This window comes from Coregonus clupeaformis, chromosome 14 (genome assembly GCF_020615455.1).
Source record: "Coregonus clupeaformis isolate EN_2021a chromosome 14, ASM2061545v1, whole genome shotgun sequence".
NCBI classification, from domain to species: Eukaryota; Metazoa; Chordata; class Actinopteri; order Salmoniformes; family Salmonidae; genus Coregonus; species Coregonus clupeaformis.
Genome location: NC_059205.1, coordinates 22,729,292 through 22,851,187, shown reverse-complemented (window position 1 = coordinate 22,851,187; position 121,896 = coordinate 22,729,292). Strand labels below are relative to the sequence as shown.

Sequence of the window (121,896 nt, the reverse complement as noted above, 5' to 3'; positions counted from 1 at the left end):
ATAAGTGTATTATTCTATTTACTTAGTTATGTCAACTGCAGTTATTAAATTCCCAGTTTCTCTCCTTTTGAGAGAGGGTGTCTGTACAAAAACAAAACAGGCTCTTTTAAGAGTCACCCATATTGTACAAATTTAGAACAATTAGACACCCTATAGCCCACACCTACACACTCGTGTATCAATCTGATTGATGGATTGTGTTGTGCAGTAAGCAGGCTCAGATGTATATCTGTTGCTCCTTCCACCTTCAAAGAATAGGCAAAAGGACCAACCATGGAGAATAGTAAGACACTTCATTATTTATATAACTATATTATATTGTTTGTCCTCGTGTCTGTGCATGTTTTTCAGCATAAAGTACTCTCCAGCCAGGTGAGGCCACACACACGGATTCCTGTTTAACACTGTCTCTTTAACTACCTTACTTTCTCAATAACAGTCTCTCTCCTTCACTTCATCCCTCTCCCCCCTTCTCCCTAAATCCTCTAGGTTATATCAGCTGTGTCGGTGAACCCCTCCCGCATCTGAACTGGCTGACAGATGGCAAAGCATGATCAGAGGTGAGAGGTCACTTGGTCGGGTCAACAGGAAGTATTATTAAAGAGATGCTTTACATTGAAATACAGAGAGATGTAGTAGTCCCAGAGTTAATAATCCAAAGGTCAGTTTTGTATTTCACCTCCTGATGATTAAGATGACTGACAGTGTTAGAATAAAAAAACACAAGGCTTAATCATGCTCTCTCTCTCTCTCTTTCGTCTGCAGGTTTGTTTGGATGTGAGAGAGGATGCCAACCTCCAGTCCCATCATCGCCCTCACCCGCTCTTAAGATAATCTTTGGGCCAACTGGGGGCCCAAGGCTGGTTAGGAGACATAGCTAGAGTCACTATTATGTAATTGTGATGAACTGAGAGAATATTACGTTTAGTAGCACTGTAATTCATTAATCATATGCTGTCTTTGTCACAGTCGTTGAGAGACGGGTCAGACCAAGGTGCAGTGTGGTATGCGAACATGTTTATTAACTGAATACACACTGACAAAACGTGACGTCGGAAGGCTATACACAAACAAGCCAAACTCACTGAAACACAAACAAGATCCCACAATCCAGGCAGGAAAACTGGCTGCCTAAGTATGATCCCCAATCAGAGACAACGAGCGACAGCTGCCTCTGATTGGGAATCACACCCGGCAAAACATAGAAATACAAATATAGAATGTCCACATAGAAATACACACATGATATTCACACCCTGACCAACTACCTCGAGAATAAGTCTCTCCAGGTCAGGGCGTGACAGTCTTCCATGCTCCTCTGTTCTTACCTCTTTCCCTTTCTGTCTTTTACACTCTTTCTCACACCTCTTTACCCACATTCTCTTTCATCCTGTTTTTATAATGGACACCAGATGTGCATTGAAGTACAGATTGAACTTGTAATTATAATATTACAATTACAATATTTATAATGCATGTATTTATAACACTTGGATAATGAACTTCTTTCAATAAAGCGTTTCACATTCTCTATTGGTTGAAATGAAGTCTCTAATTTGATGAAATACTAAACCTATCCTGTGTCCTCAGATCAATGCAGATGAAGGAAATTAGATATTGAGATGAACCGGTTTTAGAGTATTTACATGATGCATAGGAAGTGTAGTGTACTGTTTTTAAAATTATATTTGTGTATATATAAATTACAAATCAAGGCTTTAACTAGTTAAATCATGTTTCTAGTCTATTGCATAGTTACAATGTGTAACCATTGATTTCCCAGGACCAGGATTGGTAAACACTGTTGAAGTGTATAATTGTAATACATACAGTGAGGGGAAAAAGGTATTTGATCCCCTGCTGATTTTGTACGTTTGCCCACTGACAAAGACATTATCAGTCTATAATTTTAATGGTAGGTTTATTTGAACAATGAGAGACAGAATAACAACAACAAAATCCAGAAAAATGCATGTCAAAAATGTTATAAATTGATTTGCATTTTAATGAGGGAAATAAGTATTTGACCCCCTCTCAATCAGAAAGATTTCTGGCTCCCAGGTGTCTTTTATACAGGTAACGAGCTGAGATTAGGAGCACACTCTTAAAGGGAGAGCTCCTAATCTCAGTTTGTTACCTGTATAAAAAGACACCTGTCCACAGAAGCAATCAATCAATCAGATTCCAAACTCTCCACCATGACCAAGACCATCGAGCTCTCCAGGGATGTCAGGGACAAGATTGTAGACCTACACAAGGCTGGAATGGGCTACAAGACCATCGCCAAACAGCTTGGTGAGAAGGTTGGTGCGATTATTCGCAAATGGAAGAAACACAAAAGAACTGTCAATCTCCCTCGGCCTGGGGCTCCATGCAAGATCTCACCTCGTGGAGTTGCAATGATCATGAGAACGGTGAGGAATCAGCCCAGAACTACACGGGATGATATTGTCAATGATCTCAAAGCAGCTGGGACCATAGTCACCAAGAAAACAATTGGTAACACACTACGCCGTGAAGGACTGAAATCCTGCAGCGCCCGCAAGGTCCCCCTGCTCATGAAAGCACATATACAGGCCCGTCTGAAGTTTGCCAATGAACATCTGAATGATTCAGAGGAGAACTGGGTGAAAGTGTTGTGGTCAGATGAGACCAAAATGGAGCTCTTTGGCATCAACTCAACTCGCTGTGTTTGGAGGAGGAGGAATGCTGCCTATGACCCCAAGAACACCATCCCCACCGTCAAACATGGAGGTGGAAACATTATGCTTTGGGGGTGTTTTTCTGCTAAGGGGACAGGACAACTTCACTGCATCAAAGGGACGATGGACGCGCCATGTACCGTCAAATCTTGGGTGAGAACCTCCTTCCCTCAGCCAGGGCATTGAAAATGGGTCGTGGATGGGTATTCCAGCATTACAATCACCCAAAACACACGGCCAAGGCAACAAAGGAGTGGCTCAAGAAGAAGCACATGAAGGTCCTGGAGTGGCCTAGCCAGTCTCCAGACCTTAATCCCATAGAAAATCTGTGGACGGAGCTGAAGGTTCGAGTTGCCAAACGTCAGCCTCCAAACCTTAATGACTTGGAGAAGATCTGCAAAGAGGAGTGGGACAAAATCCCTCCTGAGATTCATGCAAACCTGGTGGCCAACTACAAGAAACGTCTGACCTCTGTGATTGCCAACAAGGGTTTTACCACCAAGTACTAAGTCATGTTTTGCAGAGGGGTCAAATACTTATTTCCCTAACATTTTTGACATGTGTTTTTCTGGATTTTGTTGTTATTCTGTCTCTCACTGTTCAAATAAACCTACCATTAAAATTATAGACTGATCATGTCTTTGTCAGTGGGCAAACGTACAAAATCAGCAGGGGATCAAATACTTTTTTCCCCTCACTGTACATGCAGATCCGTTCTACCTAATTTCTACCAGCATGTTAAATGTGCAACCAGAGGGGAAAAAACTCTAGACCACCTTTACTCCACACACAGAGACGCATACAAAGCTCTCCCTCGCCCTCCATTTGGCAAATCTGACCATAACTCTATCCTCCTGATTCCTGCTTATAAGCAAAAACTGAAGCAGGAAGCACCAGTGATTCGGCTAATAAAAAAGTGGTCAGATGACGCAGATGCTAAGCTACAGGACTGTTTTGCTAGCACAGACTGGAACATGTTCCGGGGATTCTTCAGACAGCATTGAGGAGTACACCACATCAGTCACTGGCTTCATCAATAAGTGCATCGATGATGTCGTCCCCCACAGTGACCGTACGTACATACCCCAACCAGAAGCCATGGATTACAGGAAACATCCGCACTGAGCTAAAGGGTAGAGCTGCCGCTTTCAAGGAACGGGACTCTAACCCGGACGCTTATAAGAAATCCCGCTATGACCTCCGACGAACCATCAAACAGGCAAAGAGTCAATACAGGTCTAAGATTGAATCATACTACACTGGCTCTGACGCTCGTCGGATGTGGCAGGGCTTGAAAACTATTACAGACTACAAAGGGAAGCACAGCCGCGAGCTGCCCAGTGACACAAGCCTACCAGACGAGCTAAACCACTTCCATGCTCGCTCGAGGCAAGCAACACTGAAGCATGCATGAGAGCACCAGCTGTTCCGGACGACTATGTGATCACGCTCTCCGTAGCCGATGTGAGTAAGACTTTTAAGCAGGTCAACATTCACAAGGCCGCAGGGCCAGACGGATTACCAGGACGTGTACTCCGAGCATGTGCTGACCAACTGGCAAGTGTCTTCACTGACATTTTCAACATGTCCCTGACTGAGTCTGTAATACCAACATGTTTCAAGCAGACCACCATAGTCCCCGTGCCCAAGAACTCTAAGATAACCTGCCTAAATGACTACCGACCCGTGGCACTGACGTCTGTAGCCATGAAGTGCTTTGAAAGACTGGTCATGGCTCACATCAACAGCATAATCCCAGAAACCCTAGACCCACTCCAATTTGCATACCGCCCCAACAGATCCACAGATGATGCAATCTCTATCGCACTCCACACTGCCCTTTCCCCACCTGGACAAGAGGAACACCTACGTGAGAATGCTATTCATTGACTACAGCTCAGCATTCAACACCATAGTGCCCTCAAAGCTCATCACTAAGCTAAGGATCCTGGGACTAAACACCTCCCTCTGCAACTGGATCCTGGACTTCCTGACGGGCCGCCCCCAGGTGGTAAGGGTAGGTAACAACACATCTGCCACACTGATCCTCAACACGGGGCCCCTCAGGGGTGCGTGCTCAGTCCCCTCCTGTACTCTCTGTTCACCCATGACTGCATGGCCAGGCACGACTCCAACACCATCATTAAGTTTGCCGACGACACAACAGTGGTAGGCCTGATCACCGACAACGATGAGACAGCCTATAGGGAGGAGGTCAGAGATCTGGCCGTGTGGTGCCAGGACAACAACCTCTCCCTCAACGTGACCAAGACAAAGGAGATGATTGTGGACTACAGGAAAAAAAAGAGGACTGAGCACGCCCCCCATTCTCATCGACGGGGCTGTAGTGGAACAGGTTGAGAGCTTCAAGTTCCTTGGTGTCCACATCACCAACGAACTATCATGGTCCAAACACACCAAGACAGTCGTGAAGAGGGCACGACAAAGCCTATTCCCCCTCAGGAGACTAAAAAGATTTGGCATGGGTCCTCAGATCCTCAAAAAATTCTACAGCTGCACCATCGAGAGCATCCTGACTGGTTGCATCACCGCCTGGTATGGCAACTACTTGGCCTCTGACCGCAAGGCACTACAGAGGGTAGTGCGTACGGCCCAGTACATCACAGGGGCAAAGCTCCCTGCCATCCAGGACCTCTATACCAGGCGGTGTCAGAGGAAGGCCCTCAAAATTGTCAAAGACTCCAGTCACCCTAGTCATAGACTGTTCTCTCTGCTACCGCACGGCAAGCGGTACCGGAGTGCCAAGTCTAGGTCCAAAAGACTTCTCAACAGCTTCTACCCCCAAGCCATAAGACTCCTGAACAGCTAATCATGGCTACCCGGACTATTTGCACTGCCCCCCACCCCAAACTTTTTACGCTGCTGCTACTCTGTTAAGTATTTATGCATAGTCACTTTAACTCTACCCACATGTACATATTACCTCAACTACCTCAACTAGCCGGTGCCCCCGCACATTGACTATGCAACGGTACCCCCCTGTATATATAGCCTCCCTACTGTCACTTTATTCTATTGTATATATAGCCTCCCTACTGTCACTTTATTTTTACTTCTGCTCTTTTTTTCTCAACACTTTTTTGTTGTTGTTTTATTCTTACTTTTTTGTTTAAAATAAATGCACTGTTGGTTAAGGGCTGTAAGTAAGCATTTCACTGTAATGTCTGCACCTGTTGTATTCGGCGCATGTGACCAATAAAATTTGATTTGATTTGATTTGACACAGCATCATTCAAAGACTGGAATTTGATACTGGTATTGGATAGGACTGAAAAAGAATCTCACTGACATTCATACCTGAAGTGCACCTTTATTTGCCAAGGTAGAGTATATGATCAGTGAATATATTAAATGTACAGGCTACAATGTGGGGATCTCATGCATGGTAATAACTACATGTATATATGACTTGCATCATTGGCACAAAGTTCTATTATATTCTACTCAATCCATAGGCTTCATTAATGTCATTCAGACTGTTTTGAAGTTGATACAACTGGCTACGATAGCTGAAAACTTTTTAATTGCCTCCTACGCCACATTCGCGCCGCCCAACGTTCCCCTGCCCTCTGCTTGAAAATTAATGGGAACGAGGCACCGCGTGCTAGTGTACACGGGGCATGATGGGGAGAGCCCACGGTGTATCAGCACATAGGTTTTTATTGATTGCTACACTAAGGGATGGTACATTTCATGCTAAAATTATGCTTTCATTTGTAGCTCACTATTACATTTACGTCATTTAGCAGGCGCTCTTATCCAGAGCGATTTACAGGAGCAATTAGGGTTAAGTGCCTTGCTCAAGGGCACATCGACAGATTTTTCACCTAGTCGGCTCGGGGATTAGAACCAGCGACCTTTCGGTTACTGGCACGACGCTCTTAACCACTAAGCTACCTGCCGCCCCATATCAGTTTATAAATTAGAACGTTAGCAAGCTAAATGTCCCTTACCTTGAGCTACTAGCTTGTGGGGGAACTTAGCCCTAGTGGGGCATTTAAGCCCTGACAGGCAGCCCTGTCTCACAGGCTGTGTGCCACCCCCAAGACCACAGATAATTGCATGCGAGCAACAACGCAGCTACCTTCGCTAGTCTTGTGAGCGAGCTAGTTAGCTAGGTTGTCTTATTAGCTAGCTAGATTGTTATCTACCCCCAAGACCACGGCCAATCGCATGCAAGGAACAACGCAGCTAACTTGGCTAGTCTTGTGAGCTAGCTAGTTAGCTAGGTAGTTTTTAGCTAGCTAAAAAGCTAGCTTGTTATCTATTCTGGTTGTTAGCTTGCATAACTGATGTGTATAATTATAAGGGAGCCTTCATGTTTTGTGGATAATATTTATCCACAGTGGGTGAGCTCCGTTCCTGACAGGCCGATCAGATGAAATTTCAGCCTCAGCTTTACCTATTAAACAACCTACAAGGCATCATCCGGACATCAGCCTCTGAGTCTGCTATTGAATCTGATTAGCCTGCCAGGAATAGAGCTCACCCCCTGGATCAGATCAGTATCTGCCTATAAAGCAAGTTGACAGCTAATCTGCCTGCAAGGAGCTTTACCTATGAAACAGCCTGCAAGGCAGAATCCTGATTTATTAGCCTCTGAGGCTGCTATTGAATCTGATCAAGCTCTGAGGCTGAAATTGAATCTGATCAGCCTGTCAGGAATGGAGATCGCCCACGCTGTATATTTAAATATTATCCATAAAACATGAAGTGTCCCTTTAGAATTATATACATATCAGTTATGTATCATGTTAGCATGAAATGTACTATCCCTTAGTGTAGCAATCACTAAAACGTATGTGCGGATCCACCGTGGGCTCTGCCGCCTCAACCAAACTGTCAATTTATCATCAATACGTCCAGTCCATTTTATTTTGTGATCTCGACAAAACAACTTTGTTATGATGAGATAAATAAGTTGTGATCTCGACATAACGAGGGAATCGTTTTTGTATTCATATTCATATTCCGTAGATAATGGATAGGCTATCATAGAGTTACCTTTGGTCCCTGCACATCAAATCCTCCCCAGGCTACTGGGCTTTGCTGGCAGGGACTCGTGGAGGGATTAATACATTGATAATGAATGAGGAATCATCTAACTAAATATGATTGTGAGAAAATCACAGAAATGCATTATGTTTGTTTTTTATTGGTACAGTTCTTTGTTTGTGTTGATTGCCTTGAACAATTAAAAAACGCCTTTCGAATTCAAAAAGCTATTTTGGCCTGAACTGGTCGCTGTACCATAAAAATAATCGCTGTGCATGCTGGGCACTGCGTGAGTGTATTTTTTGGGGGAAAGAATGTTGCTCGCAAAGATGGTAGCTAGCATTTTCCATTAATATAAGTTTGTATTGCATGTTTATTGTACAAAATTACTATTATGTGACCTCTACTATTGTTCAGTTTCGATGGCACTAGGCAGCTATTTAATAACTAAGTTGCGTTATCCTTCGTGGTAGCAACTGTGTCATCTAGCTAACGTTAGCCAACTAGCTTCCCGACCGCAGAAATAAATACTTTAAATTAATGTTTTTATACTAACGATAGCTAAACCTGCCATTACTGGGGGTAATTTCGCAAGGTAGTATTATGTATGAACCATGAACTTTGCTCGTACAAGACATATGCTCAACTGATTTCGACGTTAACAGACTGCAAAGAGACTAGCTAACATTAGCTAGTATCCGCTAGCTAGCTAACAGTGACTGGTTTCCAAGCACTCAAGTCCATCTTGAATAAGCACAAAGCTACAACAGAGACAATGGATGAGAGCCCAGAAGCTGCTGTGGACAACGATGACCTTGTTATTATTGTGGAAAATGAGGCAGAGAGCTTGCCAGCTGAAGAGGAGAGGGCGAAACAGCTAGGAGGTAGCCTCGGTCTCATGGACACTTGCCCTGTCTGCAAGTTGAATTTCCACAACAGAGAGCCGAAACTTCTGCCATGCCTCCACTCTTTCTGCAAGAAGTGTCTTCCACCCCCTTCAAGGAACTTAGTCAACACTGAACAACGGCGCGACCCGCAACTTCAAGCGGACAACTCGAAACCACGTGAGATCCGTCAGTTTGTTTATTATCGGAAAGTTGATAACTGTACTGTAGTCAGACTACTAGTCACTGAAGTGCAGTAGTCTGTAACATGGATTTACTGGATTTTCAAAATCGTCTGTCAGATTGATTGTAATATTAGAAGATGCCTTACTCATTTCTGTGCGTGTTATTCCCCTGGTTCCAGTCAATGTGATCCGCTGCCCAGTTTGTCGACAAGAGTGCTGGGAGGTGGAGGTGCTGGATAACTTCTTTGTGAAGGACTCTGTGGAGGTTCCCAGCAGCACAGTGGAGAAGACCAGTCAGGTGCGTTAATATTGGTTACCAGGAAATTGTTGCAAATCTATTGAAAATTAAATACATAACTATCTAATTTACATAAGTAGTCACACCCCTGAGTCCACACTCCAATACTTTGTAGAAACAGCGAATACAGCTGTGAGTCTTTCTGGGTAAGCCTTTAAGAGTTTTCCACACCTGGATTGTGCAACATTTGCCCATTTATCTTGTTCAAAATGCTTCAAGCTCTGTCAAATTGGTTGTTGATCATTGCTAGACAACCATTTTACAGATCTTGCCAAAGATTTTCAAGCAGATTTAAGTCAAAACTTGAACTCGGCACTCAAGAACATTCACTGTCTTATTGGTAAGAAACTCCAGTGTAGATTTGGCCTTGTGTTTTAGGTTATTGTCCTGCTGAAATGTGAATTCATCTCCCAGGGTCTGGTGGAAAGCAGACTGAACCAGGTTTTCCTCTAGGATTTTGCCTGTGCTTAGCTCCATTCTGTTTATTTTTTATCCTGAAAAACTTCCCAGTCCTTAATGATTACAAGCATACCCATAACATGGTAAAGCCACCGCTATGTTTGAAAATATGGAGAGTGGTACTCAGTAATGTGTTGTATTGGATTTGCCCCAAACATAACACTTTGTATTCAGGACATAATGTTAATTGCTTTGCCCCATTTCTTGCAGTATAGCTTTAGTGCCTTGTTGCAAACAGGATGCATGTTTTGGAATATTTTTGTTCGGTAAGGCTTCCTTTTCACTATGTCAATTAGGTTAGTATTGTGGAGTAATTACAAAAAAAAATGTTTCACCATTATTTAACCAGGTAAGCCAGTTGAGAACAAGTTCTCATTTACAACTGCGACATGGCCAAGATAAAGCAAAGCAGTGCGATAAAAAACAACAGAGTTACAATTGGGGTTAACAAAACATAAAGTCAAAAATACAACAGAAAATATATATACAGTGTGTGCAAATGTAGCAAGTTATGGAGGTAAGGCAATAAATAGGCCATAGTGCAAAATAATTACAATTTAGTATTAACACTGGAATGATAGATGTGCAAGAGAAGATGTGCAAATAGAGATACTGGGGTGCAAATGAGCAAAATAAATAACAATATGGGGATGAGGTAGTTGGGTGGGCTAATTTCAGATGGGCTGTGTACAGGTGCAGTGATCTGTAAGGTGCTCTGACAACTGATGCTTAAAGTTAGTGAGGGAGATAAGTGTCTCCAGCTTCAGAGATTTTTGCAGTTCGTTCCAGTCTTTGGCAGCAGAGAACTGGAAGGAATGGCGGCCAAGGGAGGTGTTGGCTTTGGGGATGACCAGTGAGATATACCTGCTGGAGCGCAGACTACGGGTGGGTGTTGCTATGGTGACCAATGAGCTAAGATAAAGCAGGGATTTACCTAGCAGTGATTTATAGATGACCTGGAGCCAGTGTGTTGCTCCATCCTCAGTTTTCTCCTATCACAGCCATTAAACTCTGTAACTGCTTTAAAGTCATCATTGGCCTCATGGTGAAATCCCTGAGTGGTTTCCTTCCTCTCCGGCGACTGAGTTAGAAAGATGCCTGTATCTTTGATGTGACGGGGTGTATTGATAGACGATCCAAAGTGTAAATTATAATTTGGTTTAATCTGTGTTTGAAATTCACTTCTCAACTGAGGGACCTTACAGATAATTGTACAGTGAGGGAAAAAAGTATTTGATCCCCTGCTGATTTTGTACGTTTGCCCACTGACAAAGACATGATCAGCCTAATTTTAATGGTAGGTTTATTTGAACAGTGAGAGACAGAATAACAACAACAAAATCCAGAAAAACGCATGTCAAAAATGTTATAAATTGATTTGCATTTTAATTAGGGAAATAAGTATTTGACCCCTCTGCAAAACATGACTTGGTGGCAAAACCCTTGTTGGCAATCAGAGGTCAGACGTTTCTTGTAGTTGGCCACCAGGTTTGCACACATCTCTGGAGGGATTTTGTTCCGCTCCTCTTTGCAGATCTTCTCCAAGTCATTAAGGTTTGGAGGCTGACGTTTGGCAACTCGAACCTTCAGCTCCGTCCACATATTTTCTATGGGATTAAGGTCTGGAGACTGGCTAGACCACTCCAGGACCTTAATGTGCTTCTTCTTGAGCCACTCCTTTGTTGCCTTGGCCATGTGTTTTGGGTCATTGTCATGCTGGAATACCCATCCACGACCCATTTTCAATGCCCTGGCTGAGGGAAGGAGGTTCTCACCCAAGATTTGACGGTACATGGCCCCGTCCATCGTCCCTTTGATGCGGTGAAGTTGTCCTGTCCCCTTAGCAGAAAAACACCCCCAAAGCATAATGTTTCCACCTCCATGTTTGACGGTGGGGATGGTGTTCTTGGGGTCATAGGCAGCATTCCTCCTCCAAACATGGCGAGTTGAGTTGATGCCAAAGAGCTCGATTTTGGTCTCATCTGACCACAACACTTTCACCCAGTTCTCCTCTGAATCATTCAGATGTTCATTGGCAAACTTCAGACGGCCCTGTATATGTGCTTTCTTGAGCAGGGGGACCTTGCGGGCGCTGCAGGATTTCAGTCCTTCACGGCGTAGTGTGTTACCAATTGCTTTCTTGGTGACTATGGTCCCAGCTGCTTTGAGATCATTGAGAAGATCCTCCCGTGTAGTTCTGGGCTGATTCCTCACCGTTCTCATGATCATTGCAACTCCACGAGGTGAGATCTTGCATGGAGTCCCAGGCCGAGGGAGATTGACAGTTCTTTTGTGTTTCTTCCATTTGCGAATAATCGCACCAACTGTTGTCATCTTCTCACCAAGCTGCTTGGCGATGGTCTTGTAGCCCATTCCAGCCTTGTGTAGGTCTACAATCTTGTCCCTGACATCCTTGGAGAGCTCTTTGGTCTTGGCCATGGTGGAGAGTTTGGAATCTGATTGATTGCTTCTGTGGACATGTGTCTTTTTATACAGGTAACAAGATGAGATTAGGAACACTCCCTTTAAGAGTGTGCTCCTAATCTCAGCTCGTTACCTGTATAAAAGACACCTGGGAGCCAGAAATCTTTCTGATTGAGAGGGGGTCAAATACATTATGGGGTATTGTGTGTAAGCCAGTGACAACAAATCTCTATTTAATCAATTTTATATTCAGGCAACAAAATGTATATCATGTGTCACCACTGAAGCGTTGCCTTACAAAATCTGTATGACTAAAATCATGGATTCAAGCAAAGGCAAGTTCTTGCTCATATGTTCTCCCTTCCCTATTTCCAGGTTTGTATGAGTTGTGATGACAACACAGAGGCCACAGGATTCTGTGTGGAGTGTGTGGAGTTCCTGTGTGTGACGTGTATTGAGGCCCACCAGAGGGTCAAGTTCACCAGGGATCATACCATACGGCAGAAGGAGGAGATGTCCCCAGGTAGCCTACTCAATGAAAATATGTGGCTTACTGAATTGTATACTGTAAGAACATAGAATTTCCAGGGCCAAGGAAGGTGGTAGGTAGGCACTTTAAAACAAAATCTATTAAACCAAATCACAAATATGTAGATAGGTGATTTATTTTCTTATAGGCTAAACTCTTGTCTTATTCCAGAGGCTGTGGGTGCGTCCACACAGAAGCCAGTGTTCTGTGACATCCACAAGCAGGAGCCCCTGAAGCTGTTCTGTGAGACCTGCGACCGTCTCACCTGCAGGGACTGTCAGCTGCTCAAGCACAAAGACCACAAGTATTACCACATTTATTTATTCACCCTTTATGTTTCCAGGTTAGTGTCAGAGAATCTCTTTTGTCGTGCTTAGCTACCTTAAAGGGATACTTTGGGATTTTTTACAATGAGGCCCCTTATCTACTTCCCCAGAGCCGGATGAACTAGTGGATACCATTTTTATGCTTCTGTGTCCAGTATGAAGGAAGTTAGTTAGTTTCGCGAGCCAATGCTAACTAGTGTTAGCGCAATGACTGGAAGTCTATGGGAATCTGCTAGCATGCTGTATCTGCTAGCACTCACTGTAAGTCGTCTGGATAAGAGCATCTGCTAAATGACTTAAATGCAACAAGAGACCTACCTATCAGAGGCCTGGGTTGAAACCTTAAGTAGTCAATATTATGTTCAAACTGGTTCTATATTTTGAAGTATAGTTTTTGTACCTGTGCTTCATGTGTTGGTATTAATCATCTGTGTAAAGGGGATTTTCAGGTGAACAAAAAGGAGAGCAGTTGTCTATAATATCAATAAAAAAATCTATTTGGTTTATTACAAGAATTCAGGGAGAACACCTTCAGTTCAGGGAGAACACCTTCAGGGAGAACACCTCTAATTATATATTAATCACACAGCCCTGAAGGTTATGTAAACACAGCCAAGAGGCTTGTAGGAAGTCACATCAGCTGCTACAGAATCTGTGTCACAGATACAGTACATTATCAATGTTCCCTAGGCTCACTCTGGTGTCAAACTTTAACCATAACATTCAACACTAGCAGACACTTGATACTGGCAGTTAAACAGGTCAAAGGTCGGAACATCAAAACGTATACTTAACAAAAAAACGCAACATGTAAAGTGTTGGTCCCATGTTTCATGAGCTGAAATAAAATATCCCATACAATTTCCATGTGCACAAAAAGCTTATTTCTCTCAAGTGCACACATTTGTTTTCATCCCTGTTAGTGAGCATTTCTCCTTTGCCAAGATAATCCATCCACCTGACAGGTGTGGCATATCAAGAAGCTGATTAAAAAGCATGCTCATTACACAGGTGCACCTTGTGCTGGGGACAATAAAATGGCACTCTAAAATGTGCAGTTTTGTCACACAACACAATGCCACAGATGTCTCAAGTTTTGAGGGAGTGTGCAATTGGCATGCTGACTGCAGGAATGTACCAGAGCTGTTGCCAGAGAATTGAATGTTCATTTCTCTACCATAAGCCGCCTCCAATGTCGTTTTAGAGAATTTGGCAGTGTGTCAAACCGGCCTCACAAACGCAGACCACGTGTAACCACGCCAGTCCAGGACCTCCACATCCGGCTTCTTCACCTGAAACGGAGGACTATTTCTGTCTGTAATAAAGCCCTTTTGTGGGGGAAAACTCATTCTGATTGGCTGGTCCTGGCTCCCAAGTGGGTGGACCTATGCCCTCCCAGGCCCACCCATGGCTGCGCCCCCTGCCCAGTCATGTGAAATCCATAGATTAGGGCCTAATTTATTTATTTTAATTGACTGATTTCCTTATATGTGCCGTAACTCAGTAAACTTGTTACAACAGATAATTATAGACTAACAGGCGCAAAACAACTTAATTAAATATGGTACTTAAACATAGATGGTTAGCTCCTGTTTCCCTTCCCCATGGGAACACATGTCTGCATCTTCCAGCACATAAAGTCATGTTTTTACATATCAATCCATATCACCAGTAAATCAAATACAGGAAAAGAATTACTCAAATAATTTCCCATTACACTCTGCATATCTTGTCTCTCCAGTTACCAGTTCCTTGAAGACGCCTACAGAAACCACAGGCAACACCTGGAAAACATGACACATCAGCTACAGGAGAAGAGGAAGGCCATAGAAGAAGTGTCCAATTGCATCAACAATGGGTAACTTATTATATATACTAAAAATGCAAAAACTAAACTCAAGTCATGTTATGTACATTGACAAGTTCAATAGCATGAATGACTACAGGCAAACTCATAATTTCCTGCTTTTCTACTTCTACTGTCTTTATTCTTTCAGACTCCAGCAAGTTGATGAAAACCGCAAGTCTGTCACCAATGAGATAAAGAAGTCAATTTGCAACTTGATCATGGAGATCAACAGAAAGGGAAAAATCTTGGTCAATCAACTTGAGGTATGCTTGTTAAACAGGACATGAGCAATCATGTCTTTCTACCACATAATGAAATAATGTACACTTCTGCTAACATGGCTCTAATTACACTATATGTGAGCATATTGTTAAGTAGCTTTGTGCTAATCATGGTGGTTGTGTCAGACACTGACGAAGGACCATGAGGTCGGACTGAAGAAACAACAAGAAGATGTCAGCCACCTGACCAGACATCTAGATCACGTCATCAACTTCACCAAGTGGGCCACAGCCAGTCACAGTGGCACGGCTCTCCTATACTGCAAGAGACTGGTAGGAACCGTGACTTTCACTGGGGAGATGGATTTATTTTGGCCTACTTTTATACCCATGAGGGAAAATGTTGATCTAAATTGTTCAGACAGCTTTGTGTAGAAATACACATTGAAACCTGAATTTGTGATGTTCAGAAGCATTAGGCTACATCCATTTGAGTGATTCAGAAACATTTTCTTTCAGATTCTTTGCCAAATCCATTACCTAATGAGAGCCAACTGTAACGCATCCATCGTCCCTCAGAGCTCAGTCCGCTTCCAGTGTCGCTCCGGTTTCTGGGCCTCAAATGTCGATCTTGGTACGAACGCTAAAACTTCAGTTCTGACGGATACTGTAGGCGTAATCCAAAATCATCCCCATGATGTTAAATGCAGACATTGTTGAACTAATGTTTGTTAATGTTTCTGTGTATTTCCTAAGGGTCTTTGGCTGTAGAGAGAATCCCTGGCCGTCAGCCCAGTTCTATGCAGCAGGGCTTCCCTCCTGGCCACCCCAGCCAGCCTGGCCCCGGCCCCAGAGGAGAGGGCCCTCCCGGGGCCTTCCCTCCAGGCTCCTCCGCCCACCAGCGTGGGAGCACCCTGGCCCAGCTCCAGCTGCAGGTAGAGAAGCTTGCCCAGCACCCCAACAGGGCTGGACAGCCCCCTCCCAACCATTGGTCCTGGTACCAGCAGGGTCTGAAGCTCCCAGGGCCAGGGGGCCCCCCTCCACAGAGGCCCCACCAGGGCGGTTCTCCGTCACAGGGTCCCCCCAACATGGTCCAGATCCAGCAGCCGGGCCGGAGTTACGGACCCCCTGGGCCCCAAACCCATTCCAACCCCAGAAGCCCCACCTCTATGCTGCAAAACGCAGGCTTCCCTCCTCAGGTATGTGTGATTCTTTAAATTTTTTTATAATAATCCTAATCCCTTTTTGAAGTTGTAGATTTGCTCTTTGCTGTTATCAGACAGTGTACAATAATAGATTGAGCCACTGAGAACATGCTATTTCAGTTGGGATAAAATGGAGACAAGCTGATACAAATGCACCAATTCTGAGTCATATGTTCACTGAGTTGTGTTATTGTGTCTGTAGTAAATCATTTCTAGATTTTTTTGGTCATAATTATCCTACAAATTGCAAGACTTTTGTGCCATATCTAATTCTAGTCTCTGAGGGATCTCATCCACAACTCCAGCTTCCCTCCCAAACCAATGGATGTGCTACAGGGTACCTCCCGCTACTCTCATGCACCTCCTCCCAACACAGGACCCATCAGCACTCAAGCCTCTATACACCAGGTACTGAAAAAACTGAAGCTGAACCTCATTATTGAATGTATTTACATGTGTTTTTCTCTATGATTTGTATATTTACCACACACACAAACAAACAAACAAACAAGAGAAATAGAGGAACTATTTGGTTGTTGTTCTCAGCGTAACATGATGGATGCCGCACAACTGAGGAGGAGTGACCCCAGTGGATCTTCATCATCATTATCCATGCCCAACCCCAGAGCTAGTTATGCTCCGAGCCTAGCCACTGCCTTCCCAGACAGACATGGTGGGCATCTCACCCTCTCACACTCCCCTCATTTATTACATGCAAAACAAACGTGAAATATAATTAAATGAGCTATTCAATGCCCAATCATAAATTCATCTCAATAAAACCCCTTTCTCTTTCTCTCCTCAGCACAAGGAAGACAGAATTCCCCCATGTCCAAATCTTCCTCCTCTGAAGCCAACATAGGGTAGGTGAACCTCACTCCCACACCACAGGGTGCTGTCCTCTTTACACCCCACACCAAGGTCACAGTATGTACTGTGTGGTTGATGTGTTCCTGGTTGTAATATATGTACCATGTTGTGTTCCTGGTTGTAATATCTGTACCGTGAGGTTGATCTGTTCCTGGTTGTAATATCTATGGTTCTGTACCGTGTGGTTGACTTGTTCCTTGTTGTAATATCTGTGTTGAAGGTCTGCTTCCTGGAAGCGCACAGAGCCTCATGCGGCGGCCCCCCCCTCCTCAGCTAAGCGGAGGAGAAGGTCGTCCCCCGGACCAATCATCGTCATCAAGGACGAACCAGAGGACGACGACGAAGTCAGCTTTGTAAGTATGACTGTATGTGCACTCTGTGTGTGTGTGTCTATCTCTGTGTGCCTTTTGAAAGAGATATATTCTATACAATCATATATGAAAGATGATATCAGGTTCAGATGATAGAATCTCCCTAGTCTCGCTTCCATCCTCCAGGTGCAGTCTAGTGTTGGAGCCTCAGCCAGCCTGCCAGACAGCAGTACAGGCATCCAGCCCAAGCCCCAGTCCCAGCCCCAGCAGCAGTCTCTCCCAGCACCCATGGTGGACCCCCAGCCAGAGCCCCAGCCTGACCCCCAGCCAGAGCCCCAGCCTGACCCCCAGCCAGAGCCCCAGCCTGACCCCCAGCCTGACCCCCAGCCTGAGCCCCAGCCAGAGACCCAGGTAGAGCTAGAGGCAGACCCCCAACCAGAGCCAGAAAAGGCCCCAGGTGTCCCTGAAGACGACCCCAATGAAGACTGGTGTGCTGTGTGTCAGAACGGGGGAGAACTGCTTTGCTGTGACAAATGTCCGAAAGTCTTCCATCTGAACTGTCATATACCTACACTTAGAGAGTCTCCCAGGTAATTAACACCTACTTTTAAATGTCTATGCACCACTCACAGCTGCACCGTCCTGCCTGCTCTGCCTGTTAAATGTAATACATCTGTCTCTGAAGGGCGATAGTTTGCAGTACCTTGTAATATAAAATGGGGGAATTATTTACCCCCAAAGTATGACGAGAGACTGCAATATTGTCAATTCACTAACCCCCCTGTGTGTCTGTTTCCAGTGGTGAGTGGTTCTGTTCGTTCTGTCGTGACCTGACCAGTCCTGAGATGGCGTATAACCCAGATAGCCAGAGAGAATCACCAGCCATGAAGGAAGAGCCAGGATCAGAGGGATTCCCTTCAGTTGATAAAAGGAAATGTGAGAGACTGTTGCTCTGTATCTACTGCAACGAGTTCAGTACAGATTTCCAGGAGCCTGCCTCACCGTCGGTAAGACTGCAACTACCAACTGCCCCATAGAACGTTTTTGCTCTATGGTTTTAATTCAATCAATACGATACGACTTTGTCTATCGAGTCAGAAAATTGTCATAACTCCCAATCCCCAGACACCACACCATTCATTTTGGTTAATTTATCACAGTTAACTAATGATGATTCCCCCATCTGATATGTCCAGTCAATCCCAGAGTATAAGGAGCTGATTGAGACTCCAATGGACCTGTCCATAGTGAAGAGCAGACTGGAGTCTAAGGAGAGCCCACGTTACTGCAGTGCTGAGGAGTTTGTCAAGGATGTCAGGCTCATATTCAGGAACTGTGCAAAGTATTACCAGGTACGGCAACACGACATGACACACAATATGACACATTTGGGTTGGATTATGGTGCTTGCTTACAACACTAGGATTCGTATATTCTTTTATTTTTTGTATTGGACCACAAAACTGAATATGCCCCGGTTTCCCAGACCCAGGTTAAGCCTATTTAGAATGGACTAAAAGTATGCTCAATATCCAGTAGAAGGCTTAATTTGGGTCTGGGAAACCAGCCCTAAATGTGTTACCAAAATTGAGACAAAGACACCTATTTCTGTTTGTTTTAATTAGAGATATACATAGCATGCAGTAATGTGCTTGTTTTCCTGTTTTATTCCCTATGACAGTGCTTTCACTTCTGCTTTGCTTGCTCTTTGAGCTCGGGTAACTGTAAAGCACTTTGTGATAACTACTGATGTAAAACGGGCTTTATAAAATACATTTGTTTGATTGACAGGCAGACACTGAGGTGGGAGGTGCAGGACTGAGCCTGGAGGAGTACTTTGAGGAGCAGCTGAAGCTCCTCTACCAAGACAGGAACTTCCCTGGGGGCAGAGAGGAGGGCATGATACCCCCTGTGGAGGACGAGATGGAAGAAGGAATGGAAGACGAAGGGATGGCTCCTAACGAAGGGGATATGCCCCCTGTCGAGGACGACCTAACACCTGTTGAAGAAGGGATGCCTTCTATGGAGAAAGAAGGGACGGAAGAGGGGATGGAGGAAGAAGGGATACCTCCTTTAGAAGAGAGCATGGAAGAGGAAGGGGAAGAGACTTCTCCAATGAAAGGAGAGACACCACCTTGTGATGCTACTGGACCAGTAGATCCATCAACAAGGGGTGCGTCATCACCCAACCCTCCCAGCGAGGAGGCTCCCCAACGCCCCTCAGATACCCCAGACAACCCTCCCTGCGAGGAGGCCCCCCAACCCCCCTCAGATACCCCAGACAACCCTGCTGACTCCCACGACACCAGCCCTGCTGACTCCCAGGACACCAGCCCTGCTGCAGGCTTAGCCACAGAAAATGAGGGGACGACTGAAGAAGTGAGAGACAAAGCAGAAGAGGAGTGATTCTTGTTCTACCTCTGTAAATTGGACGGACAATAAAGCTTTTTGAATTATCTATAGGATCTGTTGTCTGAAAATACAGGGAGACCTCTTTGCTGCATCATACTTTTTGATATGATTTGCAATAATAAATAAATAAAAAAGAGAAACCCAGGATGTATAACAGGGTACAGAGATGGACAATGAATGCACAAATGTTGTTTGTCTTGTTACAAAGCAATGTAGTTACATGTATGAACTAATAATGCACAGACTGTTCTGTCTGCTGAGATTGAGAAGTTACAATCATGCTGTAACTGATGAGCTTTCTACAATAACAATCATAACACACAAATAATGTCCATTATTGATAAGTTGTCTGCAGTTTTCCATATTGGCTTTTATAAAGATGATTGCCATATAATGTATATTTATAATAATGTAAGTGATAATATTATTTATCCAACTCTAAAGAAAAATAACTTCAAAGAAAGAACTCCATGAAAACCATAGCCCTACATCATGTCTTAAAACTCAAAGTTTTTGATTAAGGTCAATCATTTTTAACAGACATTTTTATGTATAGTTGTGTGTTTTAATTTAGATAAATTATAGGCTACTCTTGTATAGAACATTGTAAAGGAGGTATTCTGAAAGGTAGACTCAGCGATATGACATAGATGAAGAAAGTAAACAGCATAGTGGGTGAAGTTCAACGACAACTAAGAGCGTGAGGGTCAACTTCTCCGCTATTTTGGTGCCCTGGCTACCGTGAAGCGAACTGTGCACATGAGCAGATACTGTGAGAGCGAAGTCTTGCATCCGCTCATCTCAATATCTGCTATGCTGCTTGTGGCAACGTCATTTCGCTGAGTACCTTTAAGACTGTGTTCACTAGATTACAGGGATGCAAAATGTAAATATTTTTCTCAGACAATGAAAGTGCAGTGTTCTGGAATGATGCTGCTTGCTTTTTGGCATGTAAGGAGAACCAAACTGTTGCCCTCACTTTTCCTTGTTGCATGTTTTCTTGTTGCCAGGCTACCCAGACTGGGTCTGGGCAAACGCCACGCCCACGGACGTTAGTTTTTTCTCCACTATCAGTCTGGATCTGAGTACCTCCCCAACCCTTCACCCAATGCGAACACATTCGGGGCCGTCTGATTGGTCCAGAAAGCGATGGGTTGGGCCAGAGCCAGAACACACGTGGGTAACGCGTCCAGTTAGAAAATGTGTAATTGACTTTGATACTCTGATTGTGATCCAATCGATGATGACTTTGTTTTGTACAACGCCCCTCATCACCAACACAAGACTTCAATAGATGCTTTAAAGAGGTCACTGGAAAGCAGACTGTGGGGGATAGAAAAATGATGCCAGATTGGCACACATTCAACAAATCTGATCTAGCAAAGTGGATATTCGTCAAATCCGTCGTGATTGATGTATTGTAACAGGCCCGCTGGTTACTAAAGTCTGATTTTGATATATTTGGCTGTTTTCTCTGCATAACATTTAGAAGTATTTCCTTTTCAGGTTTAGAAGAAGTGACTGCTAAATGCTAACGCCTGTTGGTATAAACTGGTAGCGTACAATAAAACTTCAATTAAACGCTGAGTCTCAAATAGCCGCCTTTCCCTTTGAATAGCCGGGCAATGGCACACATTTCAGAAAATAAACGCCCCTTTCAAATAAATGCAGGGTCTAAATGAATTGTTTGAGGTTACCATGAATTGTTTACGGGGTTTAATGTTTGATTTGTTAAATTAAATAATTCAGTAATTACTCATGATGGCAATCATCCGTTTTTATTGCCAGTAACAAACTGCTCGTCATTTGCTGCTAACAGCTGAGATCTGCTAGCTAACTGGCAAGCACAAAAACAGTCAACAACTTCGGGAGTACAGACCTGCAGAAATCGGCCGATCGCTTTGTAGTGGAGAAAGTAAGAACTGACGAAAATGCACAGTCAAAGGAGAACAATGATTCTGTCAATGAAAGGTTTTATTTATTTTTTAGAGGCATAGTAAGACAAAGGTGACACAATGTGTAAATGATAACACAGTGTAGGAAATTAAGAAATTGATTAAAATGCTGGAAGTGAATGCTGGAATTAAACAATTAAATATGCAAATGAGCAAAAGCTGTGTACATTAAGGAAATAGATGCCTGGCTCACATAGGTGCCTGTTGTGTTCAGTGATTTAAGCAAATAAACACTGGGCTATTAATTGTGGAAGCTAGCAAAGAGAAATAAGTGGTGTTAGTCAAAGTCGTTTTTAACTGTAATGCAGTTGATTGAACATGAACATGTATTGGGGTTGACATCCATACAAGCCTTATACTCAGATTTATACCTCAACATAGTGTGAAATACACATATAAACAATAGCCTAAATGTGGACTAATTTTGCTGGGGGGTACTGAGGAGATTCGGGCACTTTCCCCCATGTGTTTCCGTGGCATTTCCATTGTTTTAATCGAGTTCCATTGATCTCTTTACCACATCTATGATGGCAGCCTCAGACTAAAGTATGTAGCAAACGAGAGAGCAGCTGAAAGAATTTAGTGTGAGTCGTCAGGCTAGTTTTTTTGTTTAACCTCCTTGAAAAGTGTCTCTAGAGTAGAGATCGGGACCATTCAGCTCCTATCAAGTCACTGGTGTAAGGAGGCCAGGCTTCTTGTTTAAACAAGAGCATCATGCAACCTTGTGTACTCCAATATCTCTTATCAGTAAAGGGGTAGCACCAGAGTGTGAATTACGGGGGGCCCAGGGAGGTCTCAGACCCCCTGAGACATGAGTCCCCCTAAATGCAACAAAGTCAAACTTTGAGAGGTCTCTAAATAATGCTAATTTAAACATTCTCCTATTTGTTTAAAATGCTATTTGTACTTCTACGGTGGTATATATATATAAAAACGTTTATTCCAAATTAAACGAATACCCCCACCTCTGTGTCATGTTTTTTTTATTTTTTATCCTATGTGGCTGCACTTTTCAAGCTAGGACAGTCCCATATCACAACCCCTTTTCAGGTGACCTAACTTTTCTTTCTACAAAAAAAGGTCATTTTGTCAGCAAAACACATAAATTAATTCAGGCTACAATAGTGTAGGCCCAATTACAATCATTGAATGTCATTACACTTTTTGGTGTTTTGTAACAAGATGTCTCTTTCCATTCATCAAATGGCACAAGTGCACAGTGCACTGTTTGGATGCTGGAATTCTTTTGGAGAGGATGAACATGCTCAGGTAGCCTACGTTTTAAAGTGATTTGTTTGGCAATAAGATGAAAACCGTTTAATGACATGTCTTTAGCCTGCTATAGTAATATATACTATAGTAATATATTTGGAACATAAAAAATGTCATGCACATAAATAGAGACCCACGAATATCACGGCATAGGTAGCACCAATACATGCTGAATATGTAGTAAGAAAATGTAATCAAACTCTTGAGTACATTATTTCAGTTGATATCGGTGTACTGATTACCCCTAGCACAAACAGAAAAGCAAGCAATGTTGATCAATGTAAGAAAGCCTATTATATCTCTATAGCCACTCTTTTTATATCATAGATAATGTGGAATGCGTCAAATTACGCACAGTGGGTCCGGCTATCAAAATGCATTTTAATTTTAGTTTTTGAAGATCCCACATAGCTCAATGGACACCACATCGGCTATTAAACCAACAGTGAGATAGATGGCGCCCTACACTCCCCCATACCCCAAAGCGAGAATATTCGCGCCGTCTTGCTACACAACTGCAATAATACATGAGATTCTCAGCAACTGTCTGACCTCCCTATCGCCGACTCACTCTCTCCTTTTGTCCCGTTCATGACGGGAGCGCTCAGCGGTCCAGAATAGAGAACGGTTTTCAAAGACTCAAGCAATCTTAAATATATTTTCAACAAGACGTTTTAATCAGAAAATATCTTACAAGTGCAATGGGACCGTGGATATTACTATTTTTCTTTTCATATGGAGTTTTACATGGGCAAGGTAAGAGTTAAAACTGGTGAGATTGCCTGGAGTGGACTACCACTATTAACAGTGTTACTAATATTGTAATAATTGTACAATATAATTAATTAAATTAATGTTGGAATAAAATATAGGCCTGTTGTATTTTACTAAGGATTGTTCAATCAGAAATATGAATATGAAATACATTCTTTGAATCAAACATGCCAAAAAAAGTTTCTACATTACACCTTTTGAATTATGAAATGGGCCTAGATTATATATGTAGACAAGTATGTTCAGGAATGCCTTGTATATAGCCTACATCTGCTGACTAGGCTTAGCCAAATAATTAATTGCTGTTTGGTTACCTCCCCTCTCACTCTTTTGTCAAAACCTTTCCCACCATGTTCTCACCCCACATAAACTTGGCCAGAGCACCCAGAGTACAGTTCGCCCATGTTGAAGGACTGCTGTCAGGATGGGAGGGGCAGAGCTCTGGTTGAACAAGACTGTACAGTCCTCCCTCTAATCGCAGCCTCTCACATCTGCAGGTAGGTAACAGTAACACCTGGTTTTCAGGAGGACAGTATGTACAGTGGGGAAAAAAAGTATTTAGTCAGCCACCAATTGTGCAAGTTCTCCCACTTAAAAAGATGAGAGAGGCCTGTAATTTTCATCATAGGTACACTTCAACTATGACAGACAAATTGAGAATGTTTTTCTCCAGAAAATCACATTGTAGGATTTTTTATGAATTTATTTGCAAATTATGGTGGAAAATAAGAATTTGGTCACCTACAAACAAGCAAGATTTCTGGCTCTCACAGACCTGTAACTTATTCTTTAAGAGGCTCCTCTGTCCTCCACTCGTTACCTGTATTAATGGCACCTGTTTGAACTTGTTATCAGTATAAAAGACACCTGTCCACAACCTCAAACAGTCACACTCCAAACTCCACTATGGCCAAGACCAAAGAGCTGTCAAAGGACACCAGAAACAAAATTGTAGACCTGCACCAGGCTGGGAAGACTGAATCTGCAATAGGTAAGCAGCTTGGTTTGAAGAAATCAACTGTGGGAGCAATTATTTGTCACGCCCTGGCTCCGGGGACTCTAGTATGTTGAGCCAGGGTGTGAGTTTTCATTTGTTTATGTTCTAGTTGTTGTATATCTATGTTGGCCAGGGTGGCTCCCAATCAGAGACGGCTGTAGCTCGTTGTCTCTGATTGGGAGTCATACTTAGGTAGCCATTAGGCATTCATTATTTGTGGTTTCTTGTTCCGTGTTGGTTTGTTTATGTAACCAGGGACGTCATATTTCGTTTTGTTGTTTTGATCGTGTGATCATTCTAATAAATAAAATGTTCGCATTCAACGCTGCGCCTTGGTCCTCCTCTATGAATGACGATGTTGACAGAAGAAACCACCAAGATGTGACCAAGCAGCGTGTCCAGGAGCCATCGCCAGGGAGATCCCTAACAGATCTCCTTCGCCTCCTCGACTGGGTCAAGCCGAGTGAGGAAGAGAAGGGCTTGACATTGTGGCAGAAGGGCGAAAGGCTGGCGAGGGACATGGAGACCTGGTCCACGGGTAGGGGAGACGCCCAGAAATTTTTTAGGGGGGGGCTAACGCCGTGGACGACGGGCCAGCAGAAGACCGCGGCAGAGCGGCCCAGCGGATTGGCAGAGGAGGCCGCCAGGTTACGGGGGCCACTGGTCGAAGAGGGGGTGGAAGATGTAGAGGCACGGCGAGAGGTACTGGCGTGTGTTGCCAGTCCGGTCCGGCCTGTTCCTGATCCCCACGTAGGGCCAGTGGTGTGTGTTCCCAGTACGGTCCGGCCTGTTCCTGCCACTCGCACCAAGTCTACGGTGCGCATCGCCAGCTCGGCCCGGCCCATTCCTGCTCCCCGCACCAAGTCAGTGGTGCGTTTCGTCAGCCCGGCACGGCCCGTTCCTGCTCCCCGCACCAAGTCAGTGATGCGCTTCGTCAGCCCGGTCCGGCCCTCTCCTGCTCCCCGCACCAAGTCAGTGGTGCGCGTCGCCAGCCCAGTCCGGCCCATTCCTGCTCCCCGCACCAAGTCAGTGGTGCATTTCGTCAGCCCTGTCCGGCCCGTTCTTGCTCCCCGCACCAAGTCAGTGGTGCGCTTCGTCAGCCCGGTCCGGCCCGCTCCTGCTCCCCGCACCAAGTCAGTGGTGCGCGTCGCCAGCCCAGTCCGGCCCATTCCTGCTCCCCGCACCAAGTCAGTGTTGCATTTCGTCAGCCCTGTCCGGCCCGTTCTTGCTCCCCGCACCAAGTCAGTGGTGCGCTTCGTCAGCCCGGTCCGGCCCGCTCCTGCTCCCCGCACCAAGTCAGTGGTGCGCGTCGCCAGCCCAGTCCGGCCCATTCCTGCTCCCCGCACCAAGTCAGTGGTGCGTTTCGTCAGCCCTGTCCGGCCCGTTCCTGCTCCCCGCACCAAGTCAGTGGTGCGCGTCGTCAGCCCGGCTCGGCCCGCTCCTGCTCCCCACACCAAGCCAGTGGTGTGCGTCGTCAGTCTGGCACGGCCCGTGCCTGTTCCACCGGTGGCGGGTCCGGCACCGGTCAGGTGCTGCGTCACGCCGGAGCTAGAGCAATCCGCTCCACCAGTGTTCAGTTCAGCTCTGGTCAGCAGGGCCAGACCGGACCAGGGGTACTTTGGGGGGTTAGAGAAGGAGTGGGGGTCATGTCCGGAGCCGGATCCGCCGCCGAGGCGGAGTGCCCACCCGGTCCCTCCCCTGTTGTATTTGGTTGGCGCGGTCGGAGTCCGCGCCTTTAGGGGGGGGGTACTGTCACACCCTGGCTCCGGGGACTCTAGTATGTTGAGCCAGGGTGTGAGTTTTCATTTGTTTATGTTCTAGTTGTTGTATATCTATGTTGGCCAGCGTGGCTCCCAATCAGAGACGGCTGTAGCTCGTTGTCTCTGATTGGGAGTCATACTTAGGTAGCCGTTAGGCATTCATTATTTGTGGTTTCTTGTTCCGTGTTGGTTTGTTTATGTAACCAGGGACGTCACGTTTCGTTTTGTTGTTTTGATCGTGTGATCATTCTAATAAATAAAATGTTCGCATTCAACGCTGCGCCTTGGTCCTCCTCTATGAATGACGATCGTGACATTATTAGGAAATGGAAGACATACAAGACCACTGATAATCTCCCTCGATCTGGGGCTCCACGCAAGATCTCACCCCGTGGGGTCAAAATGATCACAAGAACGGTGAGCAAAAATCCCAGAACCACACGGGGGGACCTAGTGAATGACCTGCAGAGAGCTGGGACCAAAGTAACAAAACCTACCATCAGTAACACACTACGCCGCCAGGGACTCAAATCCTGCAGTGCCAGACGTGTCCCCCTGCTTAAGCCAGCACATGTCCAGGCCCGTCTGAAGTTTGCTAGAGTGCATTTGAATGATCCAGAAGAGGATTGGGAGAATGTCATATGGTCAGATGAAACCAAAATATAACTTTTTGGTAAAAACTCAACTCGTCGTGTTTGGAGGACAAAGAATGCTGAGTTGCATCCAAAGAACACCATACCTACTGTGAAGCATGGGGGTGGTTATCGTGCTTTGGGGCTGTTTTTCTGCAAAGGGACCAGGACGACTGATACGTGTAAAGGAAAGAATGAATGGGGCCATGTATCGTGAGATTTTGAGTGAAAACCTCCTTCCATCAGCAAGGGCATTGAAGATGAAACGTGGCTGGGTCTTTCAGCATGACAATGATCCCAAACACACCGTCCGGGCAACGAAGGAGTGGCTTCGTAAGAAGCATTTCAAGGTCCTGGAGTGGCCTAGCCAGTCTCCAGATCTCAACCCCATAGAAAATCTTTGGAGGGAGTTGAAAGTCTGTGTTGCCCAGCGACAGCCCCAAAACATCACTGCTCTAGAGGAGATCTGCATGGAGAAATGGGCCAAAATACCAGCAACAGTGTGTGAAAACCTTGTGAAGACTTACAGAAAACGTTTGACCTGTGTCATTGCCAACAAAGGGTATATAACAAAGTATTGAGAAACTTTTGTTATTGACCAAATACTTATTTTCCACCATAATTTGCAAATAAATTCATAAAAAATCCTACAATGTGATTTTCTGGATTTTTTTCTTCTCATTTTGTCTGTCATAGTTGACGTTTACCTATGATGAAAATTACAGGCCTCTCTCATCTTTTTAAGTGGGAGAACTTGCACAATTGGTGGCTGACTAAATACTTTTTTTCCCCACTGTATGTGTCTGTAACCTGTGTGACCCAGTTCACAAGAGGCCCCTGTTGGTAGGGAAATACATGAAGAAATCCAGGACAGTCCAGGAATGGTTAGATAATTAGATGTTATTGTGCTTGTGCTGTTGACTATCATTGTGGTATGTAGCCTAGTGCCAAGAAAAGAAAAATAATACTTTATCGAGCATTGTTACTGCATTCATAATGGGAGGCACAGGGGCGTAGTGGTATGCCTGTTGAGAGATGATGGTGTCATTAAAACAGGAAAGTCCTTAGTGGGGTTGAAGCCCCAACTCAACCTCAACCACTCCCCCTGCCAACCCCCATCACTCTTCCTCTATCACCTCCCACCACCACCCATTCCCCCTACAACCCCCCACAACCCTCAACCCCGTTGGGCACATATTGCCACATAGGCCCCATGTACAGGAGCTAAGTGCCCTCGGGCTGAAGGGTGCCTGTAAAAAGCTCTGTGGTTGGAGGTGAAAATTGCAGTAGGGAAGACACCTGGAGCACACATGGGATGGCATTTTTCTGACTGAAGAAAGCATCCTTTCCTCTCCTCACACCATCTGAATTGTTCTGCTCTTCACTTCTCTGTGGTCTAACAGGATAGCTCAGGAGCAGTGTTGTTCGGCTGTAGTAGGGGACACATTGTGTACCAGCGGCATCAACCTGGCCAAAGAACAGGGGGCCTGTGTGGTGCCTATTACCCATGGGGACCCCTGTGAAACAAAGACTACCAAGGTGTGTGACTGTGTATTGGAACTCTCTCTTAATCACCTTCCTCCTCGTTTACTTACTGTAGCTCCTCTCCAACATCTACCAATACAGCTTTTTCCTCCATCCTCACTCACTTGTCTCTGACTCTACCCTCTCTTAAGGAGCGACTGAACGCACCAATTGATCATGTTTTTCTGTTGCTCATTAAGAAAAATGTGATTTCAATCTTGGGGGTGTGATTCGATGTGGCAGCTACTGATGTTTGTCCTCATGAAACACCATAGGAACAAAGCCAGTGTCAAAGCCAGTGTCTGACATAGAATGAATCTATGTCATTTTGGCCACTGGCCTGGTGCGAAGAGCAGGAACGGGCCGGGCCGGACTGGCGACGCGCACCACTGGCTTGGTGCGGGGAGCAGGAACGGGCCGTACCGGACTGGCGACGCGCACCACTGGCTTGGTGCGAGGAGCAGGAACGGGCCGGGCCAGACTGGCGACGTGCACCACTGGCTTGGTGCGAGGAGCAGGAACAGGCCGGGCCGGACTGGGAACACGCACCAATGGCTTGGTGCGAGGAGCAGGATCAGGCCGGGCCGGACTGGGAACACGCACCAATGGCTTGGTGCGAGGAGCAGGAACGGGCCGGGCCGGACTGGGAACACGCATCAATGGCTTGGTGCGAGGAGCAGGAACGGGCCGGGCCGGACTGGTGACACGCACCACTGTCTTGGTGCGAGGAGCAGGAACAGGCCGGGCCGGACTGGCGACGCGCATCACTGGCTTGGTGCGAGGAGCAGGAACAGGCCGGGCCTGGGCCGGACTGGCGACGCACACCACAGGCTTGGTGCAAGGGGCAGGAACAGGCCTGGCCGGACTGGCGACGCGCACCACAGGCTTGGTGCGAGGAGCACGAACGGGCCGGGCCGGGCCGGACTGGAGACACGCACCACAGGTCTGGTGCGAGGAGCAGGAACAGGCCGGGCCGGACTGGCGACGCGCACCACTGGCTTGGTGCTAGGAGCAGGGACAGGCCGGGCCGGGCCGGACTGGCGACGCGCACCACAGGCTTGGTGCAAGGGGCAGGAACAGGCCGGGCCGGACTGGCGACGCGCACCACATGCTTGGTGCGAGGAGCAAGAACGGGCCGGGCCGGACTGGAGACACGCACCACAGGTCTGGTGCGAGGAGCAGGAACGGGCCGGGCCGGGAACACGCACCACTGGCTTGGTGCGAGGAGCAGGACTGGGTACCTTTATTAACCCCCGCTCCTTATGCTGTCTAACCAGCTCCTCTCGCCCGTGCCTCTACTTCCTCCTTCTCCCTACGTGCCTCCTGCAGTACCTCCTCCTGAATGGCTCTCTTCCGCTCTATACTATCTAACAGCCCCCGTAATATGGTGGCCTCCTCTCTTACCCGGCACTCCTCCTCCCGTGAGGACTCCTCCGGAAGCCCCCACGAGTTAGGGAACAGAAACTTGTCGTCGTCGTCGTCCTCCAACTCCTCAGTATAATACTGTTCCCACTCCTCTTCCCATGGTCGTAGGGACTCAATCTGGAAACCAACCAGGTGCAGTGGTCGGGGCTCTTCTCTCTCGCTCCCCGACCACCCCTTTAGCCCCCCCAAAATGTTTTATTGGGGCTGCTTCTCGGGCTTCCTCCTCGGCCGGCTTCCGTGTTGCCGTTGCTCCTCTCCTGCCTGGGCTTCCTTCGTCGCCCAGGGTCCTTCTCCTGCAAATATCTCCTCCCATGACCAAATCTTCCCCACATGTGTCCAGGGTGTACGGTCCTCCTGGGCACAATGCTTGGTCCGTGTTTGGTGGGATCTTCTGTCACGTTCGTTCAAGGATGGGTCAGACCAAGGCGCAGCGTGATATGCGTACATGTTTATTTAACTTATAAACATTTACATTTACATTTATATTTACATTACACGACAAAACAACAAACGAAACAAAACGCAAAGTCCAAAGGTTGAACAAACAACAAACCTTACACGGAACAAGATCCCACCACTAAACAGTGCCAATCGGCTGCCTAAGTATGATCCCCAATCAGAGACAACGAGCGACAGCTGCCTCTGATTGGGAACCACACCGGCCAACATAGATCTATACATACTAGATACCCCACATAGAATATACACAACAAAGAATATACACACCCTGACTCAACATATACGAGTCCCCTGAGTCAGGGCGTGACAGGCATTGTCGAAATCCAACCCCAACCCTTAAGTAAGTCCTGACAATCTCTTGTACTCAAATCTCACAAAACGCAGTTTTGGAAGATACTGACTTTATGTCCAAAATTAACCTACTTGCACTTTTGAGTCAATTTTGGCACTGGAATAAATGTTTCTGACTGATATCGATGTCATGTGCCGTTTTCACTGTTTCATCTCCCCCTCTCAGATGTGTTGTGACTGCTGTCTGCTGGACCTGATGTCTGCTAGCAGTGGTAATGGCTGTGAGCTGGCCCTAGACCTGGGAAAGCAGTGTCAGGAGACAGCCCAGGCCTGCTGTAGTTGGGTACGACCAGAGCACAACAAGCCTGCTGCTGGGGCTCAAGGTAACCTAGTGCTACAGCAGTGCTTACCAAATGGTGCTCCAGAACCCCATGTGGCACAGTCCTAAATGGTAGGCCAGAATGACCCATGTGGCTGTGTCCAAATGGTGTCCCAGACAAAAAAACAGTTTGTGAACCATTAGTCTGACAGACTGTTACCTGCCAGCGCAAACAATATGTGGTTCTGTGTCCGAGATTAGGGAAGCACTGACCCGGACATTGTAGAGTAAACCAAGTCAATCAATCAACCAAGCAAAGCTCCCATATAAGGTTATTGTTGATTGATAAGATTGAAATAGAGTAACACGTAACAGAGTTTTGTGACGAAGGGATCGCCTCCCAGTAAACCCCTTGTGAAGTTCAATGAGAGAAGATCGGTAATAGAGGCGGCATTTGTTGGATTGAACGTCCCACGGGAAATCGAGTTGTGTACGTTGTTCGCATGAGGTTTCTTGATTGGTGAAGCGTGTAGAGTTGATTCATAGTTCGGGGAATGGGAAATGGCGGCGAGTAGTGCGGACGAAATGGAGGAAATGGAGAAAACGTTGGTGAAGCAACAGCTGTGCTGGAATGCGAACAATATGGGTGTCAGTTCTGATGGTATGGAGCGGGAGGATGAGGGTCAAGGACCAGAATGGTCGGTAGTGGAAAGTCATAGGAAGAAGAGAGATCATGATACAGAAAGCAGTGGAGCGTCTAGTAAAGAAAGCATAAAGAGGGCCAAGGTAGGAAGCAAGATTAATGTGTTGGAGTGGAAAGTGGTGATAGTGTTTGATGAGACACCAGGGCCTCAATTATACCCTATCCGACTAACTAATGCCGTAGAGAAAGAGGTAGGTGAAGTGAAATTAGCTCGGTTCATTGGAAATGGTAGATTGTTAATATTGTGCGGTAGCCAGGCTCAGCAAGAGAAGATTTTGAAAATGGAAAAGCTTAATGGGAAGAAGATTAAAAGCCATGTCCCTGGTGCGTATGCTAGATTGAAGGGAGTCATCACTGGGGTCCTAATATCTATATCAACAGATGATATTAAAGAAAATGTGAAGGGAGGCAGAGTGATTGAGGCCAAAAGGGAAAGAGGGTCAAAGAAGTGAAAGCTTATCAGTGATGCTGAGGTTTGAGAAAGTCTTGCTGGGAAAACTACAGGTAGGATTCCTTAGTTTCAATGTTTGAGAATTTGTCCCATATGCACTGCAGTGTTTTAAATGCCAAAGAATGGGACATGTAGCTGCTCAGTGTAAAGGAAATAAAAGATGTGCCAAGTGTGGAGGGCCACATGATTACAGTGAATGTGGAAGCAATGTGAAGGTTAAGTACTGTAATTGCGGGGAAGAACACAGTGCAGCATTTAGTGGATGTCAGGTTCAGAGAGAGGCTAGAGAGGCTCAGAGATATAGGATCAGTCATGATGTATCGTATGCAGAGGCCGTAAAACAGATTGGTAGAACTACAGTAAGTGGACCTACTTAAGTGGACCTAATGTCGGGGCTGGTGCTTCTGATGGTCCTGGCATGGTTTCGAGGCCTGTTCAGAAATCTTGTGCTCATGAATGTGCGGTGTCAAAGGACACTTTGATAATGTATAAAGTTGACTTCATAGCTTTTATTGGTAAGGTTATCAATACGACTTGGGTTGTGGAAAGCAGAAATGCCAGATGATGACATAACAACTGAACTAACATGTACGTGTGTGTGTGTGTGGTTGTGTGAGTGTTTAGTAGGATCCACCAAGTGTTCACATCTGTGTGTGGGCAAAGGCACATGCGCTTGCTTCGATGGCTACAAACTCAAACCAGACCAACACAACTGTGAGGGTGAGTATGTAGACCTATGCAAAAAAGGTACATCCCTAAACATATAGAACAGGTGACTCATCATAGGCTAGAATACACTCAAGCAATCAGACATGCACATTAGTGGTTTGTTCACCCACACCCGCCCGCAATTGCTAATAACCCTTCCTCAACTGCCCGACTGAATGTGATAAAGTGAAAATCTGAGGCCTGGGGTGAAATATTTTTTTTGTTAACTGATTTAGATATTTTTATGCGTACAATTTCCAATATTTTGGTAGGCTATTTGTTAGTCAACTTGTCTATAATTAGATACATGCAGCTTCTCTTCTGCCATTATATGTTGCCCTAGAAGACTATATAAACCGTTGCTCACCAGAATAATGTCATAAATCGATAGAATGAACGCTTCAATGTAATTGACACTGGTAAAGTTTCTCTGTCATCTCGGTTTCTTTCGTGGAGCAAAGACATTTAGGGACCGGGGAGAAAATGCAATAACAAAAAATGTCTGTAAAACATTTCCAGAAATCAGTTTGACCGGTTGTAAGGAAATAGAAAGCTGTGAAAACTACTAAACATGTTTCTGATAAGATTTCAGTTCGGCTTAGATGTATATTTTATGTGGTTGAAATACTATCAGCTTTTATGATGCTGATAAAGATAGCACTTCTACAGAAGGTATCTAACTGCACATTCACATTCTCTCAAGATGCTGAAATAAATCAATCATATTTCTCCACTCAAAAGTTTGCCTACATTTGGTGTACACTATATATACAAAAGTATGTGGACACCCCTTCAAATTAGTGGATTTGTCTATTTCAGCCACACCCGTTGCTGACAGGTGTATAAAATTGAGCACACAGCCATGCAATTTCCATAGACAAACATTGACAGTAGAATGGCCTTACTGAAGAGCTCAGCGACTTTTAACGTGGCACCGTCATAGGATGCCACCTTTCCAACAAGTCAGTTTGAGCTGCCCCGGTCAAATGTAAGTGCTGTTATTGTGAAGTGGAAATGTCTAAGAGCAACAGCGGCTCAGCCGCAAAGTGGTAGGCCACACAAGCTCACAGAACGGGACCGCCGAGTGCTCAAGCGCATAGCGTGTAAAAATCATCTGTCCTCGGTTGCAACACTCACTACCGAGTTCCAAACTGCCACTGGAAGAAACGTCAGCACAAGAACTGTTAGTCGGGAGCTTCATGAAATGAATTTCCATGGCCGAGCAGCCGCACACAAGCCTAAAATCACCATGCGCAATGCCAAGCGTTAGGCTGGAGTGGTGTAAAGATCGCCGCCATTGGACTCTGGAGCAGTGGAAACACGTTCTCTGGAGTGATGAATCATGCTTCTCCATCTGGCAGTCCAATGGACGAATCTGGGTTTGGCGGATGACAGGAGAATGCTACCTGCCCCAATGCATAGTGCCAACTGTAAAGTTTGGTGGAGTAGGAATAATGGTCTGGCGCTGTTTTTCATGGTTCGGCCTAGGTCCCTTAGTTCCAGTGAAGGGAAGTCTTAACGCTACAGCATACAATGACATTCTAGCCGAATCTGTGCTTCCAACTTTGTGGCAACATGGGGAAGGCCTTTTCCTGTTTCAGCATGACAATGCCCCCGTGCACAAAGCGAGGTCCATACAGAAATGGTTTGTCGAGATCGGTGTGGAAGAACTTGACTGGCCTGCATAGAGCCCTGACTTCAACCCCATCGAACACCTTTGGGATGAATTGGAAGGCCAACTGCGAGCCAGGCCTAATCGCTGAATGGAAGCAAGTCCCCGCAGCAATGTTCCAACATCTAGTGGAAAGCTTTACCAGAAGAGTGGAGGCTGTTAAAGCAGCAAAGGGGTGACCAACTCCATATTACTGCCCATGATTTTGGAATGAGATGTTCGACAAGCAGGTGTCCACATACTTTTGGTCATGTAGTGTATACTTTTTCTGCAACAAATGCTTAATTCTGCAGGAGATAATATTAAGGCTATGTGAGAGGTTATAGACCTACAGTCAGTTTCCAGATTTCAGTTTCCATTTAACACCACAGGCGTATTTGAAGTCCCCGTCTTGTGACTGTGGAATTTGTATAGCGCCTCACAATCATCACATAACATAGGCACTGCTATCATCCTCTTTTACCACTTCCACCAAATCTTTCCAAAACATTACTTTTCTGGCCCTCCCTTCTCTATATTTTCAACTCTTCATTTCGCAGCTTTTCTCTTAATGAATTAAACTCAGAAGTTGTCCTTTTGGCCTCTGTGGATTGACATTAACATTTTCTGCATGTTCCCAAAAGTATTTGAATATTGGCGTGTAGGCTATTTAGCGAGCGTACAGTTATAGGCCCTAAATATTAGGCTTACGCAGTAATGCCAGATTGCCTAAAATAATGAAAGAAAAACCTCAATGTAGCCTATAGATATAAATTACACAAGAATTATACATTTATGGATTTTTTAAGGGATTGCTTTCTCTTTATTCAACCCGCCCGCCACCCACCCACATGCCCTTCATCCACACAATATTTCATGACCCTAAACCCACCCGCCCCGCAGATATAACCACGGGGACTGTTGACAACCCACACATCACTAATGTACCAGGACAACATGATATAATAGGAAAACGTCATCCTGTCACGTTTTTGCAAAATGTTATGCCTCAACCAATTGATACTTATGCCAATAAATCGCAGTCAATGGGAAAAGATGAGTGTCAACCAATTGACACTTATGTTAATACATTGCATTCAATGTAAATGATGAGTGTCACAAGGTTGATGCTTATGTCAGTACATTACAGTCAATGGGAAAAGATAGGTGTCAACCAATTGAAGCCTATGTCAATACATTGCATTCAATGGCAAAATATGAGTGTCAAAGGGTTTATGCTAATGTCAATGCATGGCTGTCAAAACACCGCAGTCAGTGGGGAAAAGATGAATGTCAACCGATTGAAGCTTATGCCAATATATTCCAGTCAATGGAAAATATGAAAAGATGAGACTCACAGACAGACAGACATCTCTCCCTCCCTCCTCTCTCCTTCTCTTTGCCCCCCTCTGTCTCTGTCTCTTTCTCTCAACCTCATCTTTATCCCCCCTTCTCTTCTCTCTCCCTCTCCCCTCTCTTCTATTTCTCTCTCTCTCCCCCTCCCTCCTTCACCCTCTCCCTCTCTCTCTCCCACGTCTGCCTGTCTATTGACTCTCCCTCCCTCCCTCCCTCCCTCCCTCCCTCCCTCCCTCCCTCCCTCCCTCCCTCCCTCCCTCCCTCCCTCCCTCCCTCCCTCCCTCCCTCCCTCCCTCCCTCCCTCCCTCCCTCCCTCCCTCCTTCACCTTCTCCCTTTCTCCCTTTCTCTCTCCCCCTTCCTCACTCTCCCCCTTCTCTCTCTCCCTCTTCTCTCACTCCCTCCTCCCGGACAGGGAGGCAGAAAGACAGACAGGCAGACAGACGCAGGCAGGCAGGCAGGCAGGCAGGCAAACAGACAGGTAGGTAGACAGACAAGACACACAGACAGAAACACAGGCAGACAGACAAACACAGACAGGCAGACAGACAGACCGGCAGACAGACATGCAGACTCTCTCTCCCCTCCCTCCTCTCTCTCCCCCCTCCCTCTTTCACCCACTCCCTTTCTCTCCCCCTCCCTCACTCTCCCCCTTCTCTCGCCCTCATTCTTTCTCTCCCTCCCCTCTTCTCATCTCTCTCTCCCTCTCCCTCCTCTCTCTCCCATCTCCACAGACAGGATATTGACTCAGAAATATGTGTCAAGGACATTGACGCACAAGTCAATACATTGCATTCAAGGCAAATAAATTTGTGATACAGCTGCAGTGGGTAAATTGGTGAAAAACTCAGACAGGCAAACAGACATGCAGACAGACAGACCGGCAGACAGACAGGCAGATGCAGACAGACAGACACAGGTAGGCAGAAAGACACACAGACACACAGACAGACAGGCAAAAAGACAGACACATAAAGTCAACCTAAAAAAATTGGACCAATATCCTCTTCAGAATTCATTCTAACAAGGCTCTTAGTTTCTAGAACTGCAAGATTATTGTGTCCAATGGAGGTCAAAAAATGCTTTGGGTCGATTGACTTCAAATTTCATATGTCGGGTCATGATGGTCCCCGGTCACAAATCTGTAAAATTTGGAAAGATTCAAACTTTTTAACCTTTAGAAACCACCCCTATGACTCCCAATTAAGTCACTTCCTGTAATCGCAGGAAGCTGTACTTCAATGTACTGCCTCTTGGGGACACTCTTTAACAATGCCCAAGTCTTTACGTAAACAATTGACCGTTCTACAGAGGATGGAAGACAGTGTTTTTGTGTAACTGCACGGAAAGAATGAAGCACCATGTTGAGGATTAATTAAGCCATTTCCTGTTGCCAGAGTAAGCTGAACCTCAACACAGGGGCATCCCTGTAAGGTCACACTAACTGTAAGTCGCTCTGGATAACAGCGTCTGCTAAATGACTAAAATGTAAAATGTAAAATGTCACGACTAGTGTGTCATGGTTATGTGAGGGCTGTAGGTAATGCTTTTCTATTGAAGAAATGCCTTGTTCACAGTGGGACCAACTTTTCACAGTGAAGAGTTAATTTCACATGGTGAGATGTAGGCTTGTGTTCATCGGAAGTGTCTGTTGAGCAATCCCATACCTGTATTTTGTTTATAGCCTCAACTGTTCTGCAGATGTCACTCAAAAGCACAGTAACTTTATGTCATGCTTCAAATTAGGCAATGTTTAGTTTAGTTTATTAGGATCCCCATTAGCTACTGCACATGCAGCAGCTACTCTTCCTGGGGTCCACATGAAATGTAAAAATACATGAGAACACACAGAACAGGTATAGACAAGGACATTACATAAATAAAATAACATAAACATGTAATAATTAAATAAGAGTTATACACTGAGTATACAAAACGTTAAGAACACCTGCTTTTTCCATGACATAGATTGACCAGGTGAATCCAGGTGAAAGCTACGATCCCTTATTGATGTAATTTGTTAAATCCACTTCAATAGTGTAGATGAAGGGGAGGAGACAGGTTAAAGAAGGAAGACTTGAGACAATTGAGACATGGATTTTGTATGTGTGCCATTCAGAGGGTGAATGGGCAAGACAAAAGATTTAAGTGCCTTTGAACAGGGTATAGTAGTACGTGTCAGGCGCAATGGTTTATGTCAAGAACTGCAGCGCTGCTGGGTTTTTCACGCTCAACAGTTTCCCGTGTGTATCAAGAATCAAGAAAACCACCCAAAGGACATCCAGCCATCTTGACACAACTGTGGGAAGCATTGGAGTCAACATGGGCCAGCATCCCTGTGGAACACTTTCGACACTTTGAAAAGTCCATGTCCCGACGAATTGAGGCTGTTCTGAGGGCAAAGGGTGGGGGGTGAAACTCAATATTAGGAAGGTGTTCCTAATGTTTGGTATACATTATATTGGAAAGACACCAAGAGACAAAAAATACTATCTACACACTATTCATATATACATATTCATATTCTTACTGTATATACAGTTGAATTAGATCTTTAGAAGGAGGAGAGGCGCTGTGATACAATATTTTTTTAAAATCTGTTTTTTAAAGCTAAACTTGCGTTTTGCCTGAGTAACCTCTGGTGACAGAGCATTCCACGATGACATGGCTCTATACATAACTGAGCGAAGCATTAAATCTGTTTTTGGTTTGGGTACAGTGAAGAAGCCCATAGTGGCATGTCTGGTGGGGTGTGCACAGTGCATTCAGAAAGTATTCAGACCCCTTAACCTTTTCCACATTTTGTTACGTTACAGCCGTATTCTAAAATTGTTTTTTCCCTCATAAATCTACACACAATACCCCATAATGACAAGGCAAAAACAGGTTTTTAGAAATGTTAGCAAATAATTAAAATAAAATCACATTTACATAAGTATTCAAACCATTTACTCAGTACTTTGTTGAGGAGCCTTTGGCAGCGATTACAGCCTTGAGTCTTCTTGGGTATGATGCTACAAGCTTGGCACACCTGTATTTGGGGAGTTTCTCTCATTCTTCTCTGCAGATCCTCTCAAACTCTGTCAGTTTGGATGGGTAGCGTCGCTGCACAGCTATTTTCAGGTCTCTCCAGAGATGTTAGATCGGGTTGAAGTCCGGGCTCTGGCTGGGCCACTCAAGGACATTCAGAGACTTGTCCCGAAGCCACTCATGGATTGTCTTGGCTGTGTACTTAGGGTTGCTGTCCTGTTGGAAGGTGAACCTTCGCCCCAGTCTGAGGTCCTGAGCACTCTGGAGCAGGTTTTCATCAAGGATCTCTCTGTACTTTGCTCCATTCATCTTTCCCTCGATCCTGACTAGTCTCCCAGTCCCTGCCGCTGAAAAACATCCCCATAGCATGATGCTGCCACCACCATGCTTCACCATAGGGATGGTGCCAGGTTTCCTCCAGACCTGACGCTTGGTATTCAGACCAAAGAGTTCAATCTTAGTAACATCAGACCAGAGAATTTTGTTTCTTGGCAAACTCCAAGCGGGATGTCGTGCCTTTTACTGAGGAGTGGATTCAGTCTGGCCACTCTACCATATAGGCCTGATTTGGTGGAGTGCTGCAGAGATGGTTGTCCTTCTGGAAGGTTCTCCCATCTCCATAGAGGAACTCTGGAGCTCTGTCCGAGTGACCATCGGGTTCTTAGTCACCTCCCTGACCAAGGCCCTTCTCCCCGATTGCTCAGTTTGGCCGGGCGGCCAGCTCTAGGAAGTGTCTTGGTGGTTCCAAACGTCTTCCATTTAAGAGTGATGGAGGCCACTGTGTTCTTGGGGACATTCAATACTGCAGAAATGTTTTGGTACCCATCCCCAGATCTGTGCCTCGACACAATCCTGTTTCAGAGCTCTACGGACAATTCCTTGACCTCATGGCTTGGTTTTTGCTCTGACATGCACTGTCAACTGTGGGATATTATATAGACAGGTGTGTGCCTTTCCAAATCATGTCCAATCAATTGAATTTACCACAGGTGGACTCCAATAAGCGTCAATAGATTGGTACTTATATTTTCCCATTGACTGTGATGTATTGACGTAAGCGTCAACCTTGTGACACTCATCTTTTACCATTGAATGCAATGTATTGACATAAGCATCAATTGGTTGACGTTTCTCTTTTCATCTTTTCTCATTCACTGGAATATATTGACATAAGCTTCAACCCTGTGACACTCATCTTTTCCCATTGATAATGGGCTGACTAGGAAGAGTAACTACTCTTACTCTCCCCAGACATTAATGAGTGTTTGAAAGACACTCACAACTGTGTCACCGGGCAGAGTTGCATCAACACAGAAGGCTCTTTTCATTGTCAGCGTGACACCAACTGTGGTAAAGGTTATGAACTCACTGACACCAACACCTGCCAAGGTGAGTGTTTTGCACTGCCTGGGATGTATGGATGATGGCCTCTCACTCATCAGTCAATGGTGCATCCCTCTCACTATTTATCTTTACCCATCAATCACCCTGTTAAGTTTGGCTGTCTTCAAGATAATTCATGCTCTGTCCTCTTTCTCCACCAGATATTGATGAGTGTGCATTTGGATCCCACAACTGTGGCCTGGACTTTGCGTGTAGGAATACGGCAGGGTCGTTCCGCTGTCACCCACGGGAGCAGTGTGGAGATGGATATATCCAGGACGCAGTGGGAAGCTGTATCGGTGAGACACTTCCACTACCAATACAATCACACACAATGTATGAGAGTGGGTGACTGAATCAGCATGAGAGTGTATTGTTATCTACCCCACTACTGATAATCACACACCATTGATACATATGTGTCTCTCTCCTGTCTGCCAGATATCAATGAGTGTGTGACCCAGTCCAGCCCGTGCCAGCCAGGTCAGACCTGTATTAACACAGTGGGCTCGTACACCTGTAGAAGATACTCTGTCAACTGTGGACGAGGATATCACCTCAGTGAGGATGGTAGTCACTGTGTGGGTAAGGTCCATTGTTTATTAATGTATTATTGGGAAAATGGCTGGGTATTACACATTGGTGGTGGATTGGGTGAGATCCCTCATACAATGTCAAGCTTTTTGAAATCCAATGACAGTTGCTATATACTGTAACTGCAAACCATGTTATTGTATAAATGTTTTTAGTCTCGCATGTTTATCAAATTAATCTTCTTGTTTACTCTCTCAACAGTCAATGTAGCTCAGTTGGTAGAGCATGGCGTTTGCAACGCCAGGGTTGTGGGTTCAATTCCCACGGGGGGCCAGTATGAAAAAATATAAATAAATAATGTATGCACTCACTAACTGTAAGTCGCTCTGGATAAGAGCGACTGCTAAATTACAAAAATGTAAAATGTTAACTCTCTTGCCCTCTAGATGTGGATGAGTGTCTGGTAGAAGGGGCATGTCAGGGCCATGGTTGTGTCAACCTGCTGGGTTCCTTCCTCTGCGAGTGCAGACCAGGCTTAATCTTCAACAGCATCATCAGACTCTGCGAAGGTACATCCCTCCCCTCTGAAGCAACACTGAAGGGGTCTCAAAATATGTGTCAAATAAGACTAAAACTGTCATCCCTCCTCTCTGAATCAGTTGTTTCTTGCAGGCAGATTCAGTATTGTGAACTCAACTGAAGCCTCTTTTCACACATCTGTTTTGTTATTATGTGTTAGACATTAACGAGTGCAGGCAGTACTCAGGACGCCTCTGTGCCCACAAGTGTGAGAACACCCCGGGGTCCTATAAGTGTTCCTGTACCACAGGCTTCAAACTGGCCAGCGACGGCAGGAACTGTGAAGGTAAGAAGCTATGACTCCACCAAAGAAGTTCATTCTCTCTGAATCCATCTTTCAGTCTGCTTGGGGGTGCTCGGGTCAAAGGAATTGAAGTACTGTATGTGTGCTACTCCAACGCTGCGGTGTATTATTAGTGCTGGGAGAGAAAAGCTGGAGTATTTTTCACTTTTGTTCTATTCAGCCCTTTTCAGGAATTATAGCAATTCACACTGATACAAATGATGTTTTATAAAGTGTCAAACTCAGTTGACCTGTGACCTTTGACCTGTTCTAGATGTGAATGAGTGTGAGATGAACCCCTGCAGTCAGGAGTGTGGTAATGTTTATGGCTCCTACCAGTGCTACTGTCGCCGTGGCTACCAGCTCAGTGACATCGATGGGATCACTTGTGAAGGTAGGTCAATTAATGTGAAGGTAGGAGCAAATATTGGCAGTATTGGAAGAATTTACTAAGATACCAGTCTATAGGATGTAAGTATTTAAAGTAACTGGATTTTTAGGACAGCATGCTTTTAGGACAGCAAGCCTGATATTAGGCTGAGATGGAGGGAATGTCATACCTTCCAACCTGCATTCAGTTGCCTTCATATTCGAGGCAGCCACACTTTTTCAGTTGTTTGGGTACAATCTCCTCTCTCTCTCTCATCATTATCAGATACTGATGAGTGTGCCCTGCCAACTGGGGGTCACGTGTGTTCCTACCACTGTTCCAACACCCCAGGAAGCTTCCGCTGTACCTGCCCTCCCATGGGCTACACCCTCGCCCCGAACGGACGCACCTGCCAAGGTCAGGGAAAACATTTCACCATCCCTCCATTCCTCCTCTCCTCCATACCTCCCTTGTCCCTCATTCTCCCTCACTCTTAGAAAAAAGGGTTATTCGGCTGTCTCCATAGGAGAACCCTTTTTGGTTCCATGTAGAACAATCTGTGGAAAGGGTTCTAACTGGAACCAAAAAGGGTTATTCTAAGGGTTGTCCTATGGAGACAGACAAATCATGCTTTTAGGTTGTAGATAAACACACTCTTAGAAAACAATGTGCTGTCTAAACATTATTGTTTAGATAAACACATCGGAAATAATGCATTTTGTGTTTTTGTGAGTGTGTCCATTATGTGCAAGTATGTGCAAATGTGTTTAGATGTCATTTAATACAGATGCGTTTAGATGTGCATGACCGTGTATGTGCAATATTGTATGTGAAACACACTGATAACATTTTTCGTTCTCTCTCTGTTCAGATATTAATGAGTGTGTGGCCGGATCCCACAGCTGCGCTGTGACAGAGAGCTGCTTCAACGTACAGGGAGGGTTCAGATGTCTGTCCTTCGAGTGTCCACCCAACTTCCGCCGGGCAGCAGAGGGGTGAGAACTGGAACTGAACTGAGAACAGTGTTTACTTTCCTTTACTGTCTGGCCTGCTGTGTCTGTGTGAAATTAGTACATTTAGTTTTATACGCTCGTTCTCTGATCAGTTATCATTGCTCTTTTATAACTCATCTATTTTCTTAAGAGGTGGCTGGCACCTGTTGAGATACTGTATGGTGGCAATCTTTGGTGACAATTTTGTCTGACCAGAATTGTCACTTTGCACTTTGTGACAGTCACACAACTCATCTTTTTAATGTAATCATTTCTGACACTCTTTGCCCCTTGTGCCTCGTACCCCTCCCGATTTCCCCTTCTCCTTCCAGCCGTTGCGAACGCGTAGCCTGCGAGTACATACGGGACCCCTTGTGTTTATCCCTTCCCTTAAGAATCTCTTTCTACAACATCACTTTCCCCACCAACATCTCTGTGCCGGCCAGTGTCTTCCGCATGGGGCCCTCCAACTCAGTCCCAGGGGACGACATCCAGCTAGACATCATCGCCGGAGACCAAGGCAGCTTCTTCAGTGCCCAGAGACTGGCCCACAGCGGAGTGATCTCACTGCAAAGTATCGTGACGGAACCCCGGGACTTCTTGCTCACAGTGGAGATGAGGCTCATACGTTACGGGACTGTTCATCTTGATATGGCTAAGATTGCAGTGTTTATCACCCACAAGCAGCCCATCCCACCAAGACTACCATTCTAAAGACCATTCTCTAACCCTGCTGTCATAAAATGGCTGATCTCATATTTGACCATCATGATGAAGAATCATCTTATCTATTTAGTAGCATGCCTCAACCTTCTGTGTTCTGGGGAAGTTACATGGTGATATTCAAGTGTTGTGGCAATGGGTGTTGTGATGTGTAATGTTCACTAGGTGGGGATCATAGGCAATATAAGAATCTAATCTATTCAATCTACCTCATGATTTGCATGGCAGCTTTGCTTTGGATTTTGAGCTTTTGTTGATTTTTATTGTTAGTTTTTTTTGCAATTAAAAGGAATTTGTTACACAGTGATTTCTTTCCCTTTCTAATTTCCCTTCTACCCCCTAACCAGATACTAATACAATATTTATTGCTCTCACTAACAATGGCTGCTGCAGCAGCAATATCCATTCATACTATTCTATCCTGTCCTGTGACGATTATTAATGACGGTTGGTGAATTCATATTTCCTGATGCCCTACCTACCTCTGCCAAACTGCCTTAACAGAGGATCAAGGATGTCCCTCTTTAGTGGAGCAATGAAAAATAAAGCATGCCACTTATTTATGGGTACTTGGTCCCTGGCCAGTGGCGGGAGCTCAATTAGTGGTCTCCTAGCTATACAGCCGAGAAGATGGATGATACTCTTAGTGTTAGTGTTGGGTGGTTATCAATGAGTACTGCTGGTAAATGTACGAAAACACAAGGAGCTGTGATCGACTTGAGCCAGACAACTTTTACTTTCCAGTGATCAGGTTTTCTTTTATAGTTTAGTCTGGATTGTGGGCTACTACTCCCCTTGGATTGGCATCCGTTGAATACAGATGCTGTTTTGAAATGTATGGATGGATATATCCTATTGACAGTCTATGGAATATTTGAGAAATGTGGGATTCCCATTCCGGTCTCTGTTGCTTTTGATGTATTAACTACCAGCTTTGGCTCACTTCTGTTCTGTCTCATTATCTTCCCAACCAGTCACCTTAGTTGACATTTTGTGTCTGAATTGCTGTGGCGGGGCTATAGTTACTGCAGTTACCCTCTGTGGCAATGCCCTCGCATCAGAAACCACACAATCATTTTGTGGCTTTGGCCCACAGACCTGAAGGCAAACTTGGACCCACCTGCAAGCACTGCTAGAGCCTAATTACAAGCCCCCTTCCCCTTTGGAAGCTTGAGTTCCATGTAGAGGCTTCTTTTTTCACCTCAGGAGACCCTCGATGGGTCCAATGACTTGTTTGGCCTCTCTTCTTAAGCATTGATTCATTAATAAACCATAAAAAATATCTATGGATCTATTCAGGCGTTGCCAGAGTTTTGTGTGAAATGCTCTGGATTGTAGAAGTGCTTATCCATTCATCACAATTGAATTGCTGCATTGAATGAGGGAGCATTTTTATTTTTCTGTAAGTGTTGTTGGCATTTCAACATAGATTTGTATTGTTACTGTATTTCAGTTTACATACAGTGGGGGAAAAAAGTATTTAGTCAGCCACCAATTGTGCAAGTTCTCCCACTTAAAAAGATGAGAGAGGCCTGTAATTTTCATCATAGGTACACGTCAACTATGACAGAGAAAATGAGAATTTTCTTTCCAGAAAATCACATTGTAGGATTTTTAATGAATTTATTTGCAAATTATGGTGGAAAATAAGTATTTGGTCAACAACAAAAGTTTCTCAATACTTTGTTATATACCCTTTGTTGGCAATGACACAGGTCAAACGTTTTCTGTAAGTCTTCACAAGGTTTTCACACACTGTTGCTGGTATTTTGGCCCATTCCTCCATGCAGATCTCCTCTAGAGCAGTGATGTTTTGGGGCAACACAGACTTTCAACTCCCTCCAAAGATTTTCTATGGGGTTGAGATCTGGAGACTGGCTAGGCCACTCCAGGACCTTGAAATGCTTCTTACGAAGCCACTCCTTCGTTGCCCGGGCGGTGTGTTTGGGATCATTGTCATGCTGAAAGACCCAGCCACGTTTCATCTTCAATGCCCTTGCTGATGGAAGGAGGTTTTCACTCAAAATCTCACGATACATGGCCCCATTCATTCTTTCCTTTACACGGATCAGTCGTCCTGGTCCCTTTGCAGAAAAACAGCCCCAAAGCATGATGTTTCCACCCCCATGCTTCACAGTAGGTATGGTGTTCTTTGGATGCAACTCAGCATTCTTTGTCCTCCAAACACGACGAGTTGAGTTTTTACCAAAAAGTTATATTTTGGTTTCATCTGACCATATGACATTCTCCCAATCCTCTTCTGGATCATCCAAATGCACTCTAGCAAACTTCAGACGGGCCTGGACATGTACTGGCTTAAGCAGGGGGACACGTCTTGCACTGCAGGATTTGAGTCCCTGGCGGCATAGTGTGTTACTGATGGTAGGCTTTGTTACTTTGGTCCCAGCTCTCTGCAGGTCATTCACTAGGTCCCCCCGTGTGGTTCTGGGATTTTTGCTCACCGTTCTTGTGATCATTTTGACCCCACGGGGTGAGATCTTGCGTGGAGCCCCAGATCGAGGGAGATTATCAGTGGTCTTGTATGTCTTCCATTTCCTAATAATTGCTCCCACAGTTGATTTCTTCAAACCAAGCTGCTTACCTATTGCAGATTCAGTCTTCTCAGCCTGGTGCAGGTCTACAATTTTGTTTCTGGTGTCCTTTGACAGCTCTTTGGTCTTGGCCATAGTGGAGTTTGGAGTGTGACTGTTTGAGGTTGTGGACAGGTGTCTTTTATACTGATAACAAGTTCAAACAGGTGCCATTAATACAGGTAATGAGTGGAGGACAGAGGAGCCTCTTAAAGAAGAAGTTACAGGTCTGTGAGAGCCAGAAATCTTGCTTGTTTGTAGGTGACCAAATACTTATTTTCCACCATAATTTGCAAATAAATTCATTAGAAATCCTACAATGTGGGGCGGAGCTAGCATGTTGGAGTGAACGGCTGTGTGTGAGAGGCTCCCGCAACTTTTTAGCGAAATAATCTAACCTAACTTACTTTATTGCACTTGTTACAACAAACTTTTCTTTCTAATACAATATTGTAACTTTCTATGTGAAAATGCTATGTGAAAATGCCTAGTAATAAGCGACCAAAGGACAATAAATCCACATCAGAGGCCTACTCCCCACCAAACAACGAGACAAACATGGCGGAAGGCACAGGTAACAACGTGACACTTACAGAACTTACCCGGGCTTTGGGAGAACTACGTGTTGCTATAGCGGAGGATCTTAAGGCTACTATTGCTGAACTGGACACTAAAATCGAGAGCACCATTCGAACGGTCGCTTCGCAGGGCCAGAGTATTGTGGACCTTGAGAAAGCTTCTGAATTCAACGCTGGTAGGATCGACGAGTTAGAGAAGCTATGCACGTCATTGCAGGATAATGTGCAGAGGCTTTCTGTGAAAGTGGTCGACCTGGAGGGCAGATCCAGGCGTCATAACCTTCGCGTTGTGGGTCTGGCAGAAGGGGTGGAGGCGGGCTCTCGCCCCACCGACTTCTTCGCCAAGCTACTGAAGGATGTAATGGGACCGGATGTTTTGGTGTCGGATCCCCTACTGGACCGTGCACATCGCGCCCTTGTCCCAGTGCCTGGACCGGGCCAGCGTCCTCGCCCAGTAATCATCTGTTGTCACAGTTTCAAGACCAAGGATCTTATCCTGCGCGAGGCTCAAATGAGGAGCAACCTGTTACATAAAGGGCACCCCTTTCGTATCTATGAGGACTATGCGCCCGATGTGGCAAAGCACCGCGCTGGCTACAGAGATGTCATGACCAAACTCTACAAACTCCATCTTCGCCCAGCCTTGCTCTTCCCTGCAAGACTAAGAATTACCCCGCCTTCCGGGGAGAAGATTTGGCTCTCCTCGGTTTTGGACGCAGAGAAGTTTATCCGGGAATATACACCAATCCCCCGTACAGGTTAGAGTGCCTTGTCATTGTGTGTTAAGGTCTGCTCATGGACTCGAATCCATACCATACCATAACGGGTGAAACCGTGTTAAACGGTCTCAGCAAGGGCTACCGAACATGTAATACGATGAGCTGACCAATGGAGGGCGGTCAGAGCTCTCACTTAACGTTAATTTCACTTTCATTCCGACTGGGTTTCGAGCGATGCCTGTTTGGGAGGCCTTCCAGGTCGGATCATTGACACTTTCGGATGGATATACTTATATTCCCCCATTTTTGTTTTGTTTCGTTATTTATTTTTCAATTCTTACATTATTCCTGTGCGTACATATAATAATAATTATTTGTACTTTATTATTATTTTCTCTTAGCATTTTAGTATTATGTATGTGTATATTTTAAATTAGTATAGATTATTTTTCTGGGGTATGCATGTTTGTGTATGTAGATGTGTGTGTATGGATGTATGTGTGTATGCGTGTGTATGTATCTGTATATACACTGCTCAAAAAAATAAAGGGAACACTTAAACAACACAATGTAACTCCAAGTCAATCACACTTCTGTGAAATCAAACTGTCCACTTAGGAAGCAACACTGATTGACAATACATTTCACATGCTGTTGTGCAAATGGAATAGACAACAGGTGGAAATTATAGGCAATTAGCAAGACACCCCTAATAAAGGACTGGTTTTGCAGTTGGTGACCACAGACCACTTCTCAGTTCCTATGCTTCCTGGCTAATGTTTTGGTCACTTTTGAATGCTGGCGGTGCTTTCACTCTAGTGGTAGCATGAGATGGAGTCTACAACACACACAAGTGGCTCAGGTAGTGCAGCTCATCCAGGATAGCACATCAATGCAAGCTGTGGCAAGAAGGTTTGCTGTGTCTGTCAGCATAGTGTCCAGAGCATGGAGGCGCTACCAGGAGACAGGCCAATACATCAGGAGACGTGGAGGAGGCCGTAGGAGGGCAACAACCCAGCAGCAGGACTGCTACCTCCGCCTTTGTGCAAGGAGGAGCAGGAGGAGCACTGCCAGAGCCCTGCAAAATGACCACCAGCAGGCCACAAATGCGCATGTGTCTGCTCAAACGGTCAGAAACAGACTCCATGAGGGTGGTATGAGGGCCCGACTTCCACAGGTGGGCGTTGTGCTTACAGCCCAACACCGTGCAGGACGTTTGGCATTCGCCAGAGAACACCAAGATTGGCAAATTTGCCACTGGCACCCTGTGCTCTTCACAGATGAAAGCAGGTTCACACTGAGCACGTGACAGACGTGACAGAGTCTGGAGACGCCGTGGAGAACGTTCTGCTGCCTGCAACATCCTCCAGCATGACCGGTTTGGCGGTGGGTCAGTCATGGTGTGGGGTGGCATTTCTTTGGGGGGCCGCTCAGCCCTCCATGTGCTCGCCAGAGGTAGCCTGACTGCCATTAGGTACCGAGATGAGATCCTCAGACCCATATGCTGGTGCGGTTTGCCCTGGGTTCCTCCTAATGCAAGACAATGCTAGACCTCATGTGGCTGGAGTGTGTCAGCAGTTCCTGCAAGAGGAAGGCATTGATGCTATGGACTGGCCTGCCCGTTCCCCAGACCTGAATCCAATTGAGCACATCTGGGACATCATGTCTCGCTCCATCCACCAACGCCACGTTGCACCACAGACTGTCCAGGAGTTGGCGGATGCTTTAGTCCAGGTCTGGGAGGAGACCATCCGCCACCTCATCAGGAGCATGCCCAGGCGTTGTAGGGAGGTCAAAAAGGCACGTGGAGGCCACACACACTACTGAGCCTCATTTTGACTTGTTTTAAGGACCTTACATCAAAGTTGGATCAGCCTATAGTGTGGTTTTCCACTTTAATTTTGAGGGTGACTCCAAATCCAGACCTCCATGGGTTGATAAATTTGATTTCCATTGATAATTTTTGTGTGATTTTGTTGTCAGCACATTCAACTATGTAAAGAAAAAAGTATTTAATAAGATTATTTCATTCATTCAGATCTAGGATGTGTTATTTTAGTGTTCCCTTAATTTTTTTGAGCAGTGTATTTAAGAATATTTATTTTATATGTATATATTTTTTGGGGGGGGTTTGTGTGTGTGTGTATGTATTTGTGTGTGTATACGTGTGTATATGTGTGTGTGTGTTTGTGTGCGTATATATATACGTATGTGTGTGTGTATGTATGTATGTAGGTATGCACATGTGTGTGTGTGTGTGTGTGTGTGTGGATGTGTATATGTGTATGTGTGCACATATGTATATATAAATCACAATTTTTTAAAATTATTTGAAAATAATGTATTATTATTATTATTTAAAAAAAAAAATTAAACATTTTTTTATTTACTTTGTTATTTTTTTGATTGGGGGGTACGTTCAATTGATCAAAATCCTTGTTCCCTTCTCCTAACCCACAATATGTAACTGTACTGCTGTCTATGTCGGTTACTGATGGTTTATGTTTAGACCGGTATTGCTTAGCAATAGAATCTTGTGATGATACATCTTGCTTATCTCAGGGATTGACCCAAGATGAACCTTAAGTGCGCAATATGTTTAAGTTGCAACTTATTCTGTTTAGGTTTAATAGATGCTAATTGAACACTTTAAGTGCGGGAGCCTCCTCAGTTCATATGTTAGTAGAAGATCTAGGATAGTGAGAGGTGAGCGTATAGTTGGGATTTTATTTTTGTTTTACCTCTTGTTCGAGGTCGCGCCGTGCTTTTTTGGCATCGGCCAGACAATGTGTTTGTTATTTTTATTTTCATATTTTTTTCTGTCCTATGTGTGTATGCCTGTTAAATGTGGGTTGATGGGGGGGGGGGGGGGAAAGGTTGGGGAAAGTAGGGGAACAGGGTGTGTCACGGTTTCGGCCGAGGCTGCTCCTCCTCCTTGTTCGGGCAGGTTTCGGCGGTCGTCGTCCCCGGAGTACTAGCTGCCACCGATCTATGTTTCATGTTTGTTTGGTTTTGTCTTGATGTTGTACACCTGTGTCTAGTTTGTCCTCATTAGTGTCCTATTTAGTTCTCGTTGTGTGTGTATGGTGTTGTGTGTGATTGCTCCTCTGTTTGGTGTTCTGAGCTACGTATCTTCCCTCCGTTGTTTGGAGAGGTTTTCGCACATGTTAGTGCGCCTTTTGTTTGACGCCTGTGTGCGCCTTTATTTCGCCTCCGGGCTTATTGTTCTCGTGTACTACGTGAATAACTCACTAAAGTCTTTTGGACTTAGCTTCTGCGTCCTGCGCTTGATTCCTGCACCACACCCACCTTCAGCACCCCTGACAGGGTGGAGAGTAAAGGTGCTTGCGGGGGGGGAGGGGTGGGTTGGATACTGCTCGGGTGTAGGTGCTACATATGCTGATCGTGATGGTTTGGTGCGCTTTCTTACCTTTTTAGTGAGTTACATGTTATGCAGGCCACCATAGGAACTACAAATGAGAGGAGGGCGGGACTTACATTCACTTCCTGGAATGTCAAGGGTTTAAACGAACCAATTAAGAGAGGCAGGGTCCTAGCCCACTTGAAAGCACTTTCGTCTGATATTATATTTTTGCAAGAAACCCATCTGAAAAACAAATCTCATAACAGACTTAAATGTAAGTGGGTGGGGCAAGTGTATCACTCTAACTTCTCTGCCAAAACGAGAGGCACAGCGATTCTGGTATGGAAAGGAATTCCCTTTCTACATAAAACCACTATTGTGGATAAAGAGGGTCGTTATGTGATCATAATAGGAGAGATCCATTCTACTTCTGTAACTCTACTAAATATCTATGGGCCAAACATTGATAACCCCTCTTTTTTCAAAAGAGTCCTTGTCCTGATTCCAGATATCTCCCATACTAATCTGGTCATTGGAGGGGACCTTAACTGTGTACTAGACCAATATTTGGATAGATCCTCTACCCGGTGAACCCCTACCTCCTATTCAAGCGAATTCTTGAATACCTACATAAAAAATTCTAACTTATTTGATATATGGAGGATCTCTAATCCTACGGGTAGGGAATACTCCTTTTACTCTCATGTTCACAATGTATATACTCGAATTGACTACTTTTTGGTTGATGCTAAACTACTCCCTTATACCTGTAATGTGAGATATCATGATATTATAATCTCTGACCACAGTCCACTCACCTTCTCCCTGAGATTGGGTGACATCGTACCAAACGAGAGGGTCTGGAGGTTGAATCCTCAGCTCCTCACAGAACCAACATTCTGTGAACATCTTAAAGACCAAATTACATTTTTCTTTGATACCAACGACAACACAGAGACTTCTCCAGCATTATTGTGGGAAACGCTGAAGGCTTATTTGAGAGGCTGTATCATCTCCTTTCAGACTGCCAGGAGTAGGCAAAACAGAAAAAAATTGGTAGAACTGGAGGGACAAATTCACTTACTGGATAGGGAGAATACTAGACATCCATCTATGGAGAAACATAAAACAATTATGTCTTTAAAATTTAAATACAATCAGATCCTCTCGGCTAAAATTGCTAAATCTTTTCTCTATGCCAAGCAAAAATATTTTGAGTTTGGTAACAAACCACACAAATTACTCGCCAGACAACTTCGAAAAAACGTGAGTGACCGGATGATTCACAAAGTAAATCTGCATCTGGGGAATTACTCTCCCCCCCTAAAGACATCAATGACAGATTCTGTCAGTTTTATGAGACTCTATATACATCTAAAGCGGATCCTAACCCCTTAATTATGCAAAACTTTTTGGAGGACTGTAATCTTCCTGCCCTGAACCAGGAAGACTCTAACTTCCTGAATAAGGAAATATCTCTTGAAGAAATTAGAGAAACAATTAAATCTCTAAAGAGTGGCAAGACCCCGGGCCCAGATGGATACCCTGGTGAATTCTATAAAACATTCAGCAACATGCTCTCTCCCTACCTGCACAAAATGTTGGTTCGGGCCAATGAGGATGGAGCTCTCCCATCTACTTTGGATGAGGCGTTTATTACAGTTATACATAAGAAGGGTAAAGATCCGGAAGAGGTAGGGTCATACAGACCAATATCCCTCCTTAATACAGACCAAAAGATTTTAGCAAAAACTCTGGCTAACAGGCTTAGCACTTTAATTGGCAAATTGGTCAATTCGGACCAGACCGGCTTTATCCCTAATAGAAACTCATTCTTCAATCTCAGGCGCCTCTTCAACATTATGTATTCTCAGAGGTTACCTAACGTGGACCTTGCCGTTATATCTCTTGACGCCGAAAAGGCCTTTGACCAAGTTGAGTGGCCCTATCTATTCAAGGTCCTACAGAAATTTAATATTGGAGATGGGTTCATAAATTGGATCCAGCTTTTATATAGGAACCCCTGTGCGAGAATACTCACTAACCAATCAATGTCGCCCCGATTTAACCTTCACAGAGGGACAAGGCAGGGTTGTGCGCTGTCGCCTATGCTCTTCGCCCTAATTATTGAACCTCTCGCTCAAGCGATCAGATCTCATTCAGCAATACACGGCTATAATACTAAAGATACTCTAAATAAGATTTCCCTATACGCAGATGATATTCTCCTTTATGTAACAGAACCCCAAGCTAGTATTCCAGCTATTCTTGAGGTGATTAATTTGTTTGGTACCTTCTCGGGATACAGAATAAATTGGAACAAGAGTGAATTAATGCCCATACGGTTGCAAAACACCTCCTGGCTAGAACATCTTCCAGTTAAGTTATCTTCAGAAAAATTTATCTACCTTGGAATTGTAGTTACCAAACAATACTCCTTACTATTTAAAGAGAACTTCTCTGATACAAAATCTCAAGGCAAACATACCATTTTGGAGAACTCTCCCAATTTCTTTGCTCGGAAGAATTAATGCCATTAAAATGGTCTTCCTCCCACAACTGCTCTACCTATACCAGAACAACCAGTATTCATACCTAAATCCTTTCATAAACAACTGGACTCTATTATCAATCCTTTCATCTGGGATTATAAAACACACAGGATAGTTAAAAAACACCTATGTAAATCCAAGATGGAAAGAGGATTGTCTCTCCCAAATTTTATATTTTACTATTGGGCCGCTAACCTCCGCGCTGTTACATTTTTGCTGGATGACGCACCCCCGCCATCCAGCTGGCTTAGCATGGAGCGGGAGGAGTGTCACCCCTTCTCTATTGGTGCCGTGATTTTGTCACCTGTCAATCTGGAGATGTCACTTTACCATAACAATCCTATTATACATAGCACAGTCCGAATCTGGAAGCAAATTAAAGTCCACTTTGAGCTTAGACCAATATCATTCATGCTCCCTGTTGCCAGGAATCCCTTCTTTGCCCCCTCTAACCTTGATAACACCTTTGAGTGATGGGGAGAGTTGGGGATAAGTACCATAGGGGATTTATATATAGGAGGGACCTTTGCTTCCTTTGAAGCGCTGAGGGAAACTTATAACCTTCCCAGAAGTAACTTTTTCAGATACCTACAAATTAGAGACTATGTTAGAAAACACCTCCCAACATTTGAGAATGCTAAACCTTCCATGTTCGACGGATGCATAAAAATATGCCCCACCTCAGACAAACTGATATCTCGTCTATATGACGCTTTTCAATCTGTTAGCGCACCCTCTACAGATGCCATTAAGGCAAAATGGGAGGAAGAACTAGGGACTGATATTTCGGTGGCAGACTGGGAGGTCAGCTTGGAGTATATCCACACCTGCTCCATTAACTCCAGACATCATCTCATACAATTTAAGGTATTACACAGATTACACTATTCCAAAACTAAACTGCATAGGATATTTACTGATACATCCCCTATGTGTGATAAATGTCAGGCTGAGCAGGGTACACTACTCCACTGCTTTGCCCTATGCTCTAGTCTGTATGGTTATTGGTGTGGAATTTTTGGGGTCCTCTCTGAAGTTCTGGAGACTTCAATAGACCCAGACCCGCTTCTGATAATCCTGGGAGTCTCCGATTCCCTAAACGGATTAACCAACTCCCAAAAACAACTCATCTCTTACAGTCTCATTTCGGCAAAAAAATTAATCTTGTTATTTTGGAAAAGGAGGGAAGCGCCCTCTACCAAATTATGGCTCAGCGAATTGGCAAAAACTGTACACTTAGAAAGAATTAGATATATTCTGAACAATAAATTATCAACATTTGATCAAATCTGGCAGCCTTTCCTCTCTTACCTGGACCAGTCGGTGCTGTGAATTTGTACTTTTTAACGCACTCTCAATTGTCACATTGTAATCTACCTTTGGGCAGCGTGTGCTGGGTGGAATAGGGTGGAATAAGGGGGGGGGGGGGGATAAAGGGGGGGTATAAGTGGGGGGGTTACATCTACCCTTTTTCTTTCTACCTGTCCCTGTTCTGTATGTCGTGTTTTGTAATATTTGTTTTGTGTCTAGAACTCTGGGTCTTGTTGTTCATGTCTGTTCTCTTATGTTTAGATGAGAACTGTACACATGTCTTTCATACCTATACACCATTCTTGTGTGTGTTCAATAAAAAATATTTGAACAGAAATCCTACAATGTGATTTTCTGGATTTTTTCTCTCTCAATCTGTCTGTCATAGTTGACGTGTACCTATGATGAAAATTACAGGCCTCTCTCATCTTTTTAAGTGGGAGAACTTACACAATTGGTGGCTGACTAAATACTTTTTTCCCCCACTGTAATGTAATTGTGCACTTGAACATGTCTCTCTCTCTCTCTCTCTCTCTCTCTCTCTCTCTCTCTCTCTCTCTCTCTCTCTCTCTCTCTCTCTCTCTCTCTCTCTCTCAATTCAATTCAATTCAATTTCAATTTAAGGGCTTTATTGGCATGGGAAACGTGTGTTAACATTGCCAAAGCAAGTGAAGTAGATAGTAAACAAAAGTGAAATTAACAATAAATATTAACAGTAAACATTACACTCAGAAGTTTCAAAAGAATAAAGACATTTCAAATGTCATATTATGTATATATACAGTGTTGTAACAATGTGCAAATAGTTAAAGTACAAATGGGAAAATAAATAAACATAAATATGGGTTGTATTTACAATGGTGTTTGTTCTTCACTGGTTGCCCTTTTCTTGTGGCAACAGGTCACAAATCTTGCAGCTGTGATGGCACACTGTGGTTTTTCACCCAGTAGATAAGGGAGTTTATCAAAATTGGGTTTGTTTTCGAATTCTTTGTGGATCGCTGTAATCTGAGGGAAATATGTGTCTCTAATATGGTCATACATTTGGCAGGAGGTTAGGAAGTGCAGCTCAGTTTCCACCTCATTTTGTGGGCAGTGTGCACATAGCCTGTCTTCTCTTGAGAGCCAGGTCTGCCTACGGCGGCCTTTCTCAATAGCAAGGCTATGCTCACTGAGTCTGTACATAGTCAAAGCTTTCCTTAAGTTTGGGTCAGTCACAGTGGTCAGGTATTCTGCCACTGTGTACTCTCTGTTTAGGGCCAAATAGCATTCTAGTTTGCTCTGTTTATTTGTTTGTTCTTTCCAATGTGTCAAGTAATTCTCTTTTTGTTTTCTCATGATTTGGTTGGGTCTAATTGTGTTGTTGTTGTTGTTGTTGTTGTTGTTGTTGTTGTTGTTGTCCTGGGGCTGTGTGGGGTCTGTTTGCATTTGTGAACAGAGCCCCAGGACAAGCTTACTAAGGGGACTCTTCTCCAAGTTCATCTCTCTGTAGGTGATGGCTTTGTTATGGAAGGTTTGGGAATCGCTTCCTTTTAAGTGGTTATAGAATTGAACGGCTCTTTTCTGGATTTTGATAATTAGCGGGTATTGGCCTAATTCTGCTCTGCATGCATTATTTGGTGTTTTACGTTGTACACGGAGGATGTTTTTGCAGAATTCTGCATGCAGAGTCTCAATTTGGTGTTTGTCCCATTTTGTGAATTCTTGGTTGGTGAGCGGACCCCAGACCTCAGAACCATAAAGGGCAATGGGTTCTATAACTGATTCAAGTATTTTAAGCCAGATCCTAATTGGTATGTCAAATTTTATGTTCCTTTTGATGGCATAGAAGGCCCTTCTTGCCTTGTCTCTCAGATCGTTCACAGCTTTGTGGAAGTTACCTGTGGCGCTGATGTTTAGGCCGAGGTATGTATAGTTTTTTATGTGCTCTAGGGCAACGGTGTCTAGATGGAATTTGTATTTGTGGTCCTGGCAACTGGACCTTTTTTGGATTTTTGTCTTACTGAGATTTACTGTCAGGGCCCAGGTCTGACAGAATCTGTGCAGAAGATCTAGGTGCTGCTGTAGGCCCTCCTTGGTTGGTGACAGAAGCACCAGATCATCAGCAAACAGAAGACATTTGACTTCAGATTCTAGTAGGGTGAGGCCGGGTGCTGCAGACTGTTCTAGTGCCCTCGCCAATTCGTTGATATATATGTTGAAGAGGGTGGGGCTTAAACTGCATCCCTGTCTCACCCCACGGCCCTGTGGAAAGAAATGTGTGTGTTTATTGCCAATTTTATCCGCACACTTGTTGCTTGTGTACATGGATTTTATAATGTCGTATGTTTTTCCCCCAACCCCACTTTCCATCAATTTGTATAGCAGACCCTCATGCCAAATTGAGTCAAAAGCTTTTTTGAAATCAACAAAGCATGAGAAGACTTTGCCTTTGTTTTGGTTTGTTTGTTTGTCAATTAGGGTGTGCAGGGTGAATACGTGGTCTGTCGTACGGTAATTTGGTAAAAAGCCAATTTGACATTTGCTCAGTACATTGTTTTCACTGAGGAAATGAACTAGTCTGCTGTTAATGATAATGCAGAGGATTTTCCCAAGGTTGCTGTTGACGCATATCCCACGGTAGTTATTGGGGTCAAATTTGTCTCCACTTTTGTGGATTGGGGTGATCAGTCCTTGGTTCCAGATATTGGGGAAGATGCCAGAGCTAAGGATGATGTTAAAGAGTTTAAGTATAGCTAATTGAAATTTGTGGTCTGTATATTTTATCATTTCATTGAGGATACCATCAACACCACAGGACTTTTTGGGTTGGAGGGTTTGTATTTTGTCCTGTAGTTCATTCAATGTAATTGGAGAATCCAGTGGGTTCTGGTAGTCACACTTGTTGCTTGTGTACATGGATTTTATAATGTCGTATGTTTTTCCCCCAACCCCACTTTCCATCAATTTGTATAGCAGACCCTCATGCCAAATTGAGTCAAAAGCTTTTTTGAAATCAACAAAGCATGAGAAGACTTTGCCTTTGTTTTGGTTTGTTTGTTTGTCAATTAGGGTGTGCAGGGTGAATACGTGGTCTGTCGTACGGTAATTTGGTAAAAAGCCAATTTGACATTTGCTCAGTACATTGTTTTCACTGAGGAAATGAACTAGTCTGCTGTTAATGATAATGCAGAGGATTTTCCCAAGGTTGCTGTTGACGCATATCCCACGGTAGTTATTGGGGTCAAATTTGTCTCCACTTTTGTGGATTGGGGTGATCAGTCCTTGGTTCCAGATATTGGGGAAGATGCCAGAGCTAAGGATGATGTTAAAGAGTTTAAGTATAGCTAATTGAAATTTGTGGTCTGTATATTTTATCATTTCATTGACAGGACTTTTTGGGTTGGAGGGTTTGTATTTTGTCCTGTAGTTCATTCAATGTAATTGGAGAATCCAGTGGGTTCTGGTAGTCTTTAATAGTTGATTCTAAGATTTGCATTTGATCATGTATATTTTTTTGCTGTTTGTTCTCTGTTATAGGGCCAAAAAGGTTGGAGAAGTGGTTTACCCATACATCTCCGTTTTGGATAGATAGCTCTTCGTGTTGTTGTTTGTTTAGTGTTTTCCAATTTTCCCAGAAGTGGTTAGAGTCTATGGATTCTTCAATTACATTGAGCTGATTTCTGACATGCTGTTCCTTCTTTTTCCGTAGTGTATTTCTGTATTGTTTTAGTGATTCACCATAGTGAAGGCGTAGGCTCAGGTTTTCTGGGTCTCTATGTTTTTGGTTGGATAGGTTTCTCAATTTCTTTCTTAGGTTTTTGCATTCTTCATCAAACCATTTATCACTGTTATTACTTTTCTTTGGTTTTCTATTAGAGATTTTTTGATTTGATAGGGAAGCTGAGAGGTCAAATATACTGTTTAGGTTTTCTACTGCCAAGTTTACACCTTCACTACTACAGTGGAACGTTTTGTCCAGGAAGTTGTCTAGAATGGATTGAATTGGTTGTTTCCTAATTGTTTTTTGGTAGGTTTCAACACTACTTTCCTTCCATCTATAGCATTTCTTAATATTATTCAGTTCCTTTGGCTTTGATGCCTCATGATTGAGTATTGCTCTGTTCAAGTAGACTGTGATTTTGCTGTGGTCTGATAGGGGTGTTAGTGGGCTGACTGTGAACGCTCTGAGAGACTCTGGGTTGAGGTCAGTGATAAAGTAGTCTACAGTACTACTGCCAAGAGATGAGCTATAGGTGTACCTACCATAGGAGTCCCCTCGAAGCCTACCATTGACTATGTACATACCCAGTGTGCGACAGAGCTGCAGGAGTCGTGACCCGTTTTTGTTGGTTATGTTGTCGTAGTTGTGCCTAGGGGGGCATATGGGGGAGGGAATGCTGTCACCTCCAGGTAGGTGTTTGTCCCCCTGTGTGCTGAGGGTGTCAGGTTCTTGTCCAGTTCTGGCATTTAGGTCGCCACAGACTAGTACATGTCCCTGGGTCTGGAAATGATTGATTTCCCCTCCAGGATGGAGAAACTGTCTTCATTAAAGTATGGGGATTCTAGTGGGGGGATATAGGTAGCACACAGGAGGACATTTTTCTCAGTTGAGATAATTTCCTTTTGAATTTCTAACCAAATGTAAAATGTTCCTGTTTTGATTAATTTAATAGAGTGAGTTAGGTCTGCTCTATACCAAATTAGCATACCCCTGAGTCCCTTCCCTGTTTCACACCTGGTAGTTTGGTGGATGGGACTACCAGCTCTCTGTAACCTAGAGGGCAACCAGTGGGTCCGTCTCCTCTATACCATGTTTCTTGTAGGATGACAATGTCTGTATTTCCGATTTCTTTGGTGAAGTCCAGATTCCTGCTCTTTAGGCCAAAGGCAGATGACCTCAGGCCTTGGATATTCCAGGATGAAATAGTGAAGGCTTTGTGTTCCATAAAGTGTCTAATGTTGTTGGTTGTGTGGTTTGGCCTCAGGCCAGTAATTGTGAACAGAGCCTGCTGAGCATCTGGTACATGCCATTGGCTTGGGCCAGTGTAAGAGTGGGTGTTGGGCCTGTTTGCCTGCTCACGGCCTGGGCATATGTGTGACTTTCATGTTGAGGCCCTCTTTGTGGGAGTGGGGGGCTTGGCGTGGGTAGGAGGGGCATAGGTCTGATCTGAGGGAGCCTAAATGGGGTGTGGGCATGGTTGACTTGGGGGGGAGTTAATTGGTGGGGGGTGGGGGGTGTAGATGTGGTTGATGGTGCTGTGGTCTGGATGTAGGTCCTCTCTGCGGGGTCCTCTATGTGTAGGTCCTGGGGGGGTCCCGCAGGTCTGGGAGAGTGTCTCGCTGGTCTGGGCGGGGTGTCTGTTGATCTGTTGCTCCTGTGTGAGGTGTTGGGTCTGCGGTTGAGGGCGATATCCTTTAGGGTCCGGGCGAAGGTGGGCACTGCTGCCTTGTATAGGTGGACCTGGTCATAAAGGCTGTTCACGTCCAGGGTGGAGTGGTGGGCCAGGAAGACATTTGGTTTTGATGCACAGTCACGGGAAATACTTGCATTTACCCGCTGTATGGTAGCAGGGTGGAAGTCTTTTCGTGGTAACAGGGTTGAGATAACCACTTGTGCGTTGGGGAAAGTAGAAGAAGCTTTTTCTATCACTCCCTTGAGTGATGTGGCCACCCTTTCCTGCTGTGTTCTCAGGTCGTTTGTGCCTGTGTGTATTATTATGTGGCTGGGTGATCCTAGTCGGTCCTCAGACAGAAGGTCTAGGGCGCGCTGGGTGTTTGGACACCAGAGTTTAGACACTGTGTGTTTTGGAAAAAGTTTATTTTCTTGTATGTATTTCCCGTTTGAGTCCATAAGGAGTACAATCTGTGGCTTGTGTATGTCCTCAGTGGGTGTGGGGGGTCGTCATGAGGGCTATCAGGGTGTCTGACTGGGGGTTGCTCAGAGGGGTTGGGGTCCCCAGGGCTTGGGGTTCTTCATTTGTTTGTCTGGGTGTGATGTCGAGGCTATGGTCAGGGTCTAGGGTGTACTGTTCTGCTGCGGTGTCGAGACTTTGGCCAGGATCTGAGGTGGGCTGTTCTCTAATGGGTTGTTCAATGTCACCCGTCATCGTTCTCACCTTCTCCTCCAGCACTCTGATCCTCTCCACTAGTGCTCTGTTCTTCTCCTGCTCCTGCTCTTTCTCGCTCTCTCTCTCTCTCTCTCTCAATTCAAATGGCTTTAGTGACATGGGAAACATGTTTACATTGCCAAAGCAAATGGAATAGGCAATAAACAAAAGGGAAATAAACAAGGGAAACAGTAAACATTACACTCACAAAAGTTTTAAAAGAATATAGACATTTCAAACGTTATATTATTGGCTATGTACAGTACAGTGTTGTAACAATGTGCAAGTAGTTGAAGTATAAAAGGGAAAATAAACAGATAAATATAGGTTGTATTTACAATGTTTGTGCTCCACAGGTTGCCCTTTTCTCATGGCAATGGGCCACAAATCTTGCTGCTGTGACTGCACACTGTAGTATTTTGCCTAACAGATATGGGAGTTTATCAATGTTTGATTTGTTTTCAAATTCTTTGTGGGAAATACAGTATGTGTCTCTATTGTGGTCATACATTTGGCAGGAGGTTAAGAAGTGTAGCTCAGTTTCCACCTCATTTTGTGGGCAGTGGGCACATAGCCTGCCATCTCTCGAGAGCCAGGTCTGCCTATGGCGGCCTCTCTCAATAGCAAGGCTATGCTCACTGAGTCTGTACATAGTCAAGGATTTTCTTAATTTAGGGTCAGTCACAGTGGTCAAGTATTCTGCTACTGTGTATGAGAGTTTAGGGCCAGATAGCATTCCAATTTGCTCTGTTTTTTGGTTGATTCTTTCCAGTGTGTCAAATAGTTATCTTTTTGCTTTCTCATAATTTAGTTGGGTCTAAATGGGTTTCTGTCTTGGGGGTCTGTGGGGTCTGTTTGTGTTTGTGAACAGAGCCCCAGAACCAGCTGGCTGAGGGGACTCTTCTCTAGGTTAATCTCTCTGTAGGTGAGGGCTTTGTGGTGTAATGTGTGAGCATCGCTTCCTTTTAGGTGGTTGTAGAATTGAACAGCTCTTTTCTGGATTTTGATAACTAGCGGGTATAGTCCTAATTCTGCTCTGCATGCATTGTTTGGGGTTTTGCGTTGTACACTAAGTATATTTTTGCAGAATTCTGCATGCAGAGTCTCAATTGGGTGTTTGTCCCATTTTGTTAATTCTTGGTTGGTGAGTGGACTGCAGACCTCACAACCAAAGAGGGCAATGGGTTCGATAACTGAAGTATTTTTAGCCAGATCCTAATTGGGATGTTGAGTTTTATGTTCCTTTTGATGGCATAGAAGGCCCTTCTTGCCTTGTCTCTTAGATCATTCACAGCCTTGTGGAAGTTACCTGTGGTGTTGATGTTTAGGCCGAGGTAGGTGTAATTCTTTGTGTACTCTAGGGCAACAGTGTCTAGATAGAATTTGTATTTGTTGTCTTGGCTACTGGACCTTTTTTGGAACACCATTATTTTTGTCTTACTTTGATTCACTGTCAGGGCCCAAGTCTGACAGAATCTGCACAGATCTAGGTGCTGCTGTAGGCCCTCCTTGGTTGGGGACAGAAGCACCAGATCATCTGCAAACAGTAGACATTTGATTTCTGAGTCCAGTAGGGTGAGGCCGGGTGCTGCAGACTGTTCTAGTGCCCTCGCCAATTCATTGATATATATGTTGAAGAGGGTGGGGCTCAAGCTGCATCCCTGTCTCACCCAATTGCCCTGAGGAAAGAAATATGTGTGTTTATTGCCAATTTTAACTGCACACTTGTAGTTTGTGTACATTGATTTTATAATGTCATATGCTTTCCCCCCAACACCGCTTTTCCATCAATTTGTATAGCAACCCTCATGCCAAATTGAGTCAAAAGCTTTTTTTAAATCAACAAAGCATGAGAAGACTTTGCTTCTGTTTTGTTTTGTTTGTTTGTCAATAAGGGTGTGCAGGGTGTATACATGGTGTGTTGTACGATATTTTGGTAAGAAGCCAATTTGACATTTGTTCAGGACATTGTTTTCACTGAGGAAATGTTGGAGTCTGTTGTTGATGATAATGCAGAGGATTTTTCCGAGTTTGCTGCCGACGCATATCCCACTGTAATTATTGGGGTAAATTTGTCTCCACTTTTGTGGATTGGGGTGATCAGGCCTTGGTTCCAAATATTAAGGAAGATGCCAGAGCTGAGGATAATGTTGAAGTTTAAGAATAGCCCATTTGAATTTGTGGTCTGTATATTTTATCATTTTGTTTAGTATATCATCAACACCTCAGGCCTTTTTGGGTTAGAGGGTTTGTATTTTGTCCTGTAGCTCATCCAATTTAATTGGAGAATCCAGTTGGTTCTGGTAGTCTTTAATAGCTGATTCTAAGTTTTGTAAATTATCATGTATATGTTTTTGCTCTTGGTTCTTTGTTATATCAAAAGAAATCAGCCAAGACTTCAGGAAAAAAATTGTAGATCTCCACAAGTCTGGTTCATCCTTGGGAGCAATTTCCAAATGCCTGAAGGTACCTAGTTCATCTGTACAAACAATAGTACGCAAGTATAAACACCATGGGACCACGCAGCCGTCATACCGCTCAGGAAGGAAACGCGTTCTGTCTCCTAGAGATTAACGTACTTTGGTGCAAAAAGTGCAAATCAATCCCAGAACAACATCAAAGGACCTTGTGAAGATGCTGGAGGAAACAGGTACAAAAGTATCTATATCCACAGTAAAACGAGTCCTATATTGACAAAACCTGAAAGGCCACTCAGCAAGGAAGAAGCCACTGCTCCAAAACCGCCATAAAAAAGCCAGACTACGGTTTGCAACTGCACATGGGGACAAAGATCTTACTTTTTGGAGAAATGTCCTCTGGTCTGATGAAACAAAAATAGAACTGTTTGGCCATAATGACCATCGTTATGTTTGGAGGAAAAAGGGGGCTGCTTGCAAGCCGAAGAACACCATCCCACCCGTGAAGCACGGGGGTGGCAGCATCATGCTATGGGGGTGCTTTGCTGCAGGAGGGACTGGTGCACTTCACAAAATAGATGGCATCATGAGGAAGGAAAATTATGTGGATATATTAAAGCAACATCTCAAGACATCAGTCAGGAAGTTAAAGCTTGGTCGCAAATGTGTCTTCCAAATGGACAATGACCCCAACCATGCTTCCAAAGTTGTGGCAAAATGGCTTAAGGACAACAAAGTTAAGGTATTGGAGTGGCCATCACAAAGCCCTGACCTCAATCCTATAGAAAATGTGTGGGCAGAACTGAAAAAGCGTGTGCGAGCAAGGAGGCCTACAAACCTGACTCAGTTACACCAGCTCTGTCAGGAGGAATGGGCCAAAATTCACCCAACTTATTGAGGGAAGCTTGTGGAAGGCTACCCGAAATGTTTGACCCAAGTTAAACAATTTAAAGGCAATGCTATCAAGTACTAATTGAGTGTATGTAAATTACTGACCCACTGGGAATGTGATGAAAGAAAAAAAGCTGAAATAACTGACCTAAGACAGTGAATTTTTACTAGTTTAAATGTATTTGGCTAAGGTGAATGTAAACTTCCGACTTCAACTGTATATGGGGCAGCAGCCTCTAAGGTGCAGGGTTGAGTAACCAAGTAGTAGCCGGCTAGTGATGGCTATTTAACAGTCTGATGGCCTTGAGATAGAAGCTGTTTTTCAGTCTCTCGGTCCCTGCTTTGAAGCACCTGTACTGACCTTGCCTTCTGGATGGTAGCGGGTTGAACAGGCCGTGGCTCAGGTGGTTGATGTCCTTGATGATCTTTTTGGCCTTCCTGTGACATCGGGTGCTGTAGGTGTCCTGGAGGGCAGGCAGTGTGCCCCCGGTGATACGTTTGTCAGACCGCACCACCCGCTGGAGAGCCCTGCGGTTGAGGAGGCGGCTAGGGATGCCGTCTGGGCCGGCAGCCTTGCGAGGGTTAACATGCTTAAATGTCTTACTCACGTCGGCCATGGAGAACAAGAGCCCACAGTCCTTGGGAGTGGGCCGCATTGGTGGCACTGTGTTATTCTCAAAGCGGGGAAGAAGGTGTTCAGCTTGTCCGGGAGCAAGACGTCAGGGTCCGCGACATGGCTGGTTTTCCCTTTGTTATCCGTGATTGTCTGTAGACACGTACATCTTGTGTATGAGCCGTTGAATTGCGACTCCACTTTGTGCCTGTACTGACGTTTTGCCTGTTTGATTGCCTTACGGAGGGGATAACTACACTGTTTGTATTCGACCATATTCCCAGTCACCTTGCCGTGGTTAAATGCGATGGTTTGCACTTTCAGTTTTGCGCGAATGCTGCCATCTATCCACGGTTTCTGGTTTGGGCAGGTTTTAATAGTCACATTAGGAACAACATCCACTATACACTTCCTGATGAACTCAGTCACCGTGTCCGTGTATACGTCAATGTTATTCTCAGAGGCTACCCCCAATCTTGAAGCTTGGATTCCGATTGGTCAGACCAAAGGAACCAATTCGGGAAAGTCATATTCCTGGTCGTAATGCTGGTGAGTTACCGCTGCTCTGATATCCAAAAGTTATTTCCGGCTGTATGTAATAACACAAACGTTCTGGGCTAATAATGTAAGAAATAACACACAAAAAAACAAAATACTGCAAAGTTGCTTAGGAGCTAGAAGCAGAGCTGCCATGTCTGTCGGTGCCATCTTTCGTGGTAGCAGGGTGGAGATAACCACTTGTGTGTTGGAGAAAGTAGAATAAGCTTTTTCAATCACTCCCTTGAGTGCTGTGGCCACCCTTTCCTGCTGTGCTCTCAGGTGGTTTGTGCCTGTTCGTATTATTATGTGGCTGGGTGACCCTAGTTGGTCCTCAGACAGAAGGGCGTGCTGGGTGTTTGGACACCAGAATTTAGACACTGTGTGTTAGGGAAATGTTTTATTATCTTGTATACATATCCCGTTTCAGTATGTAAGGAGTACAATCTGTGGCTTGTGTGTCCTCAGTGAGTGTGGGGGGGGTTGTCAGGAGGGCTATCCGGGGGGCTGACAGGGGGGAGTGCTAGGATGGGGTGGGGTCCTCTGGGCTTGGGGTTCTTCATTTATCTGTCCTGCATGGTCAGGGTCTGGGGTGGACTGTTCTGCTGTGGTGTCGAGACTTTGGTCAGGATCTGAGGTGGGCTGTTCTAGTGGCTTCTCTGTGGGGGTGGCCAGCTCACAACTCATCATTCTCACCTTCTCATTCAGCACTCTCACCTCCTCCTCTAGTGCTCTCATCTTCTCCTTCCTCTGGGACTTCTTCTTCTGCTCCTGCTCTTTCTCCTGTTGAAGTTGTCTCACCACAGTCCAGAATGCAGACATGTCTCTCTCTCCCCTTCCAGCTCTCCGGGTCTGGTTGAGGGGGTGTTGTTGTGCTGGACTGTTGTCTGGGTCTGTGCTGACTGGTTGTGTGTTCACCTGCTGTTCCAGCTCCACCTGCCTTACCTCCAGCTGAGTGAATTTATCCTTAATTTCAGTGAGGGAGTAGTGCTCTGTGCTGGGGGGGTTGACTTTCCGCTTGGGGTTACTCGCCTGTGGGGTTGTTTAAGGAAGAGGTCTGGTCTGACTCGCTTGTTGTGTGGGAGTCTTCATCAGGAAAGAGCTGTGGAAATCCAGCTGAAACTTTTTGGGGTTGCCCTGTACCAATACTGTTCCAGAATTGTACATGTTGACATTGGCTGACTCAGAGTCCTCGTTGTCTAGTATCCTGAGTTTCCACCCATTGCTAACACCCCCCCTCTTGACAGAGGGGTAGAGTGTTAATATAGCACTCCCGCCATGCCAGGGGATGGTCTGTGTGGAAGATTTAATTGCTTACGTTCCCATTTTTGTAGCAGTCAGCAAAAAGTGTCTATAGATTGTCCATGAGGAGCTTATTTTTGTACTCTTTCCATGCCTTCTCATTTTTTACATCCAAGTAGTACTGTATTGTGATGACCTCGGCACAGGGGGAAGCCATGGAGCAGGAGGCCTCAAAGGCCTCTGCATTTGGGTGGGGGAGGCTGTGTAACTCTCCTGCCATTGTTGGGCTCAAGTGCTTTGACACCTCTCACTTCACACCTCAGTGCTAATTGAAGTTGCAGCCGGATCTGTTCTGTCCTAGAAAGTTTGTTAGCTTTAACTTAGCATTCAGTCCTTATAAATTAAAATAGATTATTGTAATGTATTTTCTTTTTGGCTTTTAAAAGTAGCTTCAGACTAAACATTACTCACTCAGTTCCAGGTTGGATGGTATTTTCAGGTCTCTGTTGTGCTTCTTTTGCTGGTCGTTGGTTTGTCAAAGCATTTGCTGTATAGTCCTTGGGAATAATAATCTTTGGTAGTAGGAATCCTTCCAGGTAATTTTGTCCAAAATTATGTTTAGGTTTGCAGTGTAGATTTGGAGTGAAAGTTATGTTGTGGAGGGTAATATCCTGTAAATGTCCTTGTGAAGAAAATCCAAGTTTATCCAACTCTAAATCTATATTTTTGAAAAAACATGCAGAAAAATTCAGGAGCTCATGATCTCTCTCTCAATTCAATTTTCAATTTAAGGGCTTTATTGGCATGGGAAACGTGTGTTAACATTGCCAAAGCAAGTGAAGTAGATAGTAAACAAAAGTGAAATAAACAATAAATATTAACAGTAAACATTACACTCAGAAGTTTCAAAAGAATAAAGACATTTCAAATGTCATATTATGTATATATACAGTGTTGTAACAATGTGCAAATAGTTAAAGTACAAATGGGAAAATAAATAAACATAAATATGGGTTGTATTTACAATGGTGTTTGTTCTTCACTGGTTGCCCTTTTCTTGTGGCAACAGGTCACAAATCTTGCAGCTGTGATGGCACACTGTGGTTTTTCACCCAGTAGATAAGGGAGTTTATCAAAATTGGGTTTGTTTTCGAATTCTTTGTGGATCGCTGTAATCTGAGGGAAATATGTGTCTCTAATATGGTCATACATTTGGCAGGAGGTTAGGAAGTGCAGCTCAGTTTCCACCTCATTTTGTGGGCAGTGTGCACATAGCCTGTCTTCTCTTGAGAGCCAGGTCTGCCTACGGCGGCCTTTCTCAATAGCAAGGCTATGCTCACTGAGTCTGTACATAGTCAAAGCTTTCCTTAAGTTTGGGTCAGTCACAGTGGTCAAGTATTCTGCCACTGTGTACTCTCTGTTTAGGGCCAAATAGCATTCTAGTTTGCTCTGTTTTTTTGTTTGTTCTTTCCAATGTGTCAAGTAATTCTCTTTTTGTTTTCTCATGATTTGGTTGGGTCTAGTTGTGTTGTTGTTGTCTCTCTCTCTCTCTCTCTCTCTCTCTCTCTCTCTCTCTCTCTCTCTCTCTCTCTCTCTCTCTCTCTCTCTCTCTCTCTCTCTCTCTCTCTCTCTCTCTCTCTCTCTCTCACTCACTCACTCACTCACTCACTCACTCACTCACTCACTCACTCCATCTTTTCCCCCCTCTGTCAGGCCTAGGTAAGATAGCTCAGTAAACGTGCGCTGCGTCAAGTCCTGTCAGCCCAATGACAACGGATATGTTCTGAACCCTGCCCACTCCATCTCTCACACAGTCATCTCCCTGCCCACCTTCAGAGAGTTCACTGGCCCAGAAGGTAAGGGAAAAGAGGGATGCAAGATGGCAAGGTCCAACAACTCAGTAGAGGCTTACCTGGTTAAATAAAGGTGAAAGAAAAAAGAAAGAAAGAAAAAGAAAAAATATATTTTGGATGATTTCTTGATTTCCTTTATATGCCAATCATGTAATGAGAAGCAATTTGATTAATCATATCAGAAGTCTGGTTTCCCAGCTAGCACATTTGGTTCCTTGGAAGTTGTGGGAACGTGCGTTTTTGGTTTCCCATTTGTTCTGGGAATGAAGCCATATGTTTCCTGAGCGGTAAAACAGAAAGTATTTTAAACGTTCTGAGAACGGAAGTAAACATTTGCCTGTTCTGGGAATGTTTATTTTTAGGTTGCAGGGAGGTTCCTTTAATGTTTTCCTGGGAGGGTTTATTAACAGTCTGAATATTTTAATTGTAGGTTATTTTGAGGTTTTTAAATAACTTCCTTAAAACTTTTACTGAATGTTTCAATAATACTTTTAATAACACTGCTAGATTATTTTGGAAAAACATTTTTGAACTCCAAGCACAGATATGACACATGGAAATGTATTTCCTTAGGCATTAATCATGCAAACACATTTCTTTTTTTATTGTGACACAGCATCAGTGAGATTCAAACCTATAATATTATGTTCTCTATCCATGGAATTAGTCCACTGCGACACCAGGATGGAGCTAGCATGCCATGTTCTTTTACGCATAAAAGGTTTTCATTTGAGTCTATTCAAACAGACCCCATTTCAAAGGAAACAAGCACTAATTAACATCAGGTGTGGAAAACGATATGCATATGTTTTTTAATGACATTCTTAGAACATTCTCTGAATGTTACTAAAGTTTCTTGTGGTTTTTATTGAACGTTTTCTTAAAGTTATCAGAACAATTTGAGAACATGAATTTAAATAGAACCATGAGGAAAGCTGTAGGAAACGTTACGCTGAAGTACTGAAATTCCCACAGAAGAATGTTGTTTCTTAACATTCTTTGAACAATTTGAGAACATTACTTTAAATAGAACCATGAGGAAAGCTGTAGAAACTTTACGCTGAAGTACTGAAATTCCCACAGAAGAACGTTGTTTCTTAACATTCTCTGAACTATTTGTCCAATGTCAAACCAGTTGGAGAACTTTCCTAGAACATTACCAAAATTGAAATGAAATGTATACATGTTTTCACTTTTAGGAAAATGTCTGTTAAAGTAATGAAATACCAAGAAAATAGTGTTTTATTGTCAAGTTCTTTAAACGCCCACACCAGTAGAAATGTACTTATTCGAGCTGAAAGACGATGGTCAGACCTTACCCATGATGTTACACCATGATGTAAGTCAATAAAACATTGTTTTAGTCAAGGTATGATATATTTTGGCTCGAAGTGCCAAATCCAAATGCATGATTTCAGATGTTTTTGTCAGTCTTAAGCCGAAATCACACGGAGAGACGGCTTCAAAATTTGTTCGCGAGAGTAGAGAGTGTCAATTCACATACACTGCGTAGCGTATGCCAACTTAATTGTCATGAGAATCCATAATATAATAATATAATAATAATAATATTTTGTGTACTCAGTGTATGTCCTACGGGAGCCACCGTACCTGCCTGTGCTAAACAGTTGTTATTTTAGCTCAGGAATGTGAGGAGAGTTGTAGGTAGTACACCTGAGCAGTTTATAAGGAATGTATCTTGTCTCATTCGTCTACATAATAGTATTCTCTCTTGAAATCGGAGTCCCTCGAGTTTCCCAGCCTTAGCCTGTCTAGACTATATCCTATGAACTAAATCAACACAGGTAGGCTGCAATTGTTTTCAAATATGCAGCCTATTTTACTGATAAACCTTAGCTTACAGCCCAATACATTTTAAACTACGTCTTTAGCCTACTTAGCAAAGGGAAGATCATAACAATTTATCAACTTATTTTACCAGCATTACTCCGCGTAGACGCGAGAACAATAGACTTGCTTTCTATGACACCATAAGCCCAAATCAAACAAAACACACTTTTTAACACGGGTGAACGAGCGTGTACACGCTGGAATTAGAATGCATGGTAGTGAATGAGAGAAAACAGAGTTGCCGCAAGTGTCAACGGCGTCAAATTAGAAAGAAAGTCTATTTTTTTTGTGGCTACCAGAAGCAATGTTGGTCAAATGAGCAGATAAATTGCCAGAAAATAGATACATAGTTTGTACATTGTTACGTCTGGAATTGTGACATGTATAGTTAAAAAGTGTCTATTTAGTGTTGATAATAAAAATACTGCCAGTGCCAATAATACATATTTGAAAACAATAACGTTATGCCTACCTGTGTTAATTTCGATCAAAAGCATATTCATGAGTTGCACCTCCGTCACATCGTTGCCATTGTTATCAACGTTCTACAGATGCCGCAGCCATATTGATGCTCAAAAGTAGAACGGGGGCTAATGACTGTTTCGTCTAAATTACATTATAGGGGCTTGGGAATACGACATCATTGCTAAAATCTTTGCATATTTAGTTGTAAACAACTTTGCCATCATGTTGTCAAATTTACTTTAGACAGATGGAAAGGTTGTCATTAGCTAGCAAAGTTCGTCAGAAATAGCTAGCAATGCTAACGTTAGCTAACATTAGCTAGCTAAACTCTGGAGGTCTCCCCTTAATCTTAGCTAGCTAGCTAACATACTACAACTAAAGTCAATCTGGCGACATCAGAATTATGACAAAATGTTTGCCTACTGATTATATGCCTTCTTTAGAAATGTTATTGTGTTTTAAACCAGAGTAATGCACTTTAGACCAAATCTTAATCAGCGCACAATGAGGATGCATTGAGTAGACTGCTCAGTTAGGCATCAGTCCTAAAATGAACGTTCAAAACAATATTGTAACGCAACGTGCAATCCATGAATAGCCTATGCAGAGTTCAAGAGAATACTGTTATGTAGAAAGAATGAGACTAGCTAAATTCTTTATAAACTGCTCGGGTGTATTAGCTACAACTGTCCTCACGTTCGTGAGCTAACATAACAACTGTTTAGAGCAGGCAGGTACGGTGACTCCCGTAGGATATATAATGTGAGTCAAAAGGAACACACGATAATTCACAACGGCTACATAGCGAACATAACAAATGTGACTGACCGGCTCAAATCGGTTTTATGTAGCAACATTTGAAATTGTGTTTTTTACATTGGATAAAAGTAGAGACTCAGAGCTACAAAAAGGTATATCATACACTACAGTTGAGGAACAATGGGAAAGTAATTTTGCTTTGAAAGTTGATAAACTTGTAAACTCACTTTTGAGAAAATGGCCTTTGAATCTTTTGGTACTACTACTGGAGAGCCCTTCTTTGTCAACACCCTTTCAGCATCGTTCACACCCTCTTAAGCTTTAGACCCACCAATCTCTTTAAGGGTTTGATATTACATGTTACATAGGATTTTGAGGATGAGGACATTCCATTTATTTATGTCACTGGTGGGTGCCATAAAGGCTGCGTGCCAGGAAGTCTAGGGGGCCCACTGGTGTTAATTTTAGAATGAGTACGTGATGGAATGTCCTGACTGGGGTGCAAGAAGATACTATCGTAGTTGGGAGTGACACCCAATAATGGTTGGCAACTGTTGGATAGAATTAGCTTGCAAAGCAGTATATAAACTGAGAGATGTTCTATGTCTATCATTCAAATAGCAAGAAGCAACTCATGTGCAGCTTGTTATGTTGAATTCGGTACCGTATTATTAAATACATTGTATCAACTCTCCATCTAAGTGTTCGAGTATATTCTTGCATCCTGAATTCCTTGATACCAGAGAAACTCATAATATCAGGGTTGATCCGAGCGTTCTGTACTGACAACAGAAGTCAAGCACCCAAGCTAACAGGCTTGCTACTTCCAGACACAGAACAGCTCAGTGAACATTACTCGCCCTAGCAGAGCTGATTAGGCTGTTAAGTTATCCAGAGCATTGGTGACTGCAACTGTGCTGTCAGATTGTTCGTTCGTAAATTCAAAACGTGTGGCTCTCGGAGCATTCAGAGCGCACACCGGATGCTCTGGCCGTTGAGTAGGGTTGATCCGAAAGTTCTGACCTTACAACGGCAGTCAAGCACCCAAGCTAACTGGCTAACATTGGCTAGCTTGCTAGCTACTTCTTGACACATACAGTGGGGAAAAAAGTATTTAGTCAGCCACCAATTGTGCAAGTTCTCCCACTTAAAAAGATGAGAGAGGCCTGTAAATTTCATCATAGGTACACGTCAACTATGACAGAGAAAATGAGAAAAAAAATTCTCCAGAAAATCACATTGTAGGATTTTTTATGAATTTATTTGCAAATTATGGTGGAAAATATGTATTTGGTCACCTACAAACAAGCAAGATTTATGGCTCTCACAGACCTGTAACTTCTTCTTTAAGAGGCTCCTCTGTCCTCCACTCGTTACCTGTTTTAATGGCACCTGTTTGAACTTGTTATCAGTATAAAAGACACCTGTCCACAACCTCAAACAGTCACACTCCAAACTCCACTATGGCCAAGACCAAAGAGCTGTCAAAGGACACCAGAAACAAAATTGTAGACCTGCACCAGGCTGGGAAGACTGAATCTGCAATAGGTAAGCAGCTTGGTTTGAAGAAATCAACTGTGGGAGCAATTATTAGGAAATGGAAGACTTACAAGACCACTGATAATCTCCCTCGATCTGGGGCTTCACGCAAGATCCCACCCCGTGGGGTCAAAATGATCACAGGAACGGTGAGCAAAAATCCCAGAACCACACGGGGGGACCTAGTGAATGACCTGCAGAGAGCTGGGACCAAAGTAACAAAGCCTACCATCAGTAACACACTACGCCGCCAGGGACTCAAATCCTGCAGTGCAAGACGTGTCCCCCTGCTTAAGCCAGTACATGTCCAGGCCCGTCTGAATATAATATAATATAATATGCCATTTAGCAGACGCTTTTATCCAAAGCGACTTACAGTCATGCGTGCATACATTTTTGTGTATGGGTGGTCCCGGGGATCGAACCCACTACCTTGGCGTTACAAGCGCCGTGCTCTACCAGCTGAGCTACAGAGGACCACGTTTGCTAGAGTGCATTTGGATGATCCAGAAGAGGATTGGGAGAATGTCATATGGTCAGATGAAACCAAAATAGAACTTTTGGTAAAAACTCAACTCGTCGTGTTTGGAGGACAAAGAATGCTGAGTTGCATCCAAAGAACACCATACCTACTGTGAAGCATGGGGGTGGAAACATCATGCTTTGGGGCTGTTTTTCTGCAAAGGGACCAGGACGACTAATCCGTGTAAAGGAAATAATGAATGGGGCCATGTATCGTGAGATTTTGAGTAAAAACCTCCTTCCATCAGCAAGGGCATTGAAGATGAAACGTGGCTGGGTCTTTCAGCATGACAATGATCCCAAACACACCGCCGGGCAACGAAGGAGTGGCTTCGTAAGAAGCATTTCAAGGTCCTGGAGTGGCCTAGCCAGTCTCCAGATCTCAACCCCATAGAAAATCTTTGGAGGGAGTTGAAAGTCTGTGTTGCCCAGCGACAGCCCCAAAACATCACTGCTCTAGAGGAGATCTGCATGGAGGAATGGGCCAAAATACCAGGAACAGTGTGTGAAAACCTTGTGAAGACTTACAGAAAACGTTTGACCTGTGTCATTGCCAACAAAGGGTATATAACAAAGTATTGAGAAACTTTTGTTATTGACCAAATACTTATTTTCCACCATAATTTGCAAATAAATTCATACAAAATCCTACAATGTGATTTTCTGGATTTTTTTTCTCATTTTGTCTGTCATAGTTGACGTGTACCTATGATGAAAACTACAGGCCTCTCTCATCTTTTTAAGTGGGAGAACTTGCACAATTGGTGGCTGACTAAATACTTATTTTCCCCACTGTAATGAGAGAACACCCCACTCTGACCATTTTACTCGCCCTAGCAGAGCTGGTTAGGCTGTTTTCATGTTATCCAGAGCATTGGTGACTAACTGTGCTTCTGGCAACAATTTAATTATGCTTTCTTGCCAACGTTTACTGACACCGGCCATATTCAACAGGTGTTGAGCGTTCGTAAATTCATCAGTTATTCTGAGCTCTGGCACACTCAGATGAGAGTACTCTGAAATCGGAGTAGACTGAATTTACAAACGCACCCGAAATGGTTACTTGCATAGCAGAGTCTTTTGTTAAGACATGTAGCTAACTAGCTAGGTAAGCGATGAACCATAATCACAACTCATGACGTTACTACCCTGCATGAATCTGTAGGTAGCTATCCAACCAGGTTCAATGTTAGCTAGCTAACATTAGGCTATAGCTAGCCAAGCAAATGGCTCTTTCTGTCAAAATTAGAAATGTGTAATATCTGAAAATGTAGCTAGCTAGACTATCTTACCCGTATACATCATTCATAGATGGACGCGTCTCCTGTCGGATGCCATGGTTGCCCTTAGTTTGAAGATGTAATCCGGAGACCGGTGTTTTCTCCATCTCCTTAGCTATCATACTCAAATTCCACTGATTTCAAAAGTCGATCCAAAAGTCGATCCTCCAGAAAGTGGAGAGCAACACTTATGCAGTTTTAATACACAATATATATATATTTTTAAAGCCGCGTTAGACAGGATTACCTTGACATACTGACCAGCTCAAATAGACAGAAGCGTGCTATATGGCAGACCAATCCAAATTCATCTTTCAGCATGTCCAGCCCACTCATTATCTCAGCCAATTATGGCTAGCGGGAAGGTTGCTGTCTTTTTCTTTGGCTAAACCAACTAGGCTCGTAATTTAACAATTGTATTCGTATTTACAGATGGCATACAAGTTTGTTATTAAGGCACATGAAAGTTCACATTAGTTTGAGAAGGCATTTCTGCCATTTGATAAAAAAAACACTTACATTCAAACGGCTCTCCTGTGAAGTAGTGACCCGCAACATACACCTAGTTTCCTGAAACGGGTCACATATTAATTTAAACAAGCCTCCCCAAATTCCTCTGGAATTCAGATAGGCTACTACTTCATTTTGTGTCCCTCCTGGTTGCATCAGAAGCCAGAGAGAAGGTTGGGTTTTGGATTGTAAGGGATAATACAAGAAGACAAAGCCAGATACAGTGAGGGAAAAAAGTATTTCATCTCCTGCTGATTTTGTACGTTTGCCCACTGACAAAGAAATGATCAGTCTATAATTTTAATGGTAGGTTTATTTGAACAGTGAGAGAAAGAATAACAACAAAAAAATCCAGAAAAATGCATGTCAAAAATGTTATTAATTGATTTGCATTTTAATGAGGGAAATAAGTATTTGACCCCTCTGCAAAACATGACTTAGTACTTGGTGGCAAAACCCTTGTTGGCAATCACAGAGGTCAGACGTTTTTTGTAGTTGGCCACCAGGTTTGCACACATCTCAGGAGGGATTTTGTCCCACTCCTCTTTGCAGATCTTCTCCAAGTCATTAAGGTTTCGAGGCTGACGTTTGGCAACTCGAACCTTCAGCTCCCTCCACAGATTTTCTATGGGATTAAGGTCTGAAGACTGGCTAGGCCACTCCAGGACCTTAATGTGCTTCTTCTTGAGCCACTCCTTTGTTGCCTTGGCCGTGTGTTTTGGGTCGTTGTCATGCTGGAATACCCATCCACGATCCATTTTCAATGCCCTGGCTGAGGGAAGGAGGTTCTCACCCAAGATTTGACGGTACATGGCCCCGTCCATCGTCCCTTTGATGCAGTGAAGTTGTCCTGTCCCCTTAGCAGAAAAAACACCCCAAAGCATAATGTTTCCCACCTCCATGTTTGACGGTGGGGATGGTGTTCTTGGGGTCATAGCGCATTCCTCCTCCTCCAAACACGGCGAGTTGAGTTGATGCCAAAGAGCTCCATTTTGGTCTTATCTGACAACAACACTTTCACCCAGTTCTCCTCTGAATCATTCAGATGTTCATTGGCAAACTTCAGACGGGCATGTATATGTGCTTTCTTGAGCAAGGGGACCTTGCGGGCGCTGCAGGATTTCAGTTTCACGGCGTAGTGTGTTACTTGTCCCTGACATCCTTGGAGAGCTCTTTGGTCTTTGCCATGGTGGAGAGTGTGGAATCTGATTGATTGATTGCTTCTGTGGACAGGTGTCTTTTATACAGATAACAAGCTGAGATTAGGAGCACTCCCTTTAAGAGTGTGCTCCTAATCTCAGCTCGTTACCTGTATAAAAGACACCTGGGAGCCAGAAATCTTTCTGATTGAGAGGGGGTCAAATACGCGGACGTCATCTCTCACAGGAATATTGTTGTCGTCCACATCTTCATCTCAGAGTTTTGGTTTTGAGAAACAAACGGTAAATGATTAATACACATGTGCCACTCTGATACAATGTTGACCTGTGGAATTGTACAATGTTATAACTATGACTTCTATAGATTTATGTGTAAATACCAGAATGTGAGAAATTCATTTTGAACACCATAATGATAAAAAAAAATGAAGGTATGAATATTGTTGTTGATGTATGGTTTACCTAATTTGATCAGTACCATCTTACTGTTAAATAGAAACTGTATTTACTGTTAATGTTTGGTTTTTCATAATTGGGTTATAACATATTGCTATATATTTATTGTCTCTTTGTACTTTGACATCATATTATATTATCATATTATTGTCTGTGGGTGAATTGGCCAGAAACTATAAGCCAGCTACATACATTAGCCAACACTATCCATTACAGAGGTTTTCAAACTGACCAACTCAGCGAGAAGGTTGGATGTCCTCTTTTCACTGGTGCTAGAAACCTACACTTTCAATCTTTCTGCTTCTTAAAACACCAGTGAATATCATCCTATAGGGTTTGGTTACAGTTAGAACACTATCTATTAGCTGCTCAGGACTTGGTCTAAGGAAGTTTAGTCTTATACAGTGTCCATCCCATAATTAACTTTCCCTCCATTCAACTGCCTTTTGCCAGTGCTTTTCTACCCCAGGCCAGAGTCAACACAGAATGACCACGGACTGGAAATCAACAGACCCAAAATACTCTGCCACACTCATGAAAATTCAAAGGACATGGTTTCTCTTTGTTGTTGTAGCTCTAGCACTTGTCCCACAACTTGTCTAGGGAATAAAGATAAATTGATCCCCTAGTACTACTAGCCCTTTGAAAGTATCAGCGTTTGATGTGGATGGGTGGCAGATGTCTGAGAGAAGTGGGATCAGACTTCTTATAATGTCAGGCAAATTTATGGAGTTACCTCCCAGATAGCACATTTGGTTACTTGGAAGTTGTGGGAACGTATGTTTTTTGTTTCACATTGGTTGTGGAAACGAAGCCGTAACGTTTTACTCTGGTTCCCTGAAAGTTTTCTTGGGAGGTTTTATTAATGCTCTGAGAATGGAAAGTATAGGTAAGATTATCTATTATATTGACAAGATAGTCGAGTGACCGCTCAAATAGTGGAAAGATGTAAAGCAGGCAGGAGAAGGTGAGATCAGGTGGGACAATTCTAGCCAATGAGAGGGAAAATACGCCTGTGAGCAGTAGGCACAACTCCGATATAAAGTAGTTTTTTTCAATGTTGCCGAAACGCTTTCATCACTAGTTACCACAGCCACAAAGTACAGAATTAGCTTTGATTTAAGGTTAGGGTTAGGCATAAGTTAGGCATACGTTTAGCAGTGTGGTTAGGGTTAAGGTTAGGTTTAAAATCAGATTTTAAGAAGAACATTTTCAGAAATAGCCAGGGTTTAGCCATAATTCTGACTTTGTGGCTTTGGTAACTAGTGATTTACACTGAGTGGACAAAACATTAGGAAAACCTTCCTAATATTGAGTTGCACCCCCGTTTGCCCTCAGAACAGCCTCAAATAATTGGGAATCTACAAGGTGTCTAAAGTTTTCCACAGGGATGCTGGCCCATGTTGACTCCAATGCTTCCCACGGTGGTGTCAAGTTGACTGGATGTCTTTTAGGTGGTGGACCATTCTTGATACACACTGGAAACTGTTGAGTGTGAAAAACCCAGCAGCATTGCAGTTCCTTACACAAACCGGTGCACCTGGCACCTATTACCATACCCCGTTCAAAGGCACTTAAACCTTATGTCTTGCACATTCACCCTCTGAATGGCATACATACACAATCCATGTCTCAATTGTCTCAAGGCTTAAAAATCCTTCTTTAACCTGTCTCCTCCCCTTCATCTACACTGATTGAAGTGGATTTAACAGATGACATCAATAAGGTATCATAGCTTTCACCTGGATTGACCTTGTCAGTCTATGTCATGGAAAGAGCAGGTGTTCCTAATGTTTTGTACACTCAGTGTATTTTGGTGCATTCATAACAACCTAACCTAACGTAGCAGGCGTAAAAAGACGCCTGAGCGGAGTCCCAACATTAGTTTTTCAGGGGAAACAGAAGTTAGGTTGAAAATACTGTATACTTGAAAACCGGAAACATCCGCTTTCTGCCGACCCAGCGGACAGTGGGAACAACCTAACCATTACGAAGCGTTTCTTCAATCAAATATGCCTCACATAGCAAATTAGCAATTAAATTTTTTGTTGTACATATTCGACACTCTTTTATTGACCTCCATACGAAAGTTCCTCACTTCGTGGACAGATTTTGAGCGGAGTAAACCCTCTCGCTTTGCCTCAACATTTAATTAGGACGTTTGTTTTGGGAAAGCCTTTAGAAATGTTGATTTAGACAGCGCATGATGACTGAATTGCACATTGCAAAGACTCAACCAAGACTTCGGACCAAACTTTTGTAATACTTGGTTTGCATATCCATTGTTGCCTTAGTTAGCATTTACTGGTAGATATCATCAGTTGAAATATTTTTCCTACCTACCCTACTGGCTACTGATGTTGTTCTTCTGTGAGCTGCTCCATTTGACAACAAGTTGAGAGCTGCGCACTCTTGCCGCCTGATTCCTCTGAAACTACCCACTGGGCACAGATGTCAATTCAACGTCTCTCCCACGTTAGTTCAACGTAATTTAATTGAAATTACATGAAAACAAGGTTGATTCAACCAGCGTGTGCCCAGTGGGTAGGCTATTTTGTGCCTAATTTCTCTGTTGTATTACATAATTCATACGGCGTATACCTCCGCTATTGAGCTCAGGTGCATTCAAGTTTCTTTGATCATCCTTGATGTCACTACAACTTCATTGGAGTCCACCTGTGGCCAATTCAATTGTTTGGACATGATTTAGAAAGAAACACACCTGTCTATATAAGGTCCCACAGTTGACAGTGCATGTCAGAGCAGAAACTATACCAGGAGGTCCAAGGAACTGTCCGTAGATCTCCGAGATAGAATTGTGATGAGGCATACAGTACCAGTCAAAAGTTTGGATACACCTACTCATTCAAGGGTTTTTCTTGAGTTTTTCTTTATTTTCTACTTTGTAGAATAATAGTGAAGACATCAAAACTATGAAATAACACATAAGGAATCATGTAGTAACCAAAAAATGTGTTAAACAAATCAAAATATATGTAATATTTTAGATTCTTCAAAGTAGCCACCATGTGCCTTGACGACAGCTTTGCACACTCTTCGCATTCTCTCAACCAGCTTCATGAGGAATGCTTTTCAAATAGTCTTGAAGGAGTTCCCACATATGCTGAGCACTTGTTGGCTGCTTTTCCTTCACTCTGCGGTCCAACTCATCCCAAACCATCTCAATTGGGTTGAGGTTGGGTGATTGGGGAGGCCAGGTCATCTGATGCACTACTCCATCACTCTCCTTGGTCAAATAGCCCTTACACAGCCTGGAGGTGTGTTTTGGGTCATTGTCCTGTTGAAAAACAAATGATAGTCCCACTAAGCGCAAACCAGATGGGATGGTGTATCGCTGCAGAATGCTGTGGTAGCCATGCTGGTTAAGTGTGCCTTGAATTCTAAATAAATCACAGACAGTGTCACAAGCAAAGCACCATCACACCTCCTCCTTCATGCTTCACGTGGGAACCATACATGCAGAGATCATCCGTTCACCTACTCTGCATCTCACAAAGACACGGCGGTTGGAACCAAAAATCTCAAATTTGGACTCATCAGACCAAAGGACAGATTTCCACCGAACTAATGTCCATTGCTCGTGTTTCTTGTCCCAAGCAAGTCTCTTCTTATTATTGGTGTCCTTTAGTAGTGGTTTCTTTGCAGCAATTTGACAATGAAGGCCTGCTTCACGCAATCTCCTCTGAACAGTTGATGTTGAGATGTGTCTGTTACTTGGACTCTGTGAAGCATTTATTTGGGCTGCAATCTGAGGTGCAGTTAACTCTAATGAACTTATCCTCTGCAGCAGAGGTAACTCTGGGTCTTCCATTCCTGTGGCGGTCCTCATGAGAGCCAGTTTCATCATAGCGCTTGATGGTTTTTGTGACTGCACTTGAAGAAACTTCTTGAAAGTTCTTGAAATGTTTCGTATTGACTGACCTTCATGTCTTAAAGAAATGATGGACTGTCGTTACTCTTTGCTTATTTGAGCTGTTCTTGCCATAATATGGACTTTGTCTTTTACCAAATAGGGCTATCTTCTGTATACCACCCCTACCTTGTCACAACACAATTGATTGGCTCAAATGCATTAAGAAGGAAAGAAATTCCACAAATGAACTTTTAACAAGGTACACCTGTTAATTGAAATGCATTCCAGGTGACTACCTCATGAAGCTGGTTGAGAGAATGCCAAGAGTGTGCAAAGCTGTCATCAAGGCACATGGTGGCTACTTTAAAGGATATCAAATATAAAATATGCTGTGATTTGTTTAACACTTTTTTTGGTTACTACATGATTCCATATGTGTTATTTCATAGTTTTGATGTCTTCACTAATATTGTACAATGTACAAAATAGTAAAAATAAAAAACCCAGGAATGAGTAGGTGTCCAAACTTTTAACTGGTACTGTATATCAGGGGAAGGGTATAAAACAATTTCTAGAGTGTTGAAATTTCCAAAGGCACAGTGGTCTCCTTCACTGGGAAATTGAAAAAATATGAAAATACCCAGACTCTGCCTAGAGCTGGCTGTCAAACCAAACTGAGCAACCGGGCAAGGAGGACCTTGGTCAGGGAGGTGACCAAGAACCCAATGACCACTCTGACAGAACTACAGAGTTCCTTGGCTGAGATGGGCAAACCTGCCAGAAGGACAACTACAGCACTTCACAAGGTCTCTACAGCATTTCACCAAACTTGGCTTTATGGGAGAGTGGCCAGACGGAAGCCACTCTTGAGAAAAAGGCACATGACAGTGCACCTGGAGTTTGCAAAAATGCACGTGAAAGACTCTGAGATCATAAGGCAAAAGATGATGTGGTTTGATGAGACAAAAATTGAGCTCTTTGGCCTGAATGCAATGTGCTGTCGGGAGAAACCAGGCACAGCTCATCATCCGTCTATGACCATCCCTACCATGAAGCATGGTTATGGCAGCTTCATGCTATGGGGATACTTTTCAGCGGCAGGGACTGGGAGACTGGTAATAGAGGGAACAATGAATGGAGCCAACTACAGGCAAATTCTTAATGAGAACCTGCTTCAGATTGCAAACGACCTTAGACTGAGGTGAAGATTTACATTCCAACAGGACAATGACCCTAAGCACACAGCCAAAGCAATGCTGGAATGGCTTCAGAACAAGAATGTGAAAGTCCTTGATTGGCCCAGCCAAAGCCCAGACTTGAATCCCATTGAAAACCTGTGGAAAGACTTGAAGATTACTATTCACTGCCGCTCCCCATCTAACTTAACCGAGATTGAGAAAATCTGCAAGGAAGAATTGGAGAAAATCCACTTATCTAGATGTGCAAAGCTGATACAGACATACCCAAGATGACTCAAAGCTGTAATCGCCGCCAAAGGTGCATCTACAACGTCTTGACTCAAGGGTGTGAATACGTATGTAAATTAGATATTTCTGTATTTCATTTTCAATACATTTGCAAACATTTCTAAAAACATGTTTTAACTTTGTCATTATGGGTTGTTGGATTCTAGCTTGAAAAACTGGCTATACTAGAAGTTAATGATTACATGTATAAGGAATGTATATGGTGGGGTCAATGGAGGTTGGATAAGAAGTATGGGTCTGGAAAGTTACTGAGGGAAAAGTCAATCACTTGGTTGCAGTCTCTGATAAGGTTGGATAGCTGTGGATTAGTGATGAATGTGGGCCGAGGTCAGGTCAGGTCAGATGAAGTGAGCAGGAACAGTTTTATTATGAAAGCCCAGCCGCAGTGGCCGTGAGGCCTTAGAGTATGTGTGTGTGTATATGGATAAATTGTCATGCTTGTGTACTAGTACGGTAGGTTGTAGAGGAGAAGTCTATGGAGAAGGACCAAAAGGAGGGAATGTGGATGGTGATAGAAGGTTGCCTATAAATTCTGGAGGAGAGCCACATTCATGGTTAGAAAAGCAAGAAGATATGCGAATGTTGTTTGAACATGATTTGTGTGTATTAGCAGTAGCAATAAAGAGAGAGGTTGGTTTATGCCCTATTGAGGCGGGGAACCGTGACAGATTATGTGGAAATAGGAAGACAACTGTGAATAATTTTGGTAATATGTGTTGTCATCAACAGTGATATTTGAAGCGTGACAATGGTATAAGACATTAGGTCTCCCATATTCTCCAGTAGTAAATTGGCGGACACTTCAGTATTGGTTCTAATACAAGGTATTGGATGAAGTGACCAGTTAATAGGCACAAATACCATAACTACTCTCCGGGGGAAGTGGATGTCACTACCTTGGAAAATAGTTAATAGAGGGCGTGTATTAGAGCCGTGAGTGAGGAAATCTAAACATTCTGCACACCGTCGAGAGAGGCGCAGAAATAACCACCACTGAAATGGCATCCGTGGTTTCTGACACTCCCGTAAAAGGGTGAATAGAAGAGGTAAACTATAGCAAAGCCATAGAGGCGCTAAAAGAAGTGCAAGAGCATTCTACCAATTTGGCTCGGATATGAAAAAAAATCCAATCATCGATAGAATTGGGCAGCATTTCCCTGCTGACGGAAAATTCCAATCAAAATATGAACTCATAGATGCTGTTGTGGTCTGGCACCATAACATCAATGAGAAATCGCAAGCTCAATATACAAGCGTTTTGATGTCGGCGTTTTAACAACAGAAGAGTAGAACCGATAAAGCTCAAATTAAAGATATGCAGGGTCATGTTGTCCAGACGACTGACAAGTATGAGATAACTAATAACATTTTTGAAATAGCAGAAGGGCGGGCTCATGAATTAGATGAAAGGAACCAGGACCTCGCGAGGGCTCTGAAAAATAATCGAACTAAAGTTCAACAATTTACGGCTACCCTCCAGCAGCATCAGAACACCTGTGGGGGGGTATATGCTCTCGCCACTTCCCCACCGTTCGCCCCGGGATATCAAGTATCCCAGGCTAAACAGGTAATGTCTCTGCTATATCCCTCTCTTATAGAGGAAAAAGAGCATTACGGGTTGAGAGAGGCAGAAGTGGGACGTTTCACCAATCCAGACATAGTAGTCCCGGACTGGATCATAGATCCCAGAAACTACAGAGGTGTGCCTGGTTCATACTCATTTTTTATTTATTTATTTATTTCACCTTTATTTAACCGGGTAAGCCAGTTGAGAACAAGCTCTCATTTACTACACAGAGTTACTTATGGAATAAAGTACAGTCAATAACACAATAGAAAACCTATATACTCCCGAGCTCTGTCGCAGCCGGCCGCTACCGGGAGACCCATGGGCGGCGCACAATTGGTCCAAGGTAGGGGAGGGTTTGGCTGGCAGGGATGTGGGTTCGTTTCCCACGGGGGGGCAGTATGAAAAATAAAAATAAATAAAAAAACATGTATGCATTCACTAACTGTAAGTCGCTCTGGATAAGAGCGTCTGCTAAATGACTAAAATGTAAATGTTAAATATACAGTGTGTGCAAATGTAGTAAGTTATGCAGGTAAGGCAATAAATAGGCCATAGTTCAAAATAATTACAATTTAGTGTTAACACTGGAGTGATAGATGTGCAAATAGAGATACTAGGGTGCAAATGAGCAAAATAAATAACAATGTAGATAACAATATGGGGATGAGGTAGTTGGGTGGGCTAATTACAGATGGGCTGTGTACAGGTGCAGTGATCGGTAAGCTGCTCTGACAACTGATGCTTAAAGTTAGAGAGGGCGATAAGTGTCTCCAGCTTCAGAGATTTTTGCAGTTTGTTCCAGTCATTTGCAGCAGAGAACTGGAAGGAATGGCGGCCAAAGGAGGTGTTGGCTTTGGGGATGACCAGTGAGATATACCTGCTGGAACGCATACTACGGGTAGGTGTTGCTATGGTGACCAATGATCTAAGATAAGGCGACTAATATGTAGTGAGGGCCAGCCAACGAGAGCATACAGGTCACAATGGTGGGTAGTATATGGGACTTTGGTGACAAAACGGATGGCACTGTGATAGACTACATCCAATTTGCTGAGTAGAGTGTTGGAAGCTATTTTGTAAACTACATCGCCGAAGTCAAGGATCGGTAAGATAGTCAGTTTTACGAGGGCATGTTTAGCAGCATGAGTGAAGGAGGCTTTGTTGCGAAATAGGAAGCCGATTCTAGATTTAACTTTGGATTGAAGATGCTTAATGTGAGTCTGGAAGGAGAGTTTACGGTCTAACCAGACATCTAGGTATTTGTAGATGTCCACATATTCTAAGTAAGACCCGCCGAGAGTAGTGATTCTAGTCGGGCGGTCGGGTGCAAGCAGCGTTCGATTGAAGAGCATGCATTTAGTTTTACTAGCGTTTAAGAGCAGTTGGAGGCAACGGAAGGCGTGTTGTATGGCATTGAAGCTCGTTTGGAGGTTTGTTAACACAGTGTCCAATGAAGGGCCAGATGTATACAAAATGGTGTCGTCTGCGTAGATGTGGATCTGAGAGTCACCAGCAGCAAGAGCGACATCATTGATATACACAGAGAACAGTCGGCCTGAGAATTGAACCCTGTGGCACCCCCATAGAGACTGCCAGAGGTCCAGACAACAGGCCCTCCGATTTGACACATTGAACTCTATCTGAGAAGTAGTTGGTGAACCAGGCGAGGCAGTTATTTGAGAAACCAAGGCTATTTAGTCTGCCAATAAGAATGCGGTGATTGACAGAGTCAAAAGCCTTGGCCAGGTCGATGAAGACGGCTGCACAGTCTTTAATTGATCGCGGTTATAATATTGTTTAGGACATTGAGCGTGGCTGAGGTGCAGCCATGACCAGCTCAGAAACCAGATTGCATAGCGGAGAAGGTACGGTGGAAATTCGAAATGGTCGGTGATCTGTTTGTTAACTTGGCTTTCAAAAACCTTCGAAAGGCAGGACAGGATGGATATAGGTCTGTAACAGTTTGGATCTAGAGTGTCACACCCTTTGAAGATGGGGATGACTGCGGCAGCATTCCAATCTCTGGGGATCTCAGATGATAAGAAAGAGAGGTTGAACAGGCTAGTAATAGGGGTTGCAATAATTTCGGCGGCTAATTTTAGAAAGAAAGGGTCCAGATTCTCTAGCCCAGCTGATTTGTAGTGGGTGCAGTGTCACGAGTTGCTAAGCCAGAACCCAGAAGCAGACCAGGACAAGGTAAGTTGAAACGAAGGTGAGTGTTTATTACAAATTCAAGAGTGATGCTGAATAATCCAGGGAACAGAGCGGGCGGCGTTGATTAGTTGTTGGGGGTGCAGTGGTTGATCCCATCCTGGGTCGGCAGCCGCCGACCACCAGGCAGAGGTTGGATGAAGGTTCCGGACGGGTGACTGCAGATGGAACAAAACGGGGGTAAGTAAGCAACAAACCAACAAGGTGCAAAAACAACAAAACTAACGCTAGGCTCTAAGACTGATACTCTGGTAAACCTACTGTTCATGGCTAACGATCCGGCAGGGAATGGATGTTAGGCCAGAGCCTAAGAAGGGTGATGATCAGGACCAGGTGTGCAGATTGCTGATGGGATGCAGGTGCGGAAATCAAGAGAGCTCCCGGAGCGTTCCCGAACCCTCGGGAAACTGGAGATCACGAACAGAAAAACTAGTCACCAGACAGGACCCGACTCAGACTGCCGGGATCGTTACAGTACCCCCCTCCGACGAACGCCACCGGGCGGACTCCCCGGAGCGCCAGGATGGAGGCGGTAGAAGTCACTGATGAGGTCAGCATCTAGGACCTGTCGCCGCGAATCCAACTCCTCTCTTCAGGACCATACCCCTCCCAGTCCACGAGATACTGGAAACCCCGGCCCCGCCGTCTGGAATCCATGATGCGACGCACCGTGTAGGCAGGACCACCTCCGATCATCCGAGGAGGAGGAGGAGGAGGCGGAGGAGGCAACAGAGGACTGAGGAAAACAGGCTTGAGGCAGGAGACATGAAAGGTGGGATGGACTCTGAGCGTCCTCGGGAGTTTGAGTCGAACTGCCACCGGATTGATCACCTTCTCCACCACAAACGGACCAATGAACCCCGGTAACAACTTCCTGGACTCAGTCCGTAACGGAAGATCCCGTGTAGCCAACCAGACCCTATCTCCGATGGAATAGGTGGGAGGCGGGGATCCGGCGACGGTCGCCTGGAGCTGATACCGGTCCGAAACTCTAAGGAGTGCCTTTCTGGCCCGATGCCAGGTCCGGTGGCAACGACGAATATGGGCCTGAACAGAAGGCACTGAGAGCTCCTTCTCCTGAGAAGGGAACAGGGGAGGTTGGTAGCCATACAGGCACTGGAAGGGAGACATCCCAGTGGCAGATGTAGGGAGAGTATTGTGGGCATACTCAACCCAAGGCAACTGAGAGACCCAGGAGGTGGGGTTGGAAGAGACCAGGCAGCGTAGCGTGGATTCCATCTTCTGGTTGGCTCTCTCCGCCTGACCATTGGATTGGGGGTGAAAACCAGATGTGAGACTGACTGTAGCTCCAATGGCCAAACAGAAGGACTTCCAGACAGCAGAGGTAAACTGAGGGCCACGGTCGGAAACGATATCACTGGGCAAACCGTGGACCCTGAAAACCTCCTAACCAGGATCTCGGACGTCTCCGAGGCAGAGGGAAGCTTGGCAATTGGCACAAAGTGGGCGAACTTGCTGAATCTGTCCACGATAGTCAGAACGACCGTGTTCCCCTCAGAAGCGGGCAACCCAGTGACGAAGTCCAGGGCCAGATGCGACCATGGTCGCGGGGAATAGGAAGGGGGTGAAGTAGTCCAGAGCTGGGCCGATTGGTACTCTTATTCTGCGCACACACTGGACAGGCAGCAACAAAACCCCCGAGTATCCTCGGCCATGGCAGGCCACCAAAAACGTCTGCGAAGAAACGCCATTGTCCGAGCCACGCCAGGGTGACAAGCCATCTTGCTGGCGTGGGACCATTTGAGGACAGCAGGACGAACCGACTCAGGCACAAACAACCGACCGGGTGGACCGTTACCGGGACCGGGCTGAGTCGCGGGCCGCCAGCACCTCCTCCTCAATCTTCCACAACTGCTCCCACGACGCAGTTCCGGGGGAGAATTGTCTCGGTCTTGGACCCACTCTCCTCCGTCTTGGAGAACATCCGGGACAAGGCGTCCGCCTTGCCCGTTCTTAGATCCAGGTCGAACGTCAGGGAAAACTTGAATCGTCCGAAAAACAACGCCCACCTGGCCTGACGGGAGTTGAGGCGTTTAGCCGATTGCACGTAAGCAAGATTCTTGTGGTCAGTCCAGACAATAAACGGTTGCTCCGCCCCCTCCAACCAGTGGCGCCACTCCTCCAAGGCAAGTTTCACCGCGAGAAGCTCCCGGTTACCCACATCGTAATTCCTCTCCGCAGGCGAAAGGCGACGAGAGTAGTAGGCGCAGGGATGGAGTTTACTGTCCGTGGAGCATCGCTGCGACAGGATGGCGCCAACTCCCACATCAGACGCGTCCACTTCAATGACGAACTGACGGGCCGTGTCGGTTGAGAGAGAATCGGTGCGTTGGTGAATCGCCTCTTCAAATCCAGAAACGCTCGATCCGCCTCCGGATTCCACTTGAAGGTCCTGATACTGGAAGTCAAGGCAGTTAACGGAGCGGCCACACGGCTGTAATCCCGGATGAATCTGCGGTAGAAATTCGCAAACCCCAAAAAATCTCTGGAGCTGCAATCTCGTACGGGCTGGGCCCATTCCAGAACCGCTCTAACCTTCTCCCTGGTCCATCCTAATCTCTCCCCTGGAGATGATGTACCCGAGAAAGGATGTCGTGTGGGCGTGAAACTCGCACTTCTCGGCCTTCACGAACAGGCGATTCTCCAGCAATCGCTGCAGAACCTGCCGGACATGCTGGACGTGGTCGGAAGGTTCCTTCGAGAAGATCAGAATGTCATCCAGGTAAACAAACACAAAGAGACCGATCATATCTCTCAGGGACGTCGTTCACCATACTCTGGAATACCGCTGGAGCATTGGTCAGTCCAAACGGCATCACCTGATACTCGAAGTGACCCATCGGTGTATTGAAACCCGTCAACCACTCGTCCCCCTCTCTGATCCGGACCATGTGATACGCATTGCGTAGGGTCTAGCTTGGTGAACACCGTAGCACCCTGTAAGGAGTCGAAGGCAGAACTCATCAAGGGCAGGGGATACTTGTTCTTGACCGTGATGTCATTCAACCCCCGATAATCAATACACGGTCGAAGAGAGCCATCCTTCTTACCCACAAAGAAGAATCCTGCCCCCAGGGGTGATGACGAGGGACGAACGAGACCAGCAGCTAGGGACTCCTTGATGTAGGTCTCCAAAGCCTCACGTTCAGGTCGGGAGATACTGTATAACCTTCCCTTGGGGTAGACAGCTCCAGGGAACAGGTTGATGGCACAATCATATGGTCGGTGGGGAGGGAGTGACAGAGCCTTCTGCTTACTGAACACTTCCCCCAAATCGTGATATGTCTCGGGAACCAGGGACAAATCTGGGGGTTTAGCCTCCATCACCTGACTGGGAACCGAATGGGGGCAGGCAGTCTTGAGACAGTTAGCATGACAATCAAGGCTCCAACTCGTTACCTTGCCCGTCACCCAATCGAACGTGGGATTGTGTTCCTTCAGCCAGGGGTATCCAAGGACCAGAGGAACATGGGAAGACGGCAGAATGAAGAATGAAATCATCTCAGAATGATTCCCCGACAACCGCATCTTAACCGGTTCAGTCCTCATCGTGATACGTGCCAGACTACTGCCGTTCAGAGTGGTAGCTTCAATGGCTTCCGGCAATTGCTCCTTGAAAGCCCCAGCTGTTCCACCAACTCGGCATCTAGAAAGCTTCCACCGGCACCTGAATCGATAAAAGCGTTAATCGCTAAGCTCTGATTCCTGTTCATAAGGGTAGCCGGAACGGGGTCTGACAGAGGTATTGAGAGGTCGAAACTGGCTCGCTAAAAGTCCTCCCAACTTTAGCGAGCCGCGCAGTTTGACGACCCGACTGGAACCTGAGAAGCTGATCGGTTGGACCGGAACCCATTGCTTCTCCCCTCCTTCGCTCTCGGACTCGATTATCCACCCGAATAGACAAGGCTACCAAGCTGTCCAGGTCACTAGGCTCCGGATAGGAGATCAACTCATCCTTGAGCTGCTCCGACAGACCCTGGTAAAGGCCGCTTGCAGAGCCTCCTCATTCCACCCACTCTCCACAGCCAACGTCTTGAACTCGATCACGAAGTCGGCCACGCTGCGGTTCCTTGGCGAAGCGAAAACAGGCGCCTAGCTGCGTCCCTCCCTCGGACGGAATGGTCGAAGAGCTTCCTCATCTCGGCCGTGAACCCCTGGTATGAAGCCATGCAGGGATCCTGTCGTTCCCAAACGGCTGAAGCCCACTCCAGCGCTCGACCCCGCAGCAACTCAATCACAAAGGCTATCCTAGCCTTGTCTGTGGCATAAGAGTAGGGCTGTAGATCGAACACTAATCCACACTGCATAAGGAAGGAACGGCATCTTCCCAGCTCCCCCCTCATATTTATCCGGCGTCGGAACCTTGGGCTCACGGAAGGACACAGCTTCAGAAGCGGCAGGCGAGATGGGTGAAACCGGTAGTGGATCCTCCACCGGACACTTGCGTTGGTTCTGGACCTCCGTCAGACCGGTAGAAAGGTTCCGAACTGACAACGCGATCTCCTGTAGTACCGTGCTATGATGGCCCAACATCTTCTCCTGCTGGGTAATGGCATGGCGAACAGAGTCCAGGTCCGCTGGGTTCATTACTGGCCGGATCGTTCTGTCACGAGTTGCTAAGCCAGAACCCAGAAGCAGACCAGGACAAGGTAAGTTGAAACGAAGGTGAGTGTTTATTACAAATTCAAGAGTGATGCTGAATAATCCAGGGAACAGAGCGGGCGGCGTTGATTAGTTGTTGGGGGTGCAGTGGTTGATCCCATCCTGGGTCGGCGGCCGCCGACCACCAGGCAGAGGTTGGATGAAGGTTCCGGACGGGTGACTGCAGATGGAACAAAAGCGGGGGTAAGTAAGCAACAAACCAACAAGGTGCAAAAACAACAAAACTAACGCTAGGCTCTAAGACTGATACTCTGGTAAACCTACTGTTCATGGCTAACGATCCGGCAGGGAATGGATGTTAGGCCAGAGCCTAAGAAGGGTGATGATCAGGACCAGGTGTGCAGATTGCTGATGGGATGCAGGTGCGGAAATCAAGAGAGCTCCCCGGAGCGTTCCCGAACCCTCGGGAAACTGGAGATCACGAACAGAAAAACTAGTCACCAGACAGGACCCGACTCAGACTGCCGGGATCGTTACATGCAGAGCTGGTGGCCGGGGTAGGGGTAGCCAGGTGGAAAGCATGGCCAGCCGTAGCAAAATGCTTATTGAAATTCTCGATTATCGTAGATTTATTGGTGGTGACAGTGTTTCCTAGCCTCAGTGCAGTGGGTAGCTGGGAGGAGGTGCTCTTATTCTCCATGGACATTACAGTGTCCCAAAACGTTTTGGAGTTAGTGCTACAGGATGCACATTTCTGTTTGAAAAAGCTAGCCTTTGCTTTCCTAACTGATTGAGTATATTGGTTCCTGACTTCCCTGAAAAGTTGCATATCGTGGGGGCTGTTCGATGCTAATGCAGTACGCCACAGGATGTTTTTGTGCTGGTCAAGGGCAGTCAAGTCTAGGGTGAACCAGGGGCTATATCTGTTCTTAGTTCTGAATTTTTTGAATGGGGCATGTTTATTTAAGATGGAGAGGAAAGCACTTTTGAAGAACATCCAGGCATCCTCTACTGATGGAATGAGGTCAATATCCATCCAGGATACCCGGGCCAGGTCAATTAGAAAGGCCTGCTCGCTGAAGTGTTTTACGGAGCGTTTGACAGTGATGAGGGGTGGTCGTTTGACCGCGGACCCATTACGGACGCAGGCAATGAGGCAGTGATCGCTGAGATCCTGGTTGAAGACAGCGGAGGTGTATTTAGAGGGTAAATTAGTCAGGATGATATCTATGAGGGTGCCCATGTTTACGGATTAAGGGTTGTACCTGGTAGGTTCCTTGATAATTTGTGTGAGATTGAGGGCATCTAGTTTAGATTGTAGGACGGCCGGGGTGTTAAGCATATCCTAGTATAGGTCACCAAGCAGGACGAACTCTGAGGATAGATGGGGGGCAAGCAATTCACATATGGTGGGGCAGATATCCGGGTGTTGTAGAATAGATTTAGGGCATTATGTGCAGACAAGGATATGGAAGGATATGAGTACAGTGGGGGTACACCTAAGCATTGGGTAACTATGAAAGAGATAGCATCACTGGAGGTACCGATTGAGCTGGTCTCCGCGTGTATCGGGGATGGGACAAAGGAGCTCTCTGAGGTTGTTTGAGCGGAACTTGGGGCTCTACAGTGAAATTGTATAATAAGAACTAACCCAAACAGCAATAGGCTAGGCAAATTGACATGGGAGAGAGGCATAACGCAATCACAGGTGTTATTCGAGAGGGCTAAGACAACGACTGGTAATGGCGACGAAAGTTTGGGCTGAGGCTAAACAGATAAACAGGATGGGGTACAGTCCATCAGGCATTAGCTGTGTAGCTGAATGATCAGCACTAAGTAAGTCCGGAAGCAGTTCGTAGGCTGCTAAAGCACAGGTGAGGAGGAGGCACGGCTGTTGATTGCGCGTGCTAGCGGGCCGGGGCTAGCAGATGGATCTTCGTGGTCATCGCAACGGGAAGCCTGTTGAAACCACATCAGACGATTACGTCGGCAGACCAGTCATGATGGGATCGGCGGGGCTCTGTGTCGACACTAGGAGGTCCCGTCCGGTTGACAGAGAGGTAGATAGCCGGGAGATGGGCCTGGCTCGAGGCTAGCTCAAGGCTAACTGGTACGTCGGGACAGTGGTGATTAGCCAACAACAGCCATTCGGTTGCAGCTAGCGAGTTGCGATGGTCTGGTGTTAAGGTCCAGTGATTCAGTGATTCCGGCAAAAAATCCGATATGCTCTGGGTCGATAGCACGCTGTGCAGACTGGCCGATAATTGTCCAGGCTAGAGCTGGCTGGTAGGTAGTGCAGGCCACGGACAGTGGTGAAGACCGCTAACGGTGGCTAATAGCAAGTAGCTAGTTAGCTGGCTAGCTGGCTAGTTTCAGCCGTAGGTTCTTGATAAAAATAAAGAAATAATAGAATCCGTTCCACATTGGGTGAGGCGGGTTGCAGGAAAGTATATTTTGTTAAAGAATGGAAAGTGAGATAGAGAAATATATTAGAAAAAAATACAAAAAAACAAAAAAACAGGCTATTTACACAAGGACACAACAGAATACATGACCGCACTACTACGCCATCTTGGATGCAGTTGCGATGACTTAGTATCCCGGGCAGAGATTCTCAGAGGGAGGCAACCCTATACTGCCAGATGGCCAAACTCCACGCGACTCCAAATTCAACACCATCACCAGCCGCTGAGTATTGGTGAAATAAGTAGCATAATGAAAAAAGTTAATTCAGGAATCTATCTGTTTCCTGAGGGAACAGGGACACATTTTTTTATTCAACGCTGGTGATTATGATCATGTTGTCCGTTCTGTATTGCCAAGAGAAATGTTGGCACAATTAGTCTGAAACTATCGTACTCCCGCCTGGTCGTCCACACCTAGCAGGAACAAATTTAATTATTTGTCACAGCTATTGGAAATGTTTTGGTCCGCCCTGACATGAAATAGTAAAGGAGGCTTTGAGAGTGGAATTTAATTCCGCTCACTTCGCAGCCGTGCATGTGGTTAATAAAGCCACAGTGAAAGTCACTAACAGTGGTTGTAACGGCCGAGGTAAGACAAAAAAAACAGGGAGGAAAGGGCAGTGAATCTATCCCAAGGTGCAGAGTGTCAGAGCCCTGTTTTAGGTGTGGGGCCATTGGTCATTGGAAGACTGAGTGTAGCGGCGAAGGGAGCTCGAAATAGGCTAAATTTACGACAGGAAAAGGATTACATTAAGCAGGGTAACGGGCAGAATCTAAAGCGATACGACTACTACCCATTTCACTGACCATAGGACCAGTAACAATACCCGGATAATGTTACATGGCGATGGGTGTGGAACCAATTTTGGGGTTGAAAGAATCTATGCGAAATGCCAGGGGAATGGATTCTAAAAGGTAAGTTAAAATGGGCACGGCCAAACACTCCTTGCAAGCTCAGAAAACCTTGGGGGGGTTTTAATCTCGTGAGACACTTTATTCCGTCTTATTCTGAAATAGATTTATAGAATTGACGAAAGGGAGGAGGGGTCACGAGAAATTAGAGTGGAGTTAATATTGTGAATAATTGTTAGTGGAGTTTTGAAAAACCAATTCTGTTAAGCAACAGCATTGGGGTTACTAAACCTAAAATGACCTTTACATTTTTTTTATAAGTAAGAAGGGCATTGTAGTGTGGTGGTTACGCAAAATCATGGGGAAATGAGAGTCCAGTCAAGTACAGGAGTAAATCGTTAGACTCGGTGGCGAGAGGAATGCCTGTACTATGGATAGTACAGGCTAGATAAAGGGTACATAAACGTTGGGATGGATCAAAACACGAACGATTCATGAATGGAGGACTCCCGGTGAACAGAAGTTATCATGTTTTGTTTTGTCTGTAATGAAAACCTTTGTGTTGCTGATTTAAGATTTAGCAGAGGATGGGGTGTCCCTATCTCTTCCTTTGAATTTATTCCCGAGGCGGTTGTCTTGGGAGAGCAGTTAGTGAAATTATGCAGTTTTATAAAGTATAAAGGTACCCTGATCCGGCCGTAAAGGGAGCTCCCAATTAAGTAAGGCCAGGCCATTTGTTTGTTTTTGCCCTACGTTTTATCACACAGACCAGCACACGCACACACAACCCACCGGTTATTAATATTTGTTAGTGGTGTTAATACTGGGTTTGATTTATTGTGTGGGGTCTTTTTAATTTGGTTTTAGTAGTTTCTTCATGGGTTAGAAAGGATGCACCTTAAAGGGCCCACAAATGAAATGTTCTGAAGTATCTATTGTCTGAATTGTGGTTGCACACATGTAAATTCTCCTGAGAAGAAAGGTACTGAAAAACCCAATGATGGAAATGTTTGACATGTTTTTAAATAAGTAGTCTGAAGTACAGGGAAAGAAAAGGGTAAGAAAATACTTAATGGTGTTGAATGACCTCTGATTTTCTGGTGAGGCCTGATCACCCTCGCTAGAAAGGCTAGAGCCATTGGGCGAGATTTAAATATAATATGTAAATGCTAGTCAATATGAAGAAGTGTATTGCTGTTTTGTTTTTGTCTTTGTTTCAATACAAATCTCACCAGATTGGGTCTGCTGTATGGTATGGATTTATTCCTAAGGGTTAGCTCTCTAACTTCCTGACCCGGTAACTCTGCGGTGCGGTCGCCAGTATGATATGGGAGTATAAGCCAATTTGAAAAATGGTTTCAACAGTGTGATGTTATGTTCTTTGATATTAGTCTTAGAAATGTTGTATTTGTATTTGTATTTATTATGGATCCCCTGTCACAACTCCCTCCGAAGCTGCCTCATCTCCTTGTTCGGGCAGGCTTCGCCGTTCGTCATCACTGGCCTTCTAGCCACTGCTGCTCCTCTTTTCATCATTCCATTTGTTTTGTCTTGTTTTTCACACACACCTGGTACATATCCCCTCATCAGTCTCTGTATAATTATTCCCTCTGCTCCCATGAGGGGGGGTGAAACAGGCAGCCCCCCCCCATGTCTTTTTGTGTTATTGTTCCATGTGGAGGTGTTGCTAGCTCGTGTTGAGCTTTATGTTACTTTTATTGCTGGGATATTCACCCATGTGTTTTGTTTTCCCAGTACGCATTTAAGTCGCACTGTATTTGGTTTACGCATTGCTTCCGACTGCTGTATTGGCCAAATCAACCCTATTCTTTGATTCACACCTCCTGCGCCTGGTTCCGTCCTACTCACCTTGTTACATCCCCATTAACTGCTGCAAAGGCAGCAGCTACTCTTCCTGGGGTCAGGCAAAATTAAGGCAGTTATACAATTTTTAAAACATTACAAGACATTCATACAGAATTCACAACACACTAAGTGTGTGCCCTCAGGCCCATACTCCACTACCACATATGTACAACACAAAATCCATGTGAACGTGTGTGTATAGTGCGTATGTTATCATGTGTGTGTATGCATGTGTCTGTGCCTATGTTTGTGTTTCTTCTTCTTCGCTGTTCCATAAGGTGTATTTTTATCTGTTTTTAAAATCTGATTCTACTGCTTGCATCAGTTACCTGATGTGGAATAGAGTTCCAAGTAGGCATTGCTCTATGTAGTACTGTGCACCTTCCATAGTCTGTTCTGGACTTGGGGACATTGAAGAGACCTCTGGTGGCATGTCTTGTGGGGTATGCATAGGTATCTGAGCTGTGTGCTAGTCGTTTAAACAGACAGCTTGGTGCTTTCAACATGTCAATACCTCTCACAAATACAAGTAGTGATGAAGTCAATACTTTATATGATGGAGCTGAGTTTACCTATTTTCCAAAAATGTAATTGAAGGTGCTCCAAATGTTTTTTACTATCATTCTTTGTCATTTATCTTTGTGTCAGAGTGTAGTTTGTTCTTCTTTTTATTCAGTTTAGTCACATGATTTCTCAATTTACAATATGTTTGCCAATTGGTTGTGCAGCCAGACTGATTTGCCAATCATTTTCATTAAGAAGGAAAGAAATTCCACAAATGAACTTTTAAGAAGAGACACATGTTAATTGAAATGCATTCCAGGTGACTACTTCATGAAGCTGGTTGAGGGAATGCCAAGAGTGTGCAAAGCTGTCTTCAAGGCAAAGGGTGGCTATTTGAAGAATCTCAAATATAAAATATATAACACTTTTTTGTTTACTACATGATTCCATATGTGTAATTTCATAGTTTTGATGTCTTCACAATTATTCTACAATGTAAAAAATAGTAAAAATAAATGAGTAGGTGTGTCTTTTGACCGGTAGTGTAGCTACTATATTGTGACCACTACATCCTATGGATCTGGATACTGCTTTCAAGCACATTTCTGCAGCATTAGTAAAGATGTGTTCAATACATGTTGAGGACTTCATTCCTGTGCTGTTTGTAACTACCCTGGTAGGTTGACTGATAACCTGAACCAGGTTGCAGACACTGGTTACAATATTTACATCACCCAGAAAATATACCTCTCTGTTGATATCACATACATTATCAAGCATTTCACACATTATCCAGATACTGACTGTTAACACTTGGTGGTCTATAGCAACTTCCCACAAGAATGGAATTTAGGTGAGGCAGATGAACCTGTAGCCATATTACTTCAACAGTATTTAACATGAGATCCTCTCTAATTTTTACAGGAATGTGGTTCAAAATATAAACAGCAACACCTCCACCACTGGCATTTCTGTATTTTCTGTAAATGTTAAAACCTTGTATTGTTACCACTGTATCATCAAAGGTATTATTTAAGTGAGTTTCGGAGCTGGTCAGAATATGAATGCCATCTGTTACTATCAAGTTATTAATTTCATGAACCTTATTTCTTAAGCTACATATGTTAACGTGGGCTATTTTGAGCACTTTTCTGGGATGCTTGCTTGTTTTCATTGCTTTACTGGGAAGCTTAGCAGAATTAGATATTCTCATGTTATTTATGATAATGCGGGGTGAGCTTCACACAGTGTACTTCCTACTAGGGCACACCACCTGAGTGCTAACAGCATAAATCTGGTTCATAGACACATGATTGCTGCATACAATAGCTGTAGGATCAGCAGAGGCATTCATGGCATTTAGAGGGACATACAGTGGGGAAAAAAAGTATTTAGTCAGCCACCAATTGTGCAAGTTCTCCCACTTAAAAAGATGAGAGAGGCCTGTAATTTTCATCATAGGTACACGTCAACTATGACAGACAAAATGAGAATTTTTTTCCAGACAATCACATTGTAGGATTTTTAATGAATTTATTTGCAAATTATGGTGGAAAATAAGTATTTGGTCAATAACAAAAGTTTCTCAATACTTTGTTATATACCCTTTGTTGGCAATGACACAGGTCAAACGTTTTCTGAATGTCTTCACAAGGTTTTCACACACTTTTGCTGGTATTTTGGCCCATTCCTCCATGCAGATCTCCTCTAGAGCAGTGATGTTTTGGGGCTGTCGCTGGGCAACACAGACTTTCAACTCCCTCCAAAGATTTTCTATGGGGTTGAGATCTGGAGACTGGCTAGGCCACTCCAGGACCTTGAAATGCTTCTTACGAAGCCACTCCTTCGTTGCCCGGGCGGTGTGTTTGGGATCATTGTCATGCTGAAAGACCCAGCCACGTTTCATCTTCAATGCCCTTGCTGATGGAAGGAGGTTTTCACTCAAAATCTCACGATACATGGCCCCATTCATTCTTTCCTTTACACGGATCAGTCGTCCTGGTCCCTTTGCAGAAAAACAGCCCCAAAGCATGATGTTTCCACCCCCCATGCTTCACAGTAGGTATGGTGTTCTTTGGATGCAACTCAGCATTCTTTGTCCTCCAAACACGACGAGTTGAGTTTTTACCAAAAAGTTATATTTTGGTTTCATCTGACGATATGACATTCTCCCAATTCTCTTCTGGATCATCCAAATGCACTCTAGCAAACTTCAGACGGGCCTGGACATGTACTGGCTTAAGCAGGGGGACACGTCTGGCACTGCAGGATTTGAGTCCCTGGCGGCGTAGTGTGTTACTGATGGTAGGCTTTGTTACTTTGGTCCCAGCTCTCTGCAGGTCATTCACTAGGTCCCCCCGTGTGGTTCTGGGATTTTTGCTCACCGTTCTTGTGATCATTTTGACCCCACGGGGTGAGATCTTGCGTGGAGCCCCAGATCGAGGGAGATTATCAGTGGTCTTGTATGTCTTCCATTTCCTAATAATTGCTCCCACAGTTGATTTCTTCAAACCAAGCTGCTTACCTATTGCAGATTCAGTCTTCCCAGCCTGGTGCAGGTCTACAATTTTGTTTCTGGTGTCCTTTGACAGCTCTTTGGTCTTGGCCATAGTGGAGTTTGGAGTGTGACTGTTTGAGGTTGTGGACAGGTGTATTTTATACTGATAACAAGTTCAAACAGGTGCCATTAATACAGGTAACGAGTGGAGGACAGAGGAGCCTCTTAAAGAAGAAGTTACAGGTCTGTGAGAGCCAGAAATCTTGTTTGTTTGTAGGTGACCAAATACTTATTTTCCACCATAATTTACAAATAAATTCATAAAAAATCCTACAATGTGATTTTCTCAATTTGTCTGTCATAGTTGACGTGTACCTATGATGAAAATTACAGGCCTCTCTCATCTTTTTAAGTGGGAGAACTTGCACAATTGGTGGTTGACTAAATACTTTTTTCCCCCACTGTAAGTGTATGTAAACTTCCGACTTCAACTGTATATGGTGGGGTCAATGGAGGTTGGATAAGAAAGTTACTGGAAAGTTACTATGTGACGAAAAGGCAATCACTTGGCTGCGGTCACTGATAAGGTTGGATAGCTGTGGATTAGTGAGGAATGTGGGCCGAGGTCAGGTCAGGTCAGATGAAGTGAGAAGGAACAATTTTATTACACACATCACTTAACTTCCTGACTAGCAACAAATATGTATTGGCTGTCTAAACGTGCAAGGAGGAGACTCAGCCTAATAGGAGACTGTAAATACTTGTGCTCGTGGAAACATGTCTTTGTCTTTTCAGCTGTTTGACTCAGTGGGTGAATAAACTTGGTTTGAGCTTTGACTAGTTGTCCGTTCGTTTTTCACTCTATTTGTCAGAACCTAACATGGGTATTGTGTGTAGATGGGTGAGAAAAACAAATATTTAATACATTTTTTATTCAGACTCTAACACAACAAAATGTGGAATAAGTCAAGTGGTATGAATACTTTCTGAAGGCCCTGTATCATGTCACTGTCTGGAGTCCAGAGCAAGTTACATTGCGATGTTATATATACAGTGCATTCGGAAAGTATTCAGACCCCTTGACTTTTCCACATTTTGTTAAGTTACAGCCTTATTCTAAAATTGATTAAAATGTTTTTTCCCTCATCAATCTACACACAATACTCCATAATGACAAAGCAAAAATTGTTTTTTTGAATAAAAAAACGGAAATATGACAGCCATCATGCTAGAGCTGTGCGCAACAGTGTTCATTCTCAAGGGGAATGCAAACAGGACGCACAGTAGTTTACGTTATGCAGCGGTTCGTTCTCTTCTACAAACTGTTCTCAAAACTGAAAAAGCAAAACATGGAGACTAAGCGTGGAAAAGCTAAATTGAAGTCCAAGTATATCAATTTGGATGAGATTATTGCAGAAATTGACTGGGAGAGTGACACAGAACAAATGGATGAGGACTCTGTGAGTGAGCACAGTTTTGATTCCAGCGCGGAATAAATGTTTTTGGTAGGAAAATATCCCCTTTTAGCTCAGTAAGTAAAATACGTTTTTGCTTCTCATGCTAATGCAGTTGTTTAAATGGTTGTATATTAATTTGAGATATTTTTCTTTGATTTCTATATATATACAGTACCTTCAGAAAGTATTCAGACCCCTTGACTTTTTCCACATTTTGTTAGGTTCCAGCCTTATTCAGTTTTTTTAATTGTTTTAATTCAATTGATTGGACATGATTTGGAAAGGCACACACCTGTCTATATAAGGTCCCACAGTTGACAGTGCATGTCAGAGCAAAAACCAAGCCATGAGGTCGAAGGAATTGTCCATAGCATTGTGTCGAGGCACAGATCTTGGGAAGGGTATCAAAACATTTCTGCAGCATTGAAGGTCCCCAAGAACACAGTGGCCACCAAGACTCTTCCTAAAGCTGGCCGGCCGGCCAAACTGAGCAATCGGGGAAGAAGGGCCTTCATCAGGGAGGTGACCAAGAACCCGATGGTCACTCTGATAGAGCTCTAGATGTGGAGATCGGAGAACCTTCCAGAAGGACAACCATCTCTGCAGCACTCCACCAATCAGGCCTTTATGGTAGAGTGGCCAGACGGAAGCCACTCCTCAGTAAAAGGCAAATGACAGCCCGCTTGGAGTTTGCCAAAAGGGACCTAAAGACTCTCAGACCATGAGGAACAAGATTCTCTGGTCTGATGAAACCAGGATTGAACTCTTTGGCCTGAATGCTAAGCCGGACGTCTGGAGGAAACCTGGCACCATCCATACGGTGAAGCATGGTGGTGGCAGCATCATGCTGTGGGGGTGTTTTTCAGCGGCAGGGACTGGGAGACTAGTCAGAATCGAGGCAAAGATGAACGGAGGAAAGTACAGAGAGATCCTTGATGAAAACCTGCTCCAGAGCACTCAGGACCTCAAGCTGGGCGAAGGTTAACCTTCCAACAGGACAACGACCCTAAGCACACAGCCAAGACAACGCAGCAGTGGCTTCGGGACAAGGCTCTGAATGTCCTTGAGTGGCACAGCCGATCGAACATCTTTGGAGAGACCTGAAAATAGCTGTGCAGCAACACTCCCCATCCAACCTGACACAGCTTGAGAGGATCTGCAGAGAAGAATGGGAGAAACTCCCAAAATAAAGCTGCGACAAGCTTGTAGCATCATACCCAAGAAGACTCAAGGCTGTAATTGCTGCCAAATGTGCTTCAACAAAGTACTGAGTAAAGGGTCTGAATACTTATGTAAATGTGATATTTATGTTTTTTAATTTTTAATAAATTAGCAAAAAATTATAATAACCTGTTTTTCCTTTTCATTATGGGGTATTGTGTGTAGATTGATGAGGGGAAAAATAATATTTAATCAATTTTAGAATAAGGCTGTAACCTAACAAAATGTGGAAAAAGTCAAGGGGTCTGAATACTTTCTGAAGTCACTGTATGTATATATGTATATATATATATATACAGTGGGGGGAAAAAGTATTTAGTCAGCCACCAATTGTGCAAGTTCTCCCACTTAAAAAGATGAGAGAGGCCTATAATTTTCATCATAGGTACACGTCAACTATGACAGACAAATTGAGATTTTTTTTCTCCAGAAAATCACATTGTAGGATTTTTAATGAATTTATTTGCAAATTATGGTGGAAAATAAGTATTGGGTCACCTACAAACAAACAAGATTTCTGGCTCTCACAGACCTGTAACTTCTTCTTTAAGAGGCTCCTCTGTCCTCCACTCGTTACCTGTATTAATGGCACCTGTTTGAACTTGTTATCAGTATAAAATACACCTGTCCACAACCTCAAACAGTCACACTCCAAACTCCACTATGGCCAAGACCAAAGAGCTGTCAAAGGACACCAGAAACAAAATTGTAGACCTGCACCAGGCTGGGAAGACTGAATCTGCAATAGGTAAGCAGCTTGGTTTGAAGAAATCAACTGTGGGAGCAATTATTAGGAAATGGAAGACATACAAGACCACTGATAATCTCCCTCGATCTGGGGCTTCACGCAAGATCTCACCCTGTGGGGTCAAAATGATCACAAGAACGGTGAGCAAAAATCCCAGAACCACACGGGGGACCTAGTGAATGACCTGCAGAGAGCTGGGACCAAAGTAACAAAGCCTACCATCAGTAACACACTACGCCGCCAGGGACTCAAATCCTGCAGTTCCAGACGTGTCCCCCTGCTTAAGCCAGTACATGTCCAGGCCCGTCTGAAGTTTGCTAGAGTGCATTTGGATGATCCAGAAGAGGATTGGGAGAATGTCATATGGTCAGATGAAACCAAAATAGAACTTTTTGGTAAAAACTCAACTCGTCGTGTTTGGAGGACAAAGAATGCTGAGTTGCATCCAAAGAACACCATACCTACTGTGAAGCATGGGGGTGGAAACATCATGCTTTGGGGCTGTTTTTCTGCAAAGGGACCAGGACGACTGATCCGTGTAAAGGAAAGAATGAATGGGGCCATGTATCGTGAGATTTTGAGTGAAAACCTCCTTCCATCAGCAAGGGCATTGAAGATGAAACGTGGCTGGGTCTTTCAGCATGACAATGATCCCAAACACACCGCCCGGGCAATGAAGGAGTGGCTTCGTAAGAAGCATTTCAAGCTGTCCTGGAGTGGCCTAGCCAGTCTCCAGATCTCAACCCCATAGAAAATCTTTGGAGGGAGTTGAAAGTCCGTGTTGCCCAGCGACAGCCCCAAAACATCACTGCTCTAGAGGAGATCTGCATGGAGGAATGGGCCAAAATACCAGCAACAGTGTGTGAAAACCTTGTGAAGACTTACAGAAAACATTTGACCTGTGTCATTGCCAACAAAGGGTATATAACAAAGTATTGAGAAACTTTTGTTATTGACCAAATACTTATTTTCCACCATAACTTGCAAATAAATTCATAAAAAATCCTACAATGTGATTTTCTGGATTTTTTATCTCATTTTGTCTGTCATAGTTGACGTGTACCTATGATGAAAATTACAGGCCTCTCTCATCTTTTTAAGTGGGAGAACTTGCACAATTGGTGGCTGACTAAATACTTTTTTCCCTCACTGTATATATATATATATGTATTGTCACGCCCTGACTCAGGGGACGCTTATATGTAGGAGAGGGGAAACGGCACCAACAGTGCCGACAACGGAGACCCGAGAGGCAACCCCAATAAAACATTTTTTGGGGGCACACGGTGTGGACGACGAGGCAGCAGGAGGCTGTGGAAGGGCGGATCTGCAGGTTAGGAGAGGAGGCCACCATGTTACGGGGGCTGTTGGCTCAGAGGGAGCAGGAGTTATTCGGTCAGAGGGAGGCGCTACAGGAGGCTAAAAGGGAGAAGGAAAAAGTAGAGGCACGGCGAGAGGAGCTGGTTAGGCAGCAGAAGGAGCGGGGGGTTAATAAAGGAACCCAGTCCTGCTCCTCGCACCATGCAAGTAGTGTGTGTCGCCAGTCTGGTCTGGCCCATTCCTGCTCCCCGCACCAAGCCAGTGGTGTGCGTCGCCAGCCCGGCCCGGCCCGTTCCTGCTCCCCGCACCAAGCCACTGGTGCGCGTTGCCAGCCCGGCCCGGCCCGTTCCTGCTCCTCGCACCAAGCCAGTGGTGCGCGTCGCCAGCCCAGCCCGGCCCGTTCCTGCTCCTCGCACCAAGCCAGTGGTGCGCGTCGCCAGCCCGGCCCGGCCCGTTCCTGCTTCTCGCACCAAGCCAGTGGTGCGCGTCGCCAGTCCGGCCCGTTCCTGCTCCTCGCACCAAGCCAGTGGTGCGCGTCGCCAGTTCGGCCCGACCCGTTCCTGCTCCTCGCACCAAGCCAGTGGTGCGCGTCGCCAGTCCGGCCCGGCCCGTTCCTGCTCCTCGCACCAAGCCAGTGGTGCGCGTCGCCAGTCCGGCCCGTTCCTGCCCCTCGCACCAAGCCGGTGGTGCGTGTTCCTAGTCAGGTCTGGCCCGTGCCTGCTCCTCGCACCAGACCAGTGGTGCGTTTGTCCAGTCCGGCACGGCCCGTGCCCGTTCCACCGGTGCCTTGTCCGGCACCGGTCAGCTGCTCCACTCCGGAGCCAGAGCAGTCCGCTTCACCGGTTTCTGATCCAGTTCCGGTCAGCTGCGCCACTCCGGAGCCAGAGCAGTCCGCTCCACCGGGATCCAGTCCAGCTCCGGTCAGCGGCTCCACTCCGGAGCCAGAGCAGTCCGCTCCACCGGTGCCTGATCCAGCTCCGGTCAGCGGCTCCACTCCGGAGCCAGAGCAGTCCGCTCCACCGGTGCCTAGTCCAGCTCCGGTCAGTGGCTCCAGTCCAGACCATGACGTCAGGCCCTCTCCAGGTTCGGGGTCTCCCACACCAGCGTCCAGACAGGGCCTGGCGTATCGTGGGAGGAAGGAGAGGGGAAGCAGTGCGCCGAGGTCCAGACCAGACCAGACCAGACCAGGGGCGCAACAGGGAGGCGGAGAGTGAGAGGTCATCACGCCCCGAGCCGGATCCGCCTCCAAGGCAGAATGCCCACCCGGCCCCTACCCTGTTATGTTTATGTTGTGCGGTCGGAGTCCGCACCTTTGGGGGGGTACTGTCACGCCCTGACTCAGGGGACGCTTATATGTTGAGTCAGGGTGTGTATATTCCTTGTTGTGCTTTTTCTATGTGGCTTGTCTAGTATTTATAGTTCTATGTTGGCCGGTATGGTTCCCAATCAGAGGCAGCTGTCGCTTGTTGTCTCTAATTGGGGATCATACTTAGGCAGCCTATTGGCACTGTCTAGTTGTGGGATCTTGTTCCTCGTAAGGTATGTTGTGTGTTCTACCTTGGACTTCACGTTTAGTTTCCTTTGTTGTTTTGTCGTGTGTTTAAAGTTTAATAAACATGTACGCATATCACGCTGCGCCTTGGTCTGACCCGTCCTTCAACGAACGTGACATATATATACACTACCGTTCAAAAGTTTGGGGTCACTTAGAAATGTCCTTGTTTTCAAAAGAAAAGCAAAAAAAAATCCCATTAAAATAACATCAAATTGATCAGAAATACAGTGTAGACATTGTTAATGTTGTAAATGGCTATTGTTGCTGGAAACGGCTGATTTTTTATGGAATGTCTACATAGGCGTACAGAGGCCCATTATCAGCAACCATCAGTCCTGTGTTCCAATGGCACGTTGTGTTTGCTAATCCAAGTTTATCATTTTAAAAGGCTAATTGATCATTAGAAAACCCTTTTGCAATTATGTTAGCACAGCTGAAAACTGTTGTGCTGATTAAAGAAGCAATAAAACTGGCCTTCTTGAGACTAGTTGAGTATCTGGAGCATCAGCAATTGTGGGTTCGATTACAGGCTCAAAATGGCCAGAAACTCGTCAGTCTATTCTTGTTCTGAGAAATGAAGGCTATTCCATGCGAGAAATTGTTATGTGAATTTCTATCTCTAATTCACCCTAAGCTTGAATCATTACCAGAGGTTGTAAGGCTCTGGTTTTAATCATCAATGATTCAAGGTCCACAACCCACAAGGATTATCTGTATTTTTATTCATGGAGAGCTCTGCCGCCAAAAACACATACATACTGTTTTATACCTCCTGAACTTGACTCCTCCCACCTTTAGGTGGCTTTTCTAAACAGTTTCCGCCTTCCCCTTCACCCTTGAATGTTTAGTACCGCCCCCTCTGTTAGTGGGTTGACACTACATGATAATTCTAACATTTATACTGTATTTGGGGTGAAATCCTTTAGTCATTATTCTTAAAATCCAAATTAATCTAACAATCCACCCCTTTGACTAAATATTCCCACATTCAGGATACATTTATTTTACAAGCATGATTAATCTCAGAGATCACATCAGAACTAATAAACATTTCATCCAATTGCGGTCTTTCAGGGTCCAAATCCTCGTCATCCACCAAGCCTGGAGGATCGTTTTTCACATTCCCCTGGTCAGAGTCCGGAGTCAGTCCATCTCTCATCATTGTTTAGATACTGCATTTCACCAACGCCTGACTCACCAATCCTCGGACACAGGGAACAAGACAACAACCACATAATACAAGAATACCCATACAAACACTGACCGCTCCTAAGATGGTGGCTGCTATGGTTTTCCATTTACCAAATATTTCATCAAACTACCCTATCCACAATGTACTAACTTCTGAGTTCAGTTCATCCTTCACTTAGTGCAGTTAATTCTGTAAGAGCTCTGGTGACTGTCCCATCCAGTGTGGTGTTGTTAGGGATAAATGTGCAACAATGGCTTATCTTTCTATAGACACCGGCCCTTTCTGCCTGGTCTAGAACCAACCTCTACTAAGTTATGAGCGGGATGGCGGATAATCGCTCGGAGATCCCCTTTACTGCATCTCTAGTCTGGTCAATAAATCGTTGTTGGTTGTAATAGATATAATTTATCCAATCCACATTTTTGTTTATTGTCACCCACCAGGAAAATGTTGTGGTAAACCCCTCCCATATTTGATTCATAGCTTTGTATTCGTCTGGAACACCCCTGGGGATGCCTATACCATCTATCCAAATTGGGCTATTTCCTTCCTGACCTATATTTATTTTTCTCCTGATTATTCTTCCTGTCACTGGTCTTTGATGACTAATTGGACCAACAATACTGGTGCACAAGTACCCACCCATCCCTCTGGTAATGTCTGCCGAATGCTCCCTTTGTTAGTGCATGCCCACCACACATCAGTCAGAGGGATGGTTAGGCTCCTAATTTTTTCCCTCCCTTCCTTATCTAAATCAGTCACATTAATTATCTCCTTACAGCCATCAAAATCACCCAAGTTACGGGTGCCATTTCTATGTCTGTAACACTGGTATTCGCCAGGAGTTAAAGTGAATCTAGGTGGGCTGGCCGAGTATGTCAATTTTGCCAGCCCAATCCCTGTGCAATTTGGTTATTTTTGATTGGACCCCAGGTCTAATACACAGGGAAACATTGCCTTTGGCATTGGGGCGGTCAACATTGTCGGTCGCCCAATGGAGCATGCATAACAATTGGTCTCTCCCAAGGCCCTAGCGGTGTACTTCATCCACTTTAACCAGAGATTCTCATCAGGGACCCCCTCCACTTCCCCTTGGTTCCATTCTTGGAGGAGAAAATCTTTCATAGTGGACGGGTTAGTCGAATTCACCCCGTCATCCCTTGACTGATTTACTCGGTCTATTGCTGTTAGGGGATTAATGACAGTACCTGTGCCCCCCATATCGTTTTACTCCATCAAATGTAATCTCAGACAAGTATCCCGTCCGTATTCGTCCGCGCAAGCCCAGTAAGTTCTTTTCATGTCCTCTTTAGTGACCTTTACTATCGTTACTACCATCTCCGTGGGGATGTCGTTATACCTTCTTATCCTCCATCTGGACGTCCAGCCCCCCCCCCATCTCATATCTCCGTCCCCCAGTATGTCTAAATACCTGAGCCCAGGAACAATCCGCCGAGGGAGCTGAACATAAATACAATGGGATTTTATAATCCCACGTTGCTTGCGTATCTGCCCTGATAAGATCCCTGATCCTAATTTTGAATCTTACTCCCCACCCTTCTCTGACTCCTATTTTGTAGATCACTCGTCCTTGACGGTCAGTATGTCGGGTCGCTCCCCTTTTATTTCTTAATAATGGTAAGGCCATAGCGTAATTGGTGCGAGGTGGTGGTGGATCTTGACATACCAAGACTATTGCCGAGACTATGATGCAGCTCAGGGTCACCCATATTCCCAAAAACCGCCAACCCTCTCCTGCCTTTAGTCCTTCTGCTTGGTACCACCCCATACTCACACCCTAAGAACACACTACAGTGATGATAGGTCGGGGTAGGAGATCTTCGTTGACAGAGGTGATCCACGGACCCTATTTGGTCTAGTTCTTCTCTCCAACTCTGCGTGTGCTAAGTGGTGCTTGTATGTGGTCTTACCTTCTTGCAGTGGGTAACATGGACCCAGGTTCCTCTCTCTGCTATTCTAATGGTAAAGGCGGTGACCAACATAACCTGATAGGGCCCTTCCCAACAGGCCTGCTTCCAGTTGTCCTTCTAGTGACTGGATGCTCACCAGTCACCTGGTTAGATAGTGGGTCACCTTCTCCTTTAGTTCACCTGTGGGGCACAAAACCTCTGACATACGGGTGTGGTTAATAAACTATCTTCACACATGTTCAGATTAATCTAACAATTTCTGACTGCATTCTCTTTCTAGACTGTATCTAAAAAAATGTTTTTTTTTACAGTATTTTGTCCTCTCCTTCGTATATTATTTAATCCTACAATTAGCCTCCTCCCCCCTCTTGACACATAGTTCTGCTCATGTGTCAATATTACCACCTACCTAAACAATCCCTTAGCTACCTTAACAACCAATTGCCATGCCTTTCATTTTTGAGATTGTCTTTTGCTTCTTTATTGCTCCCCCCACTTCCTTTGTCTTTTATGGCAGCTAAATTCGACTTTCATTCAGTTCAGAATCAATTAGTAATCCAATCATCAATCTCTTATCTTGTAAAAACACTTATGTTTAGTTCAAACTCTGTTCTACCCAGGCTCTCCCGGGCTTGACCTGAAGACTGATTGTTGGACATGACAAGTCCATATTTAGGTCACCTAAGTCTTCTGCCTAGCAACAAATAATAAAAACCTCTATGTTCGTGATTAACCCAGTTATCTCTAATAGCCCACCAAAAAAAAAAACTCATCATTTTAAAATCACGACCAATGTCATATCCCTCTTTACTCTCTACCATTTGGATAACATCCCTGATATATGTATGCCTCCTTAGAGTTCCAAATGATTTTACCATGGGCTGCCATTGCCTTCCCATAGATAAGATCACTTAATTTACCCGTATGCAGTACATAATGGAGTACCCAAGCTTTACAGCAGTTTATCATTACCAAAAAGCTCATCATTTGTTTTTTGTTTAACGGTTTTGGCGCTTCAAGTATAGCAGTTTTCCTGGATGAGTTTAACATTCGCCCCTCCTGAGTTATAGTGTGTCCTAGGTAAATGACCTCGCTCTGCCAAAGTTGATGTTTCTTTTTGCTCACTTTGTGTCCCTGTTCTGCCAGGAAGGTTAACAATTGGATTGTATCCCTCTTACATCCCTCCTGAGTGGGATTAGCCAATAGAATATAATCTACATAAACTAACATTTGGCTTCCTTCCCGAGGTTCAAACTTTCCCAAATTCCTAGTTATAGCCTGAGCAAAGATTGTAGGACTTTCCGAGTAGCCTTGAGGCATCCTAGCGTAAGTCCATTTCCTTCCCTGAAAAGTAAAGCCAAACCACCCCTTACTATCCGGATGAACTGGGATACTAAAGAAAGCATTAGCTAAATCTATCACTGTAAAATAGGAGTTCTCTGGTTTCAATTGGTTCAGCAATGTATGTGGATCTGGTACACCTGGAGCTGTGGGAATTATATTTCTATTAACCCCCTGCAAGTCCATGACCATCCTCTTTTAACAGGAAATACTGGAGAGTTGCATTGTGCCTCATCTCCAGGAATTATCACCCCTCCCTTAAGTAAATGCTCAAATGTAGCTGTTATCCCTTTTATTGCTTCTGGTTTCATAGGGTATTGCTTTTGGTATGGTCTATGATCGGATCGAGGAATCACTTGTACTGGAGCTACCCCCTTAATTAGTCCTACATCGGCTGGTCCTTGTGACCATAATTTGAACGGAATTGCTGCTAACTCAGCCTCCTGTTCCTGAGTTAAGAAAATCTCTTCCTGTCATCCGTTAAAACTTGTCTCCAGGTGGACCCCGGGCTGGGTTTTTGCTCTCCAATTCAACTTTCTTCTATATCTCCCAGTGGAGTGGCTATACTGATCCCCATTTGGTGTATTCTGCCAGTCAGTAATGTTGTTCCCCTGTTTTACCCATTTACCTAGTGATAACCATTCCTCTGCAGGTTCTTTCACTAGGGAAACATGGGGGCTCCACCTTTCTCTGTACAGCTTCTGGCTCTGTGGTCCCAACTCTACCTCTACAGCTGCACGTTTTTTATCATAGTGAACCCATTTTAACCCAATTGTTTTTTCTGTGGTTTTTACCAATTCTTCCTCATAATCTGGGTTAGGGCCTGGGTGCTCATTACACCATAATGTACAGTGTAAGTAATCTACTGTCATCTTAGTTGATCCAATCACTAACTCATTTCCTAGGTCTATTAGTGTTTTCGGTATGTCTGTAAGTCCCCCTCTTAGCAGATCCTGGCTATACCAATAGCATGGTTTTCCCTCCCCGCTCAATACCATATTATCCCTTACGACATATGCCTTCATACCCTTCAGCGTAGGCTTCACAGCTACGTTCAACTGAGTCATGGCATCCCTTCCTAGTAAATTTACTGGACACAGGCTTGATACCAGTACAGGTATGCATAACTCTCCCCCTGAATCTTCATGTTGTAAAGTCACAGGGGCTGATAATCGCTCTATAAATTGATGGCCCGAGGCCGAGCGTACCATGATTTTTTCCCCATTCATTGTAATTATTTTGGGTATGTCGGCTACACAGATTGCTGTTCGACATGCCCCTGTCACACAATAATTTTATATTTTTCCTCAATATTGTTAAGGTGAGGTATGGTTTCTGTTCTTGCTGCAGAGCCAATTCAATTGTTTCCAATTCAAACACTTCACACCCCATATCAATGGGTTCCTCTGACCCCTCTCCTCTCTTAGGGTGCACTACACCCTCTATAGCTCTTACTACATCTCGCTGTGTCCACGCCCTATATACATCCAGTGTGTCTGGTGCATGCTTCTCCCCAGCCCTTGGGTTCGGCAAGGCTATCAAAGGGTACTGGTCATCCCCTTCCTCATCATCTAACCACTCTCTCTTCCCTGGCTTATTATAGTCTTTTAATCTCTTCAACTCCCTGTGTTTAAACTCTCTGTGTTTACTTTCTCTAGCTCTTCCTGCCTCTTTCTCTCTATCTAACTATACCCTTAACCTGCCTATTTCCTCTCTACCCTTCTATCATTACTGAATCAATGATAATAACTGCAATAACAATTATAATCATGGCATTGCGAATTATATTGTGCCCTTTTTCTGATGTTATAATTGTAGGCTATTCCATCACTTTAGTTTACAATATACATTTCTTTATAACAAATCCAGAACCCACCACAGGCTGGCGCTATTCCCCCAGCACAACAGCCAATGCCACTTGCTTCCCCGTAACGAAAATAAATTATCGTTCTAAAATTTTCCAACTATTTTGTATTTTCCCGCTAACCCATTTCAGTTCGCTATTCAATCTCTTTAACCGTTCTCTCTGATTCGGCCCCAATCAATACAACAAATACTTGATATCGTTGATAAGCATACACTTAATGACATTCCTACCATCTGAACTATGTACTGTCTCTCACCTCTCCCCCCCCTCTCCTGCTCCTTCCTACATTATGGGGGAGGCGCGGGAAACTTCCCTACAATCTTCCCTCTTAGGAAATAATTTCATTCGTACTTGTAACATATTTTCATAGACCTATCTAGAATACTACTAAAGCTATCTAATGCAACTTTTACTACACGTAAAAACTCTTCTCTCCCTACACCCATTCCCCATTGAATAAGTGCGTCTTCCTAGTTACCCCATAACCACGCCTCAAATCTTTTATTCAGCATTTAACCAACCAAATACTAAGTAGTATCCGGTTATCATTCCTACCCGCCGTTGAATTCCCTCATACACACATATTTCACCTTATGCCATTCAAATGCCCAACACAACATAATAGTTCAATGCAACCCTCTATTGGTTCTGCAAGTCGCTCCGGACCAGAGCGTCTGCCGAATGACAAAAAATGCAAATGTAAATATTCTCTGCTTTCTCACTCATGACGTACGTCTACGTTTGAGTGAGAAAGTTCATACATATGCATCGTTGGAATTTTATAGGTACCTCTCAAATAATCGCTTCGTGGTGTTTTTAGCCAATTATTAATTGACACGAATCATTTTTCCAAACATTTTACCCGTTTAACCAAAACATTGACTGTCCTATCTCCGACACTGTCCTTTTCTTTACCCCTGCAGTCATGATGGTTAAATATTCCTTTGTTACCGTTAAAGCACTTTCACGCTTAAAAAAACACTCGCTGTCTCTAGCCCCTCCTTTTGCTGTTTTTTCAAATCCGTTTTACATGCATCTGCCTAATCATATAACTTCTAACTTTTTTACTTCGAGATGCCCAATAAATTCATACCTCTTCTCCCAAATGGATCCATAAAACATATTTCTTCGATCTCTTCCTAACATATATCTTTCATCCCCCGTTAATTCTCGGACCTCTTTAGAAGATTTCCCATGGTGGAAAAATAAGAAATTCCCCCCTTTAGTAATAATTCCCAGAATTATTCTTCTAGGAGCTATTATTTTAGTGCGTCTCTTGAGCCAATGTATGATCTGCTTTTGTAATTAACCATTTAAAATTATTTAACCCCTAACCCAGAGTTTTTTATTTAAAACTCCGGTTTCATGAAAAGAGTCAGATAACCATTTTTTCTCACGCGACTTATTTTTAGCTCCTTCCTTGAAACAATTATCACGTATTCCGATGGATTCAAGTCTCACGCGTACACAACATTATACAATTATTTGCCAAACCTATTTGTAACCTAGAGGTCGTAACTGCTCCAGTTAAATGAAACAGACAGAGTTATAGCAAATCCCCAGTTGTTTACTCGACTTTTGACCTGTTTTATGTATCCATAGCACACGACAAAAATCATCCCTTTCCCTGTTTATCGTAGCACTGTACCCAGTACAGTCTCAATAAAAACTAGTTTACATTGGTGATGGCCTTTCACCCCTTGTCATTTCGGACTAGATTATTTTGGTAATAGCTATTTACCTAGGGTCAATTGCGGACCCTCCCCGTTTCGTAATAATTATTACTTCCTTTGAGATTTTGGTAACTATTCTCTACCCTCCACAAGAATTACTATTCTCATACAAGTTCAAATCATTTCACCAAAATCCATGAATAAAAATTACTGACCTTTTCCTTGCAGTTTGGATTTAAATGCTTTTTCAAACTCGTTAACGTCTTTATCGTTCATAAGAGTAATCACCGGCCTGTTTATAACCTTAACGTCGAAGGCCAGGACTATTTTCCACGGGTGCAATCACCCGCTCGTGCACGGTTTCGGTGTTTCTAGAACGACAAAGACGTATTAAGCTCCGCTCGAAAGGACCACACTGTTATGTGAATTTCTATCTCTAATTCAACCTAAGCTTGAATCATTACCAGAGGTTGTAAGGCTCTGGTTTTAATCATCAATGATTCAAGGTCCACAACCCACAAGGATTATCTGTATTTTTATTCATGGAGAGCTCTGCCGCCTAAAACACATACATACTGTTTTATACCTCCTGAACTTGACTCCTCCCACCTTTAGGTGGCTTTTCTAAACATTTTCCGCATTCCCCTTCACCCTTTAATGTTTAGTACCGCCCCCTCTGTTAGTGGGTTGACACTACATGATAATTCTAACATTTATACTGTATTTGGGGTGAAATCCTTTAGTCATTATTCTTAAAATCCAAATTAATCTAACAGAAATTGCCAAGAAACTGAAGATCTCGTACAACGCTGTGTACTACTCCCTTCACAGAATAGCGCAAACTGGCTCTAACCAGAATAGAAAGAGGAGTGGGAGGCCCCGGTGCACAACTGAGCAAGAGGACAAATACATTAGAGTGTCTAGTTTGAGAAACAGATGCCTCACAGGTCCTCAACTGGCAGCTTCATTAAATAGTTCCCTCAAAACACCAGTCTCAACGTCAACAGTGAAAAGGCGACTCCGGGATGCTGACCTTCTAGGCAGAGTTGCAAAGAAAAAGCCATATCTCAGACTGCCCATCTTAATCTTTTCTTTTTATTGGCCAGTCTGATATATGGCTTTTTCTTTGCAACTCTGCCTAGAAGGTCAGCATCCCGGATGGTTTGGGATGAGTTGGACCGCAGAGTGAAGGAAAAGCAGCCAACAAGTGCTCAGCATATGTGGGAACTCCTTCAAGACTGTTGGAAAAGCATTCCAGGTGAAGCTGGTGGAGAGAATGCCAAGAGTGTGCAAAGGTGTCATCAAGGCAAAGGGTGGCTATTTGAAGAATCTCAAATATAAAATATATTTGATTTGTTTAACAATTTTTTGGTTACTACATGTGTTCCATATGTGTTATTTTATAGTTTTGATGACTCACTATTATTCTACAATGTAGAAAATAGTAAAAATAAAGAAAAACCCTGGAATGAGTAGGTGTGTCCAAACTTTTGACTTGTACTGTATGTTTATAGATATGTGTTGTGTATTTGATGTATTGATGCAGGGCTCATCCGTAGAAGTATTGATGCAGGGCTCTGCTGGGAGTTTGTAAACTTAAATGTTTTATTACCATAGCATTTGTTTATGTTCTCTATAGTTATGTACTTGAAAATGTATCAATTGACCAATTCGGCCAATTGTAGGCCACTTGGGTACATTTTGGCAAGCTCGTGAGGGACACCTGGGAGACTTCATACTAAATATTATGTAGCTCTCTCATTCTTGAATGTATCAGTCTGAAACTTCGTCCTGTTGTGGACAACATCTAAATTATCCCCAGCTTCCTATCTCATTGTATGGCCTTTCTTTTGCATTTCAAAAAAATTTAACGCATGTTCCTTTGTTTTTTAAAATCTTTACCAGATCTATTGTGTTATATTCTCCTGCATTAATTTCACATCTCCACAAACTTCAAAGTGTTTCCTTTCAAATAGTATCAATAATATGCATGTCCTTGCTTCAGGTCCTGAGCTACAGGCAGTTAGATTTGGGTATGTAATTTTAGGTGGAAATTGAAATGAAGGGTCCTATCCAGAAGAGGTTTTAATAAAGGGTAAGCTTGTACACTGCAAGTTCTGCAATCTTAATGAGATGGACATAAGTGTATGTGATACCAAAGAACATACTAGAGTTCCATTGTTAAGACAGTCACTATTTTCTTACATTGGTGTCAGAAGTGGGATAGCTATACACCCAAGCCTTGACGAGATGGATTACAACGTGAAGCAGCTGGCGAAGAAGACCGGGCAAGAAGAGGAGGAGTTGAGCACTGTTCCAAGAGCTGAGCCTCGGTTGGAAGTGGCTCCCCCCCACATGGACGTGGGGGAAGGACGATGAGCGGTGCCTGGGAGGAACAGGCAAGTCGGCCATGGATCCTGCACCGGAGAGCTCATACCAGGACACCCCGCTCCAAGCCAGTGGAGGTTCCTGCTTCACCACGCCCTACAGCGCCACCTAGAGGAAGGTGCGGTGCCTCGCCGTCCTGCACAGTGGCATGGAAACGGACCTGGACCAGATGGTGGCAGTCAAAGGAATGAGGTGCCCACCCGGACCGTAAAGGTTGCCCGCTACGGGGGATTGGAGTACTGGGAACCCTACCTAGCCCAGTTTCAGCTAGCTTTGTGGCAAAATAGATGGGCTGAAGAGAAAATGGCTGTGCAGCCTGCCCTGGCCCTGGAGGGGCGTGCGTTACAGGCTCTACTAGACCTCAGCTCTGATCAGCGGACGGACTACACTGCCCTAACTGCCACCTTGGGGTACAGGTTTGGCAGTAGAGACTCCAGCGAGCACATGCGGGAGAAGATAGCAGGTCGCAAGAGAAATGGATGTGAGAGCCTTGGCGTCCTGGCCGTAGATATATGTTATTATGCCAGACAAGGGTACCCCTAGTTTCCGCGACTGATCAATATCAACTGGCCCTACATGCCTTCCTCTGGGCCTTGACACCAGAGAGGCTCCAACATAGGATGTAATGATCACAATATCTTATCTAGAAAAACCAAAGTTCCAAAGGCTGGGCATAATATAGTGTATAAGAGGTCATGCAAGAAGTGTTGAAGTGAATCATATGTTGATGATGCAACTAGACGCTGTTCTTGACACATTTATGAAATTGCTTATTCCAGTTACTAATAAGCACACACCCATTAAGAAAATGACTGTAAAAACTGTTAAATCCCCTTGGATTGATGAGGAATTGAAAAATGGTATGGTTGAGAAGGATGAGGCAAAAGGTATGGCAAATACGTCTGGCAGCCCAACTGATTGGCAAACGTACTGCAAATTAAGAAATCATGTGTGTAAAAATAAACTATACTATGAAACAAAAATAAATGATATAAAGAATGATAGTAAAAAGCTTTGGAGCACCTTAAATGACATTTTGGGAAAAAAGGCAAACTCGGCACCATCATTCACTGAATCAGATGGCTCATTCATCACAAAATCCACTGATATTGCCAACTATTACTTTAATGACTTCTTCATTGGCAAGATAAGCAAACATAGGTGTGACATGCCAGCAACAAACGCTGACACTACACATCCAAGTACATCTGACCAAATAATGAAAGACAAGAATTGTACTTTTGAATTCCGTAAAGTGAGTGTGGAATAGGTGAACAGATGATTGTTGTCTATTAACAATGACAAGCCACCGGGGTCTGACAATCTGGTTGGAAAATTACTGAGGATAATAGCGGACAATATTGCCACTCCTATTTGCCACATCTTCAATTTAAGCCTACTAGAACTTGTGGGAGGGAAGCTAAAGTAATTCCGCTACCCAAGAATAGTAAAGCCCCCTTTACTGGCTCAAATAGCCGACCAATTAGCCTGTTACCAACCCTTAGTAAACTTCTGGAAAAAATGGTGTTTGACCAGATACAGTGCTATTTCACAGTAAACAAACTGACAACAGACTTTCAGCACGCTTATAGGGGAGTACACTCAACAAGCACAGCACTTACACAAATGACTGATGATTGGCTGAGAGAAATTGATGATAAAATGATTTTGGGGGCTGTCTTGTTAGACTTCAGTTCAACTTTTGACATTATCGATCATATAGTCTGCTGCTGGAAAAATGTATGTGTTATGGCTTTACATCCCCCGCTATAATGTGGATAAAGAGTTACTTGTCTAACAGAACACAGAGGGTGTTCTTTAATGGGAGCCTCTCAAACATAATCCAGGTAGAATCAAGAATTCCCCAGGGTAGCTGTCTAGGCCCCTTACTTTTTTAAATCTTTACTAATGACATGCCACTGGCTTTGATTAAAGCCAGTGTGTCTATGTATGTGGATGACTCAACACTATACACGTCAGCTACTACAGCAACTGAAATGACTGCAACACTTAACAAAGAGCTGCAGTTAGTTTCAGAATGGGTGGCAAGGAATAAGTTAGTCCTAAATATTTCCAAAACTAAAAGCATTGTATTTGGGACAAATCTTTCACTAAACCCTAAACCTCAACTACAGTGAGGGAAAAAAGTATTTGATCCCCTGCTGATTTTGTACGTTTGCCCACTGACAAAGACATGATCAGTCTATAATTTTAATGGTAGGTTTATTTGAACAGTGAGAGACAGAATAACAACAAATAAATCCAGAAAAACGCATGTCAAAAATGTTATAAATAGATTAGTATTTTAATGAGGGAAATAAGTATTTGACCCCTCTGCAAAACATGACTTTGTACTTGGTGGCAAAACCCTTGTTGGCAATCACAGAGGTCAGACATTTCTTGTAGTTGGACACCAGGTTTGCACACTTCTCAGGAGGGATTTTGTCCCACTCCTCTTTGCAGATATTCTCCAAGTCATTAAGGTTTCGAGGCTGACGTTTGGCAACTTGAACCTTCAGCTCCCTTCACAGATTTTCTATGGGATTAAGATCTGGAGACTGGCTAGGCCACTCCAGGACCTTAATGTGCTTCTTCTTGAGGCACTCCTTTGTTGCCTTGGCCGTGTGTTTTGGGTCATTGTCATGCTGGAATACCCATCCACGACCAATTTTCAATGCCCTGGCTGAGGTAAGGAGGTTCTCACCCAAGATTTGACGGTACATGGCCCCGTCCATCGTCCCTTTGATGCGGTGAAGTTGTCCTGTCCCCTTAGCAGAAAAACATCCCCAAAGCATAATGTTTCCACCTCCATGTTTGACGGTGGGGATGGTGTTCTTGGGGTCATTGGCAGCATTCCTCCTCCTCCAAACACGGCGAGTTGAGTTGATGCCAAAGAGCTCCATTTTGGTCTCATCTGACCACAACACTTTCACCCTGTTCTCCTCTTAATCATTCAGATGTTCATTGGGATACTTCAGACGGATCTGTATATGTGCTTTCTTGAGCAGGGGGACCTTGCGGGCGCTGCAGGATTTCAGTCCTTCACGGCATAGTGTGTTACCTATTGTTTTCTTGGTGACTATGGTCCCAGCTGCCTTGAGATCATTGACAAGATCCTCCCGTGTAGTTCTGGGCTGATTCCTCACCGTTCTCATGATCATTGCAACTCCACGAGGTGAGATCTTGCATGGAGCCCCAGGCCGAGGGAGATTGACAGTTCTTTTGTGTTTCTTCCATTTGCGAATAATCGCACCAACTGTTGTCACCTTCTCACCAAGCTGCTTGGCGATGGTCTTGTAGCCCATTCCAGCCTTGTGTAGGTCTACAATCTTGTCCCTGACATCCTTGGAGAGCTTTTTGGTCTTGGCCATGGTGGAGAGTTTGGAATCTGATTGATTGATTGCTTCTGTGGACAGGTGTCTTTTATACAGGTAACAAACTGAGATTAGGAGTACTCCTTTTAATAGTGTGCTCCTAATCTCAGCTCGTTACCTGTATAAAAGACACCTGGGAGCCAGAAATCTTTCTGATTGAAAGGGAGTCAAATACTTATTTCCCTCATTAAAATGCAAATCAATTTATAACATTTTTGACATGCATTTTTCTGGATTTTTTGTTGTTGTTATTCTGTCTCTCTGTCACGCCCTGGCTCTGGGGACTCTCATATGTTGAGCCAGGGTGTGTAGAGTCTATTTTCCGTGTTGGTTTGTTTGTTAACCGAGGACTTCACGTTTCGTTTTGTTGTTTTGTTAGTTGTGTAAGTACTCTAATAAAAGATGTACGCATTCCACGCTGCGCCTTGGTCTACACCTATTGACGATCGTGACAGAAGATCCCACCAATTCTGGACCAAGCAGCGTGTCCAGGAGCACACGCAGGAGGTAACATTAGTGGATGTCCTCCTCGGTTGGGGGCAGATTACGAAGGAGGAGGCCATCCGTTACCGGAGGGCGATGAAAGGGGAGACCCAGGCAGGAGAGGAGAAGCGGCGCCAACCGGGTCGTTGTCGGACAGGCGAGAGGCACCCCCCAGAAATGTTTAGGGGGGGGGCACATGGCATGGACGACGGGGCTGCTGGAGGCAGATAAAGGGTGAGTTTGTGGACATGGAGAGAAGGCCACCAGGTTACGGGGGCCATTGGTCATTAGAGGGAAGGAAAGTGTAGAGGCACGGCGAGAGGTACTGGAGTGTGTTACCAGTCCGGTCCGGCCCGTTCCTGATCCCTGTATAAGGCCAGTGGTGTGTGTTCCCAGTGCGGTCCGGCCTGTTCCTGTCCCTCGCACCAAGCCTGTGATGCGCGTCGCCAGCCCGGCCCGGCCTGTTCCTGCTCCCCGCACCAAGCCAATGGTGCTCGTCGCCAGCCCGGCCCGGCCTGTTCCTGCTCCCCGCACCAAGCCAATGGTGCGCGTCGCCAGCCCGGTCCGGCCGTTCCTGCTCCCCGCACCGAGCCTTGGTGCGCGTCGTCAGCCCGGTCCGGCCTGTTCTGCTCCCTCGCACCAAGCCAGTGGTGCGCCCGTCAGCCCGGTTCGGCCCGTCCCTGCTCCCCGCACCAAGCCAATGGTGCGCGTCGTCAGCCCGGTCCGGCCTGCCCCTGCTCCCGCACTCAAGCCTGTGGTGCGAGTCGTCAGTCCGGCACAGCCTGCGCCCGTTTCACCGGTGCCTGGTCAGGTACCGGTCAGCTGCTCCACACCGGAGCCTAAGCAATCCGCTCCACCGATGTCCAGTCCAGCTCCAGCCAGCGGGGCCAGACCAGACCAGGGGCACTACGGGGGGGTTGTTAGAGGGTGGTGGTCACGCCCGGAGCCGGATCCGCCTCCGAGGAGGAATGCCCACCCGGCCCCTCCCCTGTTGGGTTTATGTTGGCGCGGTCGCAGTCCGCGCCTTTGGGGGGGGGTACTGTCACGCCCTGGCTCTGGGGACTCTCATATGTTGAGCCAGGGTGTGTAGAGTCTATGTTACGTGTTGGTTTGTTTGTTAACCGAGGACATCACGTTTCGTTTTGTTGTTTTGTTAGTTGTGTAAGTACTCTAATAAAAGATTTACGCATTCCACGCTGCGCCTTGGTCTACTCCTTTTGACGATCGTGACACTCTCACTGTTCAAATAAACCTACCATTAAAATTATAGACTGATCATTTCTTTGTCAGTGGGCAAACATACAAAATCAGCAGGGGATCAAATACTTTTTTCCCTCACTGTATATCTGGTAATGAATAATGTGGAAATTGAGCAAGTTGAGGTGACTAAACTGCTTGGAGTAACCCTGGATTGTAAACTGTCATGGTCCAAACATATTGATATATCAGTAGCTAAGATGGGGAAAAGTCTGTCCATAATGAAGCGCTACTCTGCCTTCTTAACAACTCTATCAACAAGGCAGGTCCTACAGTCCCTAGTTTTGTCGCACCAAGACTACTCTTGAGTACTCTTCAGGTGCCACAAAGAGGGACTTGGGAAAATTGCAGTTGGCTCAGAACAGGGCAGCACGGCTGGCCCTTAAAAGTACACGGAGAGCTAACATTAATGACATACATGTCAATCTCTCATGGCTAAAAGTGGAAGAGAGATTGACTTCATCACTACTTGTTTTTGTAAGAGGTGTTGACAAGCTGAAAGCACACATTGTGATATTGTTGTGTGGTGGTATTAAACATTTTGTATTGTGGATATGTAGTGGTTTAATAATGTTATATGATGTACTGTTTTGTCTTTTGTTTTATATGTAATGTAAGTGCTTTAATATGTTTGGACCCCAGGAAGGGTGCCTTGGCAGCAGCTAATGGGGATCCCTAATAAATACAAATACAAATACAAACAACAGGTGCGCCTGGCCCCCCTTCCAAACTGTCTAAGGCCCTGGAAAGAGTGGAAAACATCTTAAGTCCAGAGAGTCGGGTTAGCCCAAGGATACGGCAGGTAGAAATGGAGGTGGAGACCAAGAGTGACTCAGATGAGGTGGTCTGTCAAGCCAAGGTGGAACACCGACAGTGGACTCCACAACGGTCCACTTCTAGAGGTCACCGCCAGCCTACGATCATCTGTTTTCGCTGTGGCCAGAAAGGCCACATCGCTCCCCACTGTGAAGCAGACGGGAA

The 121,896-nt window shown here is 44.5% G+C and overlaps 2 protein-coding genes across 3 annotated transcripts; both read left to right on the top strand.

Annotated features, from left to right (window-relative positions):
• The first annotated feature begins 7,981 nt into the window (after positions 1 to 7,981).
• On the top strand, positions 7,982 to 21,357 carry LOC121581242 (transcription intermediary factor 1-alpha). Of its 2 annotated transcripts, none has more exons than XM_041896732.2 (17): positions 7,982 to 8,782; positions 8,967 to 9,085; positions 12,344 to 12,491; positions 12,669 to 12,801; positions 14,565 to 14,681; positions 14,821 to 14,935; positions 15,080 to 15,226; positions 15,413 to 15,527; positions 15,650 to 16,092; positions 16,375 to 16,506; positions 16,645 to 16,771; positions 16,904 to 16,961; positions 17,189 to 17,321; positions 17,466 to 17,869; positions 18,079 to 18,286; positions 18,476 to 18,631; positions 19,071 to 21,357. In XM_041896732.2, the coding sequence occupies exons 1-17, from the start codon at positions 8,494 to 8,496 to the stop codon at positions 19,683 to 19,685; spliced, it is 3,459 nt and encodes a 1,152-aa protein (XP_041752666.2). In that variant the 5' UTR covers positions 7,982 to 8,493; the 3' UTR covers positions 19,686 to 21,357. The 2 variants fall into 2 exon arrangements, with proteins under 2 accessions (XP_041752666.2, XP_041752665.2); XM_041896731.2 differs by having other exon boundaries at positions 7,982 to 8,791.
• A 2,737-nt stretch (positions 21,358 to 24,094) lies between these two features.
• LOC121581366 (fibulin-1-like) lies at positions 24,095 to 44,149 on the top strand. The gene is made up of 12 exons (XM_045224854.1): positions 24,095 to 24,189; positions 28,485 to 28,620; positions 31,007 to 31,163; positions 40,248 to 40,385; positions 40,541 to 40,678; positions 40,821 to 40,964; positions 41,360 to 41,482; positions 41,653 to 41,778; positions 42,050 to 42,169; positions 42,431 to 42,562; positions 43,017 to 43,140; positions 43,470 to 44,149. The coding sequence occupies exons 1-12, from the start codon at positions 24,095 to 24,097 to the stop codon at positions 43,849 to 43,851; spliced, it is 1,815 nt and encodes a 604-aa protein (XP_045080789.1). The 3' UTR covers positions 43,852 to 44,149.
• The last annotated feature ends 77,747 nt before the right edge of the window (positions 44,150 to 121,896 follow it).

What these genes read in the sequence shown, in the direction of transcription:
- LOC121581242 (XM_041896731.2), top strand. Translation starts at nt 8,494, where the DNA reads ATGGATGAGAGCCCAGAAGCTGCTGTGGACAACGATGACCTTGTTATT. An exon ending in CAGTGGAGAAGACCAGTCAG is followed by an intron (nt 9,086 to 12,343) that starts GTGCGTTAATAT and finishes CCCTATTTCCAG; the next exon opens with GTTTGTATGAGTTGTGATGA. An exon ending in GGCCTCAAATGTCGATCTTG is followed by an intron (nt 15,528 to 15,649) that starts GTACGAACGCTA and finishes GTATTTCCTAAG; the next exon opens with GGTCTTTGGCTGTAGAGAGA.
- LOC121581366 (XM_045224854.1), top strand. Translation starts at nt 24,095, where the DNA reads ATGTTGAAGGACTGCTGTCAGGATGGGAGGGGCAGAGCTCTGGTTGAA. An exon ending in GAACGGACGCACCTGCCAAG is followed by an intron (nt 42,563 to 43,016) that starts GTCAGGGAAAAC and finishes CTCTCTGTTCAG; the next exon opens with ATATTAATGAGTGTGTGGCC. An exon ending in TTCCGCCGGGCAGCAGAGGG is followed by an intron (nt 43,141 to 43,469) that starts GTGAGAACTGGA and finishes TTCTCCTTCCAG; the next exon opens with CCGTTGCGAACGCGTAGCCT.